This window comes from Dermacentor albipictus, chromosome 8, assembly GCF_038994185.2.
Source record: "Dermacentor albipictus isolate Rhodes 1998 colony chromosome 8, USDA_Dalb.pri_finalv2, whole genome shotgun sequence".
Classification (NCBI taxonomy): Eukaryota; Metazoa; Arthropoda; class Arachnida; order Ixodida; family Ixodidae; genus Dermacentor; species Dermacentor albipictus.
Genome location: NC_091828.1, coordinates 58,086,310 through 58,230,488, shown reverse-complemented (window position 1 = coordinate 58,230,488; position 144,179 = coordinate 58,086,310). Strand labels below are relative to the sequence as shown.

At 46.1% G+C, this 144,179-nt stretch overlaps 1 protein-coding gene, 1 long non-coding RNA gene and 1 other non-coding gene across 3 annotated transcripts; all 3 read left to right on the top strand.

Annotated features, from left to right (window-relative positions):
• Positions 1 to 3,399: 3,399 nt before the first annotated feature.
• TRNAT-UGU (transfer RNA threonine (anticodon UGU)) lies at positions 3,400 to 3,472 on the top strand. The gene has a single exon. It is a non-coding gene; the product is annotated as a tRNA-Thr (tRNA).
• Positions 3,473 to 21,548: 18,076 nt separating this feature from the next.
• Positions 21,549 to 25,923, top strand: LOC139048455 (uncharacterized). Its single transcript, XR_011507715.1, has 3 exons — positions 21,549 to 21,615; positions 23,818 to 23,869; positions 25,855 to 25,923. It is a non-coding gene; the product is annotated as an uncharacterized lncRNA (long non-coding RNA).
• Positions 25,924 to 57,005: 31,082 nt separating this feature from the next.
• LOC139048452 (sodium-coupled monocarboxylate transporter 1-like) lies at positions 57,006 to 139,165 on the top strand. Its single transcript, XM_070522840.1, has 16 exons — positions 57,006 to 57,188; positions 58,233 to 58,623; positions 66,372 to 66,437; positions 68,987 to 69,038; positions 78,656 to 78,723; positions 90,757 to 90,914; positions 92,013 to 92,153; positions 107,467 to 107,596; positions 111,882 to 111,970; positions 118,839 to 118,948; positions 119,402 to 119,469; positions 120,476 to 120,562; positions 121,684 to 121,865; positions 129,784 to 129,887; positions 138,821 to 138,921; positions 139,014 to 139,165. Exons 2-16 carry the CDS (start codon positions 58,282 to 58,284, stop codon positions 139,098 to 139,100), a joined length of 1,785 nt encoding a protein of 594 aa, XP_070378941.1. The 5' UTR covers positions 57,006 to 57,188; positions 58,233 to 58,281; the 3' UTR covers positions 139,101 to 139,165.
• The last annotated feature ends 5,014 nt before the right edge of the window (positions 139,166 to 144,179 follow it).

The following is a 144,179-nucleotide window of genomic DNA, read 5'->3' as shown; positions in this document are numbered from 1 at the left end:
ACCTCGACCTCGGCACGAGACTCTACGCTTATACAAAATTGTTCCTGAGCGACAGAACGGTCACCCTCCGTCTAGGGAAAATCAAGTCCCAGAAATACAAACTCGGAGGCAGGGGCACCCCGCAAGGTTCTGTCATCTCTCCGACGCTTTTTAACCTTGCGGTAGCCGGCCTAGGCAAGAAACTAGATCAAATCGAGAACGTCAAACGCACGATATACGCCGATGACGTTACGCTCTGGGTCCCCGGAGGTAGCATGGGATCAATTGAAAGCGCTCTGCAGGAAGCGAGTGACGCGATCGAGGAATACCTCGCTCCCACCGGCCTGCGATGTTCGCCTGCGAAGTCGGAGCTCCTCGTCTACAAACCATCGAGGAGCGGTCCCAAACCAAAGAACGAAATCAGCGACACACACGTCATTACTCTCAGAACAAAAGACAGAGGAACCATTCCACACGTCAGCAAAATCAGAGTCCTTGGGATGTTCATTGAGAGCAAGGGCTCTAACGCCACGACAGTGGAGAAGATCGTGACAAAGTCGAATAATGCCTTCAATCTCATACGATGCGTAGCCAACAGACAACACGGCCTTAAGGAAGAAAATCTGCTCAAGCTAATACACGCCTTTGCGCTATGCCACTTCCCCTACGAGGTGGCCATGCACAGATGGAAGGTAGCGGAGAAAGACAAACTCAATGTACAATTGAGGATGCTAGTCAAACTAGCGCTGGGAATCCCCAAGAACACCGACACAGAGCTCCTACTGCAACTGGGGGTACACAACACACTTGAAGAAATCGCCGAAGCTCAAGAACTGGCTCAATGGACAAGACTCTCTGGTACCAAAGCGGGTAGAGAAATCCTAGCCAAACTAGGTCATGACACCACAGTAATCGAGAATCTATATCAAAGCGTTCCCGCGGACACACGCAACTCCTACATGGTTCGCCCACTGCCACGGAACATGAACCCCGCGCACCATCAACCCAGAAATTAAGGCTTGCACGCGGATCGTTCATCCTGCGCGAAATACGTGATAAGAAGATCCTAGCCTGTTTCGTTGACGTGGCACAGTACCCGACCAGGAAGGCCTTCGTTGCCACCACGATCAATAAGCAAGGTCAAGTCAGAAACGCTCTCACAGTCAAGACCCACAAGCCCGAGATAGCAGAACAGGTTGCCATCGCTCTCGCGCTCACAGACCCGACCACCACCCACATCTACAGCGATTGACGCTCGGCCGTCAAAGCCTTTCAGAAAGGAGCAGTTGCAAGACAAGCACTACAAATAATCAATAGATCCGCACCACTGCAGCATCACACCATCTCCTGGTTCCCGGCACACCTCGGAGAGATCGAGGACGCCCCTCGCAATGTCAATGAGATAGCTCACAGGAGCGCGCGAGACCTCACCTTCCGCGACGCCACCTATTCTGATCGCGACCATCCCAGCGAGAATCGGGAACCTCCCTCCACATATAACGAGATCATAAAGCACTTTTATCTAGACCGCAGAATATGCAGCACACCTTACAATAAGCTCAACAAGCCTCAAGCCCTGACGTTCAGAATGCTTCAAACAAACACGTACCCCACGCAGAACAGACTACATCACTACATGCCTGACCTATACAAAACATCATATAAACACCTTGCGCCCCGTAGCTCGCACGTCCGTCCGTCCGTCCGTCCGTCCGTCCGTCCGTCCGTCCGTCCGTCCGTCCGTCCGTCCGTCCATCCGTCCGTCCATCCATCCATCCATCCATCCATCCATCCATCCATCCATCCATCCATCCATCCATCCATCCAAAGACGAACACATTTCCAAAGCCTTGGAAAAGAGCGCGGGTCGTTTCTGTCTTTTAGTCAGAGGTAAGAACTGCTGCGAGTAACTATATACCTATTTCTCTACAATGCGCCGCACCTAAATTATTCGAGTCAACTCTGCGCTCAATTATTTCATCTTCTATTAAAATACTATCATTCCTCAGCAGCATGGTTTCATATCAGGACACTCCACATCTACCAACCTCGTTAGCGTCTTGATGCATGCCACTCAAGCAGTGTATGAGAAAGAACAGCTCGATGTCATTTATTTTGACCTCAGTAAGGTGTTCGATATTGTGTGCCACAAACTACTCCTTTAAAACTTGACACAACTTGATCTGCATCGCTCTGACACAGCCATGATAAGCAGCTACATGCGCAACCCGTACTGCTGCGTTAGCCTAAATAGTCAATAGTCAGAACTGTATGGGGTTAAAAGTGCATTTCCTCTAGGGTCTGTGCTAGGACCCCTTCTTTTCTCGCTGTTTATTAAAGACGTTTTGGCAGTCATTCAAAACTGTTGGTTTGTTATATGCTGATGACGCGAAACTTTCCATAGAGGTAAAAAAGTGTTGATGATTACGCCGCTCTTCAGAAGGACATTGCGAATTTTGAGCTGGAAACAAGCTGACCATTAACGCATCAAAAACGAAAATTGCAAGCTTCACGCGGAAGGCTAACAGGACCTTATTTCCCTTCAGCGATAAAGTCGATCTCCTGCCAAGAGCTGAGGGAACAAATGACCTTGTAGTGTACTTCGAGAGCTCTCTGAGTTTCTCGCCCACGCTGGACGAGGCGGCGTGCACTTCAAACGCTCGGGACAGTATGTCAGGTGACGAGAAACATCAAAGAACCTGGCTCATTTGTGACTTAATATCAGAGTGTATGCCTTCCACTTCTTCAGTACGCCTCCGTTGTTTGGGGCGGAAATTGTAGGTCAAATTTTGAACTTCTCGAAAGCGTGCAAAAAAGGTTCACATCTATATTTAAACGCCGATAACGTAAGAAGCCTGCCATCTCCATAGAGCTGACACAGACACTCACGCGACCTACCCTAACCCGTAGACACAACAAATCGGATGTTCTTTTTCTGCACAAATTAATACATATAAAAATCTGCTGCTCACGCTTGCTTTGTAATGTGCGCTTTTACATTCTGCTGAAAAGCACAACATAACGGCGCTCCTTTCAGCCTTACGATTTTCTTGACCCTCTATCTAGAGTGCAAACCGCATATAACGCCCATTCAGAGTGGCTGGACAACTTCATGCCTAATTGTAATACCTCCCTGAAAGTAGTTGCAGAGGAATTTCAGTAACTGAACAAAAACTCTCATCAATCTGCAAAAAATTATCAAAAAGTCGGCATCGATGTTGCCGGATTGATGCCTTAAGGTAGCATGTGGGGGTTTATTTACCGTTTGCTTTCACCAAAGCAGAATAAGTTATCGTGACTCCTGCGGCAGAAAGGGCGTTCCACATCCGCCGCCAAGGTTTGTGAGTGGTGGTGCTGGCTAACGCTGTCAGGGTTTTACTAGGAAGCATAAATACCCAGAAAAGGGGATGGGGAAACGGCGCCGCGGTAGCTCAGTTGGTAGAGCATCGCACGTGTAATGCGAAGATTGCGGGATCGTTCCCCACCTGCGGCAAGTTGTTTTTTCATCCACTTTCATTTCCATTTATTTATTCTTTTTATTTTTAACATACTGTTAGTCCCACTGGGACTGTTACAGGAGTGGATTTATCAGCAAGATACAGGAATACAGTACACAGTACAGTACAGTAATACGCCAGTTACACATCAAGCGGGCAACAATACAAACAGTATACAGTACAGTACAGTAATGCGCCAGTTACGCACTGAGTGGGCACCAACACCAGATCAATACAGTCTCAACATGATCATCAGGTCTGGATTGTTGACAAGACTGACGAGGCTGCGAGCTCAACGAACTTCTTCAAGGAATTCTGCGCAGTTACAGATTTATCTAGGCCGTTCCATTCTCTTATGGCTCGAGAGAAGAAGGAAAAGTAATATGTGTTGTTAGCACAAGAGTATACATTAATCGTAAAGTCATGCTTGTGACGTGTTTCTCTAGAACGATTAAAACTAATGTAAGTAGCAGGATCCATGTTAAATGCGTTATGAATTAATTGATAAAGAAACTTAAGTCTATGGAGCGTGACGCCGCTTGATAAGGTGTCTAGGCTTGCTTAGGAAAGCAGCTCTGTGGGAGAATCAGTGCGCCGGTATCTATGGTAGATTAAACGAACAGATTTTCGTTGAACTGATTCGAGCATGTGTACATCTTTTCGCATATATGGAAACCAGACGACGTTTGCATATTCTAAGATTGGACGGATAAGGACTTGGTATCTGAAGTCGCAAAGCGCAAGGTGCGCTTAAGGAAGTATAAACTGTTCATTGCTTTTTGGGTAATGTTTTGTACTTGGGTTTTAGAGCTGAGATTATCAGAAATAATCACACCAAGGTATTTCTTTTCAGTTACTGTTCTGAGAACGCCGTTGCCAGTACCGTAAGGGAAATTAAGTTTTGTTTTCTTATTTGTGACAGACATCACTACAGTTTTTTTATGTTGATTGCCATTTGCCATGTATTGCAAACCTTTATGACGTTGCGCAAAGCTGTGTTTAACTTTATTTGGTCTGCATGAGTGTTTATGTTTTTGTATAGCACGCAGTCATCCACAAGGAGACGCACCTTCACATCAACGTGGTATGTTATGTCGTTTATGTATAAAATGAACAAAAATGGTGCTAGCACAGAGCCATCACGCCAGAAATGACCGGAACGATATCAGAAGCAGGGTCATTGTATTGCACATATTGTCGGCGTTCCGATAAGTAGCTGGCTATCCACCTCGTAACGAGACCATCGCCAAGTATTTTGTTTAGTTTGAAATTCAGTTTAGCATGTGCCACGCGATCAAAAGTCTTTGAGTAATCAAGGAACATTATATCAGTTTGACTTTGATGATTGATTCCCTCTGCGAGGTCACGAAAGATTTCTACCAGGTAGGTAACAGTGGACAACCCTGCTCTGAAGCCATACTGGTTTTGGTGAATGATGTTTTTAGTCTCAGTATGTTCTTTAAGAAATTTGATTAGGTGTGCTCAAGAATTTTACAACAGGTACATGTGAGGGATATAGGCCGGTAAGTGGACGGGGACGTTACGTCGCCTGATTTGTGAATAAGCACAATTTTTGCTGCCTTCCATTCAGCGGGCAGACAGCTGTCCTGAAGTGACTTAGAAAATATGAGGTAGATATATTCACTGATTGGTTCGGCATAGCGCCTAAGAAAGCAGTTTGGAATTTCGTCAGGACCACAGCTCTTTCTTTCATCAAGGTTCACCAACCTCGTTCTTTACTTCATTTATTAAGCACAAGTAATTTCCCCTATGTTGTCCTAGGTGTCAGTCTTTCTTGGCTTCTTATGATATGCATAATGGCATGTTGCGTCATTTTGACGGTGCCTTGCAGTCGTCCTCTAGTACACGACTAGTTGTTTACTACAGTTTGCAGCAGCGTAGTCATTCAACATCATCGCGTTTGCCTCTGCATAGTATTTTGGTACGGGAGTCTACTAAAAGTGTTTCTTGTAACCTACATCGCCACGCTGATCGCATGTTGCTTTGCTTTATGAGACCAGGGAAAACAAGGGGAATTGGGGCGATGGAAATTCAAGACGATGAGCAGAACGAGAACAAGGTGAAAGCCAGAGCCTTCGTTTCGACAAGTGGACTTTTTTTTTTCAAGGAGACACATGCTTTCCTCGGCACAGTATACATAGGCGTTCTTCTTGTAAACGGGTGAGGGGTTGATGCGGGTGGCCGAGGGAATGAACGAGCGTGTGTTAGCGGTGAGGGTGTTAATCCTAGAAGAGAGGTCTGTTTTGCGTTACTGGGACGTTTCAGCACCGATATTTGATAACATTTAGTTGATCTGCCGAAACGTTATAGCAATACATCCGCGACGCCAACATATTTGTTATAAAGCATGCAAGTTATAATAGAATAGGCTCCCAAGATGGAGATTTATTTCCGTGAAAGCCATGAGAAAAAGAAAGTGCATTGTCGTAACATTGACTCCCTCCGGAGGCTTCCCTTGTTGGACTGCAGTTTGAAATATTTTTATGTTTGCCGTAAACATTCTTGTATTTATTTTGCCTTACTGGAAATAACACGCCATGAAATAAAATTATTAAGTTAAAAAAATGTAGGTCATGCATGTCGTACCGACTTTTCAAATAAGAACAAAATTTATTATGGCCTCAAAATGTAAGCCTTCTGCACGGTTAGGGGGCATATATTTGTCGCAGGTGCAACTACTGGGTCAGGTTCTCTCTTTACCCGGGGCTCAATGTGCGGGATCACTTCCACAACCTCTAAACAATGAACAACTCTTTCGAAAATTGACGGTTCGACTCGTGCCTGAATACCTATGTTACTCCTTTCTCCTGGAAATAAGTTCCTGTACTTTATCACTACCGCAGTGCACTATCAAGGAAGAGGAGGAGGAAACAGAAAAGCGAAGACAGGAAGGTTAGCTAGTGTACGTATCAAACTATACATTTTGTGAGGATATGAGGCCAGGTTGGCTTCATGATAAAGTGAGCAACAATATCCAGTACATACGCAACGAACCGGTTTTAGTTGGCACAGGTATGTATGCGTTTTTCTGTTTCGAATCTGTGAGATTCCTGTATATCCTGTGCGTGCGTGATAAAGGAAGACAAATTTATGCTTACGAAGGGGGCTTAGCGTAAATAGTCATAGTTGCATTTGGAATGCAGTTTGTGCTGTAGGCCTTTCATTATGTTCAGAAATTGACTCTACCCATCCAGCATTCTAACAAACTGGGTACTTTGACGTCAAACTGTTTTTGCTCTTCATCTTGTATGAATTATAATTCACTTGCGAGGGTTAGGTAGAAAAAAAGGGCTCCCATCTACTCTTTGAAGGTGGTTGACCAACGAAGCTGTGGCTGTGGTATAACCTGATGCGATAGAAGAATGTGACGTAGCCTTGAATTGGGTCTTACCTCACCTGAGCACGACGCCGTTGTGCATATTGATGTTGCTTTTCCCGTCGACGCTCATCGTGCCCCCACTGCTACTCGGGAGCCTTCACTATGCGTCGGCTTTCCATAGCGCTACCACCACGCAAATAGAATCATTTGCTAGGTGCGTTGTTCTTTTACATATAAAAGTGTAGTGACTTCACTCCTTGCTTGGCATGCTACTGTTGCTCTTCGCGCAAATGCAGCTTGTTTACCAGCAAGAGCTTGCGGTGAAGGCTAAACTTGAAAGCGAGCTTTCTGGTTCTTTTTTTTCTTGCCCCCGCACAACCTACACTGCCGCTGCCGCGTGGAGGCCAGCGCCATCTGGTGGTGCTGCAAAGAACCCCGCGGCGCACGCCTTCCACTGTGATTGGTTGAGGTTTTTGCCCGCGGAGATGACAAATGCATTGGGGTTAGGGTTATACAGTTTCGCTGTAGAACCACTATCGGACTGTGAGCGCGCCGTAGTGGGGGACTACGGGATAATTTGAATACCTGCGATTCTTTAAAGTGCACCCGATGCATGGTACACGAGCGTTTCCGTATTACACCCACACGGGAATGCGGCCGCAGTGGTCGGCATCGTACCCACGAGCTTATGCTTAGCACTGCAAAGCGATAACCACTGCGCTACCGCGGTCGGTCCTGTATAAAGTTATATTTCCCATCAAACTCGCAAGTAACTTCTACTTGCTTTAGTTCGTCCTATGCTGAGCACTCATGACGAAGACTGAACAACATTTTCAGGATACGCATTCGGAAGGGCCTACACAGTACAACTCAGCTGTAAATTCTGCATCTGAAAACCTTGCAGAAGCCGGCTCCAAAAGTTAAATATTGTAATTCCTTGTGTTAGAAGCAGCAACGGGGAATTCGATCACTTGGCCATAATGATGATTATAAGGTCAGGGGGTGTCGTCCGTTATATGGTACTGACTGTGTAACAGCATATACTGAGAGGCAACCAATATACAGATTAACCTAATACTCGCTGTATATTTGTGCTCATCTTGCTGTGACTGCTAAGCTGGATCGCCATGAGTTCCTCTTCACTTATGTCTTCATGCTTTCGCTTAATTTTGCTATTGCTCTCACTGGCGGCCGCGGCAGCATCGGGGGAACGTCGGCTAAGGCATATGTATGCCTTAGGCGAAAATGTGACGAAAAGGATGGGTGCTTTATTGCACGAAACCAAAAACCTGGGCTAAAAGGGCATAATACTAATATGTGTGGCACAATAAAAGCCGTGTCCTTGTGTGCAGAGCCGACGGTGGACAGTGGCGGCGATTCTCACCGTGGGTGACCTAGACGAGCTGGGCTAAGACACGTGGCATTTGTCGATGACTGTATTGTAGACGCGAACAGGGAAACCTACGTATTACCTCAAGTCTGTGAGCAGTACATAAGTAAAGCGTTCCTAAAATGATTTTTTTCGCCTGAACAGCCGGTACGTTCTAAATAAGTAATCTGAACGTTACTTGTTCTTTGAACAGCTACGGCTTTCATTCGATGCAACATTATTAATGGAAACATGGTCTACTGACGAAGCAGGTGTTTTCCGTCTTCCATCCCATAATCCCTTTTGTCTAAATCGTACCTATGCACGCCGCAGCGTGGTATGCATCTTGATTAATGGAGAGCTTCTGAACTATTGCCCGAGCTCTCTTTAAGTACACATGAGTGTGAAATCTTGCCAATGAAACTTCAAAATATGGTAATAACAGTCTGCTATCGTCGACCCTATGGCACTGTCTTCTCTTTAAATATCCGCAAGCAATTACAGAGTTTGTAAACAAAAATTCTTTTGGTTGTATTTGTGGTGGAGAGAATAATTTTAATATGATGAAAGATTTCTCAAAGTTTAGGCTTGATATCTCGCTCATAGCAAATGGCCTAGTGAATGTCATTAATCTACGCAGTAGAATCACTCAGCCTTCTTCATCTTTCATCGAAAATTTTTTAAAAACACAAACCATGCAAACGTCAAAGCTGGTGTATTCGCTTATGATTTCTATGATCACCTACCTTTATTCCTTTGTTCGAAGGTGCGTGTACGTAGTAAGAGGCCCAAATTGACTCACGCCCCACAGAATGTCACACAAGAAAACTTGTCGAAACTTCGGGAACAAATGAAATATATTTCTTGAGAAGAAGTGCCTCAATGCAGCGACGCTAACAAGACCTATAAAATATTTCTTCGTATTCTAAACCAATGTATGTAGCTTTCTTTCTTAATATTCGCGTTGAGCAAAGGAAGAAAAATGGGAAACTCGGAATAAGTTCAGACATCCTTTTAGAATCGAAAAGAACAACCTATATCAGAACTTTATTGAAACGAAAGATGAGGAGCTTCTTGTTAAGTGTTAAACAAGGCGCTACTACTCTGCACATTTCGTCGGTGCTGCAGTTCGATGTTCGGAGTTTATGTGGAGGAGACTTAACTCTGTCTTAAAGCATAGCGGGACTCCTGTACCAATTACGAGGCTGGAAATAAATGGTCAGGAACATTAAGGTAGATTGCTGGCAGACGCTTTTAATAAGCACTTTACTAGTGGCGTTAACATTCCTGTCATGAAAAATAAGCAAAATAACCTTGGCTATGCTACAAGCACAATTCTGCAAAACCCGTAAATGAAATTGAAGTAAATGATTTAATTAATAGCCTTAATAGAAGTAACGCAAAAGACATCGATGGATTCCAAATAAAACCTATTAAGGATGTTGCTGATTTTTTAGCCCCTTGTGTTTCTTATATATTTAACCTGTGTCCTAACCAGGCTCTTTTCCCTCGTCAAATGCAAGCAGCTCGTGCAATAGTGTTGCACAAACAAGGTACTCAAAATGACATTGGTAATTATTGCCCGATATTAATCCTTTCTGCTTTTTGGAAAATTATAGAGAAAGTAATATTAAAGGGCTTTATTGAAATCGAAGAAAAACGTGATCTGATAACTCCGTTCCAGTTTGGTTTTCGTAAGGGTCTCAGCAATGAGATTGCGTTTTTTGCTCAGAAAGAATTATTCTTAACCGCTGTTGAGGAGGGAAAATTGGTCTTGGAAAGTTTTGTAGACCTTACCAATGCCTTTGACCATATAAACCGTTCTCTTCTAATTGAGACACTTTTACGCTATGACTACCGCGGAAAAGCTACACATCTGGTTGAATCCTACCTACAGAACCGTTTCCAGACAGTGGACACAAATCAAAATGTCTCTAGTTTGCTTGCCGTATTTGTGGTATGCCACAAGGCAGCCAATTGGGCCACTTTCTTTCCAGTCTTTACAATAATGACTTAATAATATTACCTCTGCGGCAAAATATATAATTTACGCTGATGACACTCACATCTTCTTAATAGGAAATTCAATTTATGAATTAATTGATGAAGCCAATTCAACCTTGCAAAACTTAGACGAATGGACATGCCTATATAGTTGGACTAAATACAAAAGACAGGCTATGATAATTTGCAGTAAAATAAAAACGCTGTGAGCAATAAACACATGCTGCTGAATTCTTGGCCTACCGCTATAGTACTCAGCTTTAAAAGATTGGGTGTCGTCTTTCAAGAAACCTTATCCTGGGATACAGATGTCGATTATTTAGCAGTAAAACCGTCCCGGGTAATGATACTGTTTATCGTAGCGGCCATGTACTGCAACAAAATATTCCGATGTGGATTTTTAACAGTTTGTTTCAATCTAGGGTTCATTATTGTCATTAAGTTTGAGCTACTGTCACTCAAGAAAATCTGCACAACATTCATGTCTTGCTAAAAAAGTTCTTGTGCGTAATTCAAAAAGTCACTGGTTACTTTCATACACTTACGTTTTTTGTAAAATATATAGTGAGGCCAATCGCCACAATGTACGATTATTGACTGTGTAGGGGTCATAACAAGATTTAAACACTGGATCCAGTTTTCTTAAGCAACATGGCAAGTCAGAAAACAATAGCACTATATATGGAACACACAAGAATGAATGTTGGAAAATACCAACAGTAAGAACCACATATGAAAAACAGACGCTTCGCAATTACCTACGAAGATTAGTAAATAGATTACACAGCGAAGCGATTGAACTGGAGAACACTACCCTTAAAGCTATTCGTAGTTACTTTAGCTTAAAGCTAGACGAATTTTTTTTGATGTTTTTTTTTTCCTTCTTGATGTTCTTAGAAAAAACAAGCTTTTGTGTGCTGCGTTTTTCAAACATGAGCAGTATGTTTGCTTTCTTGGTTCTTGCTCTGCATCTAGCAGAACATTATTTGCATAATAATCTACACCTTGGACTTTCCTTTTAGAATACAATCTCTCTAGAAGATTGAAACTTTGTGTGTAGGAATGTATGCTTATATTTTATGCATTCCTGTAAGATTATGTCAGTTAGAACTTTTGTACAGAACTTTCTTTTCTTATTTCCGTAATATTTCGGTATAATTTCTAAAAAGTTATCAGACGATTGTGCTTGTTGCAGTAATCGCTAATGCGGCGGCCTTCGGCTTCATCAAGCTGTCGAAATGACAGCTTTTTCCGCACGCCTCTTCCTATCATTACACTGTACTGATGGGAAAATATGTATAGTTGTCATTGTATATTCGGCTAGACGTACGTGGTATAAACTGCTCAGATATGATAATTAATGGAAACACGCGAACGTTTTCCCGAAGTGGGTGCGACGATGCTCGCCCTACTGCGATACTTTTCCATTTGCTTCCTTTGATTAGAAAGCAAGCAAAGTAATGGAGAGGAAACGAGCTAAATTATCATAGTAGGGCAAGCATCCTCGCACCCTGCGGGTAAACCGGATATGCGCTGTGGTGTCTGATGATGAGTGACTGACCGCTCACGCCGTAGCTTGCGTTATGATTCGGTCAAGCAGGGTGTTATATCTGAGTGCAAAGACATTTCTAATTATGGTTCTTGATTTGAACTGCCCTGTCTAAAGAAATTCGAAAGCTTAAGAAATCTGTAGTAGCAACAACTTGATTTGGGCGAAATGGTTCGTCTCAAGTGAAATATGGCGGTGCGTGAAGAAGGCGAGGACAATCTAAAACACGCATAACAGAACCAGCGCTGTACTGCCAACTGGAAGTTTTGTTGAAAGATCAATCATATTTCATATTACGCCAAAAAAGACCAACAATAACAAAAAGTTTCAGAGGCACGCGTACTGCCTACCAATAGAAGTGCTTATCTAAAAAAAAATATCTCAAGTTTTATTCGGCTGAGTGACGCTATGCTAACGCATTCGTCTCCTGCTTTGGTAATGTAGTAAGTTTCTACAATTTCTCTATTTGTTTTTGAGCTTTACCTGCTTCAAAAACCTGGCTCATTAGTTTCAGGCCATGGCCGGAGATGTGGCAGACTAGGCCGATGAACAGGAACGGGACTACGCAAGCAGAGAAAGCGTTGACTGCGTTATAAGGAACGTACAACACAGGATGGCACCTAAACTACCGTTTAAACACGTTGTGTCCTGGTTGAAGGAGAAGCATGAATGCCCTGCAGTCGGACAAGGAAGGAGGATTCGTCATGCTACCAGAATTCCTCCTGAAAGGAAAAGCCACGAAGAAATTCAAAGCAGCGCACTTAGATCCGAAAAAACGAACAAGAGCTGCTCTCAAGCTACTTACAAAACTTAATCTCGAACCGTTAAAGATCACTAGCGAAGGAGAATCTTGCTTTCTGCAAAAGTTCTTTACGTAGAAAACACATAATCCGAACCACCCGTTAAGGGTTATTGTATCCCTAAAGACATTGTGGTAGTTGCATTACGGATGCTTTGCAAGGCCATCCAAAGAATCTGCCGGTCAATGACTCCTAGTGAGTGAGAAGTTCGAAGAACTTGTGGGTGAACTAAGACGAACTTGCGTTAGAAATTTTAATTGCGTCAACGGGTTTTCTGTTGATCTGGAAGTTTAGTTTACTTCACCTCCTTGTGATGGTGTGTTGGTTGCTTTAAGAGAAGTTATCAATGGAACCGGTGAAGAAGAATGTGGAAACTCCGTAGGCATAAACGTTGACAATTTGATAACGCTCTTGCAATTTTATCTTCAGCCAACAGCTATCAATCCTGACTTCAATTTCTATATCCAACGCACCCGTAGTTGTATCGATTCATTCTTCGCACGCTTGCTTTGCGATAGAATTTTTATCTAGCATTCACAAACGCATTTGCGCTGATTTAGTTGACTGCCCAGGTATGCGCATTTATCGCTACGTAGATGACTACCTGGTTCTTGTAAAGCTGCGACCTGGTTATTGGTTTGACGAAGAAGATAAAAATATTTCTAGAATTTCAATACGCACGGTGGGCGATCGAAGTTCACCTTTGAACTGCCGAATTTTAACTAGCATTCTGTTCTTGGTTATTAATCCTTCATTTGCTTGAAATCACCATGTTATCTGAGTTTATCAACCTAGGTCCAAGGAAGGCGTGCTTTCCTATGACAGTGCTCATTAAAAACTCGTGAAAAGGGGAACAGCCATCTCCCGTATTGAAGCTACAATGAACACATCCTGTGAGCACCAAATGAAAAATAGTCTCCTGCAGCAGGCAGAACATTTTAAAACAGCCGAGTAGCCCTCATCTATTATCAAAGGCGTGTGTTAAGCCGTCCTAAAAGAATGCCCAGGAAGAAAAATCGAAACGCAGGAAAAGGAAAATAGGCCTTTTCACGTAATACTACATGCTCACAAGTTATCCCATTATCTAAATGAAGTAGTCAATAGGCACCAACTGAACTTAATGTTTCCGTTCTCTCTAAACTTTGGAAATTATGCAATGCTATGAAAAATTGTAAACACCAGGAATGCACCACGAATCATAAGAAACAATTCAAGTCTTCCGCTGACGTCGTTTACGAGATACGTATAGATTACGGGCAAGTGCACATCCGAAAAACCGGGCAATGTTTAATGACAGAGCTAGGAAGCAATTAAACAATGTAAAAAAAACGGGACGGTAGCAATTTAGCTGCGCCTTGCAACAAATTCTGATGTACCTCAGTGTTCAATGACACCAGGTTTCTGAAGCACGGAAGGAGCGGAAAACAAAAAGAAGTTGTAGCAGCTTGCTACATTACCAAAGCTGGAGATAAATGCGTTAGCATAGCGTCACTCAGCCTAACAAAACTTGAGATAAATTTTCGAAATAAATTTCTAAATACATTTTTAAATAATATTTCGAAATAAGCACCGCTACTTGTAGGCCGTACGCATGCCGTTGAACCTTTTGGTTATTGTTTTGTTTCACATGTTATAAAAGCTTGTAGAGCTTTCAACAAAATGTCCAGTTGGCACTACTGCGCTCGTCTTGTTTGTTTTTCGATTGTTGTGCTCGTCTTCGCACTTCTTTAAGTTTAGCTAAATACTTCGTGTTCATTTTAGCCTACAAAGCGCAATTTCATATTAGCTGTTTAAGGCAATATTGGCACGCGCTACTTGCGCTAGAAGTCGAGGAAGAAGAAGTGTGCGTGGCAGCTGCTGCAAAAAGCGAACTGTAAACGGCCGTTCGCTTAGAACTGACTGCCTGGCTTTTCCTCTCGTGACAAACTGGTGGAAGTGCGGGGTACGCATCCATCGTATGCCTACCGGTCCTCAACCAGAAGCTACCGACGCCAGTACCTCGGGGACGGCAGAAATCTATCGAAGCAGCTGTCGCCTCCAAGGTCTTCCACCGCAAAGAGCCCCCTGACAAGCTCCTTGAGGAAGATGTCAAGAACTACCGCAAGCCAAACCGAGGGGATCCCAAATGCTACCGTACCATGCATTCTCAAGGCGCCTCGCACGCCTAACCCGTTCCATGGCGACGCCTTTGAGGAAGTTGAAGACTGGTTGGACCATTTCAACCGGGTCGCCGCCTTTAACGACTGGGACGATCGCCGTAAGTTGAAGAACGTCTACTTTTCCCTTTTAGACGCGGCGAGAGTATGGTACGAGAACCACGAAGCCTCATTTACCAGCTGGCAGGAGTTTTACCGAATGCTTTGCGAAGCCTTCTGCACTCCCGAAAGAAAAGAAAGAGCCGAACAGGCACTGTCTTCGAGGTTCCAAATGCCAAACGAAACCGTCGCCATGTTCGTCGAAGACATGACGCGATTGTTCCGTCGGGCCAATCCACTAATGCCAGAAGACAAGAAGGTGCGTCTGTTAATGCGAGGCGTAAAGGAACAGCTTTTCGCGGGCCTCGTGCGCAATCCTCCTACAACAGTCTCTCAGTTCGTTCGTGAGGCAACAGTTATGAAACGTATTCTTCGGCAGCGGCTCTCGCAGTATGAACGCCAGACCACCATGACTGCTGCATGCTCTCTCATATCTGCAAATGATGACAGGGAGTCCCTTACCGAGCTAATGCGACAAATCGTTCGAGAAGAACTGCAGAAGTCCTATGCATCAGCTCGGGCACTTCCCAGTGCCGCGGTTCTTACGGATGTCATTCGGGAAGAAATCGGCAAAGTGGTTCATCCCTCGCCACCAACACGACCCGAACCTCCCACGTTCTTGTACGCGGATGCTCTTCGGGCTTCCGCGCCGTCGACGGGCCGTTTTTCGCAGCCGCCTGCTGGGATTTCTCGACGCTCCCCAAGTCCGATCCACCGCACGAATCCGCAAGCACCTTTTCATCCTGGTCCGCGCAAATCTACAGTATGGTGCGCCCCCGACAACAGTCCGTTGTGCTATCACTGCGGGGAGGCTGGTCACATGTATCGCGACTGCCAGTACCGACGGATTGGTCTGCGGGGATACCATCCGGATGCCCGTTGCCCGCGCTATGGCGAACGCCCGCACGACATCGAGCAATACTTAGAAAGTAACCGGCTTCCTCCTGCCCAACAGCGAAGACAGTTACGGTCGCCTTCACCTCGTCGGTACGCGTCACCAAACCGTGCTCGACCCGCCTTTGATTCCGCTGGAGTCAACGGTGGAAGCCCGTGCCGGGGAAACTGAAAACGGCGACCTGCGGGGGTGAGGCCGCTGTCATGCAAACCGTCAAATATCCTCCGCCGACGCCATCCCCTCGCGACGTACCGCTGATGCCTTCATTCGAAACTGCAAAAAGAACTTCTGCTGCTATTACTGCTTCAATCGACGGTTATCCGGTAACTGCACTTGTCGATACGGGAGCTGACTACTCGGTTATGAGTGCCTCACTGGCCACTCGGCTACGCAAGGTGCTGGCAGCGTGGGACGGCCCACATCTGATTACGGCCGGAGGACACCTCGTGTCACCCATTGGACGATGCACCGCCAGACTTGCCATTTCTACTTCTACTTTCGTAGCGTCTTTCCTTGTGCTGCCCAAGTGTTCTCGGCTAGTTATACTGGGCATGGATTTTCTCCAGGAATATGGGGCGATCATTAACCTTCGTGACTTGTTCGTGACTTTTTCTAACGATGTATCTTCGGATTCGAGTGTGGAGGATGAACATCACCGCACGGCTTTACGCTTGATCGATGACTGCGTGACGTTACCGCCTCGCAGTAGCATCTTCGTCCTTGTTGAATGCCCCCAAGAACAACTAGGAATAGGCATCGCCGAAGGTAACCTCGCCATATTGCTGGATCGCGAAGTCAGCGTCGCACGAGGTCTCGTAGAGCTCCAACATAGGCAAACCACGATTCTAGTTACCAACTTCAGTGGCGAATACAAGCACTTTGTGAGGCATACCACCATGGCCTACTTTGAAATGGTGGCCGAGTCCAACGCCTGTGCTTCGGTAACGACAATCCCGATTCCGGAACCCAGCGATGTGAACTTGACCAGTCACATCAACGTCAACCCACAGCTAGACCAAAACGAGAAGGAGAGGCTCCTCACTCTGCTATCGTCATTTAGCGACTGCTTTGCCACCACGTCGAAGGTCAAACAGACTCCTTTAATCAAACACAGAGTCATCACTGAACCGACCGTCCAACCTGTTCGCCAACACGCTTATCGCGTGTCGCAAAGAGAACAGGATGCTATTCGTCATCAAGTTAAACAAATGCTCGACGATGATGTCATTCAACCATCGACAAGTCCTTGGTCTTCACCTGTTGTATTAGTTAAAAAGAAAGACGGTTCACTACGATTCTGTGTCGATTACCGCAAACTGAACAAGGTCACGAAAAAAGATGTTTACCCACTTCCTCGAATTGACGACTCCTTGGATCGCCTGCGACATGCCCGTTACTATATAAGCGATATGGTTTCAGGGCACACGTGCGAACGTGAAGGCGTCATGTAAAATACAAATATGTGCAATGTGAACTGAAAACTGCTTGAAGTTTTTACTCGTTGCCAAGCGCGATTCAAGCGGTAGCATTTCAAGCGACTTAATTTCTCCCGCGCAGAAAAACGCCTGACTGGAATTCGGGGACGGGAAGCAGGAGACACCATCTATGATGGACGTCCTGGAATATGTCCTGTTCGGAGTTCTGGTCCTGGCAAACTTTTCTCTGGGTCTTTGGTTCTCCTTACGCAAACATGGGCGATACGCGGGTTCGACTCCGCAGTAGTGGAAGTGTTTCTCGGAAGCCGGACACTTATGATGCTTCCTCTGGCAGCTTCAACTGTGGCATCAATCATCTCGTCAACGGGGCTTATCGCCTTGCCTGCCCACTATTACGTGTATGGCTGGCTCCTCATTTGGTGGTCGACATTGCCGCTACTTCTTTTCCCGTTGGCTACGCACGTGTTTGTACCAGTGCTCTATGTCCTCGGTGTGACGTCGATGTTTGAGGTGAGTGAAACGCTGTGTTTTACAAAACAGGTCTCATGCACCGCTTGCTTTGGCTTGGTTCACATTTCAACAAAATGAAAAAAAGCTGAAATGCGGTGAAACGTCCGAGATGCTGTCACATATATCACACGTGCTGCACACTGCGCTCTTTAAGGCCTACAATTTTCTGCTATTGTAGGGCCTCGCAATAGAACCGTGTATGAACGCTTGCGACGTTTTATGCGCGTGCTCGTTCATATGACCTGTTTTCTGTACAACTAAAAAAAAAAACAATTTCATCAAGCCTCAACGAGTCGGCCCTTAAACCTACGTGAGGAGTCGTCGATCCCGTAGCTACCGGCTGGCGCGGCACTGGGGTTATGGACAATCAGGATGCTCCCTCCTCATATAACGAACTAGTGAAACATTTTTACTTGGGAAGGAGACCATATCAACTGCCACTTGGAAAACTAGGGAGACCACTGGCTTTAACATTCAGGTTGCCCCTGGTCGGGGCATACACAAATCCCTCACTGTTACGCAGAATCTTTCCGGAGATACAATCTACCGAAATGATCGGGCTATGCTCAGGCGTAGCTAACATAGAACACGTGCTCTATCGGTCCTCTGCGTTACGCGACGGTGACGGCGGCATGTCGGCGGCACCATTTTTACAATGCTAGTGGTACATTATCAGACGCGAACACATCAACATGTAGGATGTTCTATTGAGTAATTGTTCTAGCAAAAATTCGAACTTTGTGATTAGTGTGCCCGATATTCAGAGTTACATTGTCGGAATAATGATGACTATTTGGTCTGACAGCGGTTGGAGCTAGGGTGCAGGACCAAACTGTGAGTTGTCTTTTCATAGGAAGAAAATAACTTTTCAGTGGTTCCTCTCTTTGAGTTTCATGGGTGGCAGTATTGTGTTTATTCATTAGTGAGGTGGGGAATCATGATGTCCATAACAATGAAATGCGAAACAGGTGGGCAGTCTGTTGAGGCGCTCCAGTTGGTAATGCCCTTTTTTGTGAACGGATCCCAGAGGACACCGACATATTCCAATCTCGACTTTGCCAACGCGTTATAAACTGATAGGTTCACAGATGAAAGCGAGCGTTTAGGCCTATGCCTTAGCAGGCCTAGTTTATGCTGGGCAGATGCAAACATTGTTTATGCGTTGTGAGCAGTTCAACGGGTCGTTGCTTGTGACACCTAGATATTTAAGAGTGGTTATCTCGGTAGTTTCGCATCATTAGTAGTGTATTGATAGGCTAGAGGGCGTTTCTTGTTGTTGGTGCACATAAACACAGTTTATTCTTCACCAAGTTTCATTTCCCAATTATCGTAGCACTCACAAATCGCGCTCAGGTTTTATTGCGAGGTACTTGGTCGTAAGCAGTGTTAATCACTTTGTAGAGTAAGCATTCATCCGCAAACAACATAGTACTAACACTGCATCGATGGACGATGTTACGTCATCAATATGCCCAAGAAAAGGAAAGTTACGAACATTGTCCTTTGCGGTAGTCGTGCAATATGCTCAATACGCTGATATTCAATTTACGATACCGGTGGAATCTCATACTTGCTAAGTTTCCATATCAAAGTAAAGCGAAAGTTCCGGTCGAAGGATTTATTAAAGCTGAGGAACGTAATATCAATCAGGCCGGCGTTATCAAAAATTGAGGCAAACGCGTAAAAGGTGAAGACAAGTTCAGTAGTTGCAGAAAGTCCCGTTCGCAAGCAGGGGTGAAATGAAGAATGGATGTTGAAAGTTTGAAGAAGTTCTGCTAGATTTTGCGAAATATGGCAAGACCAACTGGCTCTTTCGGATGGCCGCATTGTGATTACAGTGATGCTCTTGAGAGCTTGGTTTAACGGAGACACAAGTCATACACGTTTTGATAGGTAGAGAACGGAGAGTGGACGAGCTTTTTTCAAGATTAAAAGCAGGTCTGCCGAGTGGCGATGGTGGTGCCCCTGTCGGACAGCCACTTCGGCTCGAGCAGGGGGCAGTGACCCCGCTCGACGGTGACAACGAGGTGACAGATGGTCGTTACAATAATTTCTATACAATCACGCGTTGCTAAAATGGATTGTTGTCCATGGAACGTGTCCGGGTGTCGAATATGGTTATGGTGGTTTTCATGCAGTGGCGCATACCAATAATGGGAGGTTTGACAATAATCGTGAGGTACATATCGTGCCAACGCTAACTGGTCCTTTTTTATGAACGCTGGTTCTGATGATGGTCGTGTATTCTATGCCATGGCACACACCTACAATGGGGTATCGGCCAAGCACCCGGTACATCCAGAAAATGAAAAAGGTGAATAAATACAACACAATATATGGCAAGAGTGCGACGTAATAGTTGTCCAAAACCCGCAAGGTCGAGAGCTAATTAATTAAGGGTAAATGAGACATCCACCCCATCCTAGCGCCTGCTACAAAGGAAACCCATGCGGTTTCCTCGATAGAAAAGCCTCGCAGTTGAAGAAAAATTCGTGCTTGTCCGGGACTCGAACCCGGGACCACCGCCGTTCCGGGGCAGCCGCTCTACCATCTGAGTAAAGCAGGCAGCTAGGAGATAGCAGGGCGAAGTCGAACTTGTCAACAGCTCGAAGCAAAGGCAAGAGTTCGAAAGAATAGTTCTGCGAAAACACAATCAAACTTTTGCATCCATCCATCTATCACTATACGGCATATGCTTCAAATATAAACATACACCATACTCGCTATGTCAAAGATAATAAAGAGGTATTCCTTAAACACGTGTTTTAAGTGTCCAATTGTCCGAGAAAGTTGTGGCCAGAAAAAAAACACATAAACCACCTGTGCATGCACAATCTTGCTAATAGTAATCTTAGCGTTTTTACTAAAATTAGCGTTACTGTAACTTTGAAGAGCCTGGAAATGAGCAATTCATGACTAACTTATGGCTTCCTGTGTAGTGAGCTGCGTTTAACTAGTACGATCAAGATGCACATAACGTAGCTCTCGTAGCGAATAAAATTCCTTACGGGAAATATCAGCTTTAGTAGTTATATTGCACCAAAGGTCGTTTGAGATACAGGAAATCTGGTGTCATTGCTTTGAATGGCCTACATTTGAAATAACACACGATTTTGCGAATCGTGTGTTATTTCAAATGTCTTGACACCCGTACTTTCAGTAGAACAGCGCATTACCAGAAGATATACCGAAGCCACCTTCTGCTCCGTCTTTTCATTTCATTATGCAGTAGTCTACTCAAAGTACGCATCTGTGAACACCTCGGTATTGCGGTATCACATCACATAGAATGTTAATTGGTGATATTTTGTCCGTTATAACTGCTCTCTCAAAAGTGTGCTTTTTTATTTTACGGTAACAGGTTGATTATCAGAGGATAAATAAAATCAAAATTGAATTTTTTTAAATGCCGTCACAATATGCAACGTCAGGAAGATCTGGAGCGCGAACTGCATGCGGCGTCGCAGCCCGTATTTCATTCTTGTGTTTTTCCTGACTTACAAGGTCTATTTGCTAATGCACTTGAATACTATTAACTTCAATACTGATACACTTCAATACAATTTGATAATACACTTCATATAATTTGTTTTGTTCAGTGTCCATCTAAAAGTTCGTGAACGTAGCATCAAAAAGAGGAAAATCTGCAGCGTCTTATGCGTCGCGCAAGTGTCTAGTGTGTGTAGAGTACTTTTATTTGTGGTTTTCATCTGCATAAGGGGCTGTGTCATTTATGATAGAACACCAGTAGTTGATATACTGTCTAGAATTCGTAGTGCTCTTTCTGTCGCTGTCTCTATGCATCCTCCATCGTAACACGAGTGAATGCATTCTCTCAAAATAACTAGCCCACAGTTCGTGCATTGTTCGTTATAAGGTCATTGTTTACAATAGTATATGATTCTTTCCCCGCAGTACATACGTCTGCGCTTCAACAGCACCATATCTATCACTGCCTGTGTGATTTACATTTTTTTAACGGTAAGTACGACGAAGATACTTCTGCACATAATGCGAGCTTTTATGTCTCTTTCTATGCTTGGCGAAGAAAATCTACCAGCGTGGAGATAAAAGTCAATTGAACAAGAGCCAAATAAGAAAGTCCTTCTATTAAGGGGGTGCCATGCGATTTGTGGTTGCCGGTTGCGAAAATTTTTCCCTAGTTCATTTTTATTTGCACGCTGTCTTCAAGTGCAGATTAAGCTACCATGCAAGCTGTACCTTTATTGTAATGCTCTTTTTGCCGCTGAAAACTTAGCACGAGATGCAGAATAAGGCAAAACCTTATTTCGTGTGGTGCAGGGGAATGAAGAAAGCCTGGTCTCATTGGTTAATGTCGGTGCTATCCATCTGGTGCAGCCTCAAAGAAACATCAAAAATCATTCAAGCGATGATAATCACAAAGGCCTCGTAGAGAAGACACCAGCCCAGATCATTCGAACCTGAAACGGACACCCTGCTTTGTGGCCTGTCATCACATTGTGACCGCTGCTGTGCGGCAAGATATGCTGCTTCTTGGTAAATATCGGTCTTATGGGAGAGGCAAAAGACCCAATGAAGGATCTGAGTTTGCCCGGTGAATGTAAGCAGACGTTTCAAAGAGTTCAGAATAAGAAAGCTAAGTGGGAATGATTACAGTGTCCACTCGAGAGACTGTTGTAAAAGTGCAGCTTGCAAATATTAAGCTAAAAACGAGCTGTAGCTTTGAGCACCTAATGAAGCCGCAGGAAATATCAGAACGTTGTATCATCATAACATCGAGGCGTCGTGGTGAGTGCTTTTCGTAGGTTGTAGACTTACATATATTAAGGTGTCGGGGTAGTAAAAAATTACCAGTAATAGCAGTCTCGTGACCTGCTTTAATTTGTGCTCCTTTAGTACCTTCTGTTTGCTTGGTATTCTGAAAGTATTGCTATCGTCATTCTGAACATAAAATTTTAAATATTTTTCTTGTTCGGGATTAACAATTAGATTTCCTAAATGAAGGTCGTAGTGGACTTTAGTTAAGAAACTGCTTCTGGAAAATAGCGTAAAACACTACGAACGAAGAATTCTATTTGACCACCTTTACATTAGGCATCTCGCTATGTGCCGGTCCAAATATTGTGCAGGACGTATGGTCACAGCCGTAGCTTTGCTTGTTGTTGTGGAGTTTGGTTGTTTACGTGGTATGCATGTTTGATGCCAATTACTGCTTACCTACTGTCGTTGAGAACTATTCCTTATCATTGCAGTGAAGCTTCCATGTATTTTCCCGCTTTGTGTCGTGCCAATTTATGGCAGGGTGGAAATGGGTTTTCATGTTTTTTTAGCTCTGCATCCTTATTTGGCAATATAGGTCTCAAGTATGCGTATTTTGTACAAGTGCAATGATGCTGAGGCAAAGGTGCCCTCCTATTTATTTCGTGTAAACATTTGGAAGGCGTTCAATGTGGAGTCCAAGAATTACTTTCGCGCTTCAACTACATTGCAATTCTGCACGTAGCTGTTTAGAATCAAGCTACGGATTCACAGCCTAAACGCTTGTGGTTCTGTTCTGCACTTCAGATTAAGCTGAATCTAGGTCATGCATAAAAATGACGGGCACTTGTTTTCAGCTTTTCCAGTTGTTCTTGATTTGGGGGGGGGGGTTAGGTGGGAGGCAGTAGAAGGAGAGGATCCACGGGTGTTATGTTTTGGCAGGTTCGCAACAAAGTGCCCGACCACCCTCCCCCAAACTTGCAACAACCATAGGAGGGTTACCCACAACACCGCCTTCCTTCAAAGGGCAGGTGTTGCAAAATAAGTCACATTTTGCCCGGGAGTGGTTGGCTTCGATTAAATAAGTACACGAGGAAGAGTTATAAAAGTTGAAGTATGTTGACGTGATGGCGTTGCCTAATATAGGAGATTGGCACTCTCACCCATGGTAGATGTTGCCGATTTACACGACCCTGTGTTCTATCATTCCTTTGATGGTGAATCGTGTGACGTGTCACGCAGTTAAAATGATAACAGTATTTGATGTCCGTAATGAAATCCCTACAACCGTACTTCTGTCAAAAGAAAATATTAAAAATAGCAAGGTGTAGTGCCACGCATCATAGTTATCAAAGATTTGAGAACGCGACTTGTATGTAAATTCTGCCAGTGAGTGCAGAACATTAAATATGTCAACTCTCTGTAGTGTGCTTTTTCTTCTAGCAAAGTATCGGTGCTATCTCTATTTTCGCAGCATCATTGGCCATTAAAAGAGGTACAGTATGATTCTGTAATTTACTTGGATAGTTGCATTCGTGAAGTGTCGAACCAAATACTCTGAAGAACTTGGAGCTTCTTAAGTTGGTGATAGTTACCCAATTTGACGTTTTAAAAATTATTGTGAGGAGAAACATTTCCTTGCTACTTTCTTTTCTGAAAAATTAGTTCTGCGGAATTCCGCAAGGTTGAGGAATATTCAAGAAAGGAAGAATTGACATCCTGCCGTATGTAGCACGAAGCTACAAAGACGCAAAAGAGCTAATAAGAAACAATTCCGCTTAGTTGACGAAAAAAGTCATGCTGGTTCCGAATAGAAATTTGTCCTGGTCCCGGACAGGGATGAATTTTTCCTCAACTCGGAGCCTTTGTTTCTCAGTAGCTCGCGTGGGTTTCCTCTGTAGGTTCATACTACAAACGGGTGGGTGTCAATTTATGATGGTGGAATACTCGTGCATGCGTCACGAAAAGTTTGTGAAAGAAGGCGTTTTTGCTGCTGAAGCGAAAAAAGAAACGTTGACTGTCATTACCACTTGCCGGAAGTGACGCTTGACTCGGAACGCGCGGCTCCTCAGCATGATCATCGAAATTAAGGGCCGTCTGCGGCTGCCCACGTTGGGCTGAAAAATTTCGGAGCTGAAGTGCTGGGAAACATAAGTCATGTCCGCTGACCATCAGGTGCAGGCACGGTCTTAGGAGCTACCTAGAGTCTCCTAATAGAAAAATGGGACTATTGCCAGGCCTGAAGTTTTCCCAAAATCGCTTCGTTAACATTTTCTACCCATTTAGGACGAATTTAGGCAAAGCGAAATTTAGTACCATTTGCCTTTAAGGCAGAACGGACACGTTGTTTTCTCATATGCCCCAAAGTCTAGAATTTAAATTTATGCAGTCTTTGAATCACGTTCAGCTTGATCTGTGTGCATTGAAGATTGTTTTGTACAGGAAGCACTTTTCCGTGCACCTGCGTATCTGGAGCGGTGCTTAAACTTGAATCCACGCATTAAACGGTCGCAAATGGGACCGTGGGTACTTGTTTCAATAGGTTCTCATCTTTCGAGAAGACAAAAGATGAGAACAAAAGGCAAGATGTCCACACGACGTGGTACCCTTGTAGCCGGTAGACAATGTCTATTTTCTTCAAGTGCACTAAAAAGTATAGACATATGAGAGTCTCTGACGAACATGTTATTCTGTTTAAGGGAAGAAATCACGAAACACACAAATACAATAAATTGTATATATGGCAAATAGGGGAAACCATAGCACGTATGAATCCCTGGTTGGTAATCGAACATTTCTCATTTGAGTCTTGCGAGAACGTGAACAATAGTTTGGGCACACGGCTATTGCTAAGATACGCTGCGTTTTCGTCCTTTATGATATCGCGGATGAATGAGAGCACCTTGCACGTTCACTCAGCCTAAGCTATTTCTGATGTAAAAAAGCAAGAATAGATGTATGTCGAATATAATTTTGAGTGTACAGCGCGAAGTCTGAACGCGAACGTACGCAAGACAAGTACGAGTTCTTGTTCTTTCTATGTCTGCCTTCAACCTTCGCGCTGTACACTCACGATAATGGATCACAGAGTAGCCCAATGAGCCACCCCTGATAAGTAAAGGATAAAACTGACAGAAAGTAGCTCAACATACAGTCCTGTGCAGTGTTGCCCACACATGAACCTGTTAAAAATTGCTTGATGTACTTATTCGCGTGCTTTTTGTCCGTTCTGCTGAATTGTTAGAATACCACGTTAGAATATTGCAGTATCGCGTTAAGGTTATGCTTAGACGCCAGCATTCAAGGGGCATATGTGCTGCAAGCTTGATGTGCGACCAATCATCCCAACTGTTAGTCAAGAAAACTATTTTATGTTACGATGGGGAAACCGTAAGTGCGTAAGTGCTGTTTTGTATATTCATCTCACTACGTGACAGTAGTTTCACCTGCTGACTCGCATTCGAACTGTTTGTTTTTCAGTGTTCCATGCACCTCTCCTCTGGTGCAAAATTGCAATTGGACTGTCAGGAACTATTTACACAGCGATGGTAAGAGCTCCTTGGGCTTTTCCCACCGGAATATGTTTTAGAGCGCAGCGCTTAGGCGACCGTTCCTGCGGCGAACGTCGCTGTCGACGTGACTAAGTGAACGAGCATAGCGAATGATGAAAGAGCGAATGCGGTGTGCAGGGGGGGGGGGGGGGCTAAAGACTTGAGGAGGAAACTGGAGGAGGAGGGCATGGCGAAAGCGTGAGCAGAAGAAGGCACTGTGCGGATGATGGCTACGAGATGGTGCCACAGTAGTGCGCGTCGGCTTGGCAGAGCCTGCGGCGGCTGCTGAGAATCGTGCCCACGCGCTGCCCCTCGCAATCTCCAGATTAACGAGGCAGTTGCGCAAGACTGCTCCGTTTGCAACGCGTTCACGCTGTTGGGAACCAGCGCGCAGATGTATCAACTTTGACGAGGAAATGTTCATCGCCATGTTTACAGCGGGGATCATTCTTTCGTTTAGTCATTCACAGCGGAGGTCTTTCTATGGCTGCCGGTGCATATCGCCTCACTCGGAAACCGCGTGTGTCACACAATCTCGGAAGCCACGCTCATTATGTTGTTGCTACGTGTGCCATATATGCGCCCATGGGGCTTGTGGCACGAGCCCATTACATTTACAGGTACGAAGAGCCCCTCTGTGTCCCAGCGAATGCGGGACAAGCTTTTCTAAAAAAGAATGGAGTGAGAGATATGAAACATGGGATCAACAAAAGTTTTCCTAGCAGTTACCATGCACACACTGTTGAATTTTTCCGCTGCATCATATTGCTAAGTTGTCAAAATTTCTAGCCGATATATAGTTACTTGCATAATTGCGTAAGCTTGATTGTCAAATTGCGCATCGCATTCGAAAACATAATTTTCAGCAGTTTTCAACTCGCTACAATTCACCCTGTAGTTTTTCTACGATTCGAAGTTGTGGCGTAAAGCGCAAAAATAGGAAACGAAGTTAATGTGGGCTCATGCGTTGTGCACGTGCGACACCATCGCTCTCAAATGGGTGTTTCAAAGAACCAACATAACTGAGTAGCTCACTTGGTGATGGCGAAAAAGTGACTAGACGATAGCGTAGCTCTTGACTACTGAGACTGCCAAGCAACCACGGCTTGATTTTTTTAGAGCCTAGCTCTTGTGACCCCGTTCCTCCGGCGAGCTTCGTCGGCGGCGGCGTCATAATTGAGGGAACGAGCGCAACGAAAGATGAAAGAGCGAACGGGGAGCGGAAGATGGAAGACGCGAGCCCCGAACTGCAGAAACCAATGAGAGCTGCCCCTTCAGTGACGTGTGCGCGGGAACATGGTGTCATGCGGACCCTCCCGACCGCGCGATGCCTATTCGTGTCAGGTCTTGGCAGTACCGCTCATTTCGTGCTACCCTCTACAGGCGTCAACTCTCGCTACCGCTTGTTTGTTTTTCTCAGTTTGGCCTAGTTCGTGCTTGTTTCGATTGCCACGGCTTACGATTGTTTTGTAAGCTGATTGTATGAGCAACGCGAATTGTGTAGTACTTTCTAGAGGCCCGGCGGCACCAGCGATTACACTGGAACCTTCGACGAGTCATGTATAAATGCGGACGCGCTAGACCTGCAGATTACATTTTCGAGGATTGCAGACTTTGCTACATGCATCTCTCGAATTAGTTGACTGGATATATAGCGAAATCAAAACGCGTTTAGAGCTGCGGTCTAATTTCGCATTAGGGATTATCGTAATCGTTGGTAAATTTTTTTCATTTCGCGATATACTGAGGTACAGAATTTCAGAGAGTTACGTACGCACGTACAATTACAGACAAAACCTTTCTTTTTCTTTCGATTCAGTCGCATTTTTTCTCGCCACCGAAAGCCGAAAACAGCGTGACGCGGCTGCTTACTCGTAGCGGCAGCAATAGCTACGTACTCGTCTTGTCACTTTTTCACGATCACCAAATCAGTCGCTGAGTAGCAGCGCTACTGTCGCGCGCGCAACATGCACGCGCTCACTGCACTTCGCGTTTTTCATCGCGTTTTTCGACGCAACTTCTAAACACGGTAAAAGAATAGGGAAAGATGTAGGGAATTGGAAGCGATTTAACATGATGTTTTGGAATGTGATGCACCGTTTGACATTGGAGGGTACGCAATTATTCAAATAATTTTAAGTTTAGGGAATTAATTTGGACTGCTTAGCCAGTCAATGACAGCAGAATGGTTTAGCCGCGTGCGAAAGGTGTCTGCTAACAAAACACCATTGGTCCCACTGTCGTAACTCGTAGGCCATCATTTAAAAAGTTTCGTGCATGTTAGGTGCGACGCGCCTATGGTATTTACGTTGAGCATAGGTTGCGGGCAATTTTATAGCCCCTTCGCTGTCTCCGTGTCTAGGCTAGCATAATAGGTCTGAAATTAATACCTAAACACACTGTAGCTGGTTTTCGAACGATGAGTTCAAGCACCAGAGAAGACTTACAGAGGTTTCAGGATCCGTGCTGAGTTGCGCGTATGTAGGCGAGAGCACTATGCAATAATATTGTCACGTGGTAGTGACCGTTGAGGACACAGCAAGAAAACTGCGAATGGCGAAGTTAACTTTATTGGGCGAATCTGTGCCCAGAAAAAACAGGCTACACTCAATGCTCAACGAAAACGGCCAACACAGTCGGCGATCGTCGAAAATCTCGTCCCCTGGAAGCGGGTCACGTGGGCCCTCGGAGGATCTCGCGTCGGCGCCACCAACAACCATATCTGCCCATGATAGCATCGACTTTCTCTTGCTCTGCTGGCCGGCACTGGAGCCATACGGGACCGTGGAGACAGAGCGGCTCCTAGAGAGGCTTCCGGATCTACCCCTGGACATAAATCTGCCAGGGGTAGATCCGGGTTCTGGCAGCGGTTGTGGCAACAGGAACACAGACTGACCAACGTTCTTTGTATCCGCAGGCTTGTGTCGTCGTCTTCCCCTCCCCGTGACCAACGTACCGCTATCTGCTACCACGTGTGTCCGCCCGGCCTACAGCAGCTGCGCCATTCAAGAATCTTCGGTGCTATCGGAACCAGCGGTGCGCTTGCGCCACCAGCCCACCGCGAGAAAAGGATATAAGGAGGCGCAGCGGTACCAGCACCTTATTCTGGCAGCAGTTGTGGCAACAGGAACACAGACTGACCAACGTTCTTTGTATCCGCAGGTTAGTCATATGCGTATGTATCGTCGTCATTTGTGATTACAATATTGCTGCAGCCGCTGCCAAACATTGCTGCTGAACTTGTGTTAACTTGTACTGCCAAGCTTGCGTCGTCTCGTGCGGCCTTCCGGGTGTGATCGGTGAACAATGCCTACAAATGCGGAGCTTGCCAAAAGAATTGATGACATTGAATCCAAGCTTGGAAACGTAAGCGAAAAACTTCTTGATGACATTTTTGGGAAATTTCTGCTGAGGGCGAGCAATTCGGGCATAGACGTCGTAGAACTTAAGCAAAGAACTGATAGTTTGGAAACTAGCGTGGAATTTCTAAGCAAACTCGTCGAAAAGCTGAGCGCCGAAAACAAAGAGCTGAAATCCGAAAACAAAGCTTTACAAGCAAACAACAACACTCTCACAAAGAAAGTTGGCGAACTGGAGCAATATTCTCGCTTAAACAACGTCGAGATTAAGGGCATCCCTTGCACGCAAGGAGAGGACTGTGTGACAGTCATACAAACTATTGGCAACAAAATTGGTTGCCCAGTAAGGGCCAATGACCTCGACGTTGTTCATCGTGTTCCTACTAAAACAGAACATAAAAACATCATCGCTCGCTTCTGCTCGAGAACGAAGTAAGCCGAGTTCGTCGCGAAAGCACGAAAAGCTAGACTCTGCCTGAGTGATATTGGCCTCGCAACAGCAAAAGAGAACCCTGTCTTCGTTAATGAACATTTAACACTTGAAAACAAAGCTCTCTTTTCCAAAGCCTTGGGTCTGAAAAAAAAACGAAGAACTGGAGATTTTTGTGGACAGAAAACTGTCAAATCAAGGCCCGGAAAACAACTGAAAGCCGCGTCTTTCGCATCGCAACCGAATCCGACCTTTCAGTAATAACCTAACTCTAATCCACCTTTGCGCCACGCCTGTCCCTTCGGCATGTCTCACAATTTCGACCTATCTCACAGCTAACCAGTTAAACAATCTTCTTTCAAATCATCAGCGATCTGTTCTGCACTCGAATGCGCGCAGTCTGCGCAAGCACTTCGATGAATCCTCCGATCTCGTTTCTTCATTCACCTACCCATTTTCAATCATCGGAGTATCTGAAACTTGGTTGAGCGACCACGATAAACACCTTTTCTGTTTTGTTCCTGAATACTCCAATCGTCCGTTAAGCAACCATGGCGGCGCAGCGCTGTACATCTATTCAGATATTACTTATAACCGAAGGAACGATCTTAAACTTAATGTAACTAATTGTAAAGACGTTTGGATTGAGCTCAAAAATGGCTTCCTCAACTTCCTCAACATAGACAACAAAGACCTAATAATTGGTTGCATATATTATTCACCCTCGTCATCAGCAATAGATTTCTGTACTGCTCTCCATAAAGTCATGGGAGTGCTAGCAGATGAAAACAAAAATGTAATAATTATAGGCGACATCAACATTAACCTCGCTGATAGTACGTCTACTAGTGCTTTACATTATTCTGATTGTTTTAACAGCTTTGGTTATGAATGTTTAATTAAGATACCGACACGATATGCTAACCACCCCATAGGTACATTAATTGACCATGCATTATCAAATCCTTTTTCCCCAGAACTATTGTTGAATGGAATAATCTTACTAATGACGTTGTAACTCAATGCTCATTGCCATTATTTGAATCGCACCTATGTTTATGTAGCGAGTGATTTTCTATGTTATTCAGTAACTGCTTGCATTTGTACATCGCGAGTGACCTATGTTATGTATCGCTGTATATTTACTTGGATGTTTTTCACTTTGTATCCACCCTGCTAAGGTCCTGGTAACAGGACCGCAGTATCAATAAATAAATAAATAAATAAATAAATTTGGCATATCCACCAGACGCAGGTGTTAGGATGACCGACATAACTGATCACTATCCTATATTTCTAAATTTTCACTATACTCATGGCTCCGAAAAAATCACGTACACGAAGTTTATATTAGACAAACAATCATTCCTTGACGCCGTGTCGAACCTTGACTGGTCCCCCATCTTTTCTACAAATGATCCACAAAAAGCATTTGCACTGTTTTTCTCTATGCTTAAGTCATGTGTTGATCGTCATTCCGTTCAAGTTAAATGAAAGAAGAAGTACGCGTCCCCTCAAAATCCATGGATAACAGATAAGCTCTTAGCTTTAATGCGCAAAAAGGATAATCTTTATAAGAAAACGAAACGACAACCATTTAACAAGAATTTAGCCATCCGGTACAAAAAGTTTTCTAACCAGCTTTCTGCCACATTGAAAAAAGTTAAAAAAACATGGTACGAAAGGAAAATTTTGGAATGCGGTAAAAACGTAAAAAAGAAATGGGACATTTTAACTCCTTCTTAAACAGGGCAAATAATCGCGAAGCTATAACAGAAATTGCATATCAGGGTATGGTATACAAGACCGCCAAAGAAATAGCTGATGCGTTTGCTGATTTCTTCTTTAGCAGCGAGCTACAGCCACCTGCGCATGACAATCCCGTGCCCCAGCGCCTGCCACATTCTTTCTTTTTATTTCCAACTACATCTCAGGAAGTTCTAAACATGATAAACAACATGAAAATAACCGGCGCCGGCATCGTTAAATTACACCCTTCCCATATAAAATTAATTGCACCCCTAATAAGTCATGTCCTTGCAGACATAATCAACGTCATGTTTAAATCAGGCAGTTTCCCACAAGAGCTAAAACAAGGCAAGATCACCCCAATTTTTAAGAAAGGTGACCGCTCTTTAATTTCCAATTATCGCCCCATCTGTGTATTACCATTCTTTAGTAAGGTAATCGAAAAGCTAATAGAAAAACGTTTATTAACTACCTTACAAAATTTAACATTCTCTCACCATTCCAATACGGCTTTCGCTCGGGTTACTCGACCGAACTGGCTCTCGTTGCTCTAACCGATCAACTAAAACTAGCTATCGATGAAGGGAATTATGCAGCGTCAGTGTTTGTAGATTTAAGCAAAGCGTTTGAGAAAATAAATAACCGTATCTTATTTCGTAAGCTTGAATCATTGGGAATCACCGGCCCAGCGCTCTTGTTACTACAAAATCACTTAACAGACAGAATGCAAGTAGTAACCATTTCAGCCGTTCATTCTAAAACCATGTTCACTAATATTGGTGTGCCCCAGAGTTGCATATGGGATCCGCTTTTGTTTTTATTATACGTGAATGATCTGCCTAACTGCCTGTCCTTTTCGATATGTATACTGTATGCAGATGATACTACTATTATTAATTCCAATAAATGTATTACAACCTTAGTATCTAACCTTAATAGCGACTTACACAGCCTGATGGAGTGGTGCCAAACTAACCAGCTACAGATAAACCCGTCTAAAACAAAATTTGTTGTATTCACTTCCCACCAACGAAGTCTTCACTCCATTCCTCCTATCTTATTGGGCGGAAGTCCTATCCCTGCAAGTTTTTCATGCAATTATCTTGGCATAGAAGTAGACAAACATCTTAAATTTACTGAACACATAACAAAACTAAAACACAAGATTACCTACGGGATTAGGGTACTTCTAAAAGCACGACATATATTTGACCATCAAATATTACTATCATTATACTTTTCATTTATTCATTCCCACATTAATTACTGCGGTACTTGCTGGGGAAACACTTACGTAACCCATTTAAACTCATTGCAAATTCTACAGAATCAGGCTATTAGGATAATTACATTTAGCCCATATAATAACAACGCCTCATATCTTTTACGAACTAATCACATTCTTACAGTCACACAACTCGTTAAATATATTCTAGGTACCTTTTTGTTCCGTCAAATCAATCACACACGATGCGATAGCTTGCTACCGCAGTCTTCTTTATTAAATACTAATATTACCAGGTTTGCAATAAATAGGAACTTCATTTTACCTGAAATTCATACTAATTATGGCAAACAGAGCGTCCATTTTTCATCTATCGCATTCTGCAACACACTACCAATTTACATAAAAACACTTAAAATTCACGAATTCAGGAAACAACTAAAAGATTACATTATGTCGAATACTAATGCGTAGTCCATACTCATAACCATGCTTTCAGGGTCGCTTCATTTCATTTTCATTGCCATACCGTTAGGTTACTGTTTTTGCATCACATATACATTCGAGTTAACAAATTCTACTGTCACGTCATCTACGCAGTTACTTCATCAGTTGTCAACGAGATTGTGTTAGAGACCTTTTTTCATGACATTTATGCATACGTAATTCTTCAATCATGGTATTCATACTAAAACCTGTAATTTTTTAACAATTTCTTGAAAACTGCTGTACTTTTGTATAATTACGTTTACATTGTAAAGGAGGTCCCATTGCAGTCTTTGACTCCGGGACCTCCTCCTGAATATTAACAACTTGTAATCATTCTAATGATCTCAATAAAAACCGATTCTGATTCTGATTCTGGACCCGGATCTTCCTTTGGACCTGGAACGGCGTCCGAAAGGCGGACAGGGGCTCCGAGATCTAGAAGTCCCGCGAGCCGCGGAGGGACGGGCGACGGCCGGTAGTAGTCGCTCGCCCATGGCGACGGCCGGAGACTTGCTTCAATTGTCTCGGGATCGGTCCCCACGCCTGCGTCTGACGAGGTGCGGCGTCTGGTATCTCTGCTTGCACTCCTTGGCAGCGGTGAAGTGTCGGCCTCCGCTCAGCCTGCGTTTGGTGCCGCACTTGTGTATTTCGTCCGGGTTGGCGATGCCGCATCCGCTGCACATAGTTTCGTCCTGCGAGGGGCAGACGTCTGCTCGATGCCCGAGGCGGCCACAGGCGTAGCACACCTCCTCTTGCTTCCTATATAATGCACACCTGACAAGTGTGCCACCGTACGACACGTAGTTTGGCACCTTGTAGCCGTCGAAGACTACAAACACGGTGCCCGTGCTCTTGATTCGTTTGGCTCCCAAGGCCACCGGGTTCTTCGAGTGGACAATCTGGCGGTCGAGCTCCTCCTGGCCGTCATTCAGTGCGATGCCGCGGATGACGCTTTTGCACGTAGAGTTCGGCGCTGCTTCGTACGCGTTCACCTCGTGCTGCTGACCGCCAACAGTGATGCACTCGACCGTGACGTAGCGGGTTGCATTCACTCTTGTGGGGCTACTGATGACGATGATATTTTGTTGGAAATTCGGGCACATCGTGTCCCAGTTTCGCTTCGCCGGGTCGCAACCGACTGCATTCCATATGGCCTCGGCCACAACTGTCGGCCCCACCTTGCTGATGTTCAGACCTCCCTAAGGCTTGACGATGAACTTCGCGTCTTCTTTGGGCAGCGGAGGCATCCTTCCACCCCGAATAATATTCGCTTTATTGCTGCCGCGGTCTCGGCGACTCTTTGCCGTCACGTTGTCATTTGGCTTGGCACCGGTAGAAATGGCACCAACTGTTGGCCATCCGAGATCCTTGGAAAATTCCTCGGGAGTCAGAAGCTCCCCTTCCACTTCACATTCCATCACTGCAGACACAGTCGAGGAAAGCTGGCGCCGCAGCTGCACTTCACCGCGCTAACCCAAGCGCAGCTAGGGTTAGCGCCGCAGCGGCGTGGTCTGGAAGGAAAAGGCCGGTAAGATCGCAAAAAGGCCACCCACCTTCAAGAGTCGGGTGTCTAGGGCAGCACCACAACTTAACGAGTCCATTGGTTCTAAAATCGTCGAAGTCAGCTCAAATTATATTACTGAAATCCTATTCAGAAGCAGGAGCCGGTCTTCGCTGTTTACTGGCACGTTCGTCGTCGTCGTCTTTTCCCACACGAACTAACGAGGATGTGCACATATAAATGTGCGTGCGTACCTTTCGTCACGATGACCACCGATCAAGATAATAAATGTGTTCGTATCGTTGTTCAAAATTCTGCGTCATCTGTTTGTCGTATGCTACATAGCGTCGCTGATCGTCCGCCTTCACAGAGTGGAATGGCTCAGGATATTTATATTCCTGGGGCAGACAGTTTTGCAGGAATGAAAAATGGAAGTGTCCTTCAGGAGGCAGCGCTGTCACTGACCGACGCTAAATTTCTATCCACACAGGCCTGGACTTGTTCCGTCACCACTTTCTCATATTAAATCTAGTAAGAAGAGATAGATAATTTCTTTTTGTCGTCTACACGCTTCACTATGATAAGATAAATATTATTACAAATTTCCCTTTGCAGTGTGTGTATAAATAAATCCTTGCCTGTGATTCGGTCTTTGGGAGCCTCTTGGTTTCATTGGTAGAAATGTTTGCTTCGCAGCTGGAAATTTTTTCACTGATACCAATCGATTGCCCCGTTGAATTGATTCTCACTGTTTACATTGCGTAGTGGGTGGTAATTTTTTTTTTACTCCATCCCTCACAATAGATTTCCTAGCTATATTTGACCACTGAATTTTTTTCATGTTTTCCTTCTCTTCTCCATATCACCGAACTATCCAATTCGTAGCTCATGCCCCGCTATGGGCATACGCTAGAATGATTCAGAAGATTAACAACAAAAGCGACAACTGGGGAGGCATCCCGCTAGACAAGAAAAAAGCACGCACACCGGCTCAATTCCGTACACAGATGTTGAGCGGTTGTTATCTAGTCGTGGCAGCTGCTGGTATGTTTCCAATCTCCAGCATCAGTATTCTACACTGCTGTTCACGTTTCCCGCAAGTCACTTGTGCCTGAAATAAATGTAAAACAAATGCTTTCCGGACGTGTTTCCTTTTTTCCAGCATTATCTGCCTATCTATCGTTACCTCGCGATAAAAAGCAGAATGTAATAAATGGCAAATTATTTCCTTTTTGAACATTCAGTGCTCATTTTGCACATCTTTAGGTGTTTATAAAGTGCTGTCAACTTTATGTCAACTTTAATTCGCATTCTCACGCGTTTCTTTTACATAGACGGAAAATGAAGAATAAAATGCAAGGGCAAGAAACCAAAAGCTTCTCAACAGCAGCTTGATGGGATGCCTGCTTCTTTATTTACCGGTCAGTTACAGCGAATACAAAAATAGGAGAATGCATTGGGGAATGCATTGTAGGTTAAACGTGTCGCCCGCGATGCTTTTTAAAACGTGACTGACCTTGTCTGCCTCCGCCATATTGTTATCCACTTTGCGGCAAAGAGCGAGGACATCCTGGATATACGCAACGTAAGGTTCAGTGGACGTCTGTACACGGGTCCCAAGGTCCTTCTTCGCAGCACGTTGGTGGCCGACAGGCTTGCCGAGCAAATTTGTAAGCTTCTGTTTGCACTGATCCCAACTCGTGATCACTTGTTCGTGTGTTTCGAATCAGACGCGTGCTGTTTTCTTGAGGTAGAATAATATTTTGGAAATAAGCGTGTTATCCCACCTGTTGTGTGCGCTGGCCCGTTCTTAACTCTGCAACCAGTCATCGACGTCATCGTTGTCGATCCCGGAAAACATGCCAGGGTCGGGAAGCTGGGCCAGGATGACCGTCGGTGGCGATGACGGGGCCGTTCAACTCTGTCCTTCGGATGACATCGAGGTAAGCTTCGTGGACGCAGCTGCGTCCACGAAGCTTACCTCAATCTTCTCATTGTTTAGTTGCTTTAGTATACTTAATGCTCTTGCCTTGCGACGAATTGCGTTGTGAACGAGATGAAGGTTGCGGGGCAAAGGGGTGACCACGATCTTCTCCCCTATTTCTCTGGGAATTTGGGAGTTTCAGCCAAGTTCTTGGGTGCGACTCCGATCTCCTCGTGGATACGCCTACCGGCCGGCGTGGTGGGCAGCCGAGTTAGCTGGCCCTGTTCCTGAGCCTCGGCCATCTCCTCTATTGTACTGTGTATGCCGAGCCGAAGGAGGTCCTCGGTATGCGTTCTGACGGACAGCCCGGGGGCTCTCATGGCAAATGTTCCAATGAGGGCATCAAGCTTCTCGGGCTCTGAGCCGGTTGTGCATGGCCACCGTATAGGTGAAACATAGCACAAAGACGATGATGAGCCGAAGCAGGTGTCCTCCTTGAGGCCACGATGTCTGTTCGTGACCCTTAGGACGAGTCGAAAAGCGTTGTCGGTTTTCGCAATTATCTTGCTTAACGCAGTGCCGTTGCCGCTGCGTGATTCGATGAACATACCCACGACTCTGATGGTATCGACCCTGCGTATCGGGTCACCACTCCGAGAGAACAGTTGGATGTCACTTACCGAGAGAGCTTTCAAGCCTTTGGGTCTGCGGCCTTTTTCTTTTCCATAAAGCAGAAGCTCAGATTTGGCCGGGAAGCATCTCAGTCCGGTGGGTAGCAGGTACTGCTCCGTGACGTCTACCGCCTCTTGCGTGGCACTTTCCACTTGCCCTGCGCGACCGCTGGTGCACCACATCGTGATGTCGTCTGTGTAGATGGTGTGTTTGATACATTCAACTTGGGTCAGATTCATAGAGAGGCCGATCATGCAGATGTTGAAGAGAGCAGGCGAAATGACCAAGCCTTGCGGCGTGCCCCGTGGGCCCAGAAGCACCTCGTCGGAGACAAAGTCATCGATCCGCAGCTTCGCTTTGCTCCCCTTCAGGAACGAGCGGACGTAGTTATATAGACTGGGGCCGGGCTCGAGGTCTGCGACGGAGGCCAGGATAGATTCGTGGAGAACGTTGTCAAACGCCTTCTCGAGGTCGAGTCCGAGCAGGGCCCTGGTGTCTCTGGTACTGCCGTCGATGATTTGATGATTGATCATCTTCACGGCGACCTGCGACCGAAGGCCGGCACGGAAGCCAATCATGCTATGACTATAGATGTTGTTCTCTTCGAGATATCTGTTTAGTCTGTTGAGGACGACGTGCTCCGCCACTTTCCCGACGCAGGAGGTGAGAGAGGTGGGTCGCAGGTTGCCCAGGTTCAGAGCCTTGCCAGGTTTGGGGATCAGGCCGACATTGGGGGTCTTCGATTGCTCTGGGACGCTGCCGTTTTTCCACGTCTCGTTGATCTTCTCGCTGAGGTATCCGATCCAACCATCGTCAAAGTTCCGCAGCATCTTGTTGGCAATTCTGTTGGCACCTGGCGCACACTTCCGTTTGAGCGCGAAAATGGCTTGTGTAATTTCCCCCACGGTGAAGTCTTCGTCCAATTCCGGACGGGCTGGGCCGAGGTAGTCGGGAAACCGGACTTCCTCGCATCCGTGCTTTATCGGAAGGTACTGCTCCATGAGCTCGGCGACCAGCTCGTTCCCCGAACAGGATGTGGTAGCTTCAAGCAGAGCTCTGGCGAGCGTTTGTCTCTGACTGGATCTGCTGCTGCCCTCGTCGAGGTATTTTAGCATGCCCCAGGACTTGCCGTTACGCATCTGCCCGACGATCGAGTCACAGACCTCGTCCCATTGCTGCTTGCCGAGGGTCCGACAGTGATCTTCGATGGCGTTGTTTAGCTCGGAGATCTTTTTCCTCAATCTTCGGTTAAACCTTTGTCCCTTACATCTTAGAAGCAGCTCTTGCTTGGCCTCGATCAGATGGGAAAGCCTACTGTCCATCTTTTCTACCTCCAGGTCGGTTACGATCTTAGTGGATAACTCGGCGTCAATTTTGATTCCCTCGCACCAATCTTCTAGGTCTTTGGGGACAGGTGCGCTGTCGTTGCCGCGGAGCTTGCGAAAAAGGTCCCAGTCCGTGAGAGTGAATTCTCTGGATTTACTTCGTGTGACTTCGAAGCGGGTCTCGACACGTAATGGCCGCTACCAAAATTTATTGCGGTGTTACTCCACTCGGCCCCCTGGACGTTCTTCACGGACGCCTGATCGAGGGTGGTGTCTCGGCTCACCTTGTTGCCGATTCGGGTGGGGAACGCATTGTCCGTGATGAGCGTAAGGTCCATTTCGTTGGCATTCTGCCACAGACCCCGGACCTTGCTCGTGTCGTAGACGTACCCCCTCCCTCCATACGGTGCATTGAAATCTCCGACGACGACCAGGGGATGGGCGCCGGCCAAGCGACGGACTTCTTGAGTGTCGTTTTCAACTGCATTCGCGAGTCCCTAGGATTGCTGAATATGTTGAGTACAAACACGCTGTTTCTCCGCTGGTTGCGTTGCCTCGTGTTAAGCAGAACCTCGGCCATGACGTATACCGCCTTTGAACTCGCCAGCTTCCAGTCGTGAGACAAGTGTGTAAGCCTCCTGTAAACTAACGTGCACACTCCCCGTTCTTCGACCTGCATGGAGATGGCACGATAACCAGAGAGGGATGCGGCAGAGACGAGGGTTTCCTGTAATGCTATTACTTTTGGTTTGTTAGGTAGCGATCTAAAATATTGCTCCTATGGAGCCCTCTTATTGGAGTACTCCCTGCAGTTCCATTGCCAAATTTTGAACAGCTCTTTAGAACTATCCATGATTAGATAAATTACCTGGGGTACCCGCTGTAAGCACAGATGCACGCAAAACGTGCCCCCCATTCTGACGCGCCGATGTGCTCGTAGCCCTGATTTGAGTCCCCGACGCCTTCGGAAAAACGACCTGCATCGCAGTTACGGACGTATTATTGGGGATCACCAGATGTTCGAGGGTGTCCATGCGATCGGCCAGCATACTTAGGCCTCTCTTCGGGTATCCTAGGGCGACTTGCACCTGTGCTAAGCCTTGCTGTAACAGTTGCGGGCTCTTAGTGAGCGTGGCCAGCATGCCTTTGATCTCAGAAGTTTGAGAATCTGAATCCTCCTTACTGGAGACTGCCCATGCTTGGCAGCCGTGGCCGAGTCGCAGGCCCGAACTGTCACTTCTGTGGCGGTTGCATGTAGCACTCTGACTGATTACCAATTTCTTAATCTCGGTCATTTCGCTAGCCATCTTTCCGGCCATTTCTTTTAAGTCCGCGTTTTCCTTCTGAAGGCGCGCTTGCTCCGCGTCCCTGGCTTGCCCTGGAAACGGGTCGCGTGGGCACTGGGAGGATGTCGCGTCGGCGCCGCCAGCAACCATATCCGCTCATAATAGCGTCGACTTTCTCTTCCTCTGCAGGCCGGCACTAGACCCATACCGGGCCCTGGAGACAGAGGGGCTCCTGGAGCGGCTTCCGGATCTACCCCTGGACATAGATCTGCCCCTGGACCCGGATTTCGTTTGGACCTGGAACGGCGTCCGAAAGCTGGAGAGGGGCTCCTGCATCTAGAGCTCCCGCGAGCCGCGCAGGGCCCGGCGGCGGCGGGGTGTCGAGCTCGCTCGCCGATAGCGAGGGCCGGAGACTTGCTTCTATTGGCTCGTGATCGGTCCCCACGTCTGCGTCTGACGAGGTACGGCGTCTGGTATCTCTGCTTGCACTCCTTGGCAGCGGTGAAGTGTCGGCCTCCGCTCAGCCTGCGTTTGGTGCCGCACTTGTGTATTTCGTCCGGGTTGGCGATGCCGCATCCCCTGCACATAGTTTCGTCCTGCGAGGGGCTGACGTCTGCTCGATGCCCGAGGCAGCCACAGGCGTAGCACACCTCCATTTGCTTCCTATATAATGCACACCTGACAAGTGTGCCACCGTACGACACGTAGTTTGGCACCTTGTAGCCGTCGAAGACTACAAACATGGTGCCCGTGCTCTTGATTTGTTTGGCTCCCAAGGCCACCGGGTTCTTCGAGTGGACAATCTTGCCGTCGAGCTCCTCCTGGCCGTCATTCAGTGCGATGCCGCGGATGACGCTTTTGCACGTAGAGTTCGGCGCTGCTTCGTACGCGTTCATCTCGTGCTGCTGACCGCCAACAGTGATACACTCGACCGTGACGTAGCGGGTCGCATTCTCTCTTGTGGGGCTACTGACGACGATGATATTTTGTTGGAAATTCGGGCACATCGTGTCCGAGTCCCACTTCACGGGTTGCAACCGACTGCATTCCATATGGCCTCGTCCACAGCTATCGGTCCTCCCTTGCTGATGTTCAGACCTTTCTAAGGCCTGACGATAATCTTCGCGCCTTCTTTGGGCAGTGGAGGCATCCTTCCACCCCGAATAATTTTCGCTATAGCGCTGCCGCGGTCTCGGCGACCCTTTGCGGTGACGTTGTCATTTGGCTTGGCACCGGTAGAAATGGCACCAACTATTTGCCATCCGAGATCCTTTGAAAATTCCTCAGGAGTCAGAAGCTCCCCTTCCATTTCACAATCCATCACTGCAGACACAGGCGAGAAAAGGTGGTGCCGCAGCTGCACTTCGCCGCTCTAACCCAAGTGCGGCTAGGGTTAACGTCGCAGCGGCGTGGTTAGGACGGAAAAGGCCGATAAGATCGCAACAAGGCCACCAACCTTCAAGAGTCGGGTGTCTACGGCATCACCACAACTTAACGAGTGGATTGGCTCTAAAATCGTAGAAGTGGGCTCAAATTATATTACCGAAATCCTATTCAGAAGCAGGAGCCGGTCTTCGCTGTTTACTGGCACGTTCGTCGTCGTCGTCTTTTCCCACACGAACTAACGAGGATGTACACATATAAATGTGCATGCGTACCTTTCGTCACGATGACCACCGATCAAGATGATAAATGTGTTCGTATCGTTGTTCAAAATTCTGCGTCAACTGTTTGTCGTATACTACATAGCGTCACTGGTCGTCCACTTTCACAGAGTGGAATCGCTCAGGATATTCATATTCCTGGGGTAGACAGTTTTGCAGGAATGAAAAATGGAAGTGTCCTTTAGGAGGCCACGCTGTCGCTGACGAACGCTAAATTTCTATCCGCACAGGCCTGGACTGGTTCCGTCACCACTTTGCTGATTCTAAGTCAAGTAAGAAGAGATAGATAATTTCTTTTTGTCCTGTAGACGCTTCACTATCATAAGAGAAATATTATAACGAATTCCCCTTCTCAGTGTGCGTATAAATAAATCCATGCCTGTGATTCGGTCTTTGGGAGCCTCTTGGTTTCATTGGTAGAAATGTTTGCTTCGCAGCTGGAAATTTTTTCACTGATACCAATTGATTGCCCCGCTGAATTAATTGTCACTGTTTAAATTGTGCAATATGTGGTAATTTTTTTACTCCATCCCTCACAATGGACTGCCTAACTATATTTGACCACCAAATTTTTTTTATGTATTCCTCCTCTTGTACATGTCACCTAACTATCCAATTCATAGCTCATTCCCCGGTATGGGCATACGCTAGAATGATTCAGAAGATTAACCACAAAAGCGACAACTGGGAAGGCATCGCGCTAGACCACAAAAAAGCACGCACAGTAGTAAGTAAACAGATGTTGAGCGGATGTTGTCTAGTCGTGGCAGCAGCTGGTATGTTTGCACTCTCCAGGATCAGTATTCTGCACTGCTGTTCACGTTTCCCGCAAGTTATTTGTGCCTGAAGTAAATGTAAACCAAATGCGTCGCGGACATGTTGCCGTTTTTCGGGCATTATCTGTCTATCTACCATTACCTCGCGATACAAAGCAGTATGTAAAAATGGCAAATGATTTCCTTTTTGAACATTCAGTGCTCATTTTGCACATCTTTAAGTGCTTATAGACTACTGTCAACTTTATGTCAACTATATTTCGCATTCTCGCGCCCTTCTTTTAGATAGACAGAAAATGAAGAAGAACATGCGAGGGCAAGAAACGAAAAGCTTCTCAAGAGCACCTTGATGGGATGCCTGCTTCTTTCTTTAACGGTCAGTTACAGCGAATACAAAAATAGGAGAATCAAGAGTGACGCCGAGTCATCCACTAAGATCGTAAGCGGCTTGGAGGTAGAGAAGATGGACAGTAGGCTTTCCCATCTGATCGAGGCCAAGCAAGCGCTGCTTCTCAGATGGAAGGGAGAAAGGTTTAACCGAAGATTCAGGAAAAAGTTCTCCGATCTTAGCAAGGCCCTGGAAGATCACTGTCGGACCCCGGCAAGCAGCAATAGGACGAGGTCTGTGACTTGATCGTCGGGCAGATGCGTAACGGCAAGTCCTGGGGCATGCTAAAACAGCTCGACGAGGGCAGCAGCAGTTCCAATCAGAGACATATGCTCGCCAGAGCTCTGCATGAAGCTACCACATCCTGTTCCGGGGACGACCTGGTTGCCAAGCTCACAGAGCAGTACCTTCCGATAAAGCATGGATGGGAGGAAGTCCGTTTTCCCGACTACCTCGGCCCAGCCCGTCCGGAATTGGACGAAGACTTCACCGTGGGGGAAATTACACAAGCCATCTTCGCGCTCAAACGGAAGTGTGCGCCAGGTGCCAACAGAATTAACAACAAGATGCTGCAGAACCTTAACGACGGTTGGATCGGATACCTCAGCGAGAAGATCAACGAGACGTGGAAAAACGGCGGCGTCCCAGAGCAATGGAAGACCGCCAACGTCGTCCTGATCCCCAAACCCGGCAAGGCTCCGAACGTGGGCAACCTCCGACCCATCTCTCTCGCCTCCTGCGTCGGGAAAGCGGCGGAGCACGTCCTCCTCAACAAACTAAACAGATATCTCGAAGAGAACAACATCTATACTCATAACATGCTTGCCTTCCGTGCCGGCCTTTCGTCGCAGGTCGCCATGAGGATTATCAAACATCAAATCATCGACGGCAGTACTAGAGACACCAGGGCCCTGCTCGGCCTCAACCTCGAGAAAGCGTTTGACAACGTTCTCCACGAATACATTCTGGCCTCCGTCGCAGACCTCGAGCTGGGCCCCAGACTATATAACTACATCCGCTCGTTCTTGACGGGGAGGAAAGCGAAGCTGCCGATCGCCGACTTTGTATCCGACGAGGTGCTTCTGGGCCCACGGGCCGCCTTTTTGGCCGCCCGTACTGCTTTGATTAACTGTTCCACCGGTGTTGTACAACTTAAGATACCCCTACCTGTTCCCGTTGACCTTCCTCTTTATGCTCCAACTTAGCTTTTTTTTGCGGATTTTATACGTCTGCCATCACTTGCAGCAACCTGCATCCCTGTCTTAGCCTGCCCACCTGTACCTGACTGAGACTATGCCCTTCTTCCCGCCACTTCAGCCCTGCTTTCTCACAATGGCTCCTTCCCGCACACAATCGTTTCTTTTGCGACAATTAGGCATGTCTTCCCATCCTAAATTTCGGACAGTGTCCACAAATACTTCGTTGAGGCATGTCTCTTGCCACATTGTCACCGACGTACGAGTGCCACATTTCTGTTGCGCCGTCTTCGACCAGTGCTCACTTTGCGCGTTCTGCATCAGCCCCGACCGGCGACTTTACAAAGATGATTGCACTGGACCTCTCAACCCAACAAGCAGTAGAGCTCCGTGGCCTCGTCGAATCCTACTCCGACATTTTCGACCCGAACGACCGCCCTCTGTGTCAAAATACGGTCGTGAGGTTTCGTATAGACACCGGCGATGCAGCACCTGTTCGCCGACCCCCATACCGGGTGTCGCCCTCTGAGCTACAAGTTATCCAGAGTGAGGTTGACAAGATGATTGCCAAAGGGATTACTCAACACTCTTCCAGCCCGTGGGCGTCCCCTGTTGTTTTTTGGAGTCATAGAGAGAACAAAGGTGCGATTGCGTGTCCTTCCTTGGCACCTTTTTTACACTGTATCCATGTGGCTTATGAACCCAGTGCAATCCCAATAGTTGTTTTCGAAGAATTTTTGTATGCTATCTTCTCACTTTGACTGCGCAATGCCTCCGTGACAGCTGATATCTCTGGTGAATCGAACAAATATTCATAACCTGTGAAGTTCAATAAAGAGGCAGGTTGCTTTCCGCAAATAGATTTCACGTGGCTACATCCATTGCTTAAATAAGGTTATGCACGAATTTTATTCACAATTGCACAAGTGATAATTTGACAGAACAGAGATGCATATATATTATTTATGTATTCTTTGCATCAAAATTACGTTAGAAGTCACAAAGCGTGACTTCTAACGTAATTAACTATCTATCGTAATTAACTGCAGATGCCACTCGCATCTGCAGTTAATTTATGGTACTCTGTCGTTTTTCAGTTACGCGAAGTCTAGCAAATCTTTCTCTTTTAGAGGAATGGGTTTCCCGCATTTATCCATGGCCCATAAAAATGAAACCGAAATCATGCAGAACTACGTAGCTGCGCGACGCCATCCGGCATAGCAGAGGCTGTGGCATGGAGCAACCACCACAAGACCATTTATGTGAGCCCAAGTGCCAACTGTGCGGGAAAGGACACCCGCTCGGTGACAGAAAATGTAGAGAACTCTACCGTGTTCCTTACGAGGTGAAGAAGAGGCAGTGGGAACGGAAGACCAACATGCTACAGCAGCGGCAACTTCAAAAGCAGCAGCAAGCCGGAGCGACTGCAGAGGTGAATCCCAGGGATCGTTCCAAGGTCAGGCGCGGAAACGAGGACTTTCGTGCCAGAACCGACTCCTTTCCGAGGGTGGAGGAGACCACCGGAGGGCACCAGCAGCATGGCCGTTCGCGGTACCGCACCAGGGGCCGCTCCGGATCCAGACAAAGGGAGAGATCAAGCTCCAGGGACCCGGCGAACCCATGGACTAAGAAGCGGAAGCAGAGCAGGGACCGAAACAATGTAAGCTTTGGCAGTGGGGTTTCCCAGGCAAAAGATAAGAAAGATGAGGAGATCGATAAATTACGGAAAGAGGTTGGGGAGCTTAAAGAGATCATTAATAAGCTCACTCAAGAGTTGCATAGACCAAAATCACAACCGTGTACGGGGTCCCCCTCTACCCACAACACGCAACCAAAATTGGTATCGAAACCAACCCGCCCGGTCCCTATGGCTGCGACTCCCATGCAGCCTGCGGCATCGGAGGAGGAAAATATGATTATTGAATCGGCTAGACCGCCCCCAATTAAACGCAAAGGGGAAGACGTTGATCCGTTGGTGGCACTAGAGAAAAGATTAGAAGCCAAAATCGAAGCTAAATTTGATTCTTTCATGGCCCAAATTATGGGAGCAATACAGCAGACTCAAAGCCAGATCCAAGCCCTTATGGGTGAACTACAAAAGCAAAGGGCAGAATTAGTAGCCATCGGACAATGGCAACTAAAAGCAGAGGAACAACTCGACCACCTCCAACATGGCCAGAGGCGCACAAAATGAGTCTTTAATCTGGCAGTGGAACTGTCGCGGCTTCCAACGCAAGCGAGCGTTAGTGCAACAGTACTTGACGCTATTAGATGAGAAACCGCTAGCTATAGCCCTGCAGGAGACGGGCAAAGCAGCACAACTTTCGGGATACCAAGCTTTTTCAAGTGACAGGGGTGAGAAATCTCGCGTCACTACGTTCATTAAGAGGAATATTGCGGCAATCGTGCACGAAATCAACTCGAGAGACATTGAGGCAGTGCTCCTGGAAATTATTACGGGACGAAAAGAGGAAGCGAGCGTGTTCCTATTAAACTTGTACAGCACTCCACAGCAGAGAAAGGTGCGATTCAGGGCCCTCTTCCGCAGAGGTATTCAGGCAGCCGGGATAAATCCCTTACCAATAGTAGGTGACTTTAATGCAGCGCATCCGGAATGGGGTTACGCTAAACAAGATCCAAAAGGCAGGCAGCTATGGGAGGATGCGCACGAGCTAGGACTCACCCTACACACGGACCCTAGCTGTCCGACCAGGGTGGGTAATAGCGTGTGCACAGACACCTCCCCTGACCTGACCTTCTCAAAAAATATGACAGATCTGAATTGGAAAAACTCGGAGCTCAATTTCGGAAGTGATCATTTCATTCTGGCCTCGATCCTTAAAAAAGGGGTGAAGACGCGTCGTGTGCGTCAACCGAGGATCACCGAATGGGGATTATTTAGGGAGAAACGAGAGAAAGCTGCCATAGGGAAAATCACAAACATAGAGAAATGGACGGAGGTCATCGCGCGTCACGTTGAAGAGCCAACCAAGACGATTGAAGGGGACGATGCCCCGGAAATAATGGATAGCAAACTGCTTCACATGTGGGAGGCAAAACGCGGTATGGAGCGCAGACTAAAGAAGCAAAAATGGAACCGTAATCTTAGAAGGCGGATTGCTAGACATAACAAAGCAATTGAAAATTACGCGATCAAATTATGCGAACAGAATTGGTGCAGCAGATGCGACGAGATGGAGAGGGGCATGAGCCTTTCCAAAACGTGGGGTCTGCTGAGACACCTATTAGATCCGACCAATTCGAAAACCCTATCGGGAATTAGATTATCAAAAGCCAGGCACGCGTATGAGGGTACAGACGCGGAATTCATGGACAAACTGATCACCATGTACATTGGCGATACGCATAGCACCCCCCTCCCGGAATATGACGGAGCTCCCAATGAGGAGCTCGACGCACCCATCACGGAGGCGGAGGTCAGGGCAGTAATATTGGGACTAAAAACCAAATCAGCCCCGGGCCCTGACGGGATAACCAACAAAATTCTAAGAAATCTGGACGATGCCTCCATCAGCGCTCTGACAGAGTACATGCAAGAAATTTGGACTAAAGGCCACTTGCCACGCGAATGGAAGATGGCAAACGTGATCCTAATTCCAAAGCCGGGCAAACCCCCTAAACTAGAAAATCTAAGACCCATTTCCCTAACATCATGCATGGGGAAATTGATGGAGCGCGTAGTCCAGACCAGACTGACGCACTTTATGGAGCAGAACGACCTGTGGCCCCACGAGATCATCGGCTTCCGACCGGGCTTGTGTACGCAGGACGTGATGCTCCGACTAAAACATGACATAATTGACTCACGTTCTAGAGACGCCAAGGTAATCCTCGGCCTGGACTTGACAAAGGCTTTTGATAATGTTAAACACGAAGCGATACTCCGCGGTCTCCAAGAAATCGGGGTAGGCGCGCGAACATTCGACTATGTAAAGGACTTTCTGTCAGACAGAACTGCCTGCATGAAGTTCCAAGATATTGAATCTCCAACACTGAAATTAGGAAGCAGGGGCACGCCGCAGGGCTCAGTTCTTTCCCCGTTCCTCTTCAATGTGGCGATGAGGGGCCTCCCCGAAGCCCTGAGAAACATACAGGGACTAAATTTCAGTATTTACGCGGATGACATCACCCTCTGGACCAATCAGGGGAGCGATGCGAGCATCCAGGAGCGCCTGCAGGCGGCGGCGGATACTGTTGTGCACTATGCTGCCGGTAGGGGTCTGTCGTGCTCACCGCAAAAATCGGAGTTATTCGTCTACAACCCAAAGTCGCTCCCGTGCAAGCGTAGCTGGGAATTTGACATTAAAATAGAGGGGAAACAAGTCCCAAAGGTTAACCAAATCAGAATCCTAGGACTTTTCATAAAGGAAAACGGATATAATGATGGGACAATCAAAAATCTAGAGGGCTTTGCCACGCAAGCACTTGGCATATTTAGAAGGGTCGCGCTGAAAGGACGAGGCCTGAAGGAAAGAAGCTTGCTTAAACTAACCCAAGCATACGTAATAAGCCGCGTGTGCTATGCCACGCCTTTCTTAAACATCAGGTCAGAGGAGAGGAGGAAACTCGACTCGCTCATTCGACGGTGCATAAAGAGGGCCTTAGGCTTACCAATTACCACCTCCACAGAAAAGCTCCTCTCTATGGGAGTGCACAATACCTGGGACGAAATAGCGGAGGCTGTCAGAATTTCGCAGCTGGAAAGATTAAGCCGAACGACCACGGGCAGAGCTATTCTCGATATGGTAGGCCTGCAAACAGACAGGGGACTACGAGGCAAGACAAACATCCCGCTGGACTGCCGAGAAAATATAATCATTCCCCCCTCCGTCGTAACATGCATCCCATATTCCACACGGAGAGGAGGGAAAAAAGAGCAGAAGCACTAATCAAACGCTTTGATTCAATGAACAGCAAGTCGGTTGCGTACGTGGACGCGGCAAGTGGCAAGTCGGGTGCGGCAGTCGCCTCGGTGGTCGACGGCCGAGGTGCCCCCGTATCGGCCGCCACCATTAGAAGCCGCAACTCGGAAACGGCTGAAGAAGTTGCGATAGCGCTCGCTTGCGTGGGAACGGAAGCAAATTTCATAATTAGCGATAGCAAAACGGCCATCTGGAATTTTGGAAAGGGCAGGATCTCGCCGGAAGCGGCAAGGGTTCTGGCCAGTAGACGGCTGAACAGAAAAATTAGCCTAATTTGGACCCCTGCACATACGTCCGTTCCTGGCAACGAGGCGGCCCACGAGTTAGCCCGAGCTCTCTACTTCCGGGTGGCTGTGGAACCACCCGACTGCCGGAACATGGACGAGCGTGTGCAAAATTATACGGAGATTGTCGAAAATTATCGGCTACGCAGGAGGCTGGTGCCACCACCGGATAAAAGTCTAAACAATAGAGAGGCAGTCGCATGGCGGCGCCTGCAAGCTGGGAACTTCGTAAACCCGGTCTGGGCATACCATGTTATGCATGACAGAGAAACCGATAAGTGCAAACACTGTGGGGCGAGAGGGACCCTCGATCAGGTAATCTGGGAATGCGCTAGCTCACCAGGGGCTAAAGCAAACATAAATTGTAGAGAGGCCTGGGAAGCCCTGCTGCGGAGCGAGGACCCTACTCCACAGCAACACGCCATCCGCCTGGCGGAAGAAGCCGCGAAGAGTCAAGACCTCTTTGCTTGCTTCTAATCGCTGAGGTTCCGGCCCCCGTCCCCAAGGCCTGTGTGCCAGGGACGGGGAGTAGGGGCCTCCTTATCCGGCGGTACAATAAAGTTGCTATCATCATCATCAGAGACCGGACAGGTGGGCGCGCACCCCCATCACGGAACACGCGTCGCCTGCCATGGGCGCTCGTTCTTTCACCGGCCACTCAGAGGCGCACGACAACCCTTAGCTATAGCTGTGACAGCCACGATAGCACTGCGATTTTGGATATATTGGGAACGCGGCCGTGCAATGCCATTCCTTTGTTTTCTTTTGAGATTGGGCTTCTTGAGTCTTTGACGCTGCGGATGTCTCAAATACCCAAGTTTGAAACAGTTCACATCGTCAAGTTGTACTCGCATGAGGGATATGACGGCGGCGCTTTATTTACTGCACTCCCTGCATGCTCTAGTCGGCTTTTTCAGCATAATTAGGCGATACGTCTTCGCAGGTCCGGAACAGCGAAAAAAAAAATGTCTACCGTCATGCGCTTTTGCGCAATATCCCAAATCCACTCTAATAAATTTGCACCAGAAATTCTGACGTTTTTTTCCGGAGTATGAAAGGTGCATTTCTGATGGCGCAGACATGCTGAAGAGTGTTCTCAGGGAAGCGCAGAAGTTTATCTCGGAAAGGTTGTTAATTGCTTTACTGAAGAGAAACTAGAGCAGCTTCCTACTGGTAAGGAGGGCGGCTTGGTGTTCTTGCTCAAGGCCATTTATGACACGAGTGTCTGGCGCCGTTATTTCAGCGGTTCGGATCCGCAAAGTCATATCGCCTGAGAAGATTCAGAGCTGGGCAGAAATGCTCCGCAATAATGTTAACTTCAAAAGGATGGTTTACTGGGCGAGTCGGTATTCCATTCTGGAGGCGAGCAGAACAACAAATAAAAAATTGGAGGATGTTTAAGCTTCGTCTTTAAGAGTGCAACGTGACAGCATTCAAAGATTCCCGAGTGCTTCTCCCGCTTCCCGGGAAATGCAGCTTACGCAGCCGGTATGTTTACCGGCAAACACTGACGGCGAACGCTATGTGCGAGATAGAGCTTTCTGGTTCCTTGTTTATTGTACAACCCCCCCTCCCCTCAAGGGCGGGCGCCGCCTATGCTGCGGATGCGTGGAGGCGAGCGCCATCTGGATGGTGTTGCAAGGAACCAAGTGAGGCTCGCCGCTCCTGCTAAGAAAAAACTTGAAACGGCAGCTGGAAAAGGCTTTTGTGTTTGAGTTTCCGCGGGACAGAATTATGGTTTCGGGTATATTTAAGTTTCAACGAGGCTACCATGCCTTTAAGTTGAGTGCAAGTCGTAGTTTACTAGTTTTCTGATGCATTTTCTTTTGAAAAATTCAATTATTTAAGTAATGCCTTTGTGCCACGCGGAACACCTGCATGGTTCGGGATGCCTGGCTGCCTGACTAACAAGCACCAAGGTATGAAGGAAGAAAGTATCATACGGCTTATACAATCATTCGTAATCAGTCAGATCACATACATAGCAGCCTTCCACACATGGTTTGCAGCTGAAAAGCGTAAAATTAACAACATGATAAAAAAAGCATACAAACTAGCTCTAGGGATTCCCATCAGTACGAACACGGATCTCTTGCTAAAGTTAGGACTCCACAACTCACTGGACGAACTCATAGAAGCACAACAAACATCTCAAGCAGAGAGACTAACCAAAACCAAAACGGGACGGCATATACTAAGCAAACTAGGAATGAATTATCACAATCTATACGGGGAAAAGAGGACGATAACGAGAGAAATTCGTGACAAACTCCTAGTACCAAATATACCCTAGAACATGCATCCAGGTTACAACGACGGCAGACGCAAGAGTAGAGCAGAGAAAATTATCCGAAGCTTTGGGTCAGACGACAGAGCAATCTTCGTAGACGCGGCTGAATACCCAGACAGAAAGAGCTATGTAGCAGTAATCGTAGATCACACCCAAAAACCCCTTACAAGCGTATCAGTTAATACCAAACATTCCGAGACCGCAGAGGAGGTAGCCATTGCACTAGCATTGGTCTCCACGAATGCTCAGTACATCATAAGCGATTCTCCAGCGGCCATTAGAAATTATGCAAAAGGTAGGATCTCTCCTGAGGCATGGCACATCATCAGAGTCAATGAAGCAAAGTTCTCCGATGCAGAGAAGAACGGCAGGGAATTGCACTGGTTCCCAGCGCATACGACTCCAGACATTCCCGCAGTCAACCTCAACGAGGTAGCACACCGCGAAGCTCGACGTCTTACTCGCCGAGCTGAGCAAAGAGTGACTTCCATCGGTCAGGAGAACGCGGAGGAGGAAATCTGGAGAGAAAAAGATATATTAGCAAGATTTAGTGATATTACCAAATTCTATCAAAATCGGAGGCGAGTATTACCACCGCCTCACACTAAATTGAACAGAGTTGAGTCCGTTACTTGGAGGCGACTGCAAACAGAAACTTATACGAGTCCCATGCAACTAAAAATTTTCTACCCCGATATATACGAGAGCGATATGTGCATGCTATGCGAGTCTGTTAGAGCCACCCTTCAACACATGTTGTGGGGATGTGAAATATACCAAAATAAAATGGCAGTCTCCCCAGAAAACCTACGGGCGCGGTGGTCGGCCGTGCTGCTCAGCTCAGAACTCCAAGACCAACTTTGGGCCGTCCAGCGAGCCAAGGAAGCCGCACGGGAGCAGCAGCTCTCAGTGGCCATCTAGGCGGCCCCAGGCCCGGGCCTCCCAATCGCCGGATTCTAAATAAAGTTATCACACACACAAAAGTAAGGAAAACGAACACAGCGTTTATTGTATTTTTTTTGCTCTCATCGCTTCAAAAATGGCTTAAATTAGATAAACCATCTCGAAAGGTAGAAACTAGCAAAAGGCGCTGTTTGGAAATGCTTCTTACAGGAAGAACGGACAAGCCTGAACACACTGTATGGGGCCACCGCCTTTGCGAATTGTAGCTGGCACAAATGTGCCGCTGGGTTCTTGCAGACCTAAAGGTTCTGAATAAGCGGCGACCTGTGATTCAGGTCATTGACATTGAGGTCAATGAGCAAGTCAAAATTATAAGTTTTTCTAGGTCAGTGACTTCAATTGCTCATTTAATTTATTGAGTTACCTGACAAGATGAGCTTTCGGCAATCTCTTGCTTATGCCCAGACTCTGTCGGTAACTTCAACTTTTCAGCCTTATTTAGCACTTGCACACTCTGTGAAGTTGGCTAGTCGACAATTGAAAGCGATATAATCGACATATCTGACATAGTTGGTAATCGACAGTGAATTATGATCTAGCCTAACGAGCGTGTGCTAAGGCTAGAACGATGCACTTAAACGAGCTTAGCGTTGAAGACCAGTGCACCAACTTGTGACAAACTCGGGAACACAGTATGATGTCTGCAAATGAATAAAAACATCGCCACAGTTTGGTGCAGCATATGGACGCATGCTCGCTGGAAGATGCACCAGAGCGGAATAAAAATTTACGGCAAGTCCAAAGCACGTATAAGAATCAACGTTAAGCCCAGCTTTCATGAAACGTTTCAATTGAATGCTATGCAGAGTGACACACTTGAAGAGCGGAATTATGTCACATTCCCGAGTACGCACGAGGAAATCTTCAGGTCCTGCTCACATTGCTTTGTGTTATTTTGTTATTTGTTAGTTCTGTGGTATTCAGCATCGCTGTAAAACACATGTAAAGCCCAAGCCCACCATTGTTCATGTGCTGTTCCGCGTTGTGCACTACAGTGAATAACGTGCCGGCTCGACAAGACGGCATGACACGGATAACTATCATCGAAGGACAAAAACAGTGTGCTGGCGCCCTTTCGCCGCACCCGGTCCTGGCGCCAATAAGCAACAGACACAATTGTGATAAAAATTCGAGAAGCGGACATCCCGCAGCGCAACCCACGCGAAGAAGTATTACAGAGTTTCAGTGATCGGACCAGGTTTATTCGCTAGCTGAAGATGCACAGTGTACACTGGCGCTGGGATCGACCTTCTTAGCTTTGCGAGAAACCGACCCCCCCCCCCCCCCACAAAAGAAAAGAAACAATGATGAGCCAAAGCTCGGACAAGAATGCTTTAGAGGGATACTAATGGAAAGTAATAATTAGAGATATATCCATATATTATTCGTTTAGAAATCAACCATTGCTTTTCTGTGCGCCCGAATTTCACTTGGTCGCGTCTAAAATTGCCGGCGCAGTTCCCGCTGATCCACTTCAACAGGAATCACTCGAGCGAAAACGGACGAGTTGGCGTAATCTCCTGGTAAACTCCCCTCTAAGGCGGTCTTAGTGAATCAGCCAGTGCTGACGTCACACTAGAGGTACCATAGTCTGCAACTGGTGGCGCCACTGCGATTTTACATTTTTGACACGTATTCGTGCTCACAAAAGCTTTGTTTCTCTACGCATAACTAATTACCTATTACAGAAGCCAAATTTTTCAATCTAGCTCGAGTTATTATTTTACTTTAGTGCTCCCTTAATAAAGCAACTATGAGCGTGAGCATGTCGTCAGAGATACTTAGGTGTACCCCTCGCTGCTTCGTTCCATGATCTCGCAGAGAGCAAAGCCGATGACCAGCGCTTCTGTAGTAGTGTATTACAGATGGCCATACAAACCGATTTATTATATGTGTTCTGTGACGCATTGGGCTATTTCGGCGACAAATCTGCCAACTTCATTTCCAACACTTTCCTTATGTCCCTCCCCTCCGCTCCGCGATGCCCTCTTTACAATCTGTGACTTTCCGTGCGTATTTCATCAAACGAAAAGCTTGCACGTGCTCTTAGAAGGCGAACAAACGGGTGAGGATGAACGACTCCATTATCCCTCAAACAAGCCTAAAGAAATCTATCGCTTAAAAAAAAATCAAAGTCCTGCGTTGGTGTTTTGCATCCACCACAGACACAGGGAAGACGTCAAACTCGCCGTGGTTGCTTCGTGTCTTTGGGGTTGCGCTGCTAAGCACGACATCGCGGGATGAAATGCTGGCCTCGGCGGCCACATTGAGGTGGGGGCAAACTGCAAAAGCACCTGTGTACCCTGCATTGGGTACACGGGAAAGAATCCAAGCTGGTCAAAATTAACCTGACGTCCTCCACCACGGCGTGCTTCATAATCACAGCGTTGTTTTTGCGTTTAGAACTTCAGAACTTAATTAATTATAACCTGGAGCCTAGCGATGTATATTTCTTCGGAGCGGTGAGTTGGCAGTAAACTAAATTTCACTCATTGCGATGCGTTTGAAGCAGTCATGTGTTAATTCGCGCATCACTCGGCATATTTGTTTTGCGGCGATGTCAGCGCGTTGCATGAAACGATGTGGCACATGTGTTAAGAGGAAGCTTTAGCTCGGGTGCTCTTATCTAAACACATCTAAGAGAATTCGTTTTTCTCGGCAACCAATGCACCAAATTTGACGAGATGTGTTGCATTTAAAAGAAAAGCTTAAAATCTAGTGACTGTCCGTTTCGAATTTTTGAACTATGTCTATATTTTATTAAACATTGGCAAAAATCGAAAATTTTCGAGAAACAAAGCTATCAAGTTTACAACTCTGTACATCAGCAACGAAAAATTATAATACAATTCTGTAAGTTGATTGAATAGTAAATCTAAACCGGACAAAATTGATATGTTACACATGAATCTAAAGAAATTGTAATACGGAAATACTGCTTTTGCAGAACCTTTGTACACAACGTAACAAATTCACGGTACCTGTAAAATGACATATCAAATTTGTTCGCTTTCATTCGTCTAATGGATGCCGTTTACAGAACCACGATACCTGTTCTTGTCGCAGAGATATGAATCTGTAAACTTTATGCTTCTATTTTTTTCGACGTTTCGAATATTTAAAAAGTCTTTTAGCAAATTTCAGGACCTGAATCAAAATTCCGCTTACAACAGTCACTAGAATAAAGCTTTCTCTCTCACATGCAACAAACTTCATTAAAATCGGTCCAAGGGTTATCTGAGAAAAGCGTTTTTGCTTTTACATGCATTTGAATAGGCCGCGCCAGAGTTGGGCCCGAGCTAAAGCTTCCTCTTGAACGTGCGAGACACGCTGGGGGCGGGGAGCGCGGACGGGGAGTATCGGCAGCGAATATTTCTGTTGAAGTGTTGAGGTGTTCGGTGCGCTCAGGTGTTCGGTGCACTCAGGTGTTCTGTGCGCGAGCGGTGCATGTCACTGGTGAAGAACTTCCGGAAAGCCGAAATATGGTATTTTTACCTGTGAACGCGATGAGGTTGCCTCAGCAAGAGAAGCTGTGCTTGCAAAGGTTGACAACGAGTGAAGTGCGACTGTGCATTTCTTCGAGTTGCGCAATACATTTACGCTGAAGCTCAGAACTCCTACAAAAAAAGCAGATTTTTGCATGAGTTGCTGTTCTTTCGTGAATGCAAGTACTTACGTTGGAGACACACCATACGAACAACAGGCAGCCAAGTACTGATACAATGCAATATTTGGACGTCGCCTTGCAGTTATCTTCAGGTACATGACGAGGTCTAGATGACAGTTAGCGGCAGCTTAATTATACAGCACAGTGGGGTTGATTGCTGCATGTTACTTGCGCACGTGACTATGAATACTCAACGACGAGTCACTAAGCATTTTTTTTCCAACCTACATTTTTGTGTTGGTGATGTGTTCATTGAAGCAGGGTGGATGTTTTACTGCTGGTATTTGGTAAGCTTTAGTGATCTGCATAAACTTTTACGCAGTTTATTATTACAATACAAAGGGTTCCCCAAACGATGGCATCTAGTCTTCTTCGGCATCTTGAAGAAATGCATTGTCGATACGCGGGCTCCGACCACAGGCTTCCCTTGAACGACCAGCGGTGAATATCTTTGCACCAGATACTCTTTCATGCGTCGCTCGTTCGAGAAATGGCATACCGTTGAACAAAGCCGTAGAGTGGAAAATTTAGTCAAGCATGCGCAAACGATAATTAACAGCGGAAATACGAATATAGGGTATGAGAGGCCTGTGCATGATGTCTCGCGCAATTAGCGCAATTTATTCTGACCTCGCCATAACGCGATGTCCGAATCCACGCCTCAGCGACAGCCGCTACTGAGTAAAAAGTATTAATCTTGAAGGTTATGCTTTGGCTGACAGCAGTCCCCGCATGCAATCGCGCAGCCGAAAACACGTCATGGAGGCCATGTTTCAAACACCACCCATACGCGTCTCCTGCCCGGCAACGAGCGATAATTTCGCAAGAGGTGTAGCCAGTCTGCGCGCATTGCTAGTTACCTGGAACACTGTGCGGGGTAGTTTCAACAACGCGGAAACGAGAAACAGCTGTTTCCCTTACCAGTCGCCCTGTTACCATAACCCACGTTACTCCCCTCGCTTTGAGCTTAATTGTTGTACTGGAGAATAGGCTAGCCTGCGCAGCGGTGCAGTACAAATACGAACTGCGTTCGTGATGAGGGCATGAGATTACAGTGCGCCTACGATAGAGTGTTAAAACGAAAAAGGAAAGCCCACTACATACGCTACGAACGAGCTTGAGGGGGCTACGGGTACGTATGCGATTTTCTCCTTCGAATGTGTGGGACTCTTCTGTATCGAATGTGCGCGTAGAAAAAAGGGGCTTTTGCACGTAAAAAATGGGCGTTTAGCGAAAGGAGTAGCTGATGCAGTTGGTTATGTAGGGTCATTTTTTGCAAAAGCTGACAGAAGAAATCCGCCATTGTAATAAATAAAGTACTATGACATCACATTGTGCATGGTAAATGTATTTATGTCATACGAAGTAGCATTTCTCATTGCGTTAGCGGGTAACCTGTACCTGATTCAGTAACAGGATTATCATTCGATAAACACTCACGAGGCAAAGTGAAGTAAATTTTCAACAATGCAATTTTGTGAGTTATTTGGATGTTCATAGGCTTTAAAACAATCTAGCTGTGAATTCTCATTCTTCAAAGCATAGCAGTATTAGAGTCTAGAAATCAAACAGCCCAATTTATTAAGTTTACAATAACGACACCAGAATAATTTATTTCGCTATTGCGAAATAAGGTTAGAAGTTGTCCACACTATAGTACCGACAGTGTAACAGCATATATTGGGAGAACACCAATATATAATGATACTGATTGGAACTTAGCACTGTTTTATTACGGCTACTAGCCTATTTATTTCTTCACGCTGTTGCGTATTCCTGTATGTTTAGAATTTTGTTCAATTTTTCAATTGGTATATCTTGCTAAACGTATTATTATTGTTGTTATTATTATTATTATTATCAATATTATTATTATGCATTTGTATTAGGTATTTTATTTACGCAAGACAATTCAATATGCATGCTAAATACCTGCAGATTACATATCTTCTTTGGAACTGTACTTAGAACTAAAATAACACAAATGAATAATTCGTATTCGTTCTCTCCAAAAAGAAACGAGTTTCTTTTTCTTAATCTAGTATAAGCCGTTGCACTGAGCGTAAAAGGTAGTGCGCTAAGTGCCAAGAAAAGTAGATTTGTGCGATGTGAGCATAGAGCGTCGCGAAAGGTTTGCTCTTTGCAGAGTGATTTAACATCCGAGTGCATCCTGCAGGAAGGACACTACAGGCTTTGAGAACGGGAGGAAAGAGACCTGGTCGGCGATGAACGTCCTGGAATATGTCCTGTTTGGAGTTCTGGTCCTCGCAAACCTTTCCCTGGGTCTTTGGTTCTCCTTACGGCAAAAACATTGTCGACAGAGTGGTTCGAATTCCGCAGCGGTTGAAGTGTTTCTAGGAAGCCGGACGCTCATGATGCTTCCTCTGGCAGCTTCAACCGTGGCATCCATCCTTTCATCGACGGGGCTTGTCGCTTTGCCTGCCCACTACTACGCGTACGGCTGGCACGTGCAATGGGGTGCGGTGACGCCTCTATTACTTTTCCCTTTGGCTACGCGCGTATTTGTGCCCGTAATCTACGACCTTGGCGTTACTTCAATCTTCGAGGTGAGCGGCGTTCACTTGTTCTTGAATGGATCATTCTTTGCGAACAGTGCAAAATTCATAGACGGCAAAAAGACCGATATGCTGTCACATATATCACCTACGCTTCGGCACTTTCGACAAGAGCAGTGCCGGAAATCGTATTCAGTGGTTTCATCACGGTACAAAAGCAACTCGCTCAAGGGAGCCCTGCTTTTTGGAGGTTAGGCTTTACTTCAAAATTGAGTATGAATGCTTCTTTTCAGAATTTTTCTATGTCCACCCGTTTATGATTGTGTGTTCCTATCAAACAATAACAATAATAATAATAATAGCAATAATATTAATAATAATAATACACGGACAGGTGTATTGTTGCGAAAGCATTTAGTTGAGTTCATTTTGTTTGCGTTGTGTCATCTCAAGCGCTGTACCAATATAAGCGATGTCACCATTAGCCTATCTTTATGTCGAATGCAGGATGAAAGCAACTCCCGGCGATCTTCAACTACCCCTGTCTTGCGCTAGCTGATTCCAACTTGTGCCTAAGAATTTATTAATTTCATCGCCCCATCTAATTTTCTGCCATCTTCAACTGAGCTTCTCTGCACTTGGCACCTAAGCTGCAGCTCTAATGGTCCAATGGGGATGTGCGCTACGCTTTACAAGACTTGCGCAGCGCCATCCTCTAGTCTTAATCTTTACATAGAATATCAGCTATCTCCGCTTGCTCTCTTATACACACCACTTCATTCATGTCTTTTAACATTAAAGCAACAATTTTTCGCCCCATTACTCTTTGCGCGGTCTACCCCAAGTTTCTATCCCATATGTTAGACGCCCAGTCAGGATTTGTTAATGGCTGTCGTATGCACCGCAATCCATATTTATTCCTCTGTAAGTTTTTCTATGAGGATCAGAGTCCCCTTTGAGTAATTGACCTACATATACGTACTCCTGCACAGATTTTAGAGGGTGACTGGAAATCATCAAGTTTTGTTGTGTGACCAGGTTGATGAATATTACCTTTGTCTTCTGAATGTTGATCGTCAAAACCGCCCTTACACAGTATAACTTCTTGGGCGTGTTCGTTGATAGGCACTGATGTCACTGTAGCGCAAAGAAACACGGACAAGAACCAGGACCGGACATGACGGGCACCCATGGTGTCCTGTCTTCTTCTTTGTCCGTGGTTCTTGGCGCTACAGTGGCTTCTGCTCTTGCACTTTCTCAGATGAGGCCCTTAATAATTTGATGCTATTCATCGCCAGTGTTGCTGAACAGGACAATGCCATCTGATCGATGGTTTCTAAGATATTGGCCGTTGATCTCCGCTCCTATGCCTTCCCATTCTAATAGCTTCTAAGCGGGCAGTGAATAGCACTGGGGAGATAGTCTCTTCTTGCCTGACCACTTTCTTGATAGGTAATCTTCAAATTTTCCTTGTGGAGAAGCAAGGTACCAGTGGAATGTTCATAGATATTTCCCAAGATATTCCCGTATACCACCTGTACTTCTTGAATATGCAATGCCTCTATGGCTGCTGGTATCTGTACTGAATGAAATGACCTTTCGTAATCTATGAAAGCCATTAAGAGAGGTTGGTTGCATTCCCCGGATTTCTTAGTCTTCTGATTGATCACGTGGACGCGTTCATTGTAGAATATAAGTTCCTGAAGTCTGCTTGTTCTCTTGGCTGATTGAAGTCTATATGCTGGGCTGATTCCATTGAAAATTATCGTTATGAATAATTTATTCCATACTTAAATGAATCCAATGAGCCTACAATTATTCAAATATTTAGCGTCTCTCTTCTTATGGTTTAATATGTGGGCCGAAAAGTGTTTACTATGTGCGTCCCGCGCTACCTGCACGTGAGCGGTCTTCTTTTTGACCGGTTCTGAAGGTGATAGTCGCACCGCTACAAGTACAATTTTTGAATTATTCGAACTCTCTGGTGCACTTGAAGCCTTGAGACAGTGCGTATAAAGGGCCAAAAGTTTTTCAAGCGTAATATCTCCTGCATCTTTGATAGAACAGACTGTTACTGAATCTTCTCAGCGGTTTGATACCGTAACGTGTCTTGCAAAGCCCGTCTACCTTCATCGCTAGTTGTTATCTTGTTCAAAAATGTGTGTGCTTGCAATTTCCACGGTAGTGACCGATGCGGCCGTTAAAAAATACTGATTTCTTTATCAAATTGCTCACGTTGGAAGCAGCTTCTTGTATTCCATTAAAGGAGTACTATAAAGTTTGAGATAGCTACCTAGAGCGTTGTCACTCGATAGACAAAGAAACAACGCGGCCTCACAAATGCCACCCAACGCCAACAAAGATGGCTGCGCAAACTGACCCGTTTAACCTTTGGCAATGGAATTGTAAGGTCTACGTCCGCAAAAAGGCCCCCCCTGCAGCAATCAAATTGAGCCAAAGAAGACAAACACCAAGTCATTCTCCTACAAGAGACAAATACCGCTACACCCTCGCTATCCGACTATGACGTGACCGCTACGTCACCGCTGCACAAATGCAGAGGTATCGCCACGTTGGTCAGCAACAAGCTAGCCCACACGACACACAACGTTAATCACGACCGCAGCAACTGCGAATTCGTTCTCACGGAAGTCTTCCCTAGAGCCAAGAACGCCAAGAATAAATTTATCACAAACGTTTACAGCATCCCCAAGCACAGAGCACAAAAATTTATGCAAATATTACAGCTCGACCGCAACCGTGCCGGCGACAACCCCATGATTGTGGCCGGGGACATCAACGCCCCTAACAAGACCTTGGGATACGTCGCCAGCAGGGCCAAAGGCAAGGACTTACTAAACGACGCCGATGAACTTGACCTAACGCTCATCACGAACGCCGCATACCCTACAAGAACGGTTAACTCGGTCAACCACGACACAACGCCGGATCTCACTTTCGCCCGGAACGTTCCAAACTATCAGTGGAACAACCTCTTCGAGGATCTGGGTAGCGATCATAACCATGTTGAGAGAACGATTGACACCCCTTTTAGAGAACCCAGAAAGATGACGTACGTCGACTGGGACAAGCTCCGCGAGTAAAGACACTAAGGCCGAACAGACAAAGAATCAATGGAAGAAGGGACGTCGAAACTAAAGGCCGCCATTAAGGCGGCAACGAAGGAAATAGAAACAGATCTCCCCGTTCAAAGCTTGGACAGCTGACTGACTCACATGCTCGAAGCCAAACAATCGCTCACCAAGAGATGCAAAGAAGAAAAACACAATCGACGGCTCAGGAAAAGAATGTCTTCCCTCAACCGCCTGATTGCAGAATATTGCAGGTAACTATATAACCAGCAGTGGAAAGAAGTGTGCGACGTCGCGGACGGCCGCACGAACAGCGGGACGACGTAGCACCTGCGCAAACACATTTTAGACAGAACCAGAACCAAAACGGACCATAGTCACACGCTCAACAGGATCATGCACGAGAAACTCAAGATTACCACGGGAAATTACCTCGTTGACCGTCTCGCCGATAAGTACCACCCGCTGGCCAAAAATGCTATAGTCATGACCGCCGAAGTATGTCGCGGCAACGCCAACCGAGATCTAGATCCGGACTTCTCAACCGAAGACTTGCGCACGGCGCTTCAGAACCTAAACAGCAAGTCAGCGCGTGGGCCGGATGGCGTAACTAACAAGGCACTTAAAAACCTCGACGAAACCTCAGTCGAAACCCTCACAGAGGAACGGAGCACTGCCCGAAGACTACAAAACGGCACTCATCGTGTTCATCCCAAAGCCTGGTAGGGCGTCCAAAATCAATAACGTCAGACCGACCTTGCAGACGTGTTGCGTCCGCAAGGTAGCCGAGCACGCGGTCCTAAACAGGCTCGCGAAACATCTCGAAGAAAAGATATCTAGCCCGCAAGAATGATCAGCTTTCGACCCGGGCTATTCACAAAAGACGCCATGAAGCTCCTGAAGCACGAGATCATTGATGCAGACACGAGAGACGCGAGAGTAATCTTACGGCTAGACCTCGAAAAAGCCTTCGATAATTTATCACATGACTACATACAGGACACGATCTCTAACCTCAACCGCGGCACTAGACTCTACGCTTATACAATATCGTTTCTGAGTGACAGAACGGCCACCCTCCGTCTAGGAGAAATCAAGTCCCAGAAATACAAGCAGGGCAGCAAGGGCACCCCACAAGGTTCTGTCATCTCTCCGACGCTTTCTATTCTTGCGCTAGCCGGCCGAGGCAAGAGACTGGAACAAATCGAGAACGTAAAAAAATTGGAGGACGCTTAAGCTTCGCCTTCAAGAGTGGAACGCGACAGCGTTCCCGTCGACCCGCCAAGGGGTGTAAGAGCGTCGACCCGCCAAGGGTGTAAGAGTGGCGGTGAGCGTCGAGCAGCGCCGCGTTCGGCGCGGCAACGAAATGTGCGCCTGAGCAAGCGACGCACGCCGGAGCCTTACAAACAGCTCGTTTCTAAGGCAACACCGCATTCACTAGAGACGCTTTTGTACCGCTTTGAAGCATCGAACTCGTGGCTGAGTGGTAGCGCCTCCGTCTCACACTCCGGAAACCCTGGTTTGATTCCCGCCCAGCCCATCTTGCAAGTTGTTTTTTATTCATGAAGTGCCTGCTGGGATTTATCGCTCACGGCCAACGCCGACGACACCGGCTTTTCTGCGACACGAGCTCCTTAACGCTGTCGCATTAATACACCATATACGCAGATGACGTAACGCTCTGGATACCCGGAGGTAGCCTGGGATCAACTAAAAAGCTCTACTGCAAGCGATCAACGCGATCGAGGAATACAGCGCTCCCACAGGCCTGCTATGTTCGCCCGCGAAGTCGGAGCTCCTTGTCTACAAACCATCGAGAAGCAGCCCCAAGCCAGTGAGCTAAATCAGACACACACGCCATTACTCTCTTAACAAAAGACGGATGAACCATTCCACACGTCAGCAAAATCAGAGTGGTTGGCATGCTCATTGACAGCAACGGCTCTAACGCCGTGGCAGTGGAGAAAATCGTGACAAAGTAGAATAATTCTTTGAATCTCATAGGACGCGTAGCAAAAAGACAACACGGCCTTAAGGAAGAAAATATGCTCAAGCTAATACACTCCTTTGCGCTATGCCATTTCACGCACGAGGCGGCCATGCACAGATACACAGTCACCATTACACATGCGGTAATGCACAAACTCAATGGGCAACTGAGAAAGCTAGTCAAACTAGCGCAGGGAATCCCCAACAACACCGAGACAGAGCTCCTGCTGCAACTGGGAGTACACAATGCACTCGAAGAAATCACCGGAGCTCAAGAACGGCTTCAACTGACAATACTCTCTGTAACCAAACTGGGTAGAGAAATCGTAACGAAACTGGATCATAACATCACAGCAATCGAGATTCTATAGAAAAGCGTTCCGACGGGCACCCGCAAATCCTACACGGTTCGCCCAATACCGCGGAACACAAACCCAGCGCACCATCAACCCAGAAGGCTGGCACGTGGATCGTTCATCCTGCGCGAAATGCACGTATTTCGTAAGACGATCCTCGCCTGTTTCGTAGACGCGGCGCAGTACCCGTCCGGGGAGGCCTTCGTTGCAACCACAATCAATGAGCTAGGTGAAGTCACAAACGCTCTCTCAGCCAAGACCCACAAATCCGAGATAGTAGAACAGGTGGCCATCGCACTCGCGCTCATAGATCCGACCACCACCCACGTCTACAGCGATTCACGCTCGGCCGTCAAAGCCTTTGAGAAAGGAGCCATTGCAAGACAAGCAGTACAAATAGTCAATACATCCGTACCGCTGCAGCATCACACCATCTGCTGGTTCCCGCCACACCTCGGATAGATCGAGGACGTCCCTCCCAATCTCAATGAGATGGCTCACAGGAACGCGCGAGACCTAACCCTCCGCGACGCCACCTATTCTGGTCGTGACCATCCCAGCGAGAATCGGGACCCTCCCTCCACATACAACGAGATTACAAAGCACTTTTATCTAGATCGCAGAATATACCGCACACCTCTCAATGAGCTCACCCGGCCTCAAGCCCTCACGTTCAAAATGCTTCAAACCAACACGTACCCCACGCAGAAAAGACTACATCACTACATGCCTGAGCGATACACTTCATATTGCGAAAATTACCACAGCACACTAGACGTGCACCGTTTGCTCTGTCCGTGTGGTCGGACCCACGCAAACAAGAATCACGAGTACGGCAGGCTACAAGAAGCATTACGCAGCACGTTCCTGGCGGAGCAGCTCTGGGCCGTCCAGTGAGTCCACGATGCCACCAGGGAGTTGCAACTCCCGGTCTCAACTTGGGAGTAGCCCGCTCTATGGGGCTTTGTGCCCCGTAGCTCGCAGGACCTTCCAGTAAAGTTATTCCATCCATCCATTAGGTTGTGATTATCTTCTGTAACAAGAACGGCATTCAAACTCGTGAGATGCCACTAGCCAGCTGAGTTCTCTATTTATATGCATACCTAATATATATCTATGTATGTGACGAATCTGTGACTGAACTTAACAGGAAGTTTGAGCTTGGACGCTTGCATCTCAACACATCAGAATGAAGAAATTGTATGTCTCAGAAACCAGTGCACTGAATTTCATATGATTTGCTGTAAATAAAAGAAAAGGTTAATATATAGATACACTGCAGCAAGCGTCATATTTATATAGGCAGCGACAGTTCAGAAAAATTGTCGGAAATCATAGAATAACAAGTCTAAATTATCAAGTCTACAGCTCTTCAGCAAAACAGAGAACTGAGCGAGTTCGTATTTGTTGACCAATAGAACTTTAAGTGGGCAATGAAAAGGGATACCAGAAGCCTCTAAACAGAATTGGTACACTACACACTGTTCTGAAATATACAACGAATTCCGAAGTAGTACTTTTGCAGAACCCTCGTAAATAAGGCAGTAACTTCATGCAAGCTCTAAATTCGCATATTCTAATTTTTCCGCTACAGATATCCTGACAGAAATAGTGTACAGAAATGCGTTACCTATTTCTTGTGCAGGGTTATCGATTGATAAAGTTTGAGCTACAAGTTTTTAAGCTGGCCATTTTAGGGTAATGTGCGCGAAATATTACAGGTGTTATGCAAAAATTTTGCTTCAAATAATTGCTCAAGCTTCCTAAGGCTGCTTTCGAGTGTTATAACTGCTACAACGTGTAAAAATATATTCTGGTGAACATAATGTCTGGTCAGAGTAAATAACTTTTCCGTACAGAAAACATCATTCATAATGCATTACAGCTCAATAGAACGCTAGCAGAATTGCAGAATCCATAGGCGAATACATTACTGTGGAGTCATATTGAAAGGCAATGTTTTTGTCGTATTCCTATCGCATGCATTTCGATAAAAAGCGGCACGGAAGTGAGACACCAGATAACATTTTCGCAGTTGACTCTTCAGTGTTCGGTAGCATAACTTCGCCATCCTTATCGCAAAAGGAGGTACAATATCTGCAGCGTGTTTCGTCTGGCACGCATTTGTAGTGGGTCTGCACTGCTTTTACTGATTGCTTTCACGTACACATGCACTATCGCTTCTGGAAGAACATCTGGGGTTGATAGTTTAACGTTTCTTATGCCCCTACACTCAATGTATGTGCGCATCATTATTCGTTGTGCTAGAACATGGGCACTCTCTCATGCCAAACAACTAACGCAGATAGTCACCGTATCGAACACGTATTAACGCCATCCTTTACGATTTCTCTTTCCGCAGTACATCCGTATGCGCTTCAACAGCGCTATATCATTCACTGCATGTGCTATTTACATCTTTTTAACGGTAAGTACAACAAAGAGCTTAATGACTTCAATGCTGCTTCGTAGTGCCCATTCCTACGATCGGCACAGAATCTTGCAGCGCGTAGATAATCCGAATAAAAGCAATGACGAATAAAAATAAAAATCCGGTGATTAAAGGGCGACTTGCACTTTTTGGTGACAGATTACTGAAGTCCTCATTCCCGCCCCCTTTTTTCCCCCGCTGTCTCCAAGCCCACGCGTAGGAATATCGTGCGAGTTATACGTTGTCATTTCGCACTATTTCCGGCATGCGGACTCTAAACTTTTTTTGGAGTGCTTTAACAAGGTCTTCATGTTTTAAAGAAACCCCATATTGACTGATAGAGATAAATAATGAGGGCAAGCCTGATTGCTTAATGCTGGGGCCATTGATCAGGCGCCGATTCCAGGACACCGTCTGTAACGGGCCAGGTAAAAGCAAATATAACAGGCAAAATTCAAAAGGGAAAACAATCACTGAGCACAATAGTTGCGAGATACGACTACAAGACCATTTGAGTCTCAGGCCGACGCTTTGCCTTGGGGTCTTTTATCACATCATAACCACAAGAGTCCGCACAATGTCGGCGGCTGCTGCTGCTGCTGCCGCCATGTGCATATAAGAGGGAGTAAGACCCGATGACGGAACAGTTTCTTGGTGAACGTAAGCAGATGTGCCGAAGATGTCAACGGGCATAACGAGAAAGCGTAGTGAGCGTGCCTACACTGTGGTCTCGGCCAACTGGCACAGAGGCATAGGTTGCAGACTTAAAGCTAGAAATCTTTTACATTTCGGGCACTTCATGAAATGTGACATAGTATCAACTATTACGCAAGAACGTGATGTGGCAGCCATGCATAAATGAGGTGTCAATGAATTCATGCAATAAGACAGAAGCCCGAAAAGAAGATCGCGCAGCAACAAGTAAATTTATTTACTTATTGCTAAAAGCACCTAACCGGCATGTGTTGATAGTGTTGGAGTATTCCGTGAGAACAGTATGGCGGACGGATCCAATATGAAGCGTTCTTCGGATGTGGGTGTGTAGAATAATCTTTCTTTCCTTTGCGCTAGTGCCTTCTCTTCGCAAACTAAGGCTCATTTCTATTTCTGCCAGAGTGTGAAACATATTGTCAAGCATCCGAGGTATAAACGACATTTCCAAACGCAATTTATAGAGGCCATGAAACAATGCTGGCGAAAAAATGTGTCTTATATGCTACTTATGCATAATTCTCGTTGAAAATCTGCCATTTTCAGCATTGCAATCAATGTGTCCTAGCATATACATATACGTAAGGCTAGAAATTATTTTGGGCATGGCGTGCGAATCCATCCATAGACGCAGTCCTGCTTAAAGTTGTTAACGGGCTTCTGTAAAAATGGTAACTTCTTATGCAGATACTATCAGGCTATTTGCAGTCTTTGACCGATTACATCCTCCCATAACATTGAGCCTTTCATGTATTTGTTTCTTCTACTGCGTGAAATCTGCATGTGCTATACTTGCGAATTGCTCATGCTCGGGGATTTCTCATCTTCTATATTCTGGCTACAGAGGTCAATGAATGTCGTCAGGAGTGTACAAATGCATCATTGTAGAGCCAAACTGCTTTAATTTCTTGTAAAGATTGGAGGCTTAAAATGCGGAATGTGTGATGGAATTTCGCATTCACAGTAGGATTGTTTATAGTTGCGTTGTGCGTCTAGAAGGTACCTGAAATCAGGACGCGCGGAAATTTTATGGACGGATGTTTCCAGCCTTAATCGAAATTTTGAATGGTCTGCTTGGCAAAGTGTTTGTGGGTTTGACGAATTTAGACCAGTCACCGTCACAGCACAGTGACAACGGTGCCGTCCTTCGCACATTACGTGCATTCTTGGAAAATGATCAACCGACAATTTTTTTAGAGCTAGAACTTTTAGCGACGATAACGTGCATAGTAGGCAACGAGCAGTTATGAAAGTTACAAGAAACTGCGATTATCGCCTTCCTTCAGATATTAAGACGATGAAGATTCTGACTACTGAGGAAGCTTTGTTAACACTACACTTTCCTTTTTTTATAGTTTCTTGGAGACATTATTAGTTAACCTGGCGCACCGCTTTAAATGAAATTTTTCGCGAAAGGCCCAAGAAGTACATTTGATGGTGTTTTCCTACAATGTAAACAGGTCAATATCGCAGGCCGTAGAATTTAAATAAATTGTGAGACTCGTATGCCAAAAGCACGATATGATTATGACGTACCCCGTAGAGGCATACTCGGGATTAATTTTGACGAAATGTGTTTTTGTAACGTGAACTGTATGAGTGGTACAAGGGTGTATTTTTATTTAATTCCCGTCAAAATGTGGCTGCCACTTTCGGTGGGATTTGATACTGCGCCCTCGGGCTCAGTAACGCAACGCCAAAGCCATTACGTCACCGCGATGCGCACGCCGTAGCCCTACTAAAAAAAAAGTAGCCCTACTATCTCGCAAATTGTGCTATTCACTGAAGGAAGGTAATGCATGCGTTTGAAACATCTTCCCTTTTGCTTCTTTCAGCAAAGTGTCGGTGCTATCTCTATTTTCGCAGCATCCTTGGCACTTGAAACAGGTAGAGTACATCTTATTTCACGTGTTTTTTTATTGACGAAGCCAAAACGCCCGTTGCGGGAATTACACAGGCCGTTGAGAAATAACAATAAAATATGATTACACTTACCACTCCTTGTAAAAAGTTACAAAAGATGAAGTAAATGCTGGTGCCATGGCACATCTGACGAAATGTAAAGGCCTAGTTATTTTAGTATAGAAGCTTTTTTTTTATGGCAGCGTTATTAATTCTGTAAAAACAGACATAAGGTACTTCACGCACTTTCAGGAGGTCAACTATCTGTCTTAATATCTATGTTTGTATGTAACCGTCTTCCCGCCTACCCGGGAGCCTGGGAACTGCGTGGTTGAATGGGTAGGGCAACGGACTGGTGTGCTCAGAGGACAGGGTTCGAATCCGACAGTCGGACTGGCTTTGCTCATCGGGTATGTTAAGATGTGTACATATCTGGCTTTTACACTTTACAGAAAAGCCCAGTAACCGACTACAATTACTCCATTCAAAAATATGGTTGATCGCAGTTACCAATTAGCGCCTCAAGAAATAAACTGGGTAACTTATCAATAGTAATCGAAAATTTGTATGCGACTTTCTTACGAACCTTTATCAGCATTGCGCAGATACAGCAAAAAGAACCAGCTGGCTTGGCAATTTCAGTGCGTCCTCGGTAGCCCTTGATAATGCTCATCTGCGCGAGCAATTCCAATATAAAACTTCGTAGGTCATCGTCCCTAGGTTTTGTTGTGAAGGCATCTGGCAGCGACACTGAAAACTTCATCCAGGAGAAAGAAAATGAGGGAAATGCAGGGAGGTTAGCCAGTTTGGTCGATGTGCGCGCTGGAAGGTAGGGCAGTGTTATTACAGGTACAGCTATTGCGCAGAGTATTATGGTTACTCAGTATCAGGGTCTTTTGTGAAGCACAGCGCTTGATTATTTCTTGACATTGGACATAAAGTTCATAAGAGAACCTGTTAGGGTGAGTTGGTGCGGATACATACAATACAATACCACGCAATACAACACAATCTTTATTGTGCATAAAGAAAAACAAAATACAGATAGCAGGCCCGCCAAAGTCTCAGAGGGCTTGACTGGCAGTGCCTGACAGTCAGGTCACGGAAAATAGCATGCGGTTATTTGCGGAGTTAGCTATTAGCTGGTCGGAACGAAATATTGAAGAATTTATACAAAATAATCTTTTAAACGTCGAAAATCCTGAGTAATTTCTGGATACCGCGTCTTGGTGTTAGCTTCTAACACAGGCATCGGTAATTATTAAATATCGCTGGAACATAATATTGCCGCGTTCTTCCTCCATACTTCGTTGCCGTCTTGGGGATCACATACAGTTCTTTCTGTCTAAGGAAAGGGCTGGTGTATACCGTATCTTAAAATCATCATTCCCGAAGTATTTAATTCCAATACTTTCGACAAACCAGGGAAGTGCAGTTTGGCAAATTCAAAAACTTGAAGACACCTGTATCTTTCCTAGGACAAAAACCGTACGCCATTTTTGACAACAGTGAACATTACATGTAATTCGTTACGTAGAAGTCCGGTACATATGTGCTGATCATTGTCATCATGACATCATGAGTTTCCTTGTGCGAAATATCTTAATTCTGTTCATTCACGTGCCAGAACTGCAATTATGAGGCACGCAGTGGTGGGACACTCCAAAATAATTTAGGCCACCCGTGGTAGCATGGCTGTTTAATGTCGAACAGTAAGAAATCTACATCGTGCGTGAGCCTCATTACTGTTCGCCGCACGTGAACACGCTTAAAATAATTTATCAATTTATTCGCGCGGCCTTCTTGCTGGAATGCTAAATCATTTTAGCCCTATTCCAGAACATAGCAGTATCATATTTTGGTTAAGTCTCAGTTTCAGCACTGTAGGCGAAATATGCTGCAAGGCTCATTTCGCAACAAAAATATTACGGCGGAGCTCATGTCACGATGACGGTCGATGGTAATGCGAATAGCAATTGAGAAAAGTAGCGAAGGATACTAGTCTTCAAGTCAGGTTTATTAAACACGTGTAGTGATAATTTTGATACATCTGTTGCTTCGTTTGTACGCCACATACTCGAATATCGTCGCACTTTGCTATGGCACTCGCTTGCCAAGTTTGGTCGTGAGCTCAAAGGAATGACGACGGCTGCATGACGCCTATGCAGTGGCGATGGAAAGACGGAGACATGATATCGATCAAACGTCAAAGGCGTATAATGACGACGATATCACAAAAATGATACTCGCTATTTCGTTTATGACCATGGGATAACGAACACAACATGAGAACTACAGAGGACAATGAGATGGCGAAGACTGCATGACGACAATGGCGTGGCGCTGACGGTATGGCGATAGCCGGATGAAGAAGCGGGAATGGCAACGAAAGCACGACAAAGACGGCATGTCGATGGCACTTGCACAACGTATGCATAATAGCGTCTGTGTGACGACGACAGAATGTCGACAATAACATGGCAACGCCGGCATAGTCACGAATAAATGAGGACGGTATGATTGCATCAGAATAACAAATAAGAAATAGCATCGATGGGTCGACGACGGTGGTATGACGACCACAGCAGGACGAGAATTGAATGAAGATACTGAAGTACTGGCAATGATGAAACGACAATGTGACGACGACTGCATTGATGACAACGGTGGGACAACGACATAAAGCGAGCCGGCTGTCGACGCTATAACGATGATGATGAAACGATTGCGACAGTACTCCGATGACCATATGACAACTATTGCATCACGGCGACTGTATGACGACGATTCGATTGCAGTAGTATGATAACAGTGGAATGCCGACGAGTTTATTGAGTTTATTATGACAATGGCATGACAATGGCTGTTTCAGGAAACTTGTATGACGACGATGGTGTGACGATGATCGCATGACAAGAGTCGGATGATTAAGTTGGGGTGACAATGATAGCACGAGCACGATGGCACAAGGACGACGTTCTGGCATTGGAGGCATGATAGCGGCGGTCTGGCGATGACAGCATGAAAAGGGTAGCATAATCATGATTACACTGCAGTATGATTACAATGCAATGGCGAAGGTTGACGTCAAAGGAAAGATGAAGGCGGTGTGGCGTCGACTGCATGACGACGGCGGGATGACATTACTGAAGTGACTCCAATAATTAAACGACAACGTGATGGCGACGGCATGACGAGCCGGATGACAAAGCTGAAATGACGATGACGCAACGAGTACGGCAGCATCACGGCCCCAAGTACATACGAGTACCTAGTGGCCTAAGCTATTAGAGAACTTGGACCACTCGGTCGGAGTAGCAAGACTGACGACGGACGCATAAGCAGAATAGAGCCACTAAGCTGGAATCACGACAATTGAACGACCATGACTGTATAACTATGTTAGTGTAACAACAAATTTTCGCCAACTGTATGACGACGATGGAATGCGACCACGGCATGACAAGTGTCGGATGACAAAGCTGGAACGATGGCGATGCAATGACCGCGAAGGCATCACGACCACAAGCGGACCACAGTCCCAGTGGTCCAAGCATTTGAATAAATTGGGGAAGCTAGAATGGTGACAATGAAACGACTATGATGCATCACGACCCCGAGCACGTACCTAGTTGTATCGTAATCTGTATCTAATCCGCTCAGCATGCAGCGCGCTCTGTGTTCATGGCACGATACGCCCCCATGTGATAAGGGCGTTACCCGCCTGTTCACAACGTGTATAAAACCAGTGCTGAATAAACGCTGGGACTCACTTTTGCCCAGCAAGTGACACACGACGTGTCGTCGTCTGCTCCACTCGATGCATGGTGTCAGAAGTGGTTAGCATGGCAATGCACTTCCTGCACGACGCGTGAAGACCAGCGATCCTGTGGCGGAAAATGGATTTCCTCAAAGCACCGGAGCCGCTCCTTACAACAGGCGACCTGCGCAAGAACTGGCAGCTCTTCAAACAAAGGTTTGAAATTTTCCTCACGGCGTCAGGGGTCGCAGAAAAGCCTCGGACTGAGTCCAAGAAGACAGCGTTGCTTTTGAGCGTCGCGGGCGCAGAGGCCATTGAAGTCTTTAACACCTTCACGTTTGCAGCAGGCGAGAAGAACGACGACTATGCCACAGTGGTGAAAAAATTTGATGAGTATTGCATTGCACAGACCAATGAGGTTCACGAGCGGTATATGTTCAGGAGAAGAATCCAAGCTGCTGGCGAACCAGTGGAGCATTTCTTACGAGACCTGAAGAATCAAGCACGTGCTTGCAACTTTGGAGCTTTGGCGGAATCGATGGTCAGGGACCAAATTGTGTTCGGGATAAATGACGACACGGTACGTGAAAAGCTCCTCAGGGACAACAACTTGACCCTGCAGAAAGCAGAACAAGCCTGTAAAGCAGCTGAAGCATCAGCAACTCACAAGGAAATGTGGAACCAGGAACACCAAGTGCATCCTATCAGCAGGACTAGCACGAGCCGCGAAAACCGAGAACAGACACGTTATGACTGCCGAAACTGCGGCGGAAAACACTCCCCAAGAAGGTGCCCTTCTTTTGGAAAAACGTGCCGGAGATGTCAGCGGAAAAACCACTTTGCCAGATGTTGTAAAGCGACGGCAGTTGTTGACGAGTTGCAAAGCGGCCAAGACGATTTCGAGATTCTCGACGTATCCGCAAAGAATGTGTCCAGCAAGCATGACTGGACGGTGGAAGTCCAAATCAAGAACGTGGCAGTTCAGTTAAAGGTTGACACGGGATCGCAGGCAAATTTGTTGCCTTATGGATTATACGCCAAAATGAACCCACAGCCGCCCCTGTACCCCAGCAGCGCGATTTTACGCTCCTACGGCGGAGATGTAATCAAACACATTGGCGTCATGCGGGCCGAAGTCTCTTTAAATGGTTGCATTGCCATGCTGAGCTTTTTCGTGGCACGAAAGGGGCGCCAAGCAATCCTAGGACTTGAGGCGAGTGAACGCCTGGGACTGATTTCACGCGTGAACAGCGTGTCGCAAAACAGCTCTGAAGAAGTGGTTGCCAGCTTTCGTCACCTTTTCACTGGCACCGGCTGCGTCAAACGAGTATACCACATGGTGCTTCGCAAGGACGCCACGCCAGTGGTTCAGAGACCTCGTCGAGTGCCACTGGCTTTAGAGGAGCCACTTCGGGAGGAGTTGTCACGTATGGAACAAGCCGGAATAATTGCAAAAGTCACTGAGCCAACAGACTGGGTGAGTCCCCTTGTTATCGTACGAAAGAAAGACGGGAAGCTGCGAGTCTGCATGGACCCCAGGAAAATAAATGAGTGCCTCAAGCGCGAGCACTACGCGATGCCGAGGCGGGAAGACATAGAGGCCGAGCTGGCCGGCGCAAGAGTATTCACTCGCCTAGATGCAAACGCAGGGTTTCACCAAATTCCCTTAGATGACGAGACGTCTAGGATATGCACTTTTGCGACACCCTTCGGCCGCTATCGATTTTTGCGACTGCCTTTCGGAATATCATCAGCGTCCGAAGTATTTCAGCAAACCCTAAGTGAAATTTTTGACGCGCTTCCTGGCGTTAGAGTGTATGTCGATGACATACTCGTGTGGGGCAATTCCCAACAAGAGCACGACCAACGTCTAAGATCAGCGCTAGAAGCGGCAGAACGTGCGGGCCTTACGTTCAATCCAGCAAAGTGCGAGTTTGGCGTTCAACAAATTGAATTCCTGGGCGACGTGATAAACGAAGAAGGAATCCGTCCAAATGCATCCCATGTTGAGTGCATGTTGCAGATGGCACCCCCTAGTGATAAACTAGCAGTTCAACGCATGCTGGGTGTCGTGAACTATTTTGGAAAGTTTTTGCCAACACTAGCAGAAAGGACAACGCTTCTCAGAAGCTTGCTAAAAAAAGACACTGTTTTCGAATGGTCGGCAAATCACGAAAAAGAGTGGAGAGCGCTGTGCGACAGCCTTAGCAAGCAGCCCTTGCTATCAGTTTTTGACCCTGAAAAAGAAACCAGGTTATCATGCGATGCGTCACAAAACGGAATCGGTGCTGCCTTGCTGCAGTATCACAACGGTGCATGGAAACCGGTTGCGTACGCCTCCAGAGTGCTTACTGATACGCAGCAACGCTATTCACAAATTGAAAAGGAAGCAATGGCCATAGTTTTCGGCTGCGAGAAATTTCACCATTTCATGTATGGGCGGAAGGTTGTCGTTGAGACTGACCATCGTCCGTTGATCTCCATATCGCAGAAGGCGATCGGTGACATGCCGCCAAGACTGCAGAGATTTTTTTTGCGTCTGCTACGCTATGACATTTTAATGCATTATGTTCCAGGAAAACAGCTTCTACTGGCGGACATGCTGTCCAGGGCTTCCGTTAAGGGCGCAGCAGATAACGCAGACAACAACAACGACGACGTCGAAGTGCACGCAGTAAGTGTGGTTGATTCTCTTGTCAGCGAAACCACGTGGAAAGAACTGGCTTCCGAGACACGAAAGGACACGCAGCTCGCCGCTGTGCTAAAGCACCTGGAGAACGGGCAACCAATTGAAGGACCGTTCAAGCCTTTTGCCGCTGAGCTATCGGAAGTAAAAGGGGTTCTCTTGAAAGGCTGTAAGATTGTCATTCCGGCCAGTATGAGGCGCGATATGCTGGCAAGAATTCATCAAGGCCACATGGGAATTAACAAGTGCAAAGAAAGGGCACGGCGCCTGGTGTTCTGGCCAGGAATGAACACTGATATCGAGACGTTTGCACAGGCATGTTCTGTATGTAAAACGTACGCTTACAAGTTGCCGCAAGAGCCTTTGATTATGCGTCCGGTTCCAGACCAACCATGGTACCGCGTCGGCATGGACATTTTTAGCCACGCAGGTCGGTCCTACTTGTGTGTTTATGATGCCCTATCGAATTTTCCCGAAGTCCAACAGCTCGTAGACACTTCAGCAAAAACTACTGTAGATGCAGCAAGTGCCATATTTTCCAGATATGGCATACCTGTAGAGGTATGCACTGATAACGGGCCTCAGTTTTCCAGTAGAGAATTTGCCATGTTCTCAAAAGTGTACGATTTCAAACACGTGACCTCAAGCCCGTATTTTCCCCGCTCCAACGGACTCGCCGAAAAGGGGGTACAAGTAGTCAAGAGAATCTTGAAGAAAACAACTGAAGCTAAACAAGACTTTTGGCTTGGCCTTCTCGCTTACAGGTCAACTCCACTGGAATACGGCTGGTCACCAGCCGAAATATTACAGGGACGCTCGCTGCGAACAACTCTACCAGCCGTTCAGGTCGGACAAAGCCGGCGGGTTGACAAACGCCAGCAAAAAGACTACTCAAGAGGGCCACTCGCACCGCTCAACAACGGCGAAACGGTCAGAATAAAAGACAGCTCATCATGGAGAAGAAAGGCTCGGGTTCTTCAGTCGTCTGGTCAACCAAGGTCATACGTTGTCATGACTGAAGACGGGCAACTCTTGCGACGCAACCGCGAGCATCTGCTGCCAACCAGAGAATCTTTTCGCCTTAGCGGTCCTCCTCACGACGACGAAGGTGTTTTTCAAGAATACGCTGCCCCTGCCAGCACACAACACGACCCAGAGGCGGCGCAAAACCCAAACAGCACAGCGAGCATTGTGCCGACAGTTCCGCAACAAGCAGCTGCTCCAAGGACTACAAGACAACGCAGACCACCTCGGCGCTTAATGTATGACGCGAACTTTCAACAAGTGCCGTGACTGTATTCAGTGCTCTGATCTTTGCTGTAGTTTTGGATGTGCAGTGATTCTTTAACTTTCTTTTTGTTCTCCCGAGCTAAAAGCGCTCCTTGTCCTTAGTTTTTTTTTTCTTTACGAAGGGGGATGTATCGTAATCTGTATCTAATCCGCTCAGCATGCAGCGCGCTCTGTGTTCATGGCACGATACGCCCCCATGTGATAAGGGCGTTACCCGCCTGTTCACAACGTGTATAAAACCAGTGCTGACTCACTGGGACTCACTTTTGCCCAGCAAGTGACACACGACGTGTCGTCGTCTGCTCCACTCGATGCACTAGTGGCCCAAGCCGGTAGGCTACTTGGGTCACTGGGTGGCCATAACAGCATGGGCTCAAACCGGATAAGTGGGCAAATAAGGCTATTTATATTAATGTTCGAAAAGGAAGTGAATCACAATCTTAATGCATTACATTCTGTGGATACATCAAGCACTTTTCGGGGGGTGTGTCTGTCTGTCTGTCTGTCTGTCTGTCTGTCTGTCTGTCTGTCTGTCTGTCTGTCTGTCTGTGTAGTTGAGTGAAGAAACTTTGTTGCAGGTCTGGCGAGGACGCGAACTCGTTGCACACGCGGCTGGTCCCACGTCGGGACCGGCAAGTCTAGCCCGCTCTAGTCTGGCTGTCCGGCCCGGTCGAGGGCACGCCGGACAGCCAGAATTTGCTTTTCTAGAGCGGGGCTAAGCAGAAGCGTGTCCCACTTCTCCTTGATTAACTTGGGGTATGTCGACCGGCACTCCCAGAGCATGTGCGTGGTCCGATCGGTATAGCACATCGGGCTGCTGGACTGAGGTAACAGGGCTTGATGCCAACCATCGGACGCAACTTGCCTCACTGAGTATGTCGCAATGTATGCACACTGCCGCTCTTCGGTGAACCTCTTGCACCCCGACCAGTGTCACTGTAGATGGGAGACTGGGTACGTACTGCTGTTCGAAGAGACTCTGCGACGCTTACTTGGAGCACTGGGCATGCACCACGCGGCCATTGCTGTCCTTCAATGAATCTCCTTCACGTCAACTTGGGTCACTGGTCATGTGGCATTAGGTGTGTGCTTGTCCTCAATGAATGTCTGTGACGCGAATTTGGGTAACTAGCTATGTGCCACTGGAAATGTGCCGATCTATAATGATGAAAAAGATCCGTTAAACCCAAGTCACAAGGGTTCCCGAAGGATAGCAGTCCGACGCAATTGCTGGCTTTGCCGAAATTCCACTGAGTATGTGCCGGTTTTAGAATGAATGCCTTTCATGCCGACGTTTCAGTGAGCTGCGCCATGAATGCACTGGGTATGTGCCCCTTTTCATCGAACGTTTCACCAAGATATGTCACTGTGTTCGGGCCACTGAATGTGCGACAAGCGAGTGAACAGATTTCAGCGTTCGCAGGCACCGTAACGCAAGGCCTGTCCTCTCACAGGCCCTGCGCGGACTTATCATCAGCGCCACTAGTGTGTCCAGAAAGAAGCGCGAGAGAAGAAACCGGTTGTCGCATGACGTGTTTGTTTGCGTTCGCACGCACCGGCGCGCCGTGCATGCCGGAGGTCACGCGCGGGCTTCGCGGCGGCGGCGCTTGATAGCACCGAGAGTTTTAAGGGAAGTGAGTAGTCCCGCTGCTGTACATGCCTCATGCATAACTGGTTTCCACGAGAGAATTACATTTAGTCGCGATATTGAGTTTATCCTAACGCATTACTGTCCAGTCATCGCGAGATGCGTTCCGGTCTAAGTTTTTCTTTTGCGATGGTGATTTCTTAAGTACCAGACTGTGTGGTCATCGCACTGCACAACTTTCGCTGCTCTTACTGAATTGCATTCCAACTATTTTTCAGTGTTCCATGCACCTGTCCTCTGGTGCAACATCGCAATCGGATTATCAGGAACTGTTTATACAGCACTGGTAAGACCTCCGTGGGCTGGTTCTACCAGAATAGATTTATAGCTCTGCTGAATAACAGTTACATAGCAGTAGTGCATTTCCTTCTTTAGCATATTAGATGCTAGCAAACAGAAGAGTTAGCTGTATCAACGTACACATGAATTTTGGGCTTCCTAACTGGGCTGACGTGTTTAGCACGTAAATATTTATGCGCCAATAAATAAGACTCCTATTTAAACGCATACTTGTGGCGCACAAAAGAAGTAACCATATTGCTCATTTGATGGAAAGCAGTTACAGATAAAAAATCAACGGAGACGGCAAAATGCTTGCCGGTATGCTTTTTTTGTGAAGAGTTCTGTGCCTTATTTGTTTACTGTGCATGTCCCTGTCTTCCGATCTATTCGGAAACTGAGTACCGATAAAAAAGAAGAGGATCAACATGGAACAACATAAGGCGATAACCTTGAACTGCTTATTTCGAGAAACATACCCATTTTTCATACGAATCTAATTGAAATGTTAATAATTTTGATTTGGATGTTTGTTTATTATAATCGAAAGGGGAAGCGAAGGCAAAGGGAGCTAGGCCTGACTGGGCCTTGGCTCCCTCTTACCGACAGTAGTACACACATCCTGTGCATATATAATAAAATACGCGTGTATACCAAATGCACATCTTGATATAAAATTAAATACACTAGTTCTGTGCATAGAAAACAACTATGACAAGGCGTCGATACATTCACTGAATATACATAGAAAATATCACACAAAAAACTCGTCCTATAGCATCTTCAATACTACAGTACTACATGAAGGTATGATATTATGTCAAAGATGGCGTGCGTACATTGCCATTCCATAAAACCAGTTTTGTTGCAAACAGGGATACAAACAGCAGTACTCACTGTCTGCTAAATGATGTATGTTTACTGCTTCAATAGGTGATGTCTAAACATTGCAGGCTCCACAATCGCTTTCAGAGAATGCAGCTGGCAAGAGCATAATTTTCGATATCCGTTTTAGTTCGAAAACGTGAAATGCCCCATTACGCGAAAATACGGCGTCGTAGTCGACGGTGATCATCACCGAATGATAGTACCGAAAATGACCTACGTCGCAAAGAGCAAAAACAAAAATGCTCAGATTGACGTAAATTTTCGCAGGGAGGTTCCTGTAAATAAGGAATGGCTTTGAAAGGAAAGTTGCTGAATTGGGTTGTGGGTGGGAATCGAACCAGGGCCTCCGGGGCGCGAGACGCGCTCGCTTCACCGACGCCACTGCGGCTTTTTTTCTTTCTTTATTGCATGGAATTTTCGGTAGTGTCAAACCAATGCAGTTACATAAGATATGAACGTACATACGAAACAAATTCACACATAGTATGCAGTGCAATGAGAGTTCAAAATTCTGGCAAACAGACACAAGTGTCCAGACGCGAAATCCATTCAAGTATGGGATCATATGTAGCCACCACACTACGGACTTGAGCAGTCTCTTCTCGGAAGATAGACCTTGTCTAGCGAAGTGGCTCGGCATGTCTGTCGATCATTCGGCTTCTCCATAATGAATAAAGTCCTAATAACATAAACAAATCGTATGGTGTATTGCTGGCTGTCTTCTTGAAAGTAAGGAACCCGATACCATAATATGTGAAAGGAAAGTCTTTTGTGATAGTTTTTTGTAAGATATCCCAAAAATGAAATGCATCATGACAATGTTAAAGCAATGTTCTATTGTCTCGGGTTGACTGCAAAGACTACAATTTGTATTCCAGGGTATGTACAGCCCTTTTTCCTGAAGCCATGTTTTAACTGGCTGTGTGGAAGTGTGCAGCTTAAAGAAAAACGTTTTCGCTGCTGGCGCAATGCACATTCTACGGACACGGCAAAGAACATCTTGACCAAATAGAGAGAGATACGGCTTTCGGTACAGAGGTTCAGGGAAAAGGTTATCTATAAGTGCTACATTTAGCGACGTGCGATTAACGGTAAACAAATATTCAAGGGTGAAGCTGGATTTTAAGAATGAAATAGTGTCGACAAGTTCCCTTAGGAAGCCCCATACCGCTAGTTCTTGAACTAAGTTTGTCGTGACAAACAGAAAAGGGAGGTGTGACGCAAGACGTGCCCGATTAACTGCGAGAAGGAATGGATGACGGAAAGTTTTAAGGTAAAATAAGCACATGACCAAATGTCGCACAAACAAATGCACAAGACCCAGGCCTTCCTTTTAAAGCGGGAGAAAAAGGTTGTCCCATCTGATGGCTTCCCATGATGAATGCCAAATAAAATACGCAAATATTCTAAGAAATGCCTTGACGTGGACACGTGAGCAGTGGAAGACCTGCAGAACATAAAGAAGCTTAGAAGCGAGAAATGTATTGCCTGCCTTAGCTCTCGCAAAAATGGAGAGATTACGTCCCTGCCAGGCTGTCACCTTTCGACGGATAGTGGTTATCGTGGACGTCCAATGAGGTCGACTATTACGGAAGTTATCGAGAGGTACTCGAAGATATCGCAACGAAGACTTATTCCAACGAATATTCGCGAATACAGAGGGAGTGAGCGCGCAAATGCCTAGCCAAAAGCCTCTACTTTTGTCAAAATATACAGTAGCTCCTGCAGTCTCACAGAAACGCAGGGTAGCTTTTATTGCCTTGGTAATGCTTGGCTTATCGACGCAAAAGACGGCAATATCATCTGCATAAGCTAGCACTTTAATTTCCTCATCGGCATACCTGTATCTTTTAATGCTCGAGGCGCAAAGTACGCTTAAGCAAAGCGGTTCTAAGTATATGGCGAAGATTAAAGGCGAGAGCGGCAAACCCTGACGAACGGATGACTGTACCTGTATTATATCTGAGAGGGTACGGTTCACAATTAACTTTGTAGTACAATGTTTTTAGTACAATGTAGGCAAGAAGCAGGCTGGAGACAAGGCAGTGGGGGAATATGGCATAGGCACTAGGAATAGCAGAGGAGAGTTATCAGTAGAGTTTGCGGAGCAGAATAATATGAGGATAATGAACACCTTCTTCCGCAAGCGGGATAGGCGAAAGTGGACGTGGAGGAGCCCGAACGGCGACACTAGAAATGAAATAGACTTCATACTCTGCGCTAACCCTGGCATCATACAAGATGTGGACGTGCTCGTCAAGGTGCGCTGCAGTGACCACAGGAATGTAAGAACTCGAATTAGCCTAGGCCTGAGGAGGGAACGAAAGAAACTGGTACATAAGAAGCCGAATAATGAGTTAGCGGTAAGAGGGAAAATAGAGGAATTCCAGATCAAGCTGCAGAACAGGTATTCGGCTTTAACTCAGGAAGAGGACCTTAGTGTTGAAGCAATGAACGACAATCTTGAGGGCATCATTAAGGAGTGTGCAATGGAAGTCGGTGGTAACTCCGTTAGGCAGGATACCTGCAAACTATCGCAGGAGACGAAAGATCTGATCAAGAAACTCCAATGCATGAAAGCATCTAACCCTACAGCTAGAATAGAACTGGCAGAACTTTCGAAGTTAATCAACAAGCGTAAGACAGCTGACATAAGGAAGTATAATATGGTTAGAATTGAACATGCTCTCAGGAACGGAGGAAGCCTAAAAACAGTGAAGAAGAAACTAGGAATTGGCAAGAATCACATGTATGCGTTAAGAGACAATGCCAGCAGTATCATTACTAATATGGACGAAATAGTTGAAGTGGCTGAGGAGTTCTATAGAGATTTATACAGTACCAGAGGCACCCACGAAGATAATGAAAGAGAACATAGTCTAGACGAATTCGAAATCCCAAAGGTAACGCCGGAAGAAGTAAGGAAAGCCTTGGGAGATATGCAAAGGGGAAAGGCAGGCAGCCGGGGAGGATCAGGTAACAGCAGATTTGTTGAAGGATGGTGGACAGATTGTTCTAGAGAAACTCGCCACCCTGTATACGCTGTGCCTCATGACTTCGAGCGTACCGGAATCTTGGAAGAACGCTAACATAATACTAATCCATAAGAAAGGGGACGCCAAAGACTTGAAAAATTATAGACAGATCAGCTTACTGTCCGTTGCGTACAAACTATTTACTAAGGTAATCGCAAATAGAATCAGGAGCACCTTAGACTTCAGTCAAGCAAAGGACCAGGCAGGATTCCGTAAAGGCTACTCAACAATAGATCATATTTACACTATCAATCAGGTGATAGAGAAATGTGCGGAATATAACCAACTCTTATATATAGCTTTCATTGATTACGAGAAAGCGTTTGATTCTGTCGAAACCTCAGCAGTCATGGAGGCATTACGGAATCAGGGTGTAGACGAGCCGTATGTAAAAATATTGAAAGATATCTATAGCGGCTCCACAGCCACCGTAGTCCTCCATAAAGCAAGCAACAAAATCCCAATAAAGAAAGGCGTCAGGCAGGGAGATACGATATCTCCAATGCTATTCACAGCGTGTTTACAGGAGCTATTCAGAGACCTGGATTGGGAAGAATTGGGGATAAAAGTTAATGGAGAATACCTTAGTTACTTGCGATTCGCTGATGACATTGCCTTGCTTAGTAACTGAGGGGACCAATTGCAATGCATGCTCACTGTCCTGGAGAGGCAAAGCAGAAGAGTGGGTCTAAAAATTAATCTGCAGAAAACTAAAGTAATGCTTAACAGTCTCGGGAGAGAACAGCAATCTACAATAGGCAGCGAGGCACTGGAAGTCGTGAGGGAATACATCTACTTAGGGCAGGTAGTGACGGCGGATCCGGATCATGAGACGGAAATAATCAGAAGAATAAGAATGGGCTGGGGTGCATTTGGCAGGCATTCTCAGATCATGAACAGCAGGTTGCCATTATCCCTCAAGAGAAAAGTATATAATAGCTGTGTCTTACCAGTACTCACCTACGGGGCAGAAACCTGGAGTCTTACAAAAAGGGTTCTACTCAAATTGAGGACGACGCAACGAGCTATGGAAAGAAGAATGATAGGTGTAACGTTAAGGGATAAGAAAAGAGCAGATTGGGTGAGGGAACAAACGCGAGTTAATGACATCTTAGTTGAAATCAAGCAAAAGAAATGGGCATGGGCAGGACATGTAATGAGGAGGGAAGATAACCGATGGTCATTAAGGGTTACGGACTGGATCCCAAGGGAAGGGAAGCGTAGCAGGGGGCGGCAGAAAGTTAGGTGGGCGGATGAGATTAAGAAGTTTTGCAGGCATGACATGGCCACAATTAGTACATGACCGGGGTTGTTGGAGAAGTATGGGGGAGGCCTTTGCCCTGCAGTGGGCGTAACCAGGCTGATGATGATGATGACAGTGTTTTTAACAAAGTGTTGTACCATTGTATAATACATCCCCTAACTGAAGATGTCGCAGTAGTTGGAACAAAAATTCGTGTTGAACCTTATCAAAGGCTTTGCCGAGGTCAATCTGGAGGAGAGCTACTTGATCCGTACTACCCTCTATGCACTCAAGGACTGAACGTGCGATGTGAATATTTGTCTACAAAGAGCGGCCTCGAATTCCGCATGTTTGATGATCACCTACTGATTTAGTAATGACTGTCTGCAATCTATTTGTCAGTACTTTTGCAAATATATTGTAATCCACGTTACATACCAATATCGGCCTATATCCGTTTATCCCCTTTATTATTTCATCATCAGTGCTCTTTGGTATTAAGGTTGTGTGGCCCTGACAGAGAAATGGAGGGAGCTCACCATATTGATAGGCTTCCTCGAAAAGCCGCTCAAGAAAAGGACACAGGAATTCCTGAACTTTTATATAAAATTCAGAACGAAGGCCATCAGGACCAGGCGTCTTGTTCTTCTGCATCGTTTAGACGGCAAAATTAATTTCTTCTCTAGGTATTGGCCCATCAATGCTGAGTCGATCATCTTCTTCTAAGTGTGACATAAGCGAAATAAACTGATCAGCTTTTTCTTCGCATCCATTCTCAGGTTTAACTGCAGCGAAAATATCTTTAGAATGACCTTCAAGTAGGCTTATTGTTTGGGATGTTTCTGTGAATGTCGACCCACAAGACCCAATTTCCAATATTTGCTTGGAAAGCGCGTATCGCTTTTAATCACCGAGAGCCCTTTTTGTGGGCTGCTCCTCTGTGAAGCGAGTTGTACGTGAACGCACCATCGATCCTTCGCACACTTCCGTCTCATATTTGTGTATTTGTGCACGAACTGTATTTATTTCATCGCTATACAACCCTGGTTCCTGGCTTTCGAAAGTTTGCAGCTTGTGAAGTAGATTATGAAGGTAATGCTTTTCAGCTTTTTTTTCTTTGAGACAGCTCACATGAAATGGCAATCGCCTCATGTTTCACTCTATTTTTGAACATTTCCCATTGAGCAAACAATGGAAGCTGTTGACATTGTGTTATTTCTAGCTATAATTCTTTCACTCTGTTTACAAAACTTTCCTCCCGTAAAAGTTCTGTATTAAGTTTCCATAACTCCCAGTTTGGAGCAAACTTGCGAAATTTTCGGGGACCCCATGAAACAGCTACTAAACAGTGGTCTGTAAAAAATACAGGCTTCACGGCTTAGTTGTGAATGTAAGACCAGATATTCGTCGAAACATACACACGATCAAGTCGAGCATGGGAGGCGCCTTGAAAGTGCGTGAACCGCACCCAAGATGGTGTGTAGGCGCCCACGTCTATTAGATTGTAATCTTGCGTTAACTGATGCAGTGATGTAGCACTTGCATCATAACGATTAGTTAGGTAAGGGTGATCTCTGGAATGACAAACACAGTTGAAGTCTCCCAAAAGTACCAAATCTCTGTCAGTATCTAGAAGCGGAGCAAGTGAGAGCAAGAAAGCCTTCCTCTCACTCACTTTTGAGGGAGCATAAATGCAAATAAGCAGCCAATTACGGGAATGAAAAGAGCGGTTACAGCATATGAGGCGGCCTTCCCCATCAACACGTAGCGACAATGAAGAATGATTTAACTGCTTTCTGACTAACAAAAAGCATCCAGCGGAAGCCCCACATGCTTGGCTAATACACACCCCATAATCAGGTTGAAACGTTTGCAGCGGAAGGTTCACATCACCAGCAGACGATATCTTTGTCTCTTGCAGTGCACCAACATCAACTTCATGCTGCCTAAGCACGTGGAGTAACTGCTGCTGACGCCTTATATTCCTCAGCCGACGTACGTTGAGTGTCGCTACATATAAGGGGAGGGTGAACGTAGTAGCCATATTGCTCACCTAAAGCTTTTGTGTTTCATCGCTCTTGGCCACAGCTAAATCTGTGGTCTTGCTCCCTTTGGACTTCTTTGTGGCACTCTCCTGACTACGTTGATAAAACCGGTGTAGCACATTATCACCAGTAGAGGGAGTTCGCTGAGCACTAGAAGACACTTTCTCGGGCGCCTGTAGTGCACTTTCTTTTGCTTCGTCGTTGCATGGTGCCGGACGTTTCCTTGCCTGACTTATGTCCATCGCCTCTTCCGCTTCTTGCTTATCATCCGGGGGCTTTTCTTTAAGGCTTACTAGGCCAGGTGTGCAAACTGAGTCATCCTCGCCTATAGCTTCGCTAGTAATACTTGCGCTGTTGTGACTGCTTGGCATTGGCTTCAAGGACTCCTGGTCTTCATCTCTAATGCCACCTGTAGTCTCTCCGGTGGCATATACCACCTCTGTAGAATCCATAGGATGGGCCAGTTGTGGCTCGTCTGCGGGACATTGCCCAAAACCAAGCTTATTGGCGTAGGTGGACACGCAGGTGTTCGCTGAGTGACCAAATCGGTGGCACTGTAAGCATCTCAATGTTCTGCATTGCCGCCGAACGCTTGCAACGAAGGCGCAGCGGAGGCCTACTGGGGATAAGTACGAGGCACAGGTGTCCATAAATGGACATAATGTGCGGTATTGAGCTTACGGTGATAGTGCCCTTGAGCACCAAGGAAACCTCCTGGTTTGTTGTCACCCACTGTTCCATTCCAGTGCATCTCCATACTTCTCTCTCCACCGACTTCACCTGAGCATAGGCCTGGAACGCCTCTTCATGCATCGTGATTCAAGGTGAGGTGGAAGACATAGTAATTTAAGCTTCTAGCTTTTTTAAGTTTTTAGTCTCCGGATCTATCACCATGCACTTCAGGCCTCTGACACGGAGCTCACCGCAGGCGACGAGAGTCTAATTTGCCGCACTACTAGCGCAACTAACCATCCATACATGGCTGATGTGATACTGTCCGACACCTACAATATCGGAAGTATTCACAACCTCAAGCAGAGCGTCTCGGTAGTCAGGAGCACGGTATGGTCTGCCACTCAAGTCCGCGTGAAGGAAAATAGAATTCAAAACATCGTTACCGGTTGGTAGATGCGGGAGGACAACTTTGTAACTTACATCTTCGTTCAAAAACGGGGTCGACGATCCTCGGCCTGGGGCCGATACGCTGTTTCCAGCTGAGAGCATTTTCGAGCACAGTCGTTCCACACGACTTCTTCTTCTTCCACCCCACCGCGGCTTTTCAATTTTTTTATCTGCAGTTTGATTACAAACCTCAGAAGAGTTTGTGATCATAGATCATACTCGTTTTATATGGGTTAAAGTATCAAGCAAGACGAATGACTGTGATGAAGCTATGGTGTCAACGCCACAGCAGTTACGCGGTTCCCGATGTGTACAGGTGTGCCCAGTACCTGCGTCATTGTACCCGTTAGGTAGCAGACATCTGCCTGACTAAAGGTGAGGCAGATGTCTGTGCGTAATGGTCAGGTGCGTCACTGGACACGGTACGTGAGGGGGCGCGACGTCATGCGTGTATAAAATTAGTGTATAAAATGAAGAATTGGAAGTGGCTTAGCTCGGCTATGCCAGGACATACGTAGCGAAAGCTAAGGCATAGCATGGTTAGCCTTGGTTAATCTTGATTCCAAGCCCAGGTTGTTCTGGCTGTCTAGCTATGTTGCAGCGTTTAGCTAGTCGTTCGGCACGCTGTTCATCTGTTTCCTGGGCGATTCGTTTCCTCTTCACCTCGTTCCGATGTCGATTCCAGGCCTCCTCCTGCTTATCAGGATTGTCGCCGTCCATACTGCCGCCTCAACTGTGCTTGCGGCGCACGCGAGCTCTCCTTTTCAATCCTCCGACAAGCTATCAGGCATGCGACGCAGCTGGCGAGGCGAGTGGCGTAGAGCGCAATGCCGAGGAACGCTGTGTGAGGAGGAACGCGGTTTGACGTCTTTTGCCTCCTTGGAGCACGGCTTTCGCTTTAAGAAATGGCCAGGCTTAGCTTGGTTAAGCCAAGAATGCGTTGCATATTGCGCGAGTTGGGGCCCAGCTTTTCCTCCGGCTCTCGTGACGTCACGTCACGTGGTTGCGCTAAAGGTCAATGGTGGCTGCCCGGCCGCGCCCAAGGGCTTAATTGAGTGATTGCAATATGCAACGCATAAAATGGCTCATACTCTCAATGGTGGCTGCCCGGCCGCGCCCAAGGGCTGAACTGAGTGATTGCAATATGCAACGCATAATGGCTCATACCCTAAATGGTGGCTGCCCGGCCGCGCCCGAGGGCTGAACTGAGTGATTGCAATATGCAACGCATAAAAGCATTAATGTCCAATTGAACGGCGCAGAGTGGTCCTTCTATTTATGGACTCCGCGCGGGCGAGCGAGCGCGTTGAGACGCTTGGTGCATTTTCATTTGGCCTTACCAAGGCATAGTTAGAAGACAGGCTAGAGCTTGCGCGGACAAGGAATGCGCGGAAAAAGACATATCACCAAAGGGACTAAATGGTTCCGCATACCCACACGTAAGCAGACTTAAGTGCTTCTGCCAAATTTTCTTTTGCGAAAGCAATTATATGGACACAGCAAGCGCATTTTTGCCGTCGCCGTGACATTCCGTATGAAGTCCCAAGGCGATGACAGCGTCGCTGCACGTCGTTTGCTGTACGTGCGAGTGAAAGGACGTGAAGGAAACCTACGACCGCGGCTGAGCCTGGCGCACGCGAAGGAGAAAGCGGAGAGCAAACGCGCTGTCTTCCGTCGCGCGATAAACCATGGCGGGACGGGAGGAAGGGCGGGAGGGTGTTCGGCGTTGTGCTCCGGCAGCAAATGCACACTTCGCGGTCGGGGGCAGAAGAAATTGACGATCGCGGCTCAATCTCGCGCGCCATATATGGAAGAAAGTGGGGAGGCAGCTATGGAAGCGGGGGCGGGGGGGGGGGGAGTCTTCGACTCCGCCAACAAGTGCGTACATTGGGTGGCAGCGCGCGGACGCGCGCGCCGCGTGTTGAAAGAGTTTTGCACACGGCTCATATCTTTGTGCGCGCTGTGTTCTCGCCGCTTTTGAGGTGTGGCGATAGACCGCACGAAGGTCGCTTTGTTCGCTGGTACTGCCGAACTTGCTGATACCAGCGTCCAGCACTTTGCAGAGAATGTCCGCGCTCACGGAGTGTGCTGCGTTCATGTTTGCTTGTGGCCGCTGGTACTATGATTGTCAATTAAATTTTTAGGCTAATGTTTTCAAGTTTATTCGGCATGAAACTACAATCTTTACCTCGTAAAGCTGTCTAATAATTTGCCATCGCAAACTTTTGGGAGGAACTGCAACCTTTCTTGTTACGCAGAGTCGACAAAGCGTGGATTATAACACCACCAATTCACTCACGTGTTAGCATTCATGGAGCAGAGTTTCTCCTCAAACGAATAGTTGGAAAGTCGCGCCTTTTTTGTGAGCATTAGCGTGTCCGCCTTTGTTTTTCTTTAGTATGACAAATCAACTAGCCCGAAATAATGCATTCGTGAACTTCCTGCCCATGTCGGATTGTCCCAAGCCCGCGCGCGCCGTCCCGAATTGGAAGACATGCTATTGAACGAGTTCCGAGCGTTGGTGCAATGCTTGCCAATGACATGCACGTGTGATACCTGTGGCACAAAACAGTGAGAGCTGTTGATTGCGCATTCATGAACTGGCGGGCGATCCTCAAGTGAGCGCTTCGGGAACGAGAGAAGGTCGGCCGTGGTTGCAGGAGTTGAGTAGACCTTGCGGATGTACCGGTGAAATGCCGACGCAATAAAATACTCGAACTGAAATTCATAATGAAATTTTCAATGAAGCTTGGAACAGTCAGGAGGCGCCAAGTAACCAACCGAGATATTTCTTGATGGTTGTAACGGTTTTCACGTGTTCTGGTGGGGCACGGGATCTCTTCGAAGGTTTAACAAAACTGCGAATAATTACATGTGCGACGTTATATATATATATATATATATATATATATATATATATATATATATATATATATATATATATATATATATATATATATATATATATATATATATATATATATATATATATATATATATATGCCTACTTTAATTTTGCAGAGATGTGTTATTCTTCGTACTTTCTTCATATCTTCAATTTTAATAAACGAATTTTAGTACTTCTGCATTACAACACCGTAGATTTGCTTCAGTATCGCAAGGAATGGTTGTTAATATTTATGCCGAATATACGCCTTAGATTTTTTGATAACCACTGGCTACACAAAGGGCGTTTCTTCATACTGGATTGAATTACAGCCCTTCCATTCCTAAGCGGAAATGTTTATGAGTCAGTTCAAAAATTTTACGTTCCTATGAAAGTGCGATACTCTTGATCTATTAAACTTTCATAGAATGTTTTTCTGCACCCGGCACCGCCACTTTTAATATTGGCGAGTGCTAAAGCAGATGTAGGCGTTACGATTTTCATGTGTGGGCTTAAATGCGCAGAAACTTTAGGCCATTCATTATAAAATGCTATTAAGTGACTGCGATATCATTAGGAGATCGCTATATCACGATGATATTGGTAAAATCTTGTACGGTATTTAGCTACTCACCAGGCTACCTTTCCGTTATTCTTTTTGTCACAGCTACTTTACCTAATAAAACGTACATCTGTATCCTTAAGCACCGTACCACTGACGCGATTAGAATGTTTTTAAGCGTTAACGATAACGTCGCCTCTAAGAAACGAAAAACAAAATCGATACTATTTTTACACTGCACGATTGCTTTCTTTCAAGGGTGGACTTCGAGGTGTCGTTTGGACCGACTGTGTGCAGCTCCTGATGATCCTTTGTGCCCCAACAACCATTATCGCTAAGGTAATAATTGATTTCATGTTACCAGGTGCCGCAACTCATCCGCTCAATGACCTGGACATCAGGAAATACATCGCAGAGTAAGTGCACAAAAAATTGATACAACACCATCTATAATAGCCCACTTCGACTTGTACCTGGTTCTGAGTCCCACCTTCTGTGTATAAAACGAACTCGGAGCACTTGCATTCTCACCATGCAAAACTTGCGTCTTGCAAAAGAGATTCATTCTATGCGCCTTTTCAAACTCGGTAGGGCTATTCCCTTACAGCTTCGTAGCTAGGTCACCGAAATGTAGAAAGACGAAACAGTTCAGTGGCACTGCGTCAGTGTTCAGAAATACTGCAGTTTTAGAAAGACATGTCTCTGGTGACGCAATAGACTTTGATCGAAATAAATCAAAAGTTCGCCACTTTGTCGGAAGGGCGACGAAATTACAGCCATATGCGCGTTTCGCGTTTTGTTTAAACTCCTCGGATGGTGTTGTATTTCTATGCGGGTGCTACAAATTTCGAAGCAGCACGCAAGGCAACTTCCCCTGGACATGAGAAACAGCGCCCTGACAGCTACCAGGCGTCTGAGAATGCTAGCGTCATAAGCCGTGTCAGTGGCGTTTCATGCGGTGCACCTCGGTGCTGCACGAGCGGAGACTGGACGAGACTGACAGGAAGCTGTCGAAGTTGGTCAGCGCCCAGTGAAATACCAGGGGCCCGATTCACAAAGCTTTTCATTCGCAAGTGTGCTTTACCATTGGCCGGCCAACTTACCTAATAATATGTCAACCATCAGGATTGGTGTGTATTTCCTCTTACGAACAATTCTAGGAAAGAGAGTTTTCTGAATAGTGCCCTCGATTCGTAAACAGCACTGACCAGTGATCTTTCAATAATGGTTTAGACTAAAATGCCTCCTCTGTAAACGAAATGCATTGTGGCCTTTCTTTGCGCTCTCCTATTGCGAAAATTCTGAGGAATCAACCACTTAGGGCTATAGAATTTGATTATGAAACTTTGGTGTTTCGATAATACAGTGTCTATCTTTCATGTGGAACAATTCATATGGACAACGTGCACCTCGACGGTGGCAAAAATTCGCGAGCCGTGTCCGTATAGTTGCTATCACAATAAAAAGAGGCAGCCATTCTGAGCCATGACTTAGAAATCTGCTTGCCTCAACAGATACAGCCTGGACTTTACCAGCGAAGAAAATGTATGGAGTTATATTTTCGGTGCCGCAGCTCCAACAATGTGCCGCTTGTGCTTTGACCAAGTTGTTGCACAGAGGTTGCTAGCATCCAGAACACTCAAAGATGCCAAAAGGTAAAATTGCATGCCCAATATTTTCCTTAGTTTAAATAACTGCATAAACCAGAATATAGGTATATATATATCTTATTGAAGAAAGGGAGCTGAATTCCCCGCTAGTCTAATATAGTGGTCTTTAGCAGAGTGTAAGTAGATGACTGACCACCTGTTAAGTGCATGTTGGCGAGTGCATAGTCCATGCCCAAATGTGACTACTGGCTATTTTTTCGTTGTTGTTGTTGCTTTTGTTTGTGCTCTTTCGATCGAGTTCGTGTGTGATTTCTTTTTTGTTTTTGTCTGGAGAGCGAGGAGTAGCGGCACACGGAGAAACTTTGGATAGGCTTTGAAGATAGCACTTTTAATTCCTACGTTTCTGTATTTGCCTAATGATTTTGAAACCAAGTTGCGACACATGAAAAAGTTATGACGCTACTATTTGCAGCTGGACAGCTGGCACGTCTTACTGCCAGTTCAACTCAATAAAAAAAGTTATGTGAAAGCTAAAGCTCGCTGGTTGTCACGCAAAAATGGACTCTTTTATTACGAACCGCTATTATGGATCATGTGTTTCGAAATCAGAATCTTAAAATGAGATACAACTAAATAGTTTTGACGTCAGCAGAGGGTTGCGGAAGGTAGGGCTTATGACTAATTAGATACTCCACAGTATTTAATTATACGGGTGAATTCAGCATGGGGAACTTGGAATGTATCAGAAAATAGACGACGACAAACTTTTGCAGAGCTTCATTTTAAGATTCACAAACACGTACTGGTAAATTTGGTTGCAGTGTTGTGGGACTATGCCATAATATTTAACCCATTTAGACAGCGTTGCGCCAATGCCGATTAAACGACAAATACTAACAAAAATAAAAAAGTTGCGTTTAAACAGAGTTATAATTAGTAACCGGTATTTAGTTTGAATTGCATGAGTATAATCCCCGATATGGGCGTCTTGCCCTGGAGTTTGAGGTATAGCAGCGGCGCCTCGTGGCGCCGCGCGATATGTTATCTAGGTAGTACCAGCTTGGGTAGTATTGAGCGCTGGCTGTACCGAAGCGCGTTTCTAGCCCGAGCTTTGCATCGATTCGCCCTTTTTTTTTGCCCTGTTGCGAGTGCGAAAAAGCTCGTCACCTCTCACAGAGGTGCAGGCTGCGAATTCGCCGCAGCCTATAGCTAAACGAAAACGGACTCTATGCATGTATGTATGTATGTATGTATGTATGTATGTATGTATGTATGTATGTATGTATGTATGTATGTATGTATGTATGTATGTACGTACGTACGTACGTACGTACGTACGTACGTACGTACGTATGTATGTATGTATGTATGTATGTATGTATGTATGTATGTATGTATGTATGTATGTATGTATGTATGTATGTATGTATGTATGTATGTATGTATGTATGTATGTGTGTGTATGCTTTATTTCCACAAAACTAAATACAGCTTTGCGGGGGTAAAGTGGGGAATAAAGCTGCTCGTAGCAGCCTGACCACCCCCAAATACTCTTACCACAAGAAAAGAAGGGAGCAGCGGAGCGGGAATGCAGTTTCCGAAGTACTTACACATTCAAGCACTACAACATATCATGCATACTCATCGCAAATCAGGCAAGGAAGAACATACAACAAAAGCAAGATGTGAGTAAGCAAGCGAAAACACAAAATCACCCTGCACTTCAAAAGCATATAGGCATTGTACAAATCACATATGAGAGAGAAATCAAGAATATCAGGAGGAGAACAAGTTGAAATATCTATTTTATTAACAATACGATCGTTTAATAAGCGAGGTAGCCTAGAGCACAGCATTTGTGATCCATAGTTTGTGTGCGATTTTGGTACGTGCCAGTACTCTGGCTTTCTTGTGCTGTATGGAGTCTCGTGTAGTTTTAAGTTAGCCATAGAAGTAATGTAGTTTATGTTCTTTTTTTGTTCGTTTTAATACGCAATACTAAACGATACTTTAAAAGGGCCTGTACTTTCGGTGTGTTAAGCTTATGAAATAAATGAGCTGAAGGGGAATGGTATGGTTTATTACAAATAGCGCGAAGAGCCTTCTTTTGCAGTATATACAGCCTGTTGATATTTGTTTCAGAAGTGGTAGCCCACACAGAACAACAATAATTTAAATGGCTCAGAAAAAGTGAATTATATAACAAGCACTTAATAGAGTGAGGAAGATAGTTCAAGGAATAAAAAATTCCAGCGATTTATGAAAGCTTACTAGCAAGAAAATCTATATGGCTCTGCCACGTCATAGTATGATCAAAAATACACCTAGTGGTTTTACTGAATGTACAAGCTCAATTTTAGACTTGTTCATTAGCAAATCTTCCTCTAGGGTAATTTGCGTGTTCTTAGCGCGAAGTAACACCGCCTTAGTTTTTTGCCAATTAATAGTCAAACCGTTGTCAAATCACCATGTGTATAGTTCATTCAAAGCTGCATTAGCTCCTATAATCAATTCGGCAGGGCGGTTAGATGGAAAGAATAGCGTACTTTCATCAGCATAGACTAAATAACGTGTATCAACATCAATGTTTACTAAATCCCTATTAAAGATATTAAAGAGGAGGGGCCCTTAAATACTGCCCTGGGCAACACCTACATTGACCGATCGAACTTCAGATTTAAAGCTATTTACTTGTACAAATTGATTTCTATGAACAAGATGCGACCTAATGATGTGAAGTGCATTACCGCGTATACCGTAGTGGTTTAGGTTACTAAGCAAGAGAGCCAGAGTGGTTTAACTTACTAAGCAAGAAATATATACTGTGGCGAGGAAAGCATATCTCGCCTTGAAGAAGACAAGTCCACTTGTCGGAACGTTGGCTCCTGCATTCACCTTGTTTTGCCCATCGTCTTGAATTTCCATCTCCCGCATTCCCCGTCTTTTTTTCTGGATAAGCAAGAAATCGTGATTTATAGAATCGAAGGCTTTTGAAATATCTACAAATAATCCCAACGGTAGCAAAAGTTCCTCAAAATTATTTAGAATTAATTCTTTCTGTTCAAGCAAAGCTAGCTGTGTTGAGATATTTTTCCGGAAAGCGTACTGATGCTTAGTTATCAAGTTCTGCTTGTCCAGAAAGTCTGATATTCAGCAAGAAATAATTTTTTCCACGCACTTCGATATTATAGGGCGAATAGATACAGATCTATAATTAGGTAAGGCAGTTTTGTCACCTTTCTTGAACAGTGCAACTACTTTTGCCGCCTGCATTTTATACGGGAACACACCGGTAGAAAGGCAGATATTATAAATATGGGCTAGTACTGGAGCGATTATATCTATTACAAATTTCACAGGCTTGATTTTAATGTTATCAGCATCGCAGGAATTGCTATTGTTTAGTACTATTGCGTTCAAAGATACCTGACTGTTTCCAGCATTACGTGAGACGTAATGCTGGCAGCAGAAGGAATCGGGGACGCCGATCCAGAAAGACCTAGCTCATGAGCTGCAGCATTGAAAAAGCGTCGCCGTCGTTACTGCTGCGTCGTAGGCTGCCATGAACAAGAAGGCTTGAATCTGAACATCAGATTCTACCGTTTTCCTCGAAGGCCTCACGGAGCGGAGCGTCGGGCGCCCTGGCTAGCTGCAGTTTGTCGCGCTGGTTAAGCGATACTTCGCGCCATGCTGACTGCTTAGCCTGTTTTGAAGCTTGCTTATCTGCGTTCTAAAATTCGGTCTTGTGCGACTACAGTCCCGACGGCAGAGCGGCATAGCAGCAGGCTACGCTGGTGATTCACGATTCAAGACCGTTGAGCACGTTGAGGCAGCGCAGCAAAGTACTATTGATTGCCGCACACCGGCGTTCTAGCACTGTCATTAAAAGATACATCAAGAGAGTAGCGCACGAGCTCGCGCTGCAGCGCGATTCGCACGTACGTTACTGAGAGCTCATTTGCATTGCATCAGTGATTTATCTGTTGCTAAAGGGAGAGAGGGCCGCTACTGCAGTGCAGGCATAACTACGTCTCTAGCAGCATGCTATCAGCAAAGATTGCAGGAGGCCCACCGTTTTGTGGCATGTCGAAAGACCACTGCCGTCGCAGCGCGTACCGTCGTGCGCTCGAGCAGTTCCGTACACATGCCGTCTGCTTATCGCTGCTGTGAATTCATTTATAGCAAGCATTTCCTCGCGTTTGTGCGCCTGAATTTAGCAGCGTGCCAACATTGCCTGAAGTTCAACTTCGTACGCGACTCGCTTCACTTGCGATTGACACCGCGCTTCGCCGCGTATTTCTTGAGCGGCGTACACGTATGCGGCGTTGCATAATTTATTGAGTTTGCGCAGCGTGCCACCCGTGAAAAAATCTTCGGCGCCCGATATTCGCCGCAAGCCCTGGTACAATAAAACCGAAATTGGCGGGTCCATATTGGAAACGTGCTTTCCGAAGCAGACGACCGAGCTTGGTACTACCCAGTTCAGGATAGGGCGCTTTTTAGCACCATTTTCGCAACGCCCCCTGGGCAATGCAAGAGCCCCATAGTTGAAACGAGGAAACGTTCAAAACAAGCAAGTAATTTCACCGCCTTTAAAGTAGCGTTACCTTTCGACAAACTCTGAGACCCGCAAGCTGGTATCTATTTACTAACGCGCCCAACTGTCGTTTGGTAACTTACCTATTTTTTCAATGTTGCTAGTTCAGGCTTTTTCCTTCAGGGATCACTACTTGCAAGATTTACATCATGGCGGTAGCACGCGCGCTGGTCATTCTTCTTTCCAAGGTTTCTTTTGCTTACTCTTTTTATGTGCATACTACAGCTGCACGGATTCTAAAAAAACTTGGAGGACGCTTAAGCATCGCCTTTAAGTGTGGAACTCGATAGCATTCAAAGATACCTGACTGTTTCTCACGCTTCCCGGAAAGTGGGGTGCATGGAACTGTAATGTTTACCAGCAAACGCTGGCCATGAACGCTTTGCACGGAGGCGGGCTTTCTCGTAGAAACGTGGGCTCTTGTGTAGGCCGCGATGTGACGGAGGCGAGTGCCAGCTCAAGGTATTGCAAGGAACCGGGCGCGCCGCTCCGTGGCCCCCGAGACACCCGCGCGCCGGCGCGCGCTAATGGCGCACGACGCGGCTGGTCTGTGAATGGTAGAAACGCAGAAAAAGGGGCTTACTTGAGTTTGTGCTTAATGGAATTATGTTTTCTCGTATAGCCAAATTCCAATCCGACTGCTACCATGTTTGTAGGTTGCCCGCAAGTTTACGATTTTTTCCATGTATTTTCGCCTGGGTATGCGTGTTTCGAAAATATTTTCGGAAACGGCGCCGGACGCTGGACAACAACGCTGGATCTTCTGCGACACGGGCTCCTTAACGATCTCGCTTTAATATGCACATATGTAGCAATAACAGATGCATACATAATCATTACTTTCAGATGTTGCCATTATGTTCTTGAAGAATTCAATTTGTGGTCGTGACCGTATCCTAACATGGCCCAAGTGTAGGTAACTGTGGCGAAACTCAACGACGACGACGACGACAGTGCCGACCTGTGCGTCGCGTCGCGCACAAACAGAGGGCACGAGGGTGCGGCGGCATGGAAAGAAAAGAAAAGAGGAGGTGGCAGGCTCGAGCGCAGTAGACGCAGGGAATGAAGACTGGTTCTGCAAGGTGTTCGAGCAGCCGGGGTTGGACAGGGCTACCCGGGTGATCCGCTGGGCAGCCTCATGCCAGTTTACTCTCCTGCGGATGTCGGTGTCCAGTTCGGCTACCAGCGAGCCGCGACTGTTCCCGGCTAGTACTGTTCCTGGTCGACTTGATCTATTGCCGTTCCGGAACGTTCGGTCCGCCGCCACCGCTCACGCAGCAGTTCGGCATGTCGAAGGGCTACGATATGCTCAGCGACAAAATCATGCCGCCACGGGCGCAACCTTCTGAAGACGACGAGTACGTGAGCGCAAGCAAGCACTTGTAGCGTAGGGACAGCCAGAACGTGTAACATGTATTTGACTTAATTTGTGACATGGGCATCGTTCAGTTTGTATAGTGTATGATGTAGTACTTAGTCGCAGCATATGTTATTCACCAACCTAAGCGTCCACGGCTCTATCTTTCACCGCACCGCACGTCAGCAAACGTGACTGTCCGCTATCTCTACACTACAGTAACATTCGGCCTTTTTTGTCAGAGGTATTAAGCCGACATTGCTTTAGAGGTTCAGGTTTACCGAAGAGGGTTACCGAATCAATTTCCGAGAGGCCAAACCCGATAATGGGGAAATAGGGTGTCAATTTGCAGGTAGACTGCTTGGTTATTTTGATCATTGGCAACAGCTGGCCAAAACCGAAAGGACATATGACGCTTTGAAAGACAGGGTCGTCTCGGAATAATTTTTGCGTTGATTCAACCAGAAGCTTGCGGTATTTTTGGAGGAGCGAAGTTGTAAGGATGTGGGCAGTTTAGCCGCAACAGTGGATCATTATCTTGAAGTCCAAGGCTTTACACGTGTGGCTAGAGGCACATATGGCTAAAGTGGGGCGGCGCCAAAAGAGCCAACAAGCGCTCAAGGAAAGCCCCATTGCTTCACAGGCAATAAACGGGGCCACAAGCCATCTGTTTGTTGGTTTGGAGCCACAGGAAGTCGATCCGTGAGCAATGTGAAAAGGCAGAAACCGCACAGCTTTCCCAAAAACACGAAGGACCGCAACGAGGCTTTGTGTTCCGGTTATGAACGTGGCCAAACAACGCAAGAAAGCACTCTGCGCGAACACTGCCGAATTGCAACAGACATCGAAGACACCAGATGTGACAAGATTGGTTTGACTGTGGAAAGCCCCGTCGGCCCGAAGGTTCGAACAGAAGGAATGCCGACAGGGCCAGGCTGTCTGGAAGGTGAACCTGTGACCGTTCTCAGAGGTTTAGGTTGCGATACTGTCATCGTAGAAGGCGCTCTAGTTCCATCCGGGAAGCTTACTGGGGAATCACAGACTGTTTATTTATTAGACAGTTCCGCTCAATACCTTCTGGAAGCAGAAGTTGATATTGACTGCCCGTTCTTCAAGGACCCAGTACTTGTCATATGCATGTAGCGGCCACTGTATGATGTTGTGTTTGGCAATATCAACGGCGTCTGCCGCTCTTTCGAGTTGCTTGGAAGCGAAGCCGTACTAAAGCCTGAAGAACGTACAGATGCCTGTCTGCAATGTAAGGACAACACCGATCCTGTTTGCGACGACGCTGTGGCGGCCGTATCACGATTCAGTGGCAAATGATCCCCAAAGTTGACAGTAGACATGCCAAGCCCGTTGGATGTTGGTTCCGACAGATTGACGGCAATGCAAAAGGAGCATCGAAGCCTCAGCGGTTGCTTCGCTGAAGTGGGCAAGACTAAAACGACATGACCGACCACTGCCACATTCGTAAGCATCAATGGACTTCTATATCGGTGTTACAAGCCCGTGACACAGAGAGAAGTGGAACAGATGGTTGTTCCGAAGGACCTTCGAGCATCCGTCCTGAAGACCGCGCACGAAGGCATACTTTCCGGTCACCAAGGGACAAAGAGGACGGCGGATAGGGTTTCAGAATTCGACTGGCCTAGTGTTCAAGCAGGAATCACGCGGTTTCTGAAGTCTTGCGACATTTGTCAGAGGGCCGTCCCAAAATATATTGTAGGTCGTGTACCTCTTAGAAACATGCCAATCATAAATACGCATTTCCAGCGTGTCACTATCGATATCATTGGACCTCTTTCACCCACATCGGCAAGTGCTAACCAATATGTCCTAAGTATGGTGGATTTCGCAACCCGCTATGTAGATGCGGTTGCGTTGCCAGGCATCGCCACTGAAAGAATTGCCTACGCATTGCTTGAGACGTTTTCCAGGGTCGAAATCCCACGAGAAATAGTAACCGACCGAGGTTCACGATTCACCTCAAAACTAATAAAAGAGTTAAGCCGTCTGCTTTCTTTTAAACAGCTACCGACCATGCCTTACCATCCGATGGAGAATGGTCTAGTGGAACGCTTCAACGGAACGTTGAAGTAAATGATGCGGAGAATGTTTCAAGAAAGCCTGAAAAACTGGGGCCCATATTTATCCCCTCAGTTATTTGTATACAGGGAAGGCCCGCAGACAAGCTTGTGTTTCTCGCCCTCTGATCCGCTATATGGTCGCTACATAGGTGGACTAATCCTGAAGGAGCTATGATCATTGAAGTCAACTACATGACGAGACAAAAAGAGCGTACAGCTACGTTGTGGAGCGGCAAGAACGGTTACAGCGAACATGCGAACTTGCCCATGAGGTGTTTCGAAGGTTGAAGGCTACCCACAAACAATATTATGACAGAAAGGCGAAGGTTCAACACCTTGCCATGAGAGACAGAGTGATAGTTCTGCTTCCATCCGACAACAACAAATTAATACTGACCTGGAAGGGGCCTTTTACTATTACTGACAAGAGAAGCGACATCGACTTCGTCGTAGACTTAGCGACACGAGCACGTATCTTCCACATCAGTCTCCTGAAAAAGCATGAGAAGCGGGAGTCATTAGCAAAGGCAGAACACCAAGCTGCTGCCGTGGTCAACCCCCACGAAGGTGTTGAAAATAGCTACCCTCCATTTATTGCACTCAAGCAGAAAGAAACGTACGAGAAGGAAAAAATTGCCACGGACTTGCCAGTAGAGCAAGGCGATCAAGCAAAATATACGATGCGTGCATTTGAAGACATTCTCCGATGTCCCTGGCAAGATGCATCTCGTTGAGTGGCAACTAGGACTGACCACAGAAGCGCCAGTGCACGTGCGCCAATATCTGCTAGCTTTTGCAGTGAAACGGCAATCGAAGACGAAATAGAGGAAATGCTGAAACAAGGCATCACCCAGCCTTTGCACTCACCATACCAGTCACCGGTGGTAGTAAAGAAGAAAGACGGCAGCATGCGTCTGTGCATTGATTTCAGGCAACTAAATCGAGTGCTCATTCCAGAGCATGAACCCATTCCACAGGTTGACATGATGTTCTTCAAGCTAAGAAAGAGTCGCTACTTTTCAAAGTTTAATTTCGCAAAAGGACATTGGCAGGTACCAATGCAACCAGAGAGGAAGCAGACGACCGCCTTCCAGTCAGCATCGGGCCTGTGCCTGTTCCGATTCATGCCATTCGGCATCAAGACCACGCCAGCTGTCTTCACGTGGCTGATGAGTAAGGTAGTGCACGACATCCCAAATATTTACCGCTATCTAGACGACGTGCTAATTGCTACAGAAACACGGGAACAACACGTTCACACTCTCACACGTTTTTTCCAACAAGTGAAGAGCGGTGGCCTGATCATCAAACCCTCCAAAAGTGAAGTTGGGTTCACTTAGGTCGAGCTTGTAGGACATGTTGTAGGCCATGGTGCCTTACGTCCACAGACGGAGACACTTGAGAAAATAGAAGCCGCCACGAGGCCGATCATTGAAAAGGAGGTCCTCTCATTTCTTGGCTTTACCGGTTATTACCGAGACTGTGCCAAATTATCCCGAAGTGTCAGCAACCTTCCCAGAGCTGACTCGTAAACTGGCATCAGGGACGCGCATTAGGCAGCCGAGATTTAGAACAGCCATTTATACTACGTACAGACGCCTCATCAAGAAGCCTCGGCGCTGTCCTACTGCAACGTCACCAGGGGTCTTGTCTTACACTCGGTTACATATGCAATGCGGAAGCTACTACCCAGAGAGACACGCTACTCCACCATAGAACGGGAAGTCCTCGGCCTTGTATGGGCCATTCGAATGTTCCACGTGTTCCTCTACGGGAAGCATTTTATTTTGGAAACTGACCACGACCCACTTTCATACATTAATTCCGCAAAGCATGTGAACAACAGAGTGCTCCGCTGGAGTTTGCTCGTAATGGAGTATGACTTCGCTGTAGAGTATATCAAAGGCAGTGATAACATTGGCGCCGACTACCTCAGTGGGGTCTCGTGGATCTCAAATATGATACCGACTATTCTTTCTCTATATGCTGATGTTAATGCTTGTGTGTATTGTGTGTGTGCGCTTCCGAAATGCGTGAACAGTGCGAAAGACTGATATTTCACATGTGTGCGATAAGTGCCAGTGAAACCATTGCTTTTTCTGCAAGCCCTCTCCTCAGAGGAAAGTTCAGAGCAACCCCCACCCAGGAATGTTCAGAGCAACTTTCCTTCAGAATGCTGGAAGAAGGACCACCACAACCACGACCCGCTGTCCCGGTGACTACCGTGGTCTGCCCCAGCCCATTGCGGCAACGCGACCCACCCATCTTCAGTGGTACCGAAGACCATGATGTAGAAGACTGGCTCGCTGACTACGACCGGGTGAGCATCCACAACCACTGGGACAACACCAAAAAACTTAATTACGTGTCGTTTTATTTGAGCGGTGTCGCCAGCGTGTGGCACCGCAACCACGAACGTGATCTGACGACGCGGACGGCCTTCAAGACTAACGTGACAGAGGTATTTGGGCGCCTCGCGGTTCGCAAGTTTCGCGCCGAGCAACCTTTGCGTGGCCGCGCGCAACAGTGCGCGGAGACATTTACCAGCTATATAGAAGATGTTGTCGACCTCTGCAACCACGTTGACGTCGCAATGGCTGATGCTGAGAAGATCCGCCATATCTTAAAAGGCATTGAAGACGACGCCTTCCAGACGCTGTTGGCAAAAAATTGCTCGACAGTCTCTGAACTGGCCAGTCTCTGCCAAAGCTTCGATGAACTCCGCAAACATTGCATAGACACCCGCCAATGTCCTCCTCAGGAGACTTCGATGTCGAGCTTGGCTGTTTCCCGGGATAACACGTCGCTACTGCTACAGATCAAGGAGTTCGTCCGTGGAGAGGTGGCTCGTCAGCGTTCTCTGATTCTCCTTACACAGGGCCAGTCGAATTTTCCGTTGGCGCCCTCTCTCCAATCTGTCATCAAGGAGCAGGTAGCCGACCACATACCACCTTCTCTCCAGTAGACTCCGGTTGCCGCTCCCCTACGTACGCCGAAGTCACATCGAGGCCTGCACCACTGACCTGCGGTCGCCTTCGCCCGGCTTTGTGCCCGCCCGTATCCGCTCTAGTCTGGCCACTAGTGCAGTATGCATGACCTCAAGATCATTGGCGCACGGAAGACAATCGCCCGATTTGTTTTTATTGTGGCTGTGCTGGACACGTAGCACGTCACTGTCGCCTCCTTACACCAAACGTCCCCAACAATGTGCATCCATATGCTCCACGTTTCCAACAACGCGTCAACAACATCCGGCGCCTGCACTGCTCGTGTCGTAATTCAGGAGGTCCTCTATAGCACAGAATTCATCATGTTGCCATCATGTTCACACGACGTCATATTACGTTGGTACTTTCTCTCCACACATCATGCGATCATTGACTGCGCCCGTGCCGAAATCGAGCTGTTTCAGTTTTCGACCGATATTATCACTGAACATCAGGACCATTGTCGCAAAATCTCCGTTCCAGAAGACACCGTTATACCTGCCTTGTCTTCCACTCTTGTCAGTATCTCTGTGACTATGTAGATGACGGCACAGTACTCTTCGCTCCGTCTGAACTCTTAGTTCGCCGCCGTTCACTACCACTGCCGTTCGCCATCCTCGAGTTCAAAGCTGGGGCCTCTCTCATGTGCGCCTCAAACCCATCGGCTGAACCAATTACTTTACGCCGTTGTGAAAGCCTTGGCAGAGCAGAGCGACTGACCTCATCCTCCATATTTGACACGATGGACGACTCCACTTATAGTGCTGCTCTCGAGGCATCGCATCCTCAGTCACTGCCGCGTTCTTTTACGCCAGTTATTGCCAATGACCTTACGATGACGCAGCGCGACGAACTTCTTCGCTTGCTCCAAGGCTTATCTTCCTTTTTTGATTGCCAAGCAACATCACTCGGCCGCACAACGACTGTTTCGCACACTATCGACACTGGGAGCCATGCACCAATTCGACAGCGTCCCTACCGAGTATCGGCGACAGAAAGACGCGCTATCAATGACCAGGTGAACGATATGCTCAATAGCGGTGTCATGCAGCCTTCTAGTAGTCCTTGGGCCTCACCAGTCGTCATGGTTAACAAAAGACGGCACCGTACAATTTTGCGTCGACTATCGAAGGCTTAACAAGATTACCCGAAAGGATGTATACGCGTTGCCACGTATTGACGACGTACTTGACTGTTTGCAAGGAGCGGAGTTTTTTTCCTCCTTAGATCTCCGCTCTGGCTACTGGCAGGTGCCCATGGCTGACGCTGACTGTTCGAAAACGTAACACCAGACGGCTTGTATGAATTCACTGTAATGCCGTCCGGTCTGTGCAATGCACCCGCCACCTTCGAACGCATGATGGACGGCATCTTACGCGGCCTGAAGTGGCATACTTGCCTCAGCTACCTCGACGACGTTGTCGTCTCTTCCCCTGATTTTCCGATCCATCTTCGGCGTTTACATCAAGTTTTGACCTGTCTCCGGAATGCTGGTCTCCAGCTTAATTTAAGAAAGTGCCGATTTGCAGCTCGAAAACTGACTATATTAGGCCACGTTGTCACCAAAGAAGGCATTCTTCCTGATCCTGATAAACTTCGCGGCGTATCCGAATTTCCGAAGCCCCCTAACTTGAAAACACTACGCAGCTTCATCCGCCTATGCTCTTATTTTCGATGTTTCGTTCGCAATTTCGCTACTGTGATCGCACCACTTAACCAACTTCTCCAAGGCGACAATGCACTTTCTGCTTGGTCCGAAGCCTCTGATCATGCCTTTACGGCTCTTCGTCACCTACTCACGTCCCCGCCAGTTTTGCGTCATTTTGATCCAAGCACACCTACAGAATTTCACACTGACGCCAGTGGTGTCGGCCTTGGTGCCGTGCTCGCACAACGCAAGAACACTAATGCCGAATACGTAGTCACTTATGCCAGTCGTGCCCTCACGAAACCTGAGGCGAATTACTCAGTCACAGAAAAAGAGTGCCTGGCTATCGTATGGGTTCTTCAAAAATTTCGGCCATATCACTACGGTCGACGATTTGACGTGGTGATGGATCATCACGCTCTTTGCTGGTTGTCCTACCTAAAAGACCCGTCGGGCCGCCTCGCTCGGTGGGCCCTCCGAATCCAGGAATATGACAGCCGTGTCGTCTATCGTTCTGGACGCACTTTGACGCCGATGCCCTCTCGCGCTCCCCAGTTCAGACAGCAGGACTTCTACCTACAGACATGACATCTCACCACTTGACATCCTGGACATGGCATCGGAGCAACGAAAAGACCCATGAATCGTCATGATACTCGACTTTTCGTCAAATCCTCCGGCAACTTCGGCACGTCGAGCGTTACGCCGACAGGCGCCGCATTTAACAATCCGCGACGGACTTTTATACCACCGCAACTACAACAATGACGGCCGCAAATGGCTCTTAGTAGTGCCTCACCACCTACGACAAGAGTTCTGCTCCGCTTTTCATTCTGACCCGCATTGTGGTCACGGCGGAGTGCCAAAAACGTACACACGGCTTCGCCTACGATATTATTGGCGAGGGGTGTACACCTTCGTCCACAAATACGTACGCTCCTGCATTGCCTGCCAGCGACGCAAATGTGTCCCGCATCTCTCCACCGCACCTCTCCAACCACTTCCTTGCCCAGCTCAGCCATACGACCGTGTCGGCATTGATACATACGGGCCTCTTCCATCTACAGGCGCTGGCAACCGATGGATTGTCGTCGCCGTAGATCATTTGACACGGTATGCTTAAACCGCCACCTTGCCTCGTTCAACACCGCCTCGTTCATTCCAAACAACTTCGTTCTTCGCCATGGCACCCCTCGTGAACTGTTGAGCGATCGGGGCCGCGTATTCCTCTCGCACGTCGTGCAGTCACTCCTATCTGAATGCCAAATCATTCACCGCACTACTACTGCTTATCATCCACAGACCAATGGCTTAAAAGAACGATTTAACAGTACTCTTGGTGACATGCTATCAATGTATGTTGCATCTGACCACTCCAACTGGGATCTTGTACATCCGTTCGTCACTTACGCATATAACACTGCCTCTCAAGCCACTACCGGATTCTCACCGTTCTTTCTGCTTTACGGCCGTCATACCTCCAGCCCCATTGATACTGTTCTCCCGTACCGGCCGGACCCTGCTGAATGCTCACCTGTTTCTGCGATTGCTCAGCACGCCGAGAAATGGCGACAACTGGCTCAACAGTGCCGCCAAAAAGAGCGCCATCACCTCAATCCTCCACCTCACCCCTTCCCCGTCGACTCACTCGTGTGGCTTTGGGTCCCGCCTGTTGCTGCTCCTGGCCTTTCGTCCAACCTCCTCCCGAAGTACCACGGGCCCTACCGCGTGGTTGCACAAACATCACCAGTGAACTACGCGGTCGAACCCGTATCGCCATCTCCCGATCTGCGTCGTCGGCGGCGAAAGACTGCGCACATTGACCGGCTGAAGCAGTATTACGATCCACCCACCTCTTCGTAAGTCGCCAGGATCGCTACTATTCAATTCCAGGGGTGATTGTGAAGAAGATCGGCAGGCTAAAAAGCCCCGTTGCCATCGCGTGGCTCGTACTCAGCTCGTTCGCTGGCTGCGTCCTACTGCTGTTGCCGCGTTGGTCGCTGTTTCTCTACGACCCGAATAAACCCCTTTTACACAAGCATGTTTATTCTCTCTTTCTCTCTCTCTGTCACCGTCTTTGCAGCAAGTCTGTCACTCCGCCCATCATCACCACTTGGTGTCTCTCCTTCATTTTCGATATGGCTTTCCTAATCGGTTTCCCTGAAACGTGATAATCTGCACTCGTACGCCTGCACCTACGATTTCTGTAATCACCGGTTCTACCTAACGCATGTTTGAATCACAAACAAAGACAACTCGACGCTCTCCTTCCTCCTCTCTCGCTGCAGAAAGTTGCACCTGCACCTTATTTCTCGTTTATTTCTCGAATAAATTAAGGCGTTCTTGCACAATCAGGTAAAAGTGCTTTAGTAGGCGCAATGAGCTACTGAATTTTTTAGAAAGTTATTTTCTCAGTATGTGACCCTGAGGGTTAAAAATTCACTAGGCGTAAGAAAATGAGTATGAAATATTCTAGCTTCATGTTCTACAAGGAAGGAGCGATATGCTGCCCCCATTTGTCAATTACTGTAATGATGCAAATATAGGAATCAAATCGATTTTGCTAAGCACGAGACTTTTGGCACGTACTGGTGAAGAATAAAAGTTTACGCATGCCACCTTCAAAGCAAGCTTCATAGAAGGTAAAGCTCTGACGCGCTTCCTATGTGTGCTTTACAGGAATGCGATTACCAGTTCAGTCCTTTTATTTTTGGTTTTTGTACCACTCTTTTCAATGGGCGTGGCACTGACGATATGGTTTCGAGGTTGCGATCCAGTCTTACTGGGCGCGGTTGATCGCATTGACCAAGTGAGTATTTTTCGCATTTTCTTTGAGAATATTTGTCATTTTAATGCGCGATACGGCACTGGGCCAGTTTGTCAACTGCATAAGCGTCCATACTAACCGTTTGTCAATGAATAATTATCCTTGTGTTGAGGCGGCAAGGCACCTCTAGGTGTGGCAATATATAACCACATGACACTCACACCGGCATGGATTCACGTAAATGAAAATTTCGCTTATATTCCGTAAATATCAAACAACCATGTTTTAAACATTTCCATTTGGTGCGCGCGAACAAAAATTCCATGGCCGCTATACGTACTTGGCTTGCCTCACATCTTCGAGCCAGCATACTTTCGCGGTTTGCACCACGTTTCGCTGCGTAGCAAAGACGCTCCTGTTCCGCGCGATGCTTATCTCGGGCCAGGGTGTCTTCGACGCTGAGTGCACGCTTTGGAGCCATTTCGGTGGCGTGTGTATGCGCGCTCGTTATGCATACGTGGCCAGCATGCTGTTGAGAAAGCAGCTCCAAACGCTCTCTTCAGTATATGACGATTGTAACGCTTACATATAACAGCCCAGCACGCGACCTCCACAGCCCAGCGCGAGCATTTCTGTCGCATAGCAAAGCAAGAACAGCACGTGCGATAGGCATAAACTGTGAACGCTGCCGCAGCGGCGCACGCCGGCATGCGCGGCGGCGAGCGCCATCTCGGGGTCTTGCAAGAAACCCAGCGGCGCTTGCGACCAAGACCATAAGAGCAGCAGCAGTGTTCCGAAACGTGGGAGAAGAAGCACAAAATGCTTCGCTTTAAAAATGATAGCTTTTCAAGTGTCCGCGGAAATCCAAATGAACAGCATTTACAGTTATCACTTCTTTCTGTACTGAACTCGTGATTTTTGGCACTTGTTTAGCAGGCGACAAGCGAGGGCATTGAAGCGCGAAGATAATTTTTGCTTTTTAACTGGAGGGCTCTCCGAAAGTTCACCTTGGCAGATTGATACACGAAGTATGCCTAGGCTTTAATTAGTGGTTTGTAATAGGTGTGACTGAAGAATGTTAGCCGTTGACCTTTTCCTGTTTTGTCAATAAATAAAAAAAAATGCGCTGCATCGTGGGCGTAGATTTTCCTCGACTGTGAGTGATGGCACGGTAGCTGCTTTGGCTATGGAAAGCCGTTTTTCCCTTCGGTGATTAACTTTGGGCTCACAACCTCCAAAGATGGGTCGCAAGAAGTAAATAAATGAATTAAAGCACACGAGGAGCTTACATTGTAGTCCGTACCTATTATTTCAATGCCGGCAGTGCTTGGTGGACGGAAGATATTGCCCTTGCACAACTTAATCAAAGCCAGCGGTCACATCAGCTCCAGCAAGCCATCCCTCTCATATTGGGAACTACGATAGCGCTAGAAAGAAAGCGACAGACGTGGAAGTGACAGCATGCGGCGCTAATTTCTAACAGTAGGAAGTTAGTGCCGTGTGTTGTCATTTCTGTGCCTGCCCCTTTCTTTTTAGCGCGATTGAGGTTCCTAGTATGACAAACAAAGTAGTACAAATAAATGCCTGCCTCCAATAACAGCGCGCAAAACGGGGGACGAACATACAAGAGCGATGCGCAGCTCCTTTGCCTGTGCTCGTCACTCGTTTTACATGCTGATATTGTTTGAATTTCACTACAATCCTTATTTAAGACAGCCGCTATCCAGGAGCCTGGGGCTAAACACATCATATCTGCTTGACGTAATCCCTCGCCCCTATCGACAATCTTGCGATAGAAATCGAGAAACACCCAAGGTGACATACCGCAGCAGTGGTAATAGCGTGGCTATATGTCAGAAATCAACACGTTCTTAATAAGAGTACGCAGATACACAGGAAGAGACTGTGGTAACAAGTGTTACAGTAATAAATAATAAACAAGTAAATATGCACAATAATTAAACAGATAACTATGAATAACCTACTATCACGAATGTCTTTTCTATTGGCGGCGAGGAGTTACGGAGCCGCCATCTGTCAGAAGCGCCTCCCTTGCGTATGAGGGATCACGCGGAGTGCTCCTCATAGATTTTGCTTACGGCGCTCAATAAGAACACCACGCGTTAACCCTCCTGGACCTTTATATAGGTACTCTCAATAAGAGGGAAGTTTTTGACTGTCGATCTAATAATCTTGGGCTAACTGAAAGCGGAAAATTGCTTACAGACGCTATCTCTTTACCGAATACGTACAGTGAACGTCACTGTGCGCGGCCGCCGCGATGGAGTCTCCCAAAAGGGCGTCTTGCGTGAAAGGTAGCCAAACGCTGAGAGCGAACTATGTGATATGTGTTCCTATAGTGTGCGTTCTGTATAACAGAATGGGGCATAACAGAATGAAGCCTCAATCTAGCGATGACACGGCTCGCAGCGACTGACTGCGCGTCTGCATGCATGTCCGCGCACAATGTTTTGGTTTCGCTGTGAGCGCGTTTTTGCACCGTGCCGTGAACTTTGGGCCGTAGCATATGACAATACACTCGAGCAACCATTGTTGCATGGACGCTATCAGAACTGTTCAAAAATAATTCCGTTATACAGGCTTCGACGCCTACGGTGACTGTGATGTGCCGTCGCGACGATTCAATCTTTTTTGTCTTCTAAATTCTTTGACACTTCAATATTATTTCTCAAGTTTCGTCACAGTGTATGTTTATCGGTCTTCTCAGCGTGCGATTTGCCTCTGCTTCTTTTTCGTAATTCACTGCATTAATTCGTAACGTAAACGTGACCATATGCGGTGCCTTTTTTTAATGTGCGTCTTGCAGCTCCCTTTCCGTTCCAGTGACCTTGACAGTATCTAGCATCAACAAGTTCATAGACCAAACCATCATGGCATTAGCCGGGCAGCGGGCGCGGGCGAGCGTCTCAGTGCGCGTTTTCTGCTACTCACCGAACATCGCGGAGTGCCGGCGCCGTAGCAGAAATGTTCCTCGCGTCTGTGCTTGCTGCATACGCGAGTGGTAGCCGATGGCTGTCTGCCGGTTCTAAGTTTCGGCAGCCAAGCTTCGCGCAACTCCTTGCCCTGCGGCTACGTGTGAATAAGGCTGATACCGGGCTCCGTTGCGTACGTCCAGCACTGCGGCACCGAGAAGTAGCCTACCATGCTGCACGCCTCCAAAGGCAGCCACTACCTATTATAACACTTTCAAATGTTGTCAAGCAGACACCCAAGGCCGTAAAGCCTCACCACTTAATCAGAACCGCGGCGCAGGTGGGACTTTAAAGTTTCGTTTTCTGCTCGCTTCGGTGCTTCCGAAGCAGCCGACGCGGCCGCTGTGTCCACGTGATCTCTAATGCCACGTCACGCTGACGGTAGCGCAGCATGTCCAGTGTTGGAGCTCGTCCCCAATACTGAAGTCCTCGCACGACGTCCCGTCCTTGGGCAGTTTTTTCACAATAATACACGTGCTAACCAGCGCAGGTGAACACAATCTTGAACCCAATTGTGGGTTACCGTAGTACAAAGGCCTTGCTCTCTCAGAAATCTCCAGTTGTCTCTGTCTGACGCTATTGATTCATTTGGTTTACCGCCTCAAAGCAGCGCATGGCTAGAGAGAGAGAGAGGCGCAGTGGTGAATCCTGGATAAAATTTGAGCACCTGGGGTTTTTCGTCGGGCACGAACATCAGGTTGTGCAAGCTTCCTTTTAGCAGCTTCCATCGGAATGTGGTCTATTTCTAGACATTATATCAGTGATGGTTGACTGTAGTTCATAAAGAAAAGAAAGTTAAAAAAAGTAAACTTTTTCTATGCTTATTGGAAACGTTCGCCAAAGTGTTCAAACGTATATAGCGTAATAAACAAATACAGTGAACCATTCAAAGCGGAGCTCTTGCTGCGTTTACTCATCGAGGCAACTATCTTGATAATGCGAATGATGACTGAAACTGAAGGTCACCTTGTGCAAGCACGCATCTGTGGGCGAAATGTTGACGTTACTTCAAGTAATCAATTGTAGACAAAAAATATTGTTTTCGAGTTCCGCCATACTGTGCCATATACTTCGAGTTCTGCCATACTGTGTTTAATAATCGACTACTATTTACCACGATACATTTATTGATGTTAAACAATATCCATTAGAGAAATTAAGTGAAACGTTTAAAGAAAAGCTGTTGATATTTTTAATCTTCAAACTTGCCGTGACGACCAAAAATGAAGCAAGGTATGTTAAAACACACAGCTGCGCTCTGTTGAAGTGAATTCAAGAATTAATTTGTGACGACGAAATCGCTTCGTTCTTTCATTTCTCGAGCCTGTTTTCAGATTTTGCCGTACTACATTACCACTCATCTTGTGCAAGTTCCTGGACTTGTTGGTATTTTTCTCGCGGGTGTCGTCTGCGCTGCAACCAGGTAATACTGAAAATTGTTCATGTGCTGATATTGCGTGCGCACTAAGGCCCGAGTTAAAAATGAGACAAAGATATGCATCGTTGCAGATAGAAATACTAGCGCACAGAAAGAGCTGTGCTATGGACAATATTATTGCTAACGTTTTTCTTGGATAATCAGCGCTATCACCTTCCTTACCACGATCCACAGTGTGCTCCTTAGAAAGCTAATTTGTCTGCAAAATCTCAACCCACATGAGCTTCTGAAGCTTCACTCACAGAGCTTTTCTGGGGTATGAATTTCAATGATGCCAAAATTGACAGCACCACAAATGTCGTCCTAAGGCTTGTTTCAAAAGTTATGTCAAGCCTAAGTCACCGCGAATGACTCACATCATTGCCTGTAATGCTTGAAAGTTGCTCACTCACTGACTATACATGAGGTTTATACATTTTAAAAAAGAAAAAAAACATTAAATATGCATATCGTTGACACTACAGAAAAAAGAATTAGACGCTGAAGTTTAACGCTTATTGTAACGCTCGACACACGATGCTCAAACTTCCAAACGGAATGTAACTTAATATTAGGGACATGAAACAGAAAAATCTAGTGAGTTGTATTAGTAAGCAAAGCATCTACAGTACCAAAAATGGCACTCTTATTGTGGAAGGACTCTTCATTAGCCAGAAATGACGTAAAAGAGGAATGGAAAGTGGCTCCGCCACCTTTAAACTTGCCGCACCACATTTGGCTCAGTTCATATTCTACGGATAAAGATGGACGACTTTGTACTCTAAAGGAGACAAATACTGAGCTTAGCAAGTTTAGAGTATCTATATTGCATCAATTTGGCCTCAATACTCGAAGATACTTTGCATTCTCTGACCTGACGCTGACGTAACGGGGCTAGAGTTCGGGAGTGAGAGAGGGAAATAAACGTTATTTAAAGAGCAGTTACCGATGGTCGTTCCCAAGTGGACGAAAGCTCTGCTTTCATTTTCTTAATTGTTAATCAAGATTTTCGAGCAAGCCTTATAAATAATAGAGTTCCGGTAGAGTGCTTTATCAGTCTGAAATGTTCTGGGACTTTTATTTATTGTCACTTTAAAAAACGTCTTAAGAGGAAGCTTTAGCTGGGGCCCAACTCCGACGCGGCCTATTCCAATACATGTAAAACGCAAAAAACACTTTTCTGAGAACACCTGAACCGATTTTAATGAAATTTGTTGCATTTGAGTCAAGTTGTAGTCACTGTCGAAAGCGGATTTCCAATTTAGGGACTGAATTGTGTTACGAAAATTTTCAAAAATTCGAAAGTTTGGAAGAATAGAAGCACAACGTTCAAAAATAATGGCTTTGCATCAAGAACCGATGTCGTGGTTCTGTAAACAGCATCCTTTAGATAATTAAAAGCACACAAATTCGATATCGCATATTATTTCTTACGTGAATTTGTTACATTTTGTACGAGGGCTCTGCAAAAGCTGTATTTCCATGTAGGTAATTTTTTTTAGATTCGTCTGTAGCATATAAATTTTGTATGGTTTAGATGTGCTATTATTCGCAATTCACAAAATTGTGGTATCATTTCGCATTGTTGAGTTAGAGACTTGTAAACTTGAATGTTCTGTATTCTGAAAATTTTTCGAATTTTCAATGAAGAGAAGTTGACCTAGTCACTAGATTTCTGGTTTTTGTTTTAAATACAACAAGCCTCGCCAAATTTGGCGCTGTGGTTGGTGAGAAAAACGAATTCTCCTTTACATGTATTTAAATGGGAACACACGAGCTAAAGCTTCCTTTTAAAATGAATGCGAAGTGCCGTCGCATACGGCCACATATTAAAAAAAAATTCGACTGCTCTATGATTTAGCCTTGCCGCTTCTTGCTATCACGATCGTTGTAAACAGTGCAGTTTTTTAACCGCGACAATCAACCCTCATGTTGTTACTATTTCTTTTATCATAGCTTGGCTATTTCTTTCTGGCTGTCAAGCGGCAGCAGGCGCTAGAGCCCGGAACTGTGGCAGAACTGCAATGCGGCTTAGAAGTAATGGCGTATTATCTCTATTCCCTCTTTCTTTCTGCAAGTACAATATCATAACTTGATCGAACTTCGCAAAGGAAAGGGATTGTTGAGTTACATTTGAGTGCTTGTGATTGTGGACAATTTAGCTCGATGCATTGGTCTCTGACGTTGAAACAGCTATGTTCGAGATCTCGACCATTTGCAGCCATTAATCGAACATTTCCTGCCTGAAATCAAACCACTAACGACGCGAAAGTCCTGCTGTGTTTTTTTAACCTAGAACATCATCTATGTCATTGCATAAATCACTGACATATTTCAGAATTTACATCTAACATATGAAGTTGTAACGCAATGTAGCGCAATAAAACACAATCAGATAGGAGAGTGATTATACCGAAATACTTTTGAAAAAAAATGTTTACAATAATTCCCATTTTTTTGTAATGCCTTTGCGCCTTGATAGTACTAGCCAAACAACTCAATGAATCTTGAAAGTCATTCCAATTATTCACTCACGAGTGTACTTTGAGGTAAAGAACTAAGCGAACCTGCGAACCTTAGGCGAGACTTGGACCACATTAAGTGGCCATAGGATGGTAAGAACTCGAATTAGCCTAGACTTGAGGAGGAAACGGAAGAAACTTGTACATAAGAAGCCGATCAATGATTTAGCGGTAACAGGGAAAATAGAGGAATTCCGGATCAAGCTACAGAAGAAGTACTCCGCTTTAACACAGGAAGAGGACCTTAGTGCTGAAGCAATGAACGACAATCTTATGGGCATCATTAGGGAGTCTGCAATAGAAGTCGGTCGCAACTCCGTTAGACAGGATACCAGTAGGCTATCGTAGGAGACGAAAGATCTGATCAAGAAACGCCAATGAGTGAAAGCCTCTAACCCTACAGCTAAACAGAACTGGCAGAACTTTCGAAGTTAATCAAGAAGCGTAAGACAGCTGACATAAGGAAGTATATTATGGATAGAATTTAACGTGGTCTCAGGAACGGAGGAAGCCTAAAAGGAGTGAAACAAAACTATGAATAGGCAAGAATCAGATGTATGCGTTAAGAGACAAAGCCGGCAATACCATTACTAATATGGATGAGATCGTTCAAGTGGCTTAGGAGTTCTACAGAGATTTATACAGTACCAGTGGCACCCACGACGATAATGGAAGAGAGAATAATCTAGAGGAATACGAAATCCCACAAGTAACGCCGGAAGAAGTAGAGAAAGCCTTGGGAGGTATGGGAGGTATGCAAAGGGGGAAGGCAGCTGGGGAGGATGAGGTAACAGCAGATTTGTTGAACGATGGTGGGCAGATTGTTCTAGAAAAACTGGCCACCCTGTATACGCAATGCCTCATGAATTTGAGCGTACCGGAATCTTGGAAAAACGCTAACGTAATCCTAATCCATAAGAAAGGGGACGCCAATGACTTGAAAATTATAGACCGATCAGCTTACTGTGCGTTGCCTATAAAGTATTTACTAAAATATTTGCAAATAGAATCAGGAACACCTTAGACTTCCGTCAACCAAAAGACCAGGCAGGATTCCGTAAAGGCTACTCAACAATAGACCATATTCACACTATCAATAAGGTGAGTAATAACAACAAGTTCTTAGTTATATTATTCAGAGCATCTTTGTTAAGCGCGAAAGTGCCTGAAGATTGGAAGATGGCTCGAGTTGTTGCGGTCTCTAAGAAAGGCGATCGATTATTGCTTGTTGCTTGAGAATTACCGTCCCATATCATTAACGTCATCTTGCTGCAAACTTTTCGAGCACATAATTGCAACTCGCATTAATGAATTTTTAGATGGACACTCCATACTAACAAGGGCTCAACATGGATTCAGAAAAGGTTGTTCCACTACCACACAATTAGTAACAATAATTGATTCAATTGCTAAAGCTTTGGATGCCAACGGTCAAATTGATGCAGTATTTTTGGACTTCAGTAAAGCATTCGATAGGGTAATTCACCGAAAGCTAATTTTAGAATTAAGGAACATTTTTCTTCCGGACACCATAATTACCTGGATTACAGACTATCTGGTTAATCGCCAACTGTATGTGTCAGCTGATGATCACACCTCCGGATATCTACCAGTCACTTCAGGTGTTCGCCAGGGCAGTGTCCTGGGTCCATTGCTCTTTCTTCTATATATTAATGACATTGTTACCGTCGTCAAACTAGGAACACAAATAAGGCTGTTTGCAGATGAGTGCGTTGTATTCCGTACTATTAAGTCCGTGGATGATCAGAAGGAACTTAACCCTAGCTTGAATAATATATTTTTGTGGTGCGAAGAATGGGGGCATGACTGCAAACATAGATAAAAGTGTCTCTCTTCGCATAACGCATAAAAAGAATCCCCTGGAATACACGTATCAAATGGGATCTGTTTCATTAAAGCAAGTTGAGAGTTACAAGTACCTTGGCGTAACGTTCACTAATAAATTTTCTTGGAGCCTTCACATTGACAACACATGTTCTTCCGCCTTTCGGAAGATAACCTATCTGCGACACAAACTATGAAATGCCCCTTCAAACGTTAAGCTACTCACTTACCTAACCTATATCCTGCCAAAACTTGAATATGCTGGCGTTGCATGAGATCCCTATACTAAAGTCAATGTTAACAAACTTGAGAGAATACAGAGAAAATCTGTTCGTTTTATTTATTTTAGGTTCAAAAGTTCCAATTACCCGTCAGAGTTGATGTTGGCTAAAGATATTCCTTCGCTTGAGCAAAGAAAACAAACAAAGGCTAGAATTTTTACATAATCTAATTAATCACAAATTGGCTCTGGACCCTTCACTATATGTAAGTCATCTCTCCACTAGGTATACACGACACCATCGTTCGGATACACTGACACCTATCTATGCTAGGACAGACAGCTATAAGTTCTCCTTCTTTCCCCGAACTATTCCTGAATGGAATTCGCTGCCCGCCCCTTACAACATGTGACTGTGTTTTATGTAAGTTTTTATTGTCTTGCTTTTTCGGTATAGAATGTGTTCTATACTGAATTAGCGGGGCAGGTCCTCGGCTCTCAAGCTCCGTTGCCTTTGGTGTGCAATTCCCTTGCCTTTTGTTTTACATCGTTCTGTTTGCTACAATAATTGATTTAGGTATTGCGTTTTGATCTTTTTACTAAATGTTTCTGTGAGCAATATACCATTGTAAAGTCTATATATTTTATGAATGTATACGAACGTATCTTGTATATGTCTTGTACTCAATGTCTGCCCGTCCTGCAAGGAGCATAATGTGGTCTTCAGTATGTACTAAATAAATAAAATAAATAAATAGAGAAATGGGCGGAATATAACCGACCCTTATATATATATATATATATATATATAGCTTTCTTTGATTGTGAGAAAGCACTTGATTCAGTCCAAACCTCAGCAGTCATGGAAGCATTGCGGAATCAGGGTGTAGACGAGCCGTATGTAAAAATACTGAAAGATATCTATAGCGGCTCCACAGCCACCGTAGTCCCCCATAAAGATAGCAACAAAATACAAATAAAGAAAGGCGTCAGGGAGAAAGATACGATCGCTCCAATGCTATTCACAGCGTGTTCACAGGAGGTATTCAGAGACCTGGAATGGGAAGAATTGGGCATAAGAGATAATAGTGAATACCTTAGTAACTTGCGATTTGCTGATGATATTGTCTTGCTTAGTAACTCAGGGGACCAACTGCAATCCATGCTCACTGAGCTGGAGAGGCAAAGCGGAAGGGTGGGTCTAAAAATTAATATGCACAAAACTAAAGCAACGTTTAACAGTCTCGGAAGAGAACGGCAGTTTACGATAAGCAGCGAGGCACTGGAAGTTATAAGGTAATACATCTACTTAAGACAGGTAGTGACTGCGGATCCGGATCATGAGACTGAAATAATCAGAAGAATAAGAATGGGCTGGGGTGCGTTTGGCAGGCATTCTCAGATCATGAACAGCAGGTTACCGTTATCCCCCAAGAGAAAAGTATATAACAGGTGTGCTTTACCAGTACTCACGCATGGGGCAGAAACCTGGAGGCTTACGAAAAGAGTTCTACTTAAATTGATGACGACGCAACGAGCTATGAAAAGAAGAATGATAGGTTTAACGTTAAGGGATAAGAAAAGAGCAGATTGGGTGAGGGAACAAACGTGAGTGAATGACATCCTAGTTGAAATCAAGAAAAAGAAATGAGCATGCGCAGGACATGTAATGAGGAGGGAAGTTAATCGATGGTCATTAAGCGTTACGGATTGGATTCCAAGGGAAGGGAAGCGTAGCAGAGGGCGGCAGAAAGTTAGGTGGGCGGATAAGATTAAGTTTGCAGGGACAACATGGCCACAATTATTGCATGACCGGGGCAGTTGGAGAAGTATGGTAGAGGCCTTTGCCCTGCAGTGGGCGTAACCAGGATGATGATGATGATGATGATGATGATGATGTGGCCAGCGGGTGGAATAAAGCGCCTGGCATTATATCTGCAACGGTATGAAATTACACGATTATAAGTGTTGTGCGTTCCGATTTTCAAAGACACAAGAGAACGTGCCTGCATCTTGAGCCTCTCGCCATTCCGGCTTGAAAACCTCTAGCCATTCCGGCTACAATGCAAAACACACTTTCTAATAAAAAAAAATTATGAAAGTGTCTCACTTTTTGCTACTTCTTCCTGTTCGGCTTTGTGTACACAACATCCGCAGTATAGAACATATGCAATTCTGTGCTCCTGAGTCGATTAGCCACTGACCAAACGTTCACTAAATAAAATAATGAGCACGTTAGTTGCCCAAGACAGATACCAATGTTTTTTTTTTCTTTCTTGTTTTTCAGTACGACATCATCCACGATTAATTCGCAAGCAGCCATTCTCTACGTGGATGTGATTGCGCCTCGGTGGAAGGATTCCACACGTCACGTACTCTTGATTACACGCTGCATGGGTAACAGTGCTTTGCACACGGCCGACTAAACCATTTGTCAGGCAAACAGCTTCTGTATGAAGAAATGTTTTTAAGACATCTGGGAAATCACTGGGACAACACTGTTTTATATTTATTTAATGTGAAGCCAGCAGCTAAGTCTGAAGCTGCGCGTCATTTTTAACCAGTGCGTGTATTGCGCTGGTTAGTATTTTTGTGTGGAAATCTGTTTAGACCACAGTTTAGCCTATATTTGGCGTATAAATCGAGAATGCCGAAAAACTACCGTAGCTTATTGTGCTACAAAACGAATGGCGCTGCTTTCCCACATTTTGAACCTTTTAGCGGCACTGGCACTTCTTTAACGTCAATGACTTGGAATACTTCTTGCACCGTATATAATATGAGAAGCCTAAATATATTATTTACAAAAATATTGGTGTAAGCATAATAAGTATTTTTACTTTTTTTCAGCACTAGGTTTAGGCATAACCATGACAGTGTACAGTATGGTATGCGCATATATGGGATCATTGTGTAGGGTGAGTATGTCTCGATAGAATTTACGTCTTCTATGATCATCATGCACTGAGTACCTTGCTCTGATCAGCTTAAATTTATCCTTGGACTCAAAATGGCGTAGTAAGTTCCCCAAAATCATGTACTGCTAGGAGCCATTACACACGTGCATTATCGTGTGGCATAATCACTACCAATGAATTGTATTATATTGAGAATAATGGTCGCCAAAATTTTTAAAAAATTTTCGGGCGCTTCATTAACCGAAACCGCGACGTGATATCTTGTGGCACACCGTAATTTTGATCACCTAGGGTACTTGAACGTGCACCGAATGCACGGCATGACTGCTTTTGTCATGAGTGAAACAATTTGTCAGCAAGCTGCTTGCGTCAGCGCTGACGGCTTTTGCGTTTGGAGCTTAGAAGTTGAGGTTTAACGCCATTAGAAGATGTGAATACTCGAACCATGGCAAAAGTTCAGTTTTGTCTGGATAAACAGATGAGTTCCAAACGAGCATCTATGTTTAATTCTGACGAAAAATTTCATTTTACGGACGACTCAGAGCAGCAGAAAAAACGCATGACAATTGTGCGAGAAAATGATTATTTTCAATGACAAAAATAGAGCCAAGCTCTTTCATCCTGGAGCACACTTTCTTCGGAACAAGCGAAAATCTTATACCGCTGCCGAAGGAAAAACAAGCGACTGTAGTTCAAAACTCCATTTCGAAAAGATTGCGTTTGAGTAGCACTACACCAACGTTAATGTCACAGTTAGCTAGCAGGTTCAGCCAAAGGTAATAAAAACTCGAGAAGAAACAGAGGACCAACTCAAAAACAAAGGTATCACTGTATCAGAAGCCCACAGGCTTGTAGAATCATTATTTCCTGTCGCGAAATTAACGATTGCTTCAAAACAGTGTTTTATATAAAAAGCTTTCTCAGAAAAAATGATGCCTCACAAGCGCAATTATGATTTTGACCGCCTTGCGAGGACCATTTAAATGTGCTTGTTTCTTCTCAATAGGTATTCCTGATGATGTACACATGCCTAACTTCGCCTTATGTAGGATTATGTCTACTGGCCGTGCTATTTCCTTTCGTCCACTCCAAAGTAAGTAGCTGTTATAGGGACATAACAAGTTGCCACCCTTATCTGCATCCAGAAATAATTACGTTATTTGCGATACTGGAAGTTTAAACAAGGAGCAAACGGGAGTCATTGAATGTTTTGGGTAATACCTCCTACACGTAGTGTAATGTAGGCGTCTCAATGAAAAATAAAAGAAAGCGTGACATAACATCGAGACGATACAGGGTGTCCGAGCTACGACGCGTCGTGTTTGATATAAAAAAGAGGCGGGCAATCTTACGTGAAGATGACGAAGATGAAGTTGTTTACCGTCCAGTAGAGCAGTGGCCACTAACTTTTTGTCGATTCCATTTGATTTAATAAATTATGTCAATTAGCTAACTTTTCACTTACTACTATTACTTTTATTAGGCTGAGAAGAATATGTGACAAAGTTAGGTACCTGTCGGAAAAATATAGCAGCCATTAAAATTGCGGTATTGGAGTGATGCTCATCGGAATATTGTATTTTTATATTGGTTACTGGTGCTATACACTATTATCTTGGGACTAAAAGGTGAATTTCTGACGTCATTGCTATTCAACACAAGCTAGATACATAGTCCAGTTGAGAAAATACATAGGCAATATAACGCTGAAATGCACGTATAAAGCCTATTCAAAATCCTGAATATTGTTATCGACAACAAAGTTCGGTAGTGCATTCCACATTTTTATCATATTTTGAAAATTGAGTAAGGAAAGCGATTCTTATGAGAAATAAGATTGAGGGGTTCTACTTAACTTTTTCGCACATTCGTTCTTGCCGCATCTAGAATATGCTCGTTTTTATTTTTACACCTGAGCGTTTACATTGTTCGCTTCCGATTGTATGAGCTGATTTACTGTGCGGTGCAATAAGAAGAAGAAGAAGAAGAAGAAGAAGAAGAAACTTTAATAAAACTACTGTTTTTAATTTAGATGTTATGTTTACCAGCATGACCTTGTCGTATTTGATCCGGCGAAATCGCCCTGACAGGATTCGGTCGGCTTTTTTAGGGAAGGGGGAAGGGGGGCGGGGGCATGGAATTCTCACACACCAAAGTACTTAGAGGTCTATCAATATATTCGGCTCACCAATGATGCTGCCTTTTTATTTTCAGGGTGCAGGCGTAGGCACGATTGTCACGGTTATCTTCCAGTTATGGCACATCACAAACTCGATGCAGAAAGGCAGAACACCACCCAAGATGCCGGTTTCCTTGGATTACTGCCCTGCAAATGTTACATTCCATACTTCAACGTCGAAGGCATTCAACATAAGCAGGTCCTTCGAGGCTCCAGGGTAATGGCGTAATTATTTGATTTTGCTTCCCTGCTTCCGAGCCAAAATTTTGGGTGTAGGATCTTCTTCATTTAGGAGTTGGTGCAGACAAGGAAAATTATACATCTTGTTCTTCTAAGACAAAGTATCACCATACACGCTCATTGATAAGTGGGAACGTTTGGAAACAACTGAAAGTTCATGAAAGCGTTCGTTTAGAAAAAGCCCAATGTTAAGCAAATTGCAATGCACACGAGAAAAAAAAAGATAATGCTGATACCTACATTTCCAGATGACAGGAAACGTGTATGGCATACTGCATGCTTTTGAGGACTACTATTTATTTTACCTACCTTTCCGCGCATAGCTACGCAAGCTGTTCCTTTCATTTTGTGTGTTTAAAACCACAGCGCACACATTATGCCACCGTAAACGCTCTGCAGAAACTTCAGCTATATACTTCTACCGATGAATGAATGAATGAAGCCAGCAACAAATAATCAATCAATTAGTATTTAATACTAATATAACAGTAGTGATACGTAGCAAAATATTCATAAGGACATCTAAAGTGACAAACACTAGGTCGGGCCTTCTTTATCATTAAAGCAATATTAATAAACCAAACAAATATTACAGTGTAAAAGCCATATTTCAGTAGTTACAATTACAGCATGAAAAACTGTAGTGGCTACCTCGAAAATAACCATCACACGCAAAGAGGTAAAGAGTGTTATGTGCGTGGCGGAATTTAAGGAATAGCTAGACTGTTCTTGCATTTCCTCGAATTTGCATTAGGGAAACGCATGACAAAAGACTGTTTTAGCTCTGTCTGTGTAATTAGCGTGAAGCTATTCAAAAAAGGCTTTCGAAAATAAAAATCAGATCTGCAAAGGCAACGAGTCTACAAGAAGATCAGGAACGCGGAGTTCACAAAGGGAACTGACGAAAAAATCTTTCGTAAGAAAGACCTTACGAAAAAGTGCAACCACAAGACTAAACGTGTTCGTAACATCAGCAACCTTGCGCTGTCTGCCACTGCAGAAACGAGCGCTGTAGTCGATAAAATACGTATATTTAAGGGTAGCACAGAGGTGAAGTTTAGCACTTCCACCAATAGCAAGCGTAAGTCGACTCACAAAACCTTAACCGCCGTCCGGAAGATGACTTCAGAAGAAATTTCAACAATAGGGGTGTAGCGGTCTTACGAACATAATCATGTCTATTTGCGCCATTCGAGCTGACGCGGGTAACCATCGTAACGCGCCGTTGCGGATGATTGGCCAGGGGCCAGAACTGATAGCTGAGGATGGCGCGTGCTTATATCTTTCTGACATGCTGCGATTTGTCATCTCAAAGTTTGCTGAGATGTTTCAGTGCACTTCTGGCGTGCACTTCTGGCGAAAGCAGTAACATTAACGATGCGTAGTGAACTGCTGCATAATGAGCTGCGTTTCTGTATGTGCGCAAAGCCGAAATTTTCATACCCATCATGACACTCTATTGAGTGTTACCAAATAGAAGTGTAGTGTCTGTCCCTAGCAACTATAAAGTCTGTTATTGATGTGTTTTGGGCACTTCTATCGTGTTTTTTGTCTTGTTTGAGCTTTCTATTGTTCATAGGGCTGCGGATGATTATATTTTTCCAACGCTTTGGGGGCTATAACTTTCCATGCGATAGGAAAGAATAAAAAAATCGTTCTAATTATCATAACTTGTTGCTGTTGCACAATTCGCTGTCGTCTGTACGTACGTCACGGTGGCGGGCATTGTACTGACGCTGCTGAGTGCTTTGCGAGGCCGTCAGTCGAGAACGGGCAAGCTGGTGTGCATGGTCCGCGAGGGCGATGGCGTCGCGCGCATACTCGCTTGTTGTGATCGCAGCAGGCGGAAGTGCCGTGTCAAGGGGCAAGGTCGGTTCGCGACCGTACAGTAGGTAACATGTCGAAAAGCCGGCGGTGTCTTGCTAGGAAGAATTGTACGCAAAGGTGACGTAAGGAAGGGCAATGGTAGTCAATGGCAGTCGTGGTGGTCCTTGGAAACGTACTTGGTGAGCATATCTGTAAGAGTACGGTTTAACCGCTCTGTCAGGCCATTGGTTTGAGGATGGTATGAGGTAAGTGAGCTTGTGTTAAGTGGAGCAGGAACGCACAATGTCGGGAATAACTTTAGGTAGGAAGTTACACCCACGTTCAGTAAGCAGCTGTGGCGGGGTGCCATGAAGTAAGATAATGTCACGCAAGAGAAAGTCCGCGACGTCAGTGGCGCAACTGGTAGGGAGAGCCCTCGTGATAGCATATCGGGTGGCGTAATCAGTTGCGACGGCTACCCATTTGTTCCAAGAGGATGACGTGGGAAAGGGACCGAGGAGGTCTAATCCAACACGAAAGAACGGTTCCACAGGGACGGTGATCGGCTGGAGATGACCGGCGAGTAGCACCTGTGGTGTTTTCCGACGCTGGCAGGGATCACACACAGCAACCTAGCGTCGGACGGAGGGAGCGAAACCAGGCCAATAGAAGCGGCGGCGGACGTGGTCGTACGTGCCGGTTACCCCAAGATGTCCTGCAGTGGATGCGTCATGCATCTCAAAGAGCACAGTCAGCTGTAGAAGTTATGGTGCGGCAAGAAGAACATCAGATTCGTCAGGGAGGAAGTTCCTTCGGTACAGAATGCCACCCTGAAGGACATATCGGTGAACGGATGCGTCGGTAGGTGTAGAGCGCACATACTCGATGAGTGCTCGCAGCGATAGGTCTCGGTACTACTCATCGGCGATGTTAGCGAAGGCAGACAAAGAAAATGCCGCTGGCGGTACTACTATCGGCATCGTCAGGCTCGTCTACCGGGTAGCGAGACAGGTAGTCAGCCTCCTTGTGCAGTCGGCCAGATTTGTAGGTGACAGTACACGAATATTCTTGGAGGTGTAAGGCCCAGCGACCATGTCTTCCTGCAGGATCTTTCAGTGAGCATAACCAGCAAAGCGCGTGATGATCTGTGACAACGGAAAAGAGTCGGCCATATAAGTATGGGTGGAACTTCGCAATCGCCTAAACTAGGGCCAGACACTCACGCTCAGTGATGGAATAGCTGCGCTCCGAGGGTAACCGGAGCCTGCTGGCGTAAGCGATAACACGGTCGTTGCCACGCTGGCGTTGGGCCAGTGCTGCGCCAATTCTGTGACCGCTGGCATCAGTACGGGCTTCGGTAGGTGCAGAGGGATCGAAATGGGACAGAACAGAAGGCGTGGGAAGGTCGATTAGATGCGAGAATGCAGAGGGCTCGTTATAGCCCCACTGGAAAGGGGCGTCTTTTTTCAAAAGCTCAGTTAGTGGTCGTGCTATGGCTGCAAAATTTTTCACGAAAGGGCGGAAGCACGAACAAAGGCTCATGAAGCTGCGCACATCGTTGACACACTTCGAGACAGGGAAGTGCGTAACAGCATGGATCTTGCCTGGGTCCGGTTGCACTCCGTTCGCGTCAACGAGATGCCCATGGACGGTAATCTGGCGATGGCCCAATTGGCACTTCAATGCGTTCAGTTGCAGACCGACTCGACGATAAACGCCCAGGACTGCTGAGAGGCACTCGAGGTGCGTAGGGAACGTTGGGGAGAATACTATAACATCGTCCAAATAGCACAGGCACGTCAAGCATTTGAAACCGTGAAGAAGGGAGTCCATCATGCGTTCAAAAGAGGCAGGACAGTTACCGAACGGCATCAATTTGAATTGATAAAGACCGTCTGGTGTTACAAAAGCAGTCTTCTCGCGGTCGAGATCGTCCACGGCAATCTGCCAGTAGCCGGAGCGAAGGTCAATAGAGAAGTAGCGAGCACCGTGGAGGCAATCAAGGACGTCATCGATCCGAGGTAGGGGATACACGTCCTTTTTGGTAACCCTGTTAAGGTGCCGATAATCCACGCAAAAGCGCCATGAGCCATCCTTCTTTTTTGCCAGTACAACAGGTGACGCCGATGGACTACATGATGTTTCAGTAATGTTCTTGGCAAGCATTTTGCGAACTTCTGCGTGAATGACTTGACGCTCAGCCGGTGACAACCGATACGGGGGGCGATGAATAGGAGGGGCATCGCCTGGTATTAGTGCGATGTTTAACAGCTGTAGTTTGGGCCAAGGGACGATCGTTAAAGTAAAAAAAAATATCGTGGTAGGAAAACAGAACGCGGTAGAGCTCACGAGCATGGTCGGATGGCGTGTCGGGCGCAATCATTTTTTGTAAGTCGGCGATGGTACGATTTGCCGACTACGATGGTAGAGGAGGATGAGATGAATTATCGTCTACTGCAATAGATGCTACTGAGTGATCCTCGAATGAGCAAAGCTGGGCCAGAGACATCCGGCGTGGCAGCACTTGATTCGTCAAGCCAAAATTGACCACTGGCAGGCAGACGCGATTGGCCGTGTTATATAAAACTGTATTATGTACTGCGATCCCGTATGTAAGTAGGACGTCTTGCATAGGAGCCGGGATGTAGTGACCGTCGGGCACTGGTGGGGATGACACTAAGTTAACGTAAGTCAGTGCCGAAGGTAGCAAGCGAATGAAGTCGACGGAATTGAGGCGACTGGGGTGTGGTTCAGGGGATCCAGAACGGGCAAGTCATGGCGGAGAGTACTGGCGGAACAATCGGTGAGAGTAGAATGTGCGGAGAGGAAGTCTAAGCCAAGGGTGATGTCATGGGGACAGTGGGCGATGACTGTAAATAGCACGATAGTGGAGCGATCGGTGCAGGAGACGCGGGCGGCACACGTACCAAGTACAGGGGCTGTTCTGCCTTTGGCGACATGGACAACAGGCGTCGTGGCAGGCATGATTATTTTCTTCAGGCGGTTGCGAAGGTCAGCGCTCATTACCGACAAATGCGCCCCAGTGTCTATAAGAGCAGATGCTCAAACACCGTCGACTTGCACGTCAAGAAGGCTCAGATGAGTGGGCAACGTCAGTACAGGATTTGGCGGCCTAGGGAGCAATGCAGCGTCACGTCGAGGCGCTGCATCATCTAGTTTTCCGTCTGGGAGCGCCGTCCGAAGGGAGTCGGCGAAAAAGAACGACGGGGCTGGGGAGAGCGAGATTGTCGTCGTTTGGGCGAAGGCGAACGAGAATAGGGGTGGTGAGGCGCAGGAGAAGCAGTGGCAGCATTACCGGAGCGTGCGACATAGGGGCGAGAAGAGCCACCTGGGGGGCGAGAGTAGTCAGTATAAGCAGACCGGGTCGGGGAAGTCCAGCGACTACGACAGTGCCGAGAAATGTGCCCGATTCGACGGCAGTGAAAACAAATGAGCGTGTCGTCAGCAGTGCGCCATTCAAATGGGTTGCTGAAACATGGTGCGTAATAAGATGCGGGACGTGGCGGAATCGATGAAGCAGGGTGGTTATCAGGGCGACGGGCCGAGCAGATGGTTTGAAGACCCATGTTTGCGAATTCCTGGCGGACAACTGCCTGGATCAGGGAAACCGTGACTGCAGGTGCGTTGGAGGGGCTGGAGTCGAAGGCAGTCGGATAGGCGGCCTCGATCTCACGCCGGACGATCCGGGTAAGATCGCCAGTGTTGGTGGGACGAGGAGCGTCGGCACAGGAAGATGTCGCTGGGGTGTCGGGCAGACGGGCAAACTGCTGGTCAATACGTCGGCTTTTAGCGAGTTCCACGGGGCGGCACTCTTTTATAACTGCATCCACCGTCGCCACGTTGTTAAAAACGAGCAAGTGTAAGGTGTCATCGGCAATGCCTTTGAGGAGGTGGGAGTCCTTGTCGGACTCAGTCATGTGTGCGTCAACTTTAAGGCACAGAGCCATGACGTCCTGAATGTACGGGACGTAGGGCTCCGTTGACGTCTGCACGCGGCCGGATAAAGCCTTCTGCGCGGCAAGCTGGTGACCGTATGGGTTGCCGAACAAGTCTCGGAGCATTTGCTTAAGCGAATCCCAACTGGTGAGCTCATCTTCGTGCGTCCGAAACCAAACTCGAGGGGTACCACCGAGGTAAAAGACCACGTTGCCCAGTGAGATAGTATAGTCCCACCGGTTACTGCGGCTGACGTGTTCGTACAGGCTGATCCAGTCATCGACATCTTCCTTATCTTTGCCCGAGAATACGCCAGGATCACGGGGAGCGGGGAGAGTGATATAGGTCATCGAAGTGGCAGCAGGTGTCGGAGCCGGCGGAGTCGAGTTGTCGTCGCTGGGAGCCATGAAGGAAGGCTCGATGTACCGTCCACTGCGAAGCTCCGTGACGAGGTACAAGGAACGTCCACCTCCACTAGATATGTTACGTAGGAAGACGCCGACAAAAAGCTATATACAAGTAGATTTACAAGGCAATATGGCGCACTTGGTCAAGACGCAACAGCCCGTGCTAGCCTCTAATCGTCGTCCTCGTCTTGCCCCTGCTGGCCTCTTCGTCATTCTAAACACTGTTCCGTAGCAATGTATCCATCTATTTCTCCGAACACAAAGCTTCTTTCATGACAATCAAGAACTGGGAATGCAGTGTTCCTTGAAGAAGGAATATGTGTGAAGAATAAAAAGTTGTCTGTAACTGTATATACATGTCTTGCTCGAATTTTTTGCCTCAATGTATCGAAAAGGCGAAACAGCTGAAAACCTGCGCTCGAATTTCGCATTAGGAAGTAACTTAATCGTCGGCAATTTTTATACGTTTCTTTCCATACTTGATGTACACCATTATCTAAAAATGTGGTATATATATGCGCCTGAAAGCCACTATTATCGCTATTATTATTTACTTGAATATTGATGGCCCCTTTCTGTAGAAACGTAAGCAGTAGAAGCAAATAGCTAGATATAAGATCTGAGCGGGCACACCGCACGGTAGCACAGTGGATAATGGCGGTGCAGAGCTGAGCTCTAGCTCAAGCGTTCAAACCCGGCCTCACCGGCCCCATATCGATTTAGGTGGAGCGCAAAAACCTTAGTGTGCGATGCGTTGGATGCACTTTAAAGGAATCCAGGGTGGTCAAAATGAAATGAATTCGACCCATATCTGGCTACCACTGCAGTGTAAGAGGAGACACAGCAACAGATCTGCATTCACGTACAGGCCTTTCTGCCAGTTTATCACTTCTGAGCCCAAAGTATCAGTTTTGTTAAGCTTATTTTGATATCGTTAAACTCTGATTTAAGCGTCAGAACATCAACGCCCACAGTTAGCGCTTTTGGTATCCTAGCTTTCATTTGTGTGTAGTTCAGGCAAATTATTACTTAGTAAATAATTGCTATACTATTAATTTTAGCTCAAACACGATTTCACTGTTTCTTTTGCGCATGTACTCTCCATAGCCAGATGCTATGATAAAGAACTCATTATAGTTTTATTCCGTAGCGCCTCATGTTATCGTCCACTGTTCATTGAAAAATATATTGTCTGCGGAGAAGCCAGCGATGTCATAGCTGCCAACATTTCCCATTTCATTTAAATAAGTTTCTCGCTCCTTCTGCAGTTTCAAGACGTGGAGTGGTGTTTCTGCTTTGTGAGATTAAGTAGGTGCCGCCGCATGACAAAGGATTAGTGCCTCGGTGCGATCTAAAACGTATATATCATGTCGCGTTTCCCTGTTGCTGTAGGCGAGACTATTTTCGGCTTTTCCACCTTTTAGTCTTTCTGTGGTGGTATTGCTACCGGCGGGGTTAGCCTGGTAGATCTTGCCCGCAACCACTCCCCCCTTAGTGTTCTTTCCCGTTCAAAATTTCTCATCACGTGTTTATCAGCCCTATCTGTCAAAAAAATTTGAGAATAACGCAGGACACTTCCTTGCTCGCTATCCACGCTCCTTCCGGTACGACTAAGTGTTTGACAAGTTCATCAGTGAAGCCCCGTCTCACGCGACCTAGAAGCAACCCAGTTTTACGACAGAAGAGCTTGTACTGTGACATGAAATGTTCTATTTCTTCTTTCAGATCCGAAGAGTCGTTTTACTTATTGCGGATGTCATACCATTGGAGCAGCTTCTTCGGCGTTTTCGCAACAATTGCCATTGGTGTATTGGTTAGCGCCTTGACAGGTAATGTTTATATTCGTTTGATCTCAACGAGTAAATGTGTTTTGCTTTCATACGTCCAGGAACTTGTTTGGAACAGGGAGTTAAGCAAGGCTCACCTTATCTCTACTCAACTCGTGTATACACATAGTCCCTAAAAAAGTCCACCTAACGAACCAACTTTTAGAGTGTGTTTATTGCAGCACACTATATGAAAATAATTGCCAACGTTTTGCTGATGTCCCTTTAATTCTGAATATAGCGAGGGGAAAGAAATGCCCACCGATATTAGTTTCAGCGCGTCCGATGTTCGGGTAAACGAAAGCGGATGGGGCGTTTCACCGGATCAGTGGAGGCGCAAACGTGAATTCCGTGGACGGGGCAGCCCCCTGGTGGCGGAGAGGTCAACTAGACAGATAGCTAATGTTCCAGTAAACAAATGTATTCTATTTCATTGCTGGTGTAAATTTTTGGCAGCGGCGTAATCGTGTTGCTGCCGAAAATTTGCACCAGCAGTGAAGTATAACGCATTGGGTTACTGCAGTGTTAGCTCTGTCTTTGATGATGATGATGATGGATTACTGACATCCCTTTTGAAACGGGGATGGGAGAAATCGCCACCAAGACTTCTTCAATTACTCAGGTATGCTGTCAAGACTTTTCCTTCGAGAATTCTTGAACACATTTCTTTATTTTTCTGTATCAACAATGTACCGCTGCCTACTGCTGTAATGATCCGCTCGTACCAGTCTCTTCGCTGCTTTTTTTCCACGAATACCCTAACGTATCTTCCTTACTTCTGCTACAGACCAGTTGATACTTCCACCAGCTTTCAATCCAACTGCTTCTGGAACTTGTGCGTTACTGGGTGAATCCCTTCTCATTCCATTAAAATGTGCACTGTGGATTTTGAGTGCAGCATATGCATACCTCATCTAATTGCGAATATTTGCTCCGGTTTGTTTTTGTCCTTAAGCAACCAGCTCGAGCATCATATAGGAATGCATTTCCCTTAGGGCTATCGTACAGCTTTTTCCCTCGAATTTCTCTTTTCTCATTCTTGTCAACATCTATGGTCTTGTTCGTCTTATTTTTTTTTTGCATCCTATTTGCTGTATATGTTTTTCTCACTTTCTTTCTGCTTACCTTCTAGTTGCCTCTCTACACTTTCAATTACCCTATACATGATTGTCAACTTTCGTGACCGCTTCCTACATTCTGTGTCCACGCTTTTTTAGCTACAGATACTTGTGCACTTTAGCTGCTCATTTATTTAGATCCATGTTCCTGATTCTTTCTTCAAAACTGATCTTGATCTGCGCTTCTGTGACTTCAAATGAGGCCCAGCGCACGTCCCCTTGCACTGCCTCATTTGCGGCTTTGCCGTGGGCTCTCAAAGCCAACCGGCGCATCCATATTTAATTAACTTCCAACCCCGGCAATGTATCCAATTTTATGGACAGAATGGCATTTGCGAACGTCAGCGCTGGCACCATGACTCCTTTTCAGATTCCATGAACCACGTCGTATATATTGCGGCCCCAAAGTACCCCATAATTCATTTTTGCTGCATTCCGCTTCCCTTTCATTTTCAGATTATTTTGGTGGGTGCTTGCGTAAGCCTTTCTTTCGTATATGTATACTCCGACGCATTTATAATCCTTGACTGGGTAAGACTGGCTGTTGAATCGACACCACGTAGCTACTCGACTGTTGATTAAAGACCACATGCGCGATTTCTTGGTCCTAAATATAAGGCCTATATTTGCCGTTGTGTTGCCACTATATGGCCAGTGTCAGTGAATCCCTTGCATTGTCCGCCAGTAACACTGTGTCATACCCATACATCAGCGCAGAGATGTTCTGTTGCACCATTTGCCCATCACGCGTTTATCATAACTGAAATCCTAATTGACTGTTTTCCAGTTGTCTTTCATAAAGCATAGCATAAAGCGTGCACAACGATGGAGACAAAGGGCATCATTGCTCCACTATTTGGTGAATTTCCAGAACTTCATTAAAGTTTCGACCTTCCCGTGTAATTTTGACTCAGTTGTCTCTATATATGTCCCTCAGCAGCTCCAACAAATCACCATCTATTCTTTTGTGCTTGAGAATATCTCATAGCAATACCTGTCTACGTTGTCGTACGTTCCCTTAAATATATAGAAATACTATACATAAAGCTCTATTCTGGGCTACTGGAATCTCTGTACGCTGAGCTAGCACAAGAATATTATCTGCTAAGCGTCTGCCTGGTCTGAATCCATTCTGTTTTTCCTCCAGTTCATAATTTGTTTCCGTGAATCTTGACCGCTCTTGTTTTATGGCTTGCATTGTCATTCTAAATAGTACTGACGTTACTGCAACTGGCCTTTACGAGCTCGTCCTATCCTTATCACCATTGTCTTTGCGTAGGAGGTTTATCTTGCTTTACATTATACAACTGGAACTTTCTTCGTTTTAGTCACTTGATCAATGACATTAGTCAGCAGTGCCTTGCTGTTTGGACCGCGGTTTTTGATGAGGTGTATTGGGATTTCATCGGGGCCTGCGGTGGTGTTATTAGGGACATTTTCTTCTCCTTTTTTCCTGTTTATCTTTTCTCTGGTGACATTTGATTTCTGAGGCTTCTTTGCTGATGCTAGATCTGTTTGGGTTTGAACTATTCTTTCCTATTGTGCCGAAGTTAGCCCTAACCGTGTCTGACATGTACCGCAGCGCATTATCTCCTCCGAAGATGTTACCGTCTTCAACCTTTATAAGGGTCTGAAAAATATTTATTTGGAGCTCAGGTTGCTCTTACGTGGTTTCTGAATCTTTTTCGTGTGCCTTTGTCTATTGGGAAAAGTTATGCACCTAACGTTCACTGGTGTATTCAATTTTCTCTTTTATGGACTCACTCGCCACCCTTTCCTTTTCTCAGTATTTATTCCATGTAAGGAGCACCTCGTCCTCCGCTAATCCAAACTTTTTGACTTTGCGATGACCCCTAGAGGCCCGCTTACGCCCTTCTGTTGCTTGCTTTATTTCTTTGTTTCGACCACTTACGTGGTTACCTCTTTTCAATCCGACAGTTTTTTCCTTATCTGTCTTATATCCTTCTGCATAACGTCTACCGGTTCCCTATATACATATCCAAACGCCTCCATTTTCTTCTCCATGTTTTTTGCAATCTCTGTTATTTCCTTTTCATTCATTTTCAGAATTTGTGATCTGATTGTTTCTTGTTTTGCATCAGTATCTCTCCAACATTTTCAGGGCAAACGTTTATGATCACAACCCAGGCTATCTTTTCCGTTTTGACCTACCATCATTTGTTCCGGTCTTTCATAAGCCGTTTCTGAGACTAAGGCGTAGTCTATGCATGACTGTCAGTTTCCGCAGTGCCAGGCTACTTGTCCCTGACACGTATTCTCCCGGTCAACTGCTGTAAGTTAACTGCGAAGTTCTTGTTCTGAGAAACGCGTATTGGGTTCCTTTGTAACTTGGAGCTACAGTCGGGTGGATGAAAATTGTTATTGAAAATATGACCTTTGTTACTGAGTTTCATTCCTGGTTCTTAAAGCCTTGATTCATGGAAAAACTGACAGTATTTGTTTTCCACGAGCGTGCGCTGCAAATCTAGGGTAACTGAGCATTCTTTTTTAGTGTACTTAAAATGAAGTAGACTGGAGCATATGTGGCGTCGAACCGGATTATGCTATGCTTCGTTGGATGTCCAAGTATTAGTGAAAGCTTGCGAATTTTGGTATAGAGAAGTGCGTCTCGCTTGAATCGTTGTGTTACGCAATTCGTGCTGTGTTAAGCTGCTATTAAGCTGCTGTTAAGCTTTTGTGACAATTCTTTGTTAGCCGATCTTACACATCCCTGGCACGCGCAGGCCTCTGCGAGCCCCAACCCACGGATCAGTCCGGGTTGTAGCTTTGGTATCCCCGTTGCCACTTTAGTGTCCTGGAGGCGCCACCAATAATGAGAAATAATGATACCTTGTTAGAATTAGTAAAAAAAAACACGATTGAGTAAATATAATTACACCAAGGCGCCAATTCGTGACGCTAAGTTCAGCAAAAGCGCACCCCACGACTTCTGCAGTATCAGTCAGAACTTCGCCCTTGAAGGTACGTACATCCATTTACATCGGACACACTTTCTCACGCGTGCGTCGCTGGTGCTGAGTCAAGTCATCGTCAATGGCGGCATTTGAGTCATTTGCGTTCACCCGCGGTTGTTAAGGGGCTCTGCCTTTGCAATGTATGCAGCCCGCGCTCTACTACAGTCGCTTCTGCTCCCGCTGAAACCTCTGATGTCATTTACAAGGTACGTCGCCGTAAGGCGCGAGAAAACTATGATCCGTCACGATTGACTTAGCACGAGCGCCGCAGGTGCGAGACTTTCCATCGGACACAGCGGTCGCCAAATCGGCCGTCACTGCCCGCTGCTTCAACTATTTTACAGCGCCGGCAGCTAGCGTCCGTGCGTAAACTTGATCCAACTCCGAACCACTTAGACTAGAAGAAGGCCTCCGCACTCGCCTGGACCTATCCTCTGACGTCACCCCATTCTTCCCTAGCAGAACCACCTAGACTATGCTCCTAGTCTAGGTGGTTCTGCCCCACTCCGCAATGCCGGCACGTCTAGGGACAAACGCCTACATAGAAGCCTCCTTCGTAGAGCCTAGGCAGACTCACATATTGAAGGATCGAAATTCCCCAGATTTTCTCTCTCGCGCCCGCTCCTATTCGCGACTGGCGATCCCTCAAACAGCTGGCCATCCCTCAAATGAACGTCTCGTGGTCGTGCCTAAATCCCCTCCAGCCACGCGCCACCGCCGCTGTCGTGCCAAGCCTCAGCTAGTTGGCACCCTTCACTACAGATGGCGGTAGTTGTCTGGTCGGTCTGATGGGTGCTTTCAGCGTGCCAGGCAACGGCCGGCGAAGTCGGATACGTGATAACGAAGGCACTAAGATCGCTAAAAATTTATCCTCCGCTTTAAACGTGACCTGCACCAGTGCAGCGACCACTTGTTGCTGCAGCGCTGATGGTCAATTGCGCGGTGAGCGAGCGCTTATTTGTTTGTCGAAGGCGCAAGCGCAACGCGCTCGCTTCAGCGAACGCGAACACCATGCTGCTGGTCAGCCTAAAGCCCCTGCATCTACGCGCCACCGCCGCTCTCTTAAGTAGCGCCAACCTTTGTGTGCGCCGCCTTTTCCCCTTACACCAAATCCGGTTCCGGCATTTCCGCTTCCGGTATTTCCGGTTCCGGCGTTTCCGCTTCCTGGAGTTGCGCTGCCAGAATTTCCGCTCCCATTGCAGACGATGGTGAGGCGCCCGTGCTGAGCAACCGGTGCAAATCTGAGTTGCTCGCACTAGCCATTCCACCAAGCGTCATTCGCGTGCATCTACGCGCTTGTTTGCGTACGTTGCGCCCACACGCTTCACGCCGGAAGCTAAGGGGGTGAGAAGAGAGGAGCGTGGAGGAGGAGGGTAGGTTGGCGGTACTTAGCTTGGCCGGCGGTGGCGCGTAGATGCAGGGGCTTTAGGTCAGCCAAGCTAGCGCGCGATGCACCCTGTTCCAGTTGCTGCGGCCTGCGATAGGACATCTGCTATTCCCGCGCCAACCACACAAAACTGCAGAGCGTCCAATTTTCGCCAATTTAGCGTAACTGCGAGACGCGTTAGACTTGGCCACCCCAATACGTTCTTTTTCGAGCACAGGCAGAACGCATCGAGGCCCTACTGTCGAACGTAGACAACCAGATATAGACAACCGGCTGGACTCGGAGAATACTTCGCATTAAAAGAACATCGCGGAAGCGCAACAACCTTGCCACACCGCACTGCAGGACTCGTTCATTGATACACCTGTACGAAATACAGGCAAGGAAAGCAAAGAGCACAGGCGCTGGTTCTCTACATTCTTCACTGTACGTCACTTCCGCCGCGTCGTTTTTTTTTTAGTTTCGGTATGAAAAACTTCGATTTTTGCGAGCTCTTTGTGACGGATTGAGCTGCATTTCAAGCGTAAGATTTTGCACAGAAGCTACTGTATGTCTAAATTATCTGAAGCTAGGCTTTTTACGCGGTGGAGAACTTCGTCGCTGTTGGCCTTGAAAGGCTGATATGGGGTAAAACCCCTCCATCCACGCACCACCACCACTTTCTTAAGTAGCGACAATTTTTGATATGCGCCGCCTTTTCCCCTCACACCAAATCTGGTTCCAGCATTTCCAGTTTCAAAATTTCCGGTTCCGGCGTTTCCGCTTCATGCATTTCAGCTGCGGGAATTTCCGCCTTGACTGCCGATGGGGAGACGCCCACGCGTGCTTAGCAGCCGGCGCTAATCTGAGTAGGTCGCTCCAGCCCATGGTGCAAGATCTTACACCATGCTCTAGGCACTTCACCAAGCGTCATCCGTGTGCATCGGCGCGCTTGTTGTGCGTACGCTGCGCCCGCACGCTTTGCCTGTCGTCTCCTGTCGCTGACAAAGCGCGGAGAGCCGTAGGCCGGGTCTGCATCATCGGCTGCTGCATGTGTCCGGGGTGTCGGAAATCGCCCGCCCCGATGCCTCTCTGCGTTAACGACCTGGAAAGTATCACCTGTCCGGAGGAAATCGAGGAGATTCCCGTTCCACTGTACGTTGTGTCCCGTGGCACAACCCGTCGCATGTGGACGCGTAGCAGCGAACAGGACCATATCGCCGATTACAATAGGCGGTGGTTCTTGGATGGAATCGCATTAACGGTTTAAACCGCAGCTGGTGCAATTAATTCCTCTTCATCGACGCGAAATAAACAACGCTAAAAAACATAGCATCACTTCCAGTCGGAACAGGAAGCTGAAGTACTTAAGACCCGCTTGACGCGGGAAGCTAAGGGGATGAGTGGGAGAGGAGCGAGGAGGAGGAGGATAGGTTGGCGGTACTGAAGCTGGTCGGCGGAAACGCGTATGGAGGGGCTTTAATATGGGGGTGAGCAAATACAGTCTGGCGCTGGGCCAACTTGAAGTTTTGGGGTTGGCCGACGGAAATTTGAGAAACAAAAGCAAACCCTAGCAGCCAAGCCAAATATTGCTACTCATTAGGAAAAAAAAACTGAATTTGTGCAGCTTTTTTCGTTATTACATGTGAGCAGGATGAGCAATGCAAGAAAAACAACACACCACAAAATGTTAAGATGAATGAAAATACATTCAAAGGTAAGACAAGCACGCGCAAGTGTCCAATAAAGACATCAATAAAGTCTAGCCCAGCGCAAGAAATACCGCCAGCCTGGGCTGAGCACCCACACGCGCAGACGTGAATATATCTGAACCACACGAACGTCTGCTACCGCGTTGCCTGGGTTCACGCGCAACTTAAACAGATAAGAAGTCAATGAGTTGATGAGTAACAGTGAGGGGTTATATGGGTGTTATCGCGGTTGATAAAGGTTAGACGTTGATGGATGAGGAGCTAAATAGCGACCAGCGCTTAAGGTTGATGAGAACCGATAAAGGTTAATCAGGATTGGATCATGTCCGATAAGTTTTATAAGGATAGGTTGGTAAGGTATGCAACGTCGCCTTATCCCTTTAAGGGTGATAACGACCGATAAGGCTTGATAATATTAGAGTCGAGTTCGGTAAGGTTGATAACAATCGACAGGGGCTCATATGGGTCGGATAATGTCGGATAAGTTTCATGAGGGCAGATAAAATTGATGCGGGTTTGAGCGATTGCGGTAGGGCTGATAACGACAGATAACGGCTGATAAGGGATGAATCAAGTCGGGTAAAGTTGATAACAACCGATAAGCTCTGGGTTGAGTCCGATATAAGGTTGGTAACGACTGATGAGAGTCGATAAGGGTTTGTACAGGTAACATCAGGAGATAAAACAGAATTCAAGGCCAATAAAGCATACGTTTATTGAACCGTCTGCTGCTTCGTCAATTGCGGTAAAGAGAGGAGCAAGTGGCACAATGCCTACACATACTTCGACAACTCCACCGGAGTTTCTGCATATTTTCCGCCGCGACAACAATCACCACTCGATGGCGCCATGGCAGCTCACGCTGTTTTCGCGCGTCAGCTCACCTTTGATGCTCTGTATGGGCGCTTGCTAGTCATACCGTGGGAGCGCTAACGACGTACTTTCGTCACATAAGCACTCACCGTCGGATCAGGCATATTTATGACGCCTCGTAGCTTGAGGGTTCTGTTTACACTGCGCAGCAGGACAGGGCTTGCGTTCTTGGTATAGACGTCGTTGTTTCACTGTTGGAGCGAAACAATTATTAATAAAAGACCGTGTGCATTGTGGTCTTGTGTTTGGAAATGTACAATAAAGCAGAAGCCGCTTTAAGAATACACATTTCGCTGTCGTGTTTTGATGAATTTCATTGCAAGATGGATCCAATGGTGTCTGTCTATGTATAAGAAGCAGATTAGTGACCTCATCAGTGGTATGTGTGTCGTCGTAAATTCCTCTTTTTTTGCCAGTAATATAAGTGATTGTGCACGGTGGTGTGCCTCACTTGCCATGTTTATTACCGGGTGTCGAACAACTTAAAGCCACCTTTTGCAACGCTTCATTGTGAAGTTTCTTTTCCTTCATTTCTTATCGGAAACAAATTTCAATTTGGAAACCTAGCTATGATGATGGTTAGGCTGGTTTGTGTTCTACGTTGTCGTTGATGCTTTTGCGCCGCGAAGCATAACTGAAATTGATGATAAAAGACAGAACAACTGCTTTCCCTGCTTCATTTGGGATTCTCAATTCTGCATTGTTTAAGTAAAACATTAACGTAGATACAAGCATGAGCGCTATTGTTTCAGGGTAGGGAAGAGTGAATTACTATTACATGTTTTATAAAATAAACTTGTAATAGCCAGTGATTAGCAACGTGCGGATCCGCTTGTAGCGTTTGCAGAAACATAGAGAGAATTTACGGGGTACGAATGCTTTATTATTCTAGGAGAAATGTGGAATAAAAAGGAGCAGCCGGAGTTATGCAGTGATTTGCTTGTCAAAATATGGCGGAAACGAACGCACCTCCGTGATGGATCGGAACTCGAGGTAGCTATTCTTGCTGCATGTACTACTCCAAGAAATGAACTATGTTTTGGTCAGACAATTCAAGTTCCCTCACAACGGTTCTGTTCTTTCAGGAAAAGAGGACATCGAAGATCGATGAGCACAATTCTAACGCAGAAACTCTGGACCTCCTGACGGTTAAAGCAGAGAGCCATGTTTAGGTAAAATATTTACGTTAAAGAAGCTCTTCGAAAGACAAATAAAAATAAAAGTGTTATTTCGTCCATTCGAAGACTTCCCATGAGAACCAGGCGCTTGCTTAAATATGAGTGAGTGAGTGAGTGAGTGAGTGAGTGAGTGAGTGAGTGAGTGAGTGAGTGAGTGAGTGAGTGAGTGAGTGAGTGAGTGAGTGAGTGAGTGAGTGAGTGAGTGAGTGAGTGAGTGAGTGAGTGAGTGAACTTTTAATTCGGCCCAGAGGAGATGCAGGGGCGACCCCGCGCCACCCGGCTAGTCCCACGTAGGGACCGCCAAGCTGAATACGGCCCTATTGCGGGCAATCTGGACGGCCAGGGTTTGGTCGTTGAGTTCGGGGCTGCCCAAGAGCGCAGCCCACCTATCATCGGTGAAGGTAGATCCGATCGCTTGACACTCCCACAGCACACGGTCCAATGTTTCCGTTTGTGCACAGGCAGGGTGTTCTGAACGGGGATATTTTTCAGGGTATATAGCATGAAGTACCGCAAGGTGAGGATTCTCACGGCCTTGTAAAAGTCGAAGGGTCACCACCCGCGCCCTGCATAAGGCGCAGTGCGGGAGGGTGAATGCCCCTCTTTAATGCCCGCGACGATCTCACTCAACGTGAGCAAGGGTTCCCCGCGGAGTTGGGCGACTGTGGAGGCGGCACGGTCAGTGAGAAATGGGGAATAGTAATTTTAAAGACTGATACGCGACCTTTCCTGAGGGTGAAAACACGGAATGAGCCCCTACATTTCACAGTGAACACCTGTTTAAGGCCAAAAGACTGCAGTAACACCGCCGCCAGAGGCCCGCTTTCAATGACCGCGGACATAAAAGGTTATTGAAATTCGCGAACACCAATTGCTTCTTTGTGCGAGCTTTCACAAAAGAGCCAATGCAAATTTCACAGGCCTGCGGCTTAAGTTGTCATCGAAGGCTAGGGTGTGAGTGGTACATTGGAAGGGTATATAACGCGAAGTGGCAAAAAGAAGACGAGAGAAGATTTATGTGGAAACGCGGGTGTTCATAAACATTAGCAATAAATTGTACAGCATAATGGACGTGTCAAGAAATCGGTCTTTCAAGGAAGAAAACTGACGCAATAATGTGCGAGATAATAAAAAAGAAATATATATGGAAGCGCAGGGGAAATTGTATGCAAAATAATTGCAATAGCTAAAGGCACACGCCAGCACCTCACTTTTCGCGATAGGGACACAGGTGACTACTAACACGAGCACACATTTGCATAATTGATTCAAACACAATGGCATCTCAACTTACCCAATCTGGCACACGAGTAGGGTGAGCGCCATGCTCTCGTCGTGTAGAGAAATTTTTTAGCCTGGTTATATGCTCAGAACATTGAGGCGTAATATTCATATCTTATTACTCGTGCCGACATTTGAAAGTTCATAATCCCACCGCATGCACATCATCTTGTTCAGAATTCGCACGGAGCCGAATTATCGAGCAGTGCATTGTTTCTACGTCGACCAAGTCGCAGCACTCTTGTCTCACTCTCTTGTATTGCTGTGCTGCAGAGTGTACAGCACCAGAGCGACGCTTAGCCAGAAGTTTTCCTTACCTCAAAACTGTCCTTACCTCAAACTTACCTTCCTTACCTCAAACTTATTTATTTATTGATACTGCGGCCCTGTTTCCAGGACCTTAGCAGGGTGCATACAAAGTGAAATTGAAAAAATCTAAGTACGAAATGCAGCGATACATAACATAGGTCACTCGCGATGTGCAAATGCAAACAGTGACTGGACAACACACAGTAAATCACTCGCTACATAAACATAGGTGCGACTCAAATAATGGCAGTGAGCATTGGGTTACAACGTCATCAGTAAGATTATTCCATTTACAGATAGTTCTGGGGAAAAAGGAAAATTTGAAGCAATTCTTTTTAGTAATTACAGGTGTTATTGTCTGTGAGTGTGGATGACCTGTAGCATAACCGGTAGAGAAAGCGATAAAGCGTGATGTATCAATGTTGTAATGCCCTTTTATGAGCTGAAATAAAACTTTTAAACGGCATGTTCGGTTAATTTGTGTCACAGTTGGCAATCCACTTTTCATGAGAAGCTCTGTAGCTGAAGTGCGGCGAAACTTTTTCTAGTTTAGTGATGTTTCTTTTATTAAAGGGATCCCATATGACAATCGCGTATTCCAACATTGGTCGAATGATGGCATTGTAAGAAAGAAAACGCACAGGAGGTTTAGCGAATTTTAGAGAGCGTCTTAGTAAAAATAGTTTTCGAAGGCAGTTTCCCGTGACAACGTCAACATGTTTGTTCCACGAGAGGGTGTTAGTAATCCAGAGGCCAAGGTATTTATATGCGGTTATCTCAGAAAGCATGATGTTTTTGGCATTGTAGTTATACAATAAAGGCTTATTTTTTAACGATATTCTCATAAAGACAGTTTTATAGAAGTTAATTTCCATTTGCCAATCATTGCACCATGTTACTATGATTTTAAAGGCATCATTTAGTCTAATTTGATTGTCAACAGAGGAAATGTTTTCGTACAGAACAGAGTCATCAGCGTGTAGCCTAATACCCACAGAAATCTGATCCACACAATGTAATTTATGTAAAGTAAAAACAGAAGCGGACCAAGAACTGATCCTTAGGGGACGCCAGAATCAACGGTCACCTTATCTGAACTGGCTGAATTTAGTGTTACAAACTGACGTCGGTTAGTAAAATAATGCTTTATTCAGGCGAGTAGTTTGTTATTTTGCAGAATGTAGCTTAGATTATGCAGCAATTTGTTATGCGAGACTTTATCAAACGCCTTACGGAAATCCATGACAATTACGCCTGTTTGTTTACCTTCGTTTATGGCTGCTGCAAAGTCATGAATGGTTTCTACAAGTTGGGTATTTGTTGAAAACCCTCGCCTAAAGCCGTGCTGCATACAGGTTAGTAGCTTATTTTGTTCTTCAATAAAAGCAGTTATATGTTTGTGAACAATATGCTGTAACATCTTACAAGCTGTTGAGGTTAGCGAAATTGGACGGTAATTCTGAATGAGTGTTTTGTCACCAGATTTGTGCAAAGGCACGATTCTGGCATCCCGCTAATCATCAGGTACTGCAGCTTCGTTTAAACAGCTTGTGTACAGAGCATGTAAGTATTTTGCACACCACTCAGCATAACGTTTCAAGAAAGCATTTGGGATATTGTCTGGTCCAGTAGATATTTTAGAGCGCAGCTCTTAGGCGTCAGTTCCTGGGTTTCGCGTCGTCGTCGTCGTCGGCGTTGTCGTCGGCCTCGTAACCAGCTCGCCGACGAATCTGCTCCGCCGCCGCGCATGCCCGGCTCGCTCCCCATCATCCTCCCTCGCCCGGCTCTCCGGGCGAGGGAGGATGATGGAAGGGAGGAGGAGAGACTGTGGAGGAGGGCTGGCTACACAAATGGCTCTTTGGCGTCCGTTCCTCGGTTTCGCGTCGTCGTCGGCGTTGTCGTCGGCCTCGTAACCAGCTCCGCCCCCCTTTCATCCCCCCAGCGCTAGCAGCGACCGACTGATACCGCTTTCGTGAGTCCGCTACCGCACTCACGAAAGACGTCGTGCACTTCCTGCAACTCGCATTAACCGTCCATCGATCCACACCGATGTTAGTAGTGGCGGACTTTAATGTTGACATAAAGACAAACAGCAATTTCCTAACACTTATGCGGGAGAACATCCCGTTCCTCTCGCTCGTAACGCGTCCCACGGCTGTGACAACCTCGCGAGGCACTTGTATAGATCTCGTCTTTGAGAATCAAGCATTGGTGTACCAAGTCGAACATATATCAGTCTATTTCTCCGACCACAAAGCTTCCTTCATGACTGTCAAGAACTGTTAGTGGAGTCTTTGTTAAAGGAATACGTGTGAAAAATAAAAAAAAATTCTGTGATAGCACATACATGTGTTGCTCGATTTCTTTGCCTCAATCTATCGAAAAGGTGAAACAGCTTATTTGCTGCACTCAAATTTCGCATTAGGAAGTAACGTAATCGTCGGTAATTTTTTACCTCAAGGTTCAACAGCAGATTTAAAATGCCATGTTCATTTATTACGACATCAGGAATAGGAGGTACGGACACTTCAAAAGGCGCAAGATGGCCTTCATCTTGCGTAAATATGTCTTTGACATTTTTATTGAATGCCGTCAAAGCCCCTGCATCATCTTGCACGCAACCACCATAGACTACACGTCCGTCGTTAGAGCGCGACTACACGTCCGTCGTTAGAGCGAGACGCAGTGTGCTGCGCACGCTAACGTGTGCGGCGTCTTTCGCGCTAATTGTGATGTCCCTATAGTGTCGTTATCGAAGTCTGCCTATCTCTGGCTACAATTCGTGAAATCTGCGACTGCGCCAAAGCTGGTCACATCTCATCATGTGAACGTTCGAGACGGTATAAAAGGCTTCGACGCAGCTACTGCAACCAGTGGGCATGGCAGTGGCCCATCAGACATGTTGACGAACCTTTTTCGCTACGCTGTGCAGGTTGCTGTTTACTTGCCTACACAAGGCTACCGTAGTGATGACCACTTGTTGGTGTTGCTGCCGTGCCTACCCGATATTGGAGATTTCTTTTCATGTATTTTGTCATTTAAACAGAATCTTTTGCTATGTGCTGACGTTGAGGCCAAACCAGGCCCAACTGAGCGTGAAATGTTCATGGAACTTCTTATGGGGCAGAGAAGCATTACTGCATCTATCAATGATGTTCTGGCAAAACATGGGATAATGGAAGCTGACTTGCAAGCGTGTCCGAGAGAATCAGTGGTTAAGAAGCACAGATGAACGTAATAGCTGAACTAACGGCAGCAATGAAGGAATTGAAATCTACGGTAGTAGAACTTGAAAGTAACGTGTCATTCTTGACGTTCAAGGTCGACCAACTAGAGAACAGAAGTCGAAGGAACAATTTAGTTATATTTGGCATACAAGAAGAAACAACTGAAAACCCTGATGAACTTACAAATACAATAAGACACGACATTTTTTTGGCGAAGCTCGGCCTCACTGTTAACAATATTGAAAGGTGTCATAGA

What these genes read in the sequence shown, in the direction of transcription:
- LOC139048452 (XM_070522840.1), top strand. Translation starts at nt 58,282, where the DNA reads ATGAACGTCCTGGAATATGTCCTGTTTGGAGTTCTGGTCCTCGCAAAC. An exon ending in CTATTTACATCTTTTTAACG is followed by an intron (nt 66,438 to 68,986) that starts GTAAGTACAACA and finishes TGCTTCTTTCAG; the next exon opens with CAAAGTGTCGGTGCTATCTC. An exon ending in GAACTGTTTATACAGCACTG is followed by an intron (nt 78,724 to 90,756) that starts GTAAGACCTCCG and finishes CTTTCTTTCAAG; the next exon opens with GGTGGACTTCGAGGTGTCGT.